At 45.3% G+C, this 125,852-nt stretch overlaps 2 protein-coding genes across 3 annotated transcripts; one reads left to right on the top strand and one right to left on the bottom strand.

The window, feature by feature from the left end:
* Nucleotides 1-24,958: 24,958 nt before the first annotated feature.
* Nucleotides 24,959-76,801, bottom strand: RPRD1B (regulation of nuclear pre-mRNA domain containing 1B). Its single transcript, XM_047745389.1, has 7 exons — nucleotides 76,244-76,801; nucleotides 71,040-71,169; nucleotides 63,796-63,929; nucleotides 55,265-55,377; nucleotides 53,338-53,464; nucleotides 47,393-47,568; nucleotides 24,959-27,607 (listed from the first exon to the last, which is right to left on the bottom strand). Exons 1-7 carry the CDS (start codon nucleotides 76,392-76,394, stop codon nucleotides 27,458-27,460), a joined length of 981 nt encoding a protein of 326 aa, XP_047601345.1. The 5' UTR covers nucleotides 76,395-76,801; the 3' UTR covers nucleotides 24,959-27,457.
* Nucleotides 76,802-76,879: 78 nt separating this feature from the next.
* Nucleotides 76,880-123,650, top strand: TTI1 (TELO2 interacting protein 1). 2 transcript variants are annotated; one of them, XM_047745333.1, is made up of 8 exons: nucleotides 76,880-76,931; nucleotides 94,169-96,492; nucleotides 101,671-101,868; nucleotides 105,216-105,364; nucleotides 107,972-108,112; nucleotides 110,067-110,271; nucleotides 110,563-110,650; nucleotides 122,927-123,650. In XM_047745333.1, exons 2-8 carry the CDS (start codon nucleotides 94,203-94,205, stop codon nucleotides 123,108-123,110), a joined length of 3,255 nt encoding a protein of 1,084 aa, XP_047601289.1. In that variant the 5' UTR covers nucleotides 76,880-76,931; nucleotides 94,169-94,202; the 3' UTR covers nucleotides 123,111-123,650. The 2 variants fall into 2 exon arrangements, with proteins under 2 accessions (XP_047601289.1, XP_047601290.1); XM_047745334.1 differs by lacking the exon at nucleotides 122,927-123,650 and adding an exon at nucleotides 119,783-120,367.
* The last annotated feature ends 2,202 nt before the right edge of the window (nucleotides 123,651-125,852 follow it).

Below are 125,852 nucleotides of genomic sequence, written 5' to 3'. Positions count from 1 at the left end.
TGACCAGCCATCAGCAAATATTGTTGTTGATTGAATAAGCGATGGAGGACAGCCTCTGCCCTCAGGGAACTCTTGTTGAAACACTTGACATGCACTTAAGAAAATAAATCAAAATGAAAACACAACATCGCATTTTCTGGGTACTGAAGCCTTCTGTCCCCTGAAAACTGCAGCTTGTCCTGGTCTATGTGGACTGAACATTTTATCAATAGCGACCAGCTGGAAAACAGAAACCCCTGGGCCATTTCAGGCCAAGAAGACAAGGGACATGGGTTCCAAATGCATCCAACGTGCAGGAAGAGTAGAAGGGAGACAGAAAGTGACAAGGCAGCTGCTGTCCAGAATAGTTGGGAGCCCCCAGCCGAGCCAGTGCTCACCACCTACCTGCTGGAACCAGTAGGGCTGCTGGAATGGCTGAGGTCTGTCCAAGTTGGCGGGCCCAGGCCGTGGCAGGAGCTGGAGGCCGGTTGGCAGCTCTTCCCCTCCCCTCCCTTCTCCCCACTGGCAGATCCTAACCAGAAACAAGCTGGCAAGGGGCTCTGGAAAATATCATTTTCAGGCTTCCAGCCACCCCGAGAAAAATGGATGGCTAAGCAAGGGTACGGCGTGGGGATGGAGTCGAGTAGCTGATGCTTATCGCTGTTCCCTCTGCTAAGAACAGCTTCCCGTCCTCTCTACCTCATCAACACTTAATCAGCCTTTAAGACCCTGTTCCAAGGAGGCCGCCTCTGGGAAGCCTTCCTGGACTGCGGCCAATGAAAGGAACTGGTTCTCCTGGGTCTATCATAGGTAGCTGCTTGTGTGCCTGACCGGCGCAGCACCCCAAGAGCAGAGTCAGGGAGCACGCCCTACAAGGGTGCCCCCAGGTGGACTCAGGACTGCTGACTCTGCCTGCAGGCCTGACTGCCTCCCCAATGCTGAGCAGATCCAGAGGCCTCTCCTGACCAGCCCCCACGTCTGTCCCACCCCCAGGAGCCCACTCGCCAGGAACCCAGGAAGGACAAAGGCCCTGCTGCTTCCAGAGGCCCAGACAAAGAAAATGAGCCTGAGCTCCGGCTCCCCAAACCAGGGCAGGGCTGAATCCGGGTCCCTACAGGTCAGGGCAACTGTGCCTGGCTCCTCGGCGGCTCAGAGGCCTGGAGCCAAACAGACCCAGGATCCGAGCCTGCCAAAGATTCACAGTGTGGCTGCAGGCAGGTTCTCAACCTCTCTGTTCCTCCGCTTTCTCATCTGTTGAATGGAGATGATTTGGTGTCTCCTTCCATGAACAGTACGCAGGTTCAATGCAATGACAGACAGAAACTACCTGAGTTTTACACATTATAATCCTAAGAGCCAACTTCACTCCAGGCTCGGGAAACTTTCCGCGCACTGAGCTCCTTCCTCCTTGGACAACCTTATCTGCTTGTTGACCCCATTTTACAGATTCTATAGTCACAGAGCTGGGACTGGTCCCCAGGCAACCTGGCCTCCCCAGCACAGAGGCTAGCCTTGGCGAGGCCTGATTTCCACCCAGACCCTCTTCCCACCGTGCTCCAGGACACACGGCGCAGCGCCCTCCACACAAGCCCCGACAGGCCTCAGTGGGGACCTGTTGGGTCCATCTTCCCACCCCTAAAAGTCCCTCTCTTCTTCCACTGCTCTTGCTTACCTAGGATGTCTGCCAGCTCACCCCTCAGCCCCAAGCCAAGCCTAGAATAACAGAACATTGACAGAGTCCAAAAGGGAGGAGCCTCGGGAGGAGGGCCAGGCGGCGGCTTCCTCGAAGCCCCTGCACCTTGGGGCCAGGACTGGGTCAGCACATACGCCGTCCCGGCTTCCCCACTTCCCTCCTGCACAGGCCTGGACAGATGCACAGACACACACGCCCGGGAGAGTGTGAGACCCTGTATTCTGTTTCAAGAAGAAAAGCCCAATGAGACCCATTAAAAACAGAGGCAGTGAAAACAATGATGGTTTGCATGGCCTTGAATACAGGGGAGCTACGACGACACACGACAACACGATGAATCTCACAGGCCTGACGTCAAGCAAAAGAGACAAACACAAAAGACTGTGAACTATGGAACTGCACTCATGTGAAGTTCATGAACGGGCAGAACTCACCTGTGTTCTCCCTGGCAGGGAAGACAGGGCTGGAGTGCAAGGAGGCTCGGGGGGATGGGGATGGGTTTTTATTTTCTTCATCTGGGAGATCAGTACAGGTACATTCAATGGTGCTCTTTTTGCCTGTAGGGCTTACTGCGATGAAAGTTCAAAAGATAGAGTACTCCAAAGTTCTAAAGTTAAGTCCAAAGGGGGATAGAGAAAAGGGACTTGGCTTCCAGAGTTCTCTCTTCTTCTTCTCCTAGGAGGTGGGATATGGGGAGGTGTTCCTTTCAGGGCTATTGTGAGGCTTCAGTAAGATGCTTCTTGTGTAACTACGAGGGATTTTGTGTGTCTCCTCTGCTGGCACATCAGCCACCAATGAACGGACACAAGTTGTGTTTTTATGACCTCAGCTCACCCTCAGCAGGGACCATAGGGATTGCCATCCCATTTCCCGGGTGGAAAGACTGAGGTTCAGAGACATAACATAGCTCAGCCGGTTAATGGCAGAGAGCAGGGATTAGAATCCAGTTGGTTCTCCCACGTGTCCTGCAGAAAACTCTGCAAAGTGGAAGGGAGGAATGGGTCCCCAGACCCTGGGCACCGGGAGTGGCAAGCCTCCCTGCCATCAGCACCCTGGAGGTCTGAGAAAGGCAGAGCCAGGAGCCCAGGCTCACAAACATAAGAGCAATAATTCCACTCCTTCATATACACCCAAGAAAGCTGAAAACATGGCCATACAACAAACTCGACATGAGCGATTATGGCAGCATTATTCACGACAGCCAAAGAGGGGAAAGAACCCAAGTGTCCATCAGCTGATCCCTGGATAAATAAAGTGCAGTCCACCCGTACAATGGACTATCACTTGGCCGTAAAAAGGAACAAAGGACTGATACAGGCTACACCACAGAGGAAACTTGAAGACACTATACCTCGTGCAAGAGGCCGGTCACAGAAGACCACATGTTGCATGTGAAATGTGCAGAATAGACCATATACGGACACAGAAAATAGATCAGTGATGGCCTGGGGTTGAGGGGATGGAGGGATCCTGGGGGAGCGGAAGGGGGTTGACACCTGAAGGGTACAGGGTTTCTTTCTGGAGTGGAGAAATGTTCTCAAATTAACTGTGGTGATAGGTGAGCAACTCTGTACTCAAAGCCATTGAATTCTCTGCTTTAAAAAAGTGAATTGCAAGATATGTGAATTATATCTTAACAAAGCTATTTAAAAAAAAATAATTAGTCATGAGCAAGAGGGCGTGGGAAGAAGGCTGAGACCCAGAATCTGGGTCTTGATTCTGGTTTGAGAGATCTGCCTGGATGTGCTGGGTGATGTTAGGTAAATGTCTTCCCTCTCTGGGCCTTAGTTGTCCCTGCTGTCACCTGGGAGAGGGGAGAGTTGGAGCAGAGGAGTTGTGAAGTGTCATTGATTTGGACATGTTATCACACTGTTCACAACAGCTGTCCAAGATCATGTCTGCTCGTTGTCGGCCTTCTGAGGTGGCAGTGGTAAGGTGGCGTTTGAAGGATCTTCCAGGGGTTTCCACCCCTAACCGTTCACTGTTATCTTTGCAGATCATCTGGCCTCACCGGAGGCAGGCCACGTGTCAGCAATATCCTTTAAAGATGGCAGAGGAGAGATTTCTCCAAACATGGCTGCTGGCCACTGCTCTGGGTGAAGACGGACACCAGAGGCTTGGAGGGAAAATCCCAGCTTCTCTCCATGCCATTAGTCAGTCCTGATTCCACCCCAGCTCCTTCCAAAGTCATCCTGGAGTAGACAGACAGACAGACAAAAGGACCAAGGAGAAATACCACCCAGGCCAGTTGAGACAAATCTGCCTTCACTTGGTAAGTGAACCCCTCTTACAGATGGGAAAACTGAGGCACAGGTGGGCCAAGGCCATGCCCACGATCCCAGAGCCAATGACTGAAGCCCAGCCTGTTTCCATTCTTTCTGAACAAGCCTAAGTGCCTACTATGTGCTCATCCGGTGGCTCTCACTGGAAGGATGAAAGGTGCCCTGGGACCAAGGGTAGGCAGCCCACCCGGGAGTCCTGGGCTTATGTCTTCTCTCTCCCCTTTCTCATGCTGTGTGACTTTGAGGGAGCCACTCACCCTTTCCAGACCTCCATTGCACTGGGGCTCCCAATCACTGCCCTGTCACTGACCCCAGAGATGTGGTTATGGAAGGGAAGAGGCCTTGTCACCTGTAAAGGCCTGGGGACACAGAAGCCAGCTCTGGCCCCAAGTCTGAGAAAGCGGAGATCAAGGTAGGCAGCCAAGGCTCGTGTGTTCAGTTGTGCCTGCTGCAGGGGAGCAAGGGGGCTGCTGCCTGCGGGGAATGAGGGAGACAGACCAGGGTACAGCTGTGGCTTGGGGATACCCGGATGAATGTGAGCTCTGTTGACGAGAGTCAGTCACTCAACATCTTCTCTGCTCCTGCTGTGTGCCAGGTGCCGCATTTGACCTGGGGACACAGCAGGCCCCATGGCAGATGGCACTCAAGCTGATCATCCATGTGAGGGGAGATGTGCCGGAAGGAGAGAACCAAGGCTCATGATAATGGCGGCCCTTGTGACAATCTCACAAGCATGGGTGCCACGCGCCCTTTCAAGTGTGTTAACTAGCAGAGTCCTCACGACACCCTGCCACGTGGGAGCTAGCATGGCCTACTTCACTCTACATGTGAGAAAACGGAAGCCCAGAGAGGCTGTGAGAGGTGTCCAAGGTCACACAGCTAGGAGATGGTGGAATCACGAGGTCAACCGGGCAGGCTGGGTCTGCAGTGACTGCTCTGTCATCATCTGTCTCAGGATGTGGCCTTACAGAATGAGGGCAGAAAAGACCTTCTGAGAAGCTGACATGGAAGCTGAGACCCAAAAGAGAAGGAGTCGGGCCAGCAGAGCGGAGGAGATGGTCGGGGGCCAGAAGTCCTTTCCCGGGAAGCTGGGGACGCCTGAGCTCTGGGCCCTTCGCTCACAGGGGGTCTGTTCTCTCTCATGTGGCTGTTAAGCACTCCAGGCAGAGAGAGAAGCCAGGTCGTTATCAGGAAGCCCTTCAATGTAAGCATTTCTGGGAAACAGCTTAAAAAAAAAATCTCACAAGAAAGGAATCTGAAGCTTGAAATTCTCCAGAAATACGTTATGATTTCTTTTCACGTTCTTAGTAAATATTCATTTTTGTACCCCATATTATATTCAAAATTCTATTTTATACTTTTTTCTCTTAAAGATAGTCCCCTAGGGACGCCTGGGTGGCTCAGTTGGTTAAGCGACTGTCTTCAGCTCAGGTCATGATCCTGGAGTCCCGGGATTGAGTCCTGCATCGGGCTCCCAGCTCCACAGGGAGTCTGCTTCTCTCTCTGACCTTCTCCTCGCTCATGCTCTCTCTCACTCTCTCTCAAATAAATAAATAAATAAAATGTTTAAAAAAAAAAAAAAAGATAGTCCCCTAGGGGCGCCTGGGTGGCTCAGTCAGTTAGGCGTCTGCTCTGCTCCTGCTCTCTCTCACTCTCCCTCTCTCTCAAATAAATAAATAAAAATCTTTTTTATTTTTAAAGATTTTAATTTATTTATTTGACAGAGAGAGAGATCACAAGTAGGCAAAGAGGCAGGCAGAGGGAAAGGTGGAAGCAGGCTCCCCGCCTAGCAGAGAGCCCAATGCGGGGCTCAATCCCAGGACCCTGAGATCATGACCTGAGCTGAAGGCAGAGTCTTAACCCACTGAGCCACCCAGGCGCCCCAATAAATAAAAATCTTAAAGAAAAAAAAAAAGATAGTCCCCTCAAATCAAAATTAAGACCACAATATGATAATACAGTCTACTCACCAGAATGGCTAAAATGAAAGGAGTTACAGATACACAATCCCTCCTTCTGTCTACATTACACACACACACACACACACATGCACGCATGTACACTCACACACACGCGCGCACAAAGTGTCCATGAAGATCTGGAACCAGAACTCTGCTGTGTGGCCGGGAGAGGGGTGTAAATTGGTAGGACCACTTGGGAAAACGATTCACGGTGTCTCCTGAAGCCGAACATTTCATTTGTCCCAGTGAGGTGGCAATTCTTCTGACAGATGCTGACCCAACAGAAACGAGTCCATGCGTCCTCCAAAAGACATGTGCAAGAATGACTTTTTCTCATCAGATCCCAAAGCCGAAAACAACCTAAAGGCTCAGCCCCAGAGTCACAGACATCTAAACGGCGGCTCAGGGGATGAGAGGGATGAGCCCTCGCAGAGGGATGAGAAAAGACAACGTCTGGCCACAGGCAACAGCTTGGTTGACTCTCGCAGACGTGTTAAGCCAAAGATGCCAGACAAGGGATGCACTGAATGATTTCATTCATCTGAAGCGCAGTGCTGGGCAAAACTCCGCTATGATGTAAGAAGTGGTTGCCATTAGCGGGTGGGTGGTAAACTAGAAGGGGCCTGGGGGGCAGGTGTCTGGGTGCCGGTAACGGTCTGATTCTTGAGTTTGGTGTCAGCGTACACGGATGTGTTCAGCTTGGGGGAATTCATCGAGCTGTACGCTGATATCTGTAACTTTCCTATGTGTACGTTATATTTAATGACACAATGGCAAAAGCTTCAAGGCCCTTAAAACTTGTATCTGCCCTTGAGACCAGAGAAGGAATTTATCCTCTAGCAGCCACTGGCCCTGCAGGGTTGTGAGCAGCGGGTGACAGTGACCTCCTCGATGTTTCAGGAAGCTCCCTCCAGCCACCCGGCAGGGAGCGGGAGCACCAGGGTAGAGACGTAATCGGGGATGTGGAGTGGCTCAGGGCAGGTGGAAGGGCGGAGGAGTCTTGCTTGGTGGGACTTCAAGGGCAAGGCAGGCATCAGGGAGGTGGAGGTGGGTGGAGGGATTGTTGGGGCAAAGAGGAAACTGGACTGGAACAGGGACAACCATTGTGAGGGGCTGAGGGGTAGAAGGAGGTCTGGGCTCCGATGATTTCACAAAGAACGGGGCCTCCTGGCACCGCCAGGCCAGGCTCCACCTGGAAGCCAACTCCCCCTTCATTCCTTCCCAGGCCTGGCCAGCCCTGATCACGCAAGCTCTAAGGGCCCAGAGCCAGCTCTTGGCAGCCACTCAGAACACCCGCACCCCCCAACCCCGCTGAGTCCTGACAGTTTGTCTCTCTTCAGTTTTGACTCTGGGTTTTTCTTTTTTTCCCTTTTTTCCTGTTTTATTGATCCAAGCTTTCACGGAGGGCCTTCTCGGGGCAGGCCTCAAGCTTGATGATACTGTATCTCATGTGATTGAGGCCTCTGCTGGCCCTGGTGAAGTGGGTGGCACTAACCCATTTTATGGAAGAGGACAGTGAGGCTTAATGAGGTGAAGTGACTTGGGGCCAAGATCACCTACCCAAAAAGGAGCAGAGCTAGATTTTACAATGATGCCAACAGCAGCTGCCATCTCTTGGCGCTAAGAGGGGCCAGGCCTCTGCCAAGCACCATGCCTACATTTACTCCTCCAGTCCTCACAATGACACAGTGAAGGAAACGGCACTTATGATCAGCCCCTTAAAAAACCTATTTATGGAAGTCTTGCATACGGGTGCAGAAAAGTACACAAATCCTTACAGCCCGATGGGTTTCCACAAAATGAACCACCCAGGAGACCAGCACCTAGATGAACAAAATAGAACAAGAGATACAACACCGAAAACACAAGTGCTAAAAGAAAACTGATAAATTTGACTTCAAAAACATGCAAGACTTTTGGATTTCAAAGGATACCAGCAAGAAAGTGAAAAGACAACATGTAAGTTGGGGAAAATATTTGAAATCATATAATTCACGAGCATCTCATAGCCAGAATATATAAAGAACTCTTATAACTCAACAATAAAAAGTCAAAGAACCCAATGTAAGAATAGGCAAAGGATTTAAATAAGCATTTCTCAGAAGAAGATCTACAAACGGCCAATAAGCACATGGAGAGAGGCTTGAAACCATCAGCCACTGGGAATCGCAAACTGAAATCACGGAGAGGCCCATCTCACAACCACCAGAGGGCTGGGAGTGTGAGAGAGGATGCAGAGAAATTGGAGCTCTCGTAGGCGGCTGCTGGAAATGAGGTGGTGCAGCTACCTTGGAAAACAGTTTGACAGCTCCTCCAAAGGTTAAACATAGCTGCCCTTTGACTCATCCATTCCACTCCTAGTGGGATCAAAAAATAAAAACATACCTGCATGCAAAAGTTGAACACAGATACTCATGGCGACACTATTCACAGTAGCTAAAAAGTAGAAATAACCTAAATGTCCACCAACTGACGAATGGATAATAAAATGTGAGGCATTCATATAATGGAATACTATTCAGCAACCAAAGGGAAAATGGTGCTGATACACGCTATGACATGGATGAACCTGAAAAACTTTAGGCCTACATGAAAGAAGCCAGTCATAAGAGATTATATATTGGATAATCCCATTATACGAAATGTCCAGAATAGACAAAGAGACAGAAAGTAGATCAGTGGTTGCCTAGGGTCACGGGGTGGGTCAGGGAGGGGGTGGGGTCAAGAGGATAGGGAGGGACGGGTAATGAGTACTTTCTTTTTGGAGATGATGAAAATGTTCTAAAATTAGGTGATGGAGATGGTTGCCCAACTCTTAGATATACTTTCAAACCACGCTTTAAGTGGATGAACTTTCTGGTGTATAAATTATATCTCGATAAAGTTGTTCAAATATAAAAAGATATTCCATGCCTTTATTCATGCTGCTCCCATGCCTGAATTTTTCTTACCTTCTTCTGTTTCTCTGAACGTCCAAAAATAACTAGTTTCCAAGGTCCAGTTCAGTGCCATTCCAAAGATTGCCTGGATCCATTCCCATCAGACGTAATTTCTCTCTCCTCGGAACTCTTGTGACAATTCACATCATTCACTCAGCAATGATTTACAAAGGCACATATCTGGTGTCTGGCACTTAGTACATTTCACGTGATTATTTAAGTACCCATGTCATCCCGCTATTATGCTGTAACCTTTCGGAGAGAAGAGTGTCTGGTTCCCTTCTATGAACTCAAGCACTCAGCCATGTGACTGGCACACATGGAAGTATGTGGAATTCATTCTAAATTTCCTTTTCTTCCCGTTACCTCTCCCACGAGGAAACATAGGGATATAAAATGGTGGAAAGTAAAAGGATGGAATAAAATATAGCTTGCAATTGTGCCGTGACTATAGTCATATAAAATAAAAGAAGCTTTGTCATTGAAAGTCTTATGAGATACGAAGGGCACCGTATGACAAATGTTCTAGTAAACTATTTTAATTTTATAAACAACTAATGACATAGTTCAAAATAGACGAAAGAGAAATGGACAGACCTACTAGAAACATTCACATCCAAATCAGAATGGAAGATTCAATATCTCTTTCTCAGAATTTGGCCAGACATGGAGAGAAAAAGTCAGTGTAGGGATAGTTTATGCAATGGTGACAAAAAAAAAAATTAATACAACAAAGGTTTAATTCTTACACAAAGTGTGGTGGTCAGGTAATTCTTAGGGCAGTTTTCTTCCATGAAGTGAGCTAGGGATCTGAGCATCTCTCACCACATGCCTCTGTCATCTCAGTGTGCTTCTAAAGAAGAAAAAAATGTGGAGACAGCACAGTGGTTCTTAAGTGCCTTGGCCCATAGGTTAAACATATCACTTCCACTCACTTCTCTTTAGCTAGAACTGGTCACATGGCCTCTCTTGTCTCCAAGGGTATGGAAAAGTGTAGTATGCCTACATCCATCCCCAAAAGAGAAGAATCAGATAGGAATGAGCATGAATAATCTTTACTCAAAGGACTTAAATAAGTGACACTTACAGATAACTGTATCCAACACCTTATTTTCAAACACATAAGACAACTTACAAAATTTGACTATGACCTGAGCTATACAGCCAGTCTCACCAAATTTCAAAGAACCAAAACCATACAGAGCATATTATCTAAATTGCTGTTTCTTACAATGAAGTTATAAATCAATAATGAGATAACTAGAAATTTTTCATAGACTAAGAAATTTAAAAATATACTTCTAAATAACCCATGGGTTAAAAAAAGGACTGATCAAGGAAGCTAGAAAATATTTATATCAAGTGATAATGAAGAAAATTCATATCAAAATTTGTAGGTGTGGGTAAATCAGTATGTGGAGGGAAATGTATAGTCTTAAGTGCATATGTCAGAAAGGAAGCTGAAGACTGAGAAATGCTCACGCCAAGATACTGGAGAAAGAATATTGAAAGAAATCTAATAAAAGTAGGAAAAGGTAAATATTAAAGGCAAGAACAGAAATGAATAAAATAAGAAAGCAAAGATTAAAACAGAGCTAATCCAACAAAGACAAAGTTAGTTCTTTGAAAAGACAGACAAATTGATGAACCCCTGAATGAAACTGATCTAGAGAAAGACATAAATGGTGCCCCAAAGCCCCAATATTAGGAATAAAAAGTGAGACATCACTACAGATACTGCCCCCATTAAAGGAAAAAAGAGAATGTTTTCAGCAACTTTGAGTCAATATGTTTGAAAATGTAAATGAAATGGACAACATCCTGGAAAGGCAAAATATACCAATTTTGACTTGAGACAAAATAGAAAACCTACATAATCCTTTAACAATTAAGGATATTGAATTAGTTGTTCAAACCCTTTTCCATACAGAAAACTTAAGCTCTAGATGGCTTCACTGACAAGTTCTACCCGACATTCAAAGAAACTATTTCTGTCTTTGACAATCTCTTCCAGAGAGTAGATAAAGGGAGTGAGTAATCTCCAGTTCACTTTATGAGGCTAACATAACCTGCATACCAAAACAGGATAAAGATATGGCAAGAAAGGAAAATTACAGGCCAATTTTACTTGTAAATAGAAATGAAAAATTGGGGCACCTGTGTGGCTCAGTGGGTTAAGCCTCTGCCTTTGGCTCAGGTCATGATCTCAGGGTCCTGGGATTGAGCCCTGCATCGGGCTCTCTGCTCAGCAGGGAGCCTGCTTCCCTCTCTCTCTCTCTGCCTGCCTCTCTGCCTACTTGCGATCTCTCTCTCTCTCTCTCTGTCAAATAAATAAATAAAATCTTAAAAAAGAAAAAGAAATGAAAAATCACGGATAAAGTGTTAGCCACAAAAATCCATCAATACACAAAAGAATATCACAATTGAAATGGACTAATCCCAGGAATACAAGGTTGGTTTAACATTAGAAAATCCATTAAAGTTGGGGCACTTGGATGGCTCAGTCAGTTAGGTGGTTGACTCTTGATTTCAGCTCAGGTCATGATCTCAGGGTGGTGAGATTCTCTCTTCCTCTACCTCTGCCTCTCCCCTTCCCATTTGTGCTCGCTCTCTCTCTTAGACAAGAAAAGAAAAGAAAAAAAGAACAAGAAAACCCATTAAATGAAATGGAATTCAGGTTAATTCAGCACATCAACTGATTAAAGGACAAAACCTGCAAGCAGAAAACCATTTGATAAAAACTTGACATGTATTCATGATTTAAAAGTAATAAAAAATAATCTAGGAAATTATGAACAGAAGGGAATTTCCATAATTTGATAAAGATATGTCTGCAGCTAACACGGTAAAATATTACAAGTGTTCCCTTTAGAGATCAGAGACAAGTCAAGGATGCCCACAGCACCCATTTACTCAACATTTACTGGTGGTTTTAGCCAATGGAGTAAGGCCAGAAAAAGAAATGAAAGAAGTAAGATTTGGAGAAAAAAACAAAACCATCATCTTTCCAAAGTAACATAAGTATGTATAAAAGAAACCTCAAAATATGCAACTATGTCATTTAAATTGATAAGAAAATTGAGCATTTTTATTGGAGTCAAAATAAATATATTAAAAGTATGTTTTTATATAACAACCCACTGAATTACTGAATGAAGTTGTTGGGGGCAGGAAGCTCTTCTGAGCATTAAGAGCTGACCTTGTGCAAACTGGCTACTCCGTATGGGCGTGAGCTCCGTATTACTGGAAGGGTTCAAGCAGGAACAGGATGGGCTGTGTCCAGGGGGTCCGGGGAAAGAACCTGGGCTCAGGGTGAACCTGAGAACCTTTGCCAGGCTGAGCCTCAGCTGTCTAAACAGTTCTGGAAAGCAGCCTGTCTTCTTTCTTTTGGTTCCTCCCTCTGTCAGCTTAATCCCTTTGGTAAACCCAGTAAAATGAGCAAGGATTTATGGCTCCGGGAAATATATGCTCGGCAGTTTCTAATCTTATCACCGTCCACTCCCCTCTTCCTAGGCTCTACTTTCAGAGAAAACCCACAACAGCTACATCTCGTTCTCTTCCCCTTGCCCCTGTCATACCAGACTTATCTTCTTCCTACTTCAAGTTCTCTGTTCAGATCACACATTCTGAAACACCCCGCTACCTGGTTTGTGAAACGGAATTTTACATGGTCCCTTAATGGCACAACCTGGGAGAGGAGAGCTGCTCTGGGGGGAGTCCGATGGGGCCCTGCCTCCTTGGCTCTCCCACCTTATTCCCTGAAGCAGCTCCCCAGCCACTGAGGCACCAAATCCCTCCTCACCACAGAGCCCTGCCCTCCCCCCCCCCACCCCGACCCCGAGGAGACAGTGGGTAAGCACACACTTGGAATCAGACAGACTTGTGCTTTCCAGCTCTGTGACCTTGGACCTGGGTTCTCCCCCTTGCAAAGGGGCGGAGCTCATACGCATTCCCACTTCAGCAGGGTTACTGCGGTGGCAAAGGGTGAAACGAGGCAATGAATATAAGGGCTCATCACCCAGGGAGGTGCTCCATGTACCTGTGTGGTTATTGGCAGTCTCTGGGGTGTGGGGGAGCCCCTCAGCACCTCTGTCTGGACTCATAAGGCCCCATTGGCTCTACCTACAGCTGGCAGGTCACGGGCAGAGGCAGGAAAGCAAGGCTGTTAATAAATCTGTCCCCGCCAGGGCCCCTGCTCTGACAGGCACAGCAGGAGGCCTGAGGCCCAGCTGCCTGCAGACCCAAATGTTGGCTGAGCCACTAGATAAGTCTGTAATGATCTGTCCCTCATGCTGGAGGCATTAACCTTGCTGCTGGCCTGGACGCCTGGGCTCTGCTGTTAACCCTTCCCTTCCCAGCCCTAGGGAAGCCGAGGGCGCAGCCTGGGTCAGGGAGAGCTGTATCGATTACCCATGGCCGCCTAACAAATGACCCCGTGATTCAGCAGCTGGAAATAACACCCGATTATTAACTCTCAGCTTCTGTGGGTCAGGAATCTGCAAGACGCTGCACGGCGTGGATCTGACTCGAGGTTCCCCGTGAGGCTGCCATCGAGCACTCAGCCTCGGTGGCGGTCATCTCAAGGCGTGACTGTGGGGGTGGTCAGATTCCAAACTCACTTCAGCAGCTGCTGGCAGGCCTCCGAAGACCCACATTGCCTGGGCCTCTCTCCCCAGTGCCAGCCATGGAGAGACGGAGAGAGCGCGCCAAACAGAGGTCACCGTACTTTTATTTTTTTTTTTATTTTTTTTTTATTTTTTTTTATTTATTTGTCAGAGAGAGAGTGAGAGAGAGCGAGCACAGGCAGACAGAATGGCAGGCAGAGGCAGAGGGAGAAGCAGGCTCCCCGCCGAGCAAGGAGCCCGATGTGGGACTCGATCCCAGGACGCTGGGATCATGACCTGAGCCGAAGGCAGCTGCTTAACCAACTGAGCCACCCAGGCGTCCCGGTCACCGTACTTTTATAACCCAGCCTCTTTGCCTGTTACCTCTGACATAGTCTTTTAGCTGAAAGTCACGAAGTGTAATCCACAGTCAAGAGGGAAAAGTACAAAGATGTGAAAACCCAGAAGCAGGGAGGAGGGGCAGTGGGAGCCGTCTCCAAGGCTGCCTACGTCAGGGGCTGCTGCTGGGACGTGCACGTAGGTCCGAGGCCCGCTCTCTTTCAGGTGCACCTGCTCAGAACCCCAAATCCTCCTTCCATCTTACACCAAGCCCGGAGGACTCAAAATCCTAAAGCACTCTCAAGCTTGACCTCTCCCTCTCTCTCGGCTTTCATGGTTCCAGGCAGGCCCCCAGCATGTCTCCCCAGGCTGTTGTCGCTCGTCACTACCTCCTCGCTGGTCCCTTGAATCTCTTCCGCTCCCCTCAGTCCCCACTCATCCCTTCCACCCTCCCCTGCCTCTTCCCAACAGTACTCAGAGAAGTCTTTTCAGAACGCAGATGAGACCCTGTGTTTCCTTGCTGGAAATCCTCCAGAGGCTTCCCACATGCTCGGCACTAGGATCCAAGTCTTCTTGAAGGAGGACAAGACTCTGTGGGGTCTGGCTCGCTCCAAGCTTCGAAAGCCTCAGCTCCAAGCAGTGCTGGCTCCTTTCAGGGCCTCTGGTCACAGGCTTTGCTCATGCTGTTCCCCTTCCAGCAGTGCTTTTCCTGTCTCCTTCACCTTGTTTGCCCCTCAGCACCCTTTGGGTCTTGGCTCGAGTCACTTCCCCGAAGAAGCTGTCCCCATCCCACCCTGACTGGGTTCTGGTCTCCTTCTGAAAACTTGTGCCCTTCTCAAGGAGCTCTGCTGGGCACACTGTCCCCTTCCCCAACTGGTTGTTGTCTGGCCCCCAACATGGGAGGCAGCACGAGGGCAGGCTTTGCTGTCTCCCTCCCTTGTGCCTGTCACCACTGGGTGCTTAAGAAAAAGCTGTTGAATTAAAAAAAAAAAAATTAAAGTCTTTGTGTAAATGATAAAACTACAACTTTGGACATAATTCACTAGAATCATAGAACTCTAGGGCTCAGAGTGGGCTCAGAAACCGGCCAGCCAACCACCTCATTTTAAAAGAGGAAACTGAGCCTTGGAGACAGGGACGTCTTCTCAGGTCAGAGTGGGTGAGAGCAGAGAACAGAAGCAGGGCCTCTGGTGTCACCCTCCACCTGCCGTTCTCCGTCTGTCATGGAAACCCCCCTTGCCTTCTATCACCACCTAAATTCACCACTGGTGGTACCTCATGAGTGCCAACCCATCATCCCCATCAGCCCTAAGCCCTTGGCACAAAGACTCAGGAATGTGCTGGCAAAGCCTCTTTCTGGTAAACTCTTTTCTTAGCTTTGGAACTCCTCTCCTCCAAGATGCACATCCAGGCCCGAGGATAACCATTTCACCCCAAATGAACCGCAAGCCCTACTTTTAAATATTCTCCTTCTGGTTCCTCCCAGGAAGCTGAGACCATTTGAACTATCAGGGACCTGAGATGTTCTGGGTCTATTCCAGAAGGGGAAACCGAGGCCAGAGAAGGCCCAAGCTTTCCCAAGGTCACACAGGACAGCAGCCGGGCTGGGACCAGAACTTGGGCCTCCTCACCCTCAGGCCCTCGCTTCCATCTCCAGAGCAGGATCAAGGTGGCGGTGCCTGCAGGCTTGGATCTCACGCCTACAGATGCCTCTTAGAACAAGGATTCTTTCTTGGCCCGTGGTCGGCTCTGCAGACGCCTGTTAGCAGAGAAGAACTCTCTACTTGCAAAAGCGGAAAACACACAGGCATTCTGAAACAAACATTCTAAAACAAGTGATGTTGCAAACCCGGATGGCAAAAACGAAACACGCTGGCATTGGAAAAAAACAAAAAAACAAAAAACAAACAAAAACCTCCCCTCCAACTGGTATTCAAATTAATTGCCAACCTTCAAAAATGGAGAGATTTTTACAAACAAATCCAGGTTTCCACCTTCTCTTAGAAAAATCAGACAATCTGGCCATCGTGGTGCTGCCCCCGCCCAGCCTGCTGACACTCGGCTCAGTGGCCTAGCGGTTATCACACACACGTCTGGCCATGGCTGGCCACATTTCTTCCCTTCCACGGCCCTCCCCGGCCTTGAAGGCATTCAAGTTTACTGCCTTTCTGCTGCTGGGTTGGAGAACCCCTTCTGTGAGCATGGCCCAAGTAAGCGGTCACATAGTCACTGTTGGATGCCTCCAGGGACGGAGGGGTCACTACCAGTCTGTTGCACAGCTGGTCAAAGAGCCCTAGTGGGAATGGGAACCATGGCTTATTTGAATCCATGTTTAACAGGTCGCGCTATGATTTAATAAACTTTGAAGCACCTGCTAACCAGGCTTCTCCATGCTTGTTTTGGCCAAGGCACATATGAAAGCTGCTCTTCGGAATGACTTCACAGACTTCCAGGCCACTGAAATGAAGTCCAGATGCCACGGGATTATGGGCAAATGCGGGGCCAGGTCTGGATGTCCCTTTTGACGTTTCAAGGGCAGCCAGCGGCAATATCAAAAGAGGGTTTGAAGGTCCATCCTTGGGTTCTTGAGCAACGACAGCTCTCAGACAAAGTGCCTCTCCATGACCTTGCCGGGGGCTGAAACCACCCCCCCACCATGTTTCATAACCCATGGAGGCAGAGGGGGGGCTTCCTACAGCAATGTCAGGCCCCTGAGCACTTCATCAGGAGGCAGCCCAGCGAATCTGGGCAGACGCTCTTTGGAGAGTTCTTGGCAAGCTTCAAATGTTGGACCTTTAGAATAGCACCACTTATCAGCCGTCAAATCTCAAAGCCAACAGAAATACTAGAGTCCGGGGCTACTAGCTCGGGGAGGGGCCGTGCATGGGTCATCTCTAACCACTCTCTAACCTTTCGCTGAGAAGCGCCTGACAGAACCCCAGACAAGAAGGGTCAGCCAGCCTTGGCGGGGCCACCAGGCTTCCTGCTGATGGGTCAGAAGTTCTCTCCACTGAAACATCCTTCTCTTGTCGCTGGTTTTATCCCCAGAGTAAGAACCATTTTTAAGCCTGTATTTATCCACAGCCCCTCAAGGACCACCACACTTGCCCTCCTCCATCTGCAAGCTAAATTGTCCCAGGTCACCCACTCCTCCCTGGGAGCTGGGGGTCTGCCCGCCCTCCTGCAGTTTCCAGGGCCGCCCCCCAACCCTGCCCGCCAAACCTTAGCATCTTTTCACGACAGCTGTGGCTTTAAGAGGGCACCGTTCTTGGCCCAGGACCTCTGGGGAGAAGAAAGGCCAAGTCCAGCTGTGCCATATCCCAGGCTCGCCAGCCCAGAGTTTGTCCAGATGGTTTCATATCAGCACACAGCTTTTGTTTATTTAACACATACTCATGTCGATCAGCTGACTTTAGCAATATTGATTCATTAAACCTCCCTAAACATCTGAGATGGAGTCTGTTATCGTCTATACGATACAGATGATGAAATCAAGAGATCAAGACGTAGGGAAGTGAAGTCCCTCGCTCAGGGTGCCAGTGAGGTGGGGAGCCTGGAGCCTGGGCCTCGAACTCAGGCAGCCGCAGCCTGGAGTGAGTGCTCACAGCCACCCTGTGCTGCCTTCCTTCCTTGAGGCTGTCATGTTGAGCATGGGGTGAAGGCCTCCGGGGAGAACCCGAAGTACTCTCTTCCTGATCAGTCAGACTCATCCCGAGATGTGAAGTGACTTGTCTCAGGTCACTCCGCTCTGCAGTGATGGAGTTGGGGCTTTAACCGGGTTTGGAATTCGGGGCTCTTGGCTCCAGCCGATGCTGGATGCTGGATGGACTCATCAGGTTTAACCGAAGTAGAATCTGCCAGGGTCGAGGCGCCTGGGTGGCTCAGTGGGTTAAGCCTCTGCCTTCAGCTCAGGTCATAATCTCAGGGTCCTGGGATCAAACCCCGCATTGGGCTCTCTGCTCAGCAGGGAGCCTGCCTCCCCCCTGCTCTCTCTCTGACTGCTTCTCTGCCTACTTGTCATTTCTGTCTGTCAAATCAATAAATAAAATTTTTAAAAAATTAAAAATTTATAAAAAAGTAAAAAGAATCCGCCAGGGTAACAATAGTACAAAGAACCTGTCGAGGGAAGTGAAATGCGTTCTAACCTGGCTTTGAGTCCACATAGATCTCCCCAGCGAGCCCCCGGGCCAGGGACAGGAGGAGGAGTACCTAATGCAGGCAGCTGATATTCTGAACGAGTCCATTTCAGGAACTAGATGGAGACCACAGGAATTCATAACCCAGCAACCTGGAAGTCATCTCGCTCTATCGCATGCACGTTACACCAGTCCTGACGTGGCATGAAAAGCCCGCATAGCCAGTGCTGGGCAGCGCACCTTGTCTGGAACGATCTTTCCCCTCCAGTGGACTTGATGCATACTTGTTGGTTCTGCTGAAGCATGTGCATGGTAGGACGGGCACCTGGCTGCTCTCTGCTCCCGGTGGGAGGGAGCAGGGTCCCCTTGCCTGCCGCACAAGAGGGTCTTCTGCCTGCCCTACAGACTGTCCCCGTGTTGGCTCTGGGGTGAGAACCGCAGGCTGGTGGCGGGGGGGGGGGGGGGGGGGGACTGATGGTCACTATCGTCAGGCGTTGTTGCTTTGTTGTACGTTATGAACCCCAAATACATTCTTATCTCTGTTTCAAAAATTCTCTTTTGGAGATATTTAAACAAACAAACAAACAAACAAAAAACAGGATCTACTTCCCCAGGCGGTTTTCAGTGTTGTTCCCTCCTTTCTGGGGATCTGGATTTCCATCCGTTATCATTTGTCTTCTGTCTGACGTTGCCCAGGTCTAGCGGTGATTAATTCTTTCACCTTTTGTTGCACTGAAAACGTTTTTTATCTAGCTTTTATTTTTGTTTATTTATTTATTGTTTATTATTTTGAAAGACGTTTTTGCTAGGTCGACAGCAGGCCCCCCCCCCCGCCCCCCAGCACCTGTGGGATGGCGTGGGCGTTCTCTTCTGGCTCGAAGGCTGTCTGAGGAGAAGTCACTGTCACTCTGATCTTTGTTACTCTGTGTGTCTTTCTTTCTTCTTCTTTTTTTTTAATCACTGGCCCGGCACCTTGACTATGATGTGTGTTAGCCTGTGCAGCTCGTTCAGGGTTGTTTTTCTCGAGGTGCTGAGCTCCTTAGAACAATGGCTTTATAATTTTCATCATAGTTGGGGAATGGCCATTAGTCCTTTCCTCTTTCCCTCTTTCCTTTCCTTCTGGTACATATCTTGGGCAGTCAGTGTTGTCCCACAGGCGGCTCTGTTTCTTTCTTTTTCTGGTATTTTCTCTCTGTGCTTCATTCTGAATAATTTCCATTCCTGTGCCTTTAATTTCATTTTTTAAATTTCTTTTTTTTAAATCTTATTTATTTATTTGACACAGAGAGAGAGATCACGAGTAGGCAGAGAGGCAGGCAGAGAGAGGTGGGGAAGCAGGCTCCCTGCTGAGCAGAGAGCCCCATGTGGGGCTCGATCCCAGGACCCTGAGATCACGACCTGAGTCGAAGGCAGTGACTTAACCCACTGAGCCACCCAGGTGCCCCACTTTTTAAATTTCTTAATTAATTTCTTAATTTCTTTAATTTCACTCTTCAATTCCACATTTTTCTTCTGCGGTGTCCCATCTGAGGTTATTGCCACTCTGGTCAGTTGAATTTCAGATACTGTATTTTTCATCTCTGGAAATTCGATTTGGATTTTAAAAATATATGTCGGTGCCTGGGTGGCTCAGTTGGTTAAGCGACTGTCTTCAGCTCAGGTCATGATCATGGAGTCCTGGGATCGAGTCCCACCTACCTCGGGCTCTCAGCTCGGCAGGGGAGTCCGCTTCTCCCTCTGACCTCTCCCCTCTCATGCTCTCTCTCTCTCTCTCAAAAAAGTAAATAAAATCTTTAAAATTAAAAAAAAAAAGAAAAATATATGTCCTCTGTCTTTCCTCATTATGTTCATATTCTCCTTTATATCCTTGAGCATTTATCATGTTAACAACAGCTGTTTCAGCTCTTTGTCAACCAATTCCATCATCTGTGCCATCCTGGATCTGTTGGTTTATTTTTCTTCGGACTCCGGTCATATTTCTTCTGCTTCTTTGCATGTGTGCTGATTTTTTTTTTCTTTTTTTGGATGCCAAAGAGTGTATTTTACACTGTGGCGTGCTAGGTTTTGTTGTATTTCTTTAAACAGAGCTGGACTTCGTTTTTGCCAAGCCGTTCAGTTACAGACCAGCTTGAAGCTCACTACCAAGCTTTATTTATGGCTGGCTGAAAGCAGCTTTCACTCTAGTACTAATTTAGTCCAACTACAAAGGCATTGACCTTTCTGCAGAGTCTGGCCAGTGCTCTGGGTTATGATGAGGCCTCTCTGCTCTGGCTAGCAGAAACTTCAACTATTCCCAGACCCCTGTGAGTGGCAGGAACTAGCTGGGCCATTGCTTTCTGTTTGTTCTTCCCTTGGTCACACCGGCTTTCATCCCACACATCCTGCTCAGAACTCCCCAAGGGATCCAGGAAACCCTCTGCGGATTTTCGGAGCACAGCGTCTATATGACTAACTCCTGTTAGTCCTCCCGGCAGATTCTAGCCACCGCAACCTTCCTGAACTCTGATGTTTGCCTCCTCATCTCAGTGATACAGGGGGCCTCTGGCTCCCAGCAGATTGGGAACACCCTCCATAAGATGGGGCAATCACCTCTGCTTATCTATTTCCCTTGTCTCGGGAACTCACAGTTCTGTGCTTCCTGATAGCCAATGTCTGAAAACATTTGTTTTACATATTTGAATGGTTTTCCAGTAGTTACCATGAAGGCAATTCCCATAGCACTTACTCCTTCATAGGTGGAACTGAAAATCTCTACCCTAGTTGTTTTCATTTGGGGTTGAACTCCAAAATACCATTTAACGAATAGACGGTGACTTCATTAAAGGTTGCTAGAGACCTTTAACAACATTGTGTTTGGAATTAATTCCTGAGTATTCTTGAGTTTTACAACTCTGCCAGGAAGCCAGTCTGTCAGGAATTTATGAAAGGTTGAGCTGGGGGGCATCTGGGTGGCTCGGTTGGTTAGGCATCTGCCTTTGGCTCAGGTCATGATCCCGGGGTCCTGGGATCAAGTCCCACATCAGGGTTAGGGTTAGGCTCAGCTAGGAGCCTGCTTCTCCCTCTCCCTCTGCCTGCCACTCTGCCTGCTTGTGCTGTCAAATAAATAAGTAAAATCTTGGGGCGCCTGGGTGGCTCAGTGGGTTAAGCCGCTGCCTTCGGCTCAGGTCATGATCCCAGGTCCTGGGTTCGAGCCCCACATCGGGCTTTCTGCTCAGCAGGGAGCCTGCTTCCTCCTCTCTCTCTGCCTGCCTCTCTGCCTACTTGTGATTTCTCTCTGTCAAATAAATAAATAAAATCTTAAAAAATAAATAAATAAATAAATAAATAAATAAGTAAAATCTTAAAAAAAAAAAAAAATGGGCAAAGGACTTGAATAGACACTTCTCCAAAGAAGACAACAAGCACAGGAAAAGACGCTTGCTGCCATTAGCCAATGGAAAATGCAAATCACTTCATACCCACCAGGATGGCTACTATTATGGGTTGAATTATGTCCCCTCCTTAAAAAGATAGGTTGAAAGCCTAAGTCCCAGGATCTGTGACTGTGACCTCATTTAAAAATAAAGGCTTGCAGGTTTAATCAAGTTGAGGTCATCAGGGTGGGCCCTAAAAAGAGGTAAATTTGGACAAAGACATAAGGGGAATATGGCCATGTGAAGACAGAAGCAGGGATAAGAGTTATGTTGCCACAAGCCAAGGAATGCCTGGAGCTACCAGAAGCTGGAAGAGGGGAAGGAAGGAGCCTCTCCCAGAGGATTTGGAAGGAGCACGGGCCTGCAAACATCTCACAACTGTTAGACAATAAATTTGTTGTTTGAAGCCACCTGGTTTCCGCTACTTTCTTGTGGAGCCCCAGGACAGATATATAGGTATAATTTTTAAAATGGAAAATAAAGTGTCGGCAAGGGTGATGGTTAATTTTATGTATCGACTGGGCTAGGCCACAAAGCCCAGCTCTTCGGTCAAGGGTTATTCTGGGTATTTTCATGAAGGTGCGTTTAGGATGAGATTAACATTTAAATGGAAGGATCCGAGGATCCTCTATATGGGTGGGCCTCATCCAATCAGTTGAATGACAATAAATAAAACAGATTGACATTCCCCTTGAGCAAGAAATGCTGCCAGCAGACTGCCTTTGGACTCATACGCTCATCTTTCCTGGGTCTCCAGCTGCTGGCCTGCCCTACAGATTTGGGACTTAACAAGCCCCCACAATTGCATGTACCCATTCCTTAACATTTCTTTCTCTCTATAGGCACACCCCCAGCTCTCAGCTTTCTCCTCCTCAGCACTACACCTGAGCGAGGACTGTCGCTCTTGGTTAGGATCTGAGGTGACCCCATGCCAGTTCTATTGCATACAGAGCCCACATCTGGTCCTGGGGAGACAGACATGCATCCCTTGCCCAGCAAATTCTAGAAGAGGCTGCACACAACCCAGGCACCTCTCCCTTGCTCCATCATCAAAGCACCTTCCCACTGACATCCTGTCCTTTAGTTTTTTTTCCAGGCAGGGGTCTGTCCTGTGTACTGGATTGTCACCCTAGAGGATACACATATTAATACACATATTAAGCTCCAATGAAGCCCTCTTCCCTAGCCTGAAGGTAAGTAAGGGGCAGCTGGCAGCCCTCTCCCTTGGGGGACTCAAAACACCAATGGCTCTCTTCCAAGAAATCCACACCCCAAGTCCCCCACCTTCAACTCTAACTCCTCTTTTATACCCTCCACATGAGTGAGAAAGTTTAGTGGGCTACAGGTGATTTACCATCTCCATTGTAAACACAGCATATGGTACAGGCATGTGGGATTTCTCGCTGCCTTCCAAAAACCATCTATTTTAACATCTTGTTGTATGAGCGTTTCAATACCTACATTATTATTATACATAGTACAGCTACTATCGAACCCCTAATTTATCCCAGACGTGGCACTAGGCCCTTTTAAAAAAACTCCTCATTTCAAGTTACGTATAGCTATGTTCGTAACCACTTTACAATTCTATAACTAGGAATTCACACAGATAACTGGCGTTCCAAAAATTTGTGGAGTGCATTGTGTGCACTTTAGTAAGACTCTCGGGAGGAGGTAATGCTCTCAAAACCTGGGTGTAACGAACTTGGGATCTGGAAAGGACTTCGGAGGTTACTCAAGTCAACCCCCCCCACCCCCATTCGTTCCCTTTAAGCAGCAGCTAAGGTCTCCAAAGGCTGAGGGACTCAGCCAAGGTCATCACAGTGAGAGATCAGATGCAGGCCATCACTTGCCACAGCTGCCTCCGATTTGTTAAAAAAATAAATAAATAAATAAATTCTGATTCATACTGCTAATTTTAATGTTTATCCAACCAGTGGTAGAAATTAAATTTTAATGCAAAATAACTATTTCAGAGTCTAAAAAATTGAACCAACTGGGCTTTCAACACTACGTGAAGCTACGTGAATCCCAATCTACTATACAGGAGAATAATGGATTCTTAATTGAATCTGTGCCTTAGAGTGGAAGAATGATTTTTAAATGAAAAACCCCACGGAGGTGGTGATGAGAAATGAGTTTAGCCAGATGAATGATTCTGGCAGAAAATAAGACAGCAAACCAGGCTGGAAAATAGCTTTTTCTTAAAGATCTCGACTACACCAAATGCAGATTAATTTGTGCCCAGTCAACAGTGTTTATTCCCATCTTCCTAGTCCCAGTCCTGTGTCTTGTGTTCTGATCCTTGTAGACGGCAGTCTCCAGGGTTCCGCAGATGCACCCCTCTTTTTTTAAGCAACTGTATATAGCACAGCGCTGGTATTATTAACCTATCTAAAGAATGCTCCTGGGAACCTAGAATTTGCCGTTCAGTGTTCTCAGACTTCGGTCCTGCGCTTTTCTCCTGCAACACAACCACCCCAAGATTTTAGGGCTGGCAGAGAACCCAGAAATAATTTAGTGCAATACCGTGTTTCAGAGGTAAGAAAACGGAGACCCAGGGAGGGAAGCACGTGGCCCGGGAAGGTCACACGGAGAGTTAACGACTCTAATCACAAAAGTTAAGCATTTTGACAGATTCATGAACTCTTAGGCAGTTCCATCTTCAGCTGAGAATCTTTCAGTCATATTTTGTAGCCTGAAGTGCTAATTAAACCCGAGGAATTATGGACTTACTATTTATAGGTAGGAGTGGAGGCATTAAGTAGGCCATGAAACCTGTGGACACAGGAGATTCTGTCTCCTGAGACTCACGTGTCACAGTCAACCTTTACATTTTAAGGCAGGACTTCAGCAATGCACGGTTTCAACTCCCCTGATTCTGGACTTGGCCTTGAACTGCACTTTAGTCTTGAAGGACCACAGCTACTGCAGCCTGCTTGCATTCCCAGATGGGGAGCCCCACTTTTTCGGGCCAATATTGCCATCACCCAGTGGAGAGGTTAAAATCAGCCTTTCAAACGGACCAGTTACTTAGAAAGGCTGTATTTTCAAACTGTTTTCCATTATTTCAAGTTCTCGCCAACGATGCTCAGCCAACGTGCCTTCACTGAGAGTGAAAGGAAAAGAGAAAGGAACATACCACCTGGATTAATGATTCCTCACATTTCTTCTTCGTTTTAACTGTTTAGAGTGGCTTTCATTGGATTCCCAAAATCAAATCTCTCTCTGGAGGCCCAGCAGTGTGAACAAAAGTGCTGAAATCAAAGAACTTCCAAGTCTGAATCTGTCAGAGACTGTGGTACTGGGGAAAAACTCATTTAACCTCTCTCCATCGGTTCCCACTTCTGTACAGTGAGGATAAAACTATGGAGGTACCTCTCCGGGGCACTGTGTGGATTGGCTAATTAAAGCTAATTAAGCCCCTGGAAAGAACCAGAAAATACTATGTAAGTGCCGAGTATTTATGGGCCACTAACAGTCACAAAACTCCCAAGGGACAAGATTCTGTGCAGACGGCGTGATCCCTATTGGTGGGTCCTAATTACCGGCTGCTTACAAGGAAAGCAGGGGGCGTTCTGTATCAAGGCAGGGAAAAGAAACATCACACAATGTCGTTCAACAACACCATCTTTATTCAAAAATATATATCTATGAGACATTTCAGAATATACTGCTGCCGCCACTGACAGCCTATACTGCTAAATAAAGTCCTAAATTAATATACAAATTTAAGCTTTAAAAATATTCTTTAAGAAAAAAACAAAACAAAACAAAGAAGAATGAAGACTTTCTGAGGAATATGACCTAAAGGAAAGGTCCTTTGAGGCCTATGGATGCCCTAAAGAAAGAAAAAACACAAAACAAAACCACCCACCCCACCCCACCAGATCACCTCATACATACAAGGAGAAGAAAGGGTCATTTAAATTAAACAAAAGAAGTAATAAGCACACTTGGGGAGGATACGGGGAGAATTAAGATTTAAAAAACAAAAGTATTTCATTAAAAAACAAAACAAAGCCCCAAACTAACTTCCTCATAGGAAGTCCACTAGTAACAGGTGTTAGGAGGCCAACACATTCATTTACATAATTGCTACAGTTTCATTTTTTGCTCTTGCTGTATTAATTATGCACCAATTGCTGGTCAAACTCAATCAGATAAAACATAGCAGTGGGTGAAATCCATCACGTTATGACACTTTCATCTAGCTGATCAGAGCAAACATCTACTATACCCTTTTGATTCATGGCTAGTAAAATTTCGCTTCCTCGGCGAAAGCACAGAGAATGTCCGAGATGGGTCCGTTCCAAAGCAAGCTCACACGTGGGACTAAAGCAGCGCACCAGATGGGGAGCAGGGCGCATGTGCACAAACAGCGAAGACTAGACTTGATCTTGCAATTTTAGTAAGGTCACCTACTGCCCTATGGCCTCTGGGAAGAAAAACTTTATAGTTAGAGACTCATTAATTTAATAATGACAGGACAACAGGCAGTGTCAGTAAGCAAACAACACACAGTCCATAGTCAAATCCGAAAAACAGCTTAAATGCTACTATGTTCTACACAGAGTTAAACTGACACCTGCTACGACTTTCCGTCGTTCTCACTTCACGGCAGGAGGGAGAGCTTCTTAAAGGAAAGCCTGCCACACATTTAAAACACAGGCTATGTTTCAACATGTTTAACATGTAAAACTACAAGTAATTGGCTTTTTGGTAATCCTGAAAATAGCAACTCAAAATAATGGAGATTCTGCGGCCCCCACCACTGAATTCCTTCTTACAGCTTCTGGATTTCAGCCTCTGGGCTCTACTCCTATTATACTACTGGGGCAAATTGTTTTCTGCCCTTTCCAATGTCAAAAATCAGCCTGCGGAATCAGAATGATTTACAGTTAGCAGGCCTAACCTTCACTAAAAGCAAGGTAAAAATCCTCTCTGACTACGATATATAGTCATAATGTCAGCTGGCATGATAATGGAATTAAAACCCCAAATTAAAAATCCCTGACTTGCCCCCCTTCCTCTGCCCGAGATGAGCTATCCCGTGACAGCCCATCTGAGGACCCCTCCCTCTTCCAGGCACAGGGGCGTGCGGTGGCCAGTGGCACGCGCACACACACACACAGGCACAGTGTCGTATTCGCAAGGGACATACTCAAGTTTACTCACCATACTGCAGACACGCGCCCAGCAAAGTAAATGTTAGTGTGAGCCCTGCTCCCCGAAAGACAGGGGTTGAAAAAGCAACAACACCTGTACAGAGCCCAGACTCTTAGTAAGTCTAAGCTTTTGGGGTCCACCAGTGCCATTTCTAATAATTGCCTTCACAACCAATCAGGGCCAAAAGATCAGGTTTTTAGGAACGTTTTCTCTGACAGTGGGTGGCTGGGAAGGTTGTTTGTAGGAACCTGGAGCAAATAACTTATTTTTAACTCATGCTTGTGATCCCTGTTACTCTTGTTTCTGAACTGTGACTGTGTTCCAGATCAGCTTTGAATCTTATCGCTAGATACCCTAGTCTGCTTACAAAACAAACGCACCTCACCTCTGACTACACATCACTAGAAGTAAGGGAAAGGAAGGATGAGATTTGGCAAACTCTTTATGGCAAAGCTGCTTGACAGCTGAGCCTCCAACCTTTGGGGTGGATGGTAGCCAGGAAAGTCCATGACTCCAGCGTGAGTCCTTCAGTGGAGGCCCGTACTGACCTTGAACAAGCCCAGTTCAGAAAAGAGAAGTTGCTTTCATGACACAATGCTGTCATAAGCGACAAGATTCTTCTGAACGCTTCCAGAAGTACACATGATTTTCGTAACTTCTTGGGTGTAAAGAGAGAGCTAAGAATGGAAACCCGACAGGGGCATGAAAACATGAAGCGGGAGCGTTTGTACTCCTTCCACATACGAATCCAAACTGGACTCCACTCGCCACTGTTCTGAATTGTGCTCGAGAGAGGACGGAGAGGAGAATCAGAGTCTGTGGTTCTTGAGGCTGCGGGACCGGGATGGAGGGAAAGAACCAGGGGCCACAAGGTTATTTCCAGCCATGACTTGCCCTCTTCTTTCTGCTGGTAGAGATGGGATCTGGGGCACAACATCTGTCCTAGTCAGTTGAAAACAGGTCACCAGCAGAGGGCAGCGGGGCCAAGCCTCCCGTGACGTTGGGCAGCAATGAGAGGTCTGGCAAACTCTGAATATGGGACTTCAGTTCCTTGCGGACCTGGGTGACCCGAGCGAGCTTCTGTTTATATTCCTAAGGAGACAAAGAGAAGACAATGTGGTTAAGTCCGTGTGTGCTGGTTCTCAGAAGGAAAAAAAACTCGACATAAAAAAGGAAAGCAGAGTTCAATACTGGCAACAGTGAATTAAATGGTATTTCGCTTCACACTTGAGATTTGGAAGGAAAACAGTGACACTTTGTATTTGCATTCTCTTAATTGGTTCTTATCTATTTCAAAACACCTTATAAAATAAAATACAGATTCTCAGGCTTTCCAATTATCCTGAGGGCTCCACCTTGACATCCCTAGAAAACTCCATATAAAGCAATACTTAGTGTTAAACTGAGAGAGTAATCCGGTATCAACGAGCACCACAGAAGCTTGAGTCTCCACTGCCACTGCCTGCGTCCAGGACTTCGTCATTCCACGCCTGAGCAACTGCAGCGAGGCCCAGAGGAGGCCTTCTGGGAGGCTCCCCCAAACACGCCAGGCTTATCTTCCGGAAGGCCAGCTTTCATCAAGCTACTTCCTTAAGAAAGTGAAGCGGGGACCATACTCTCTCCGTTACTGCTCAGAGCTCCAGATCTGCTAAGACTAGCTCCCGCCTGCATGTATTTCCTGCAGTTTCCCAATCCCCTGTGCACAACAGGCCACTGCCTGCGTGCGCCATTGGTTTGGGGTTCCCCTCAAGCCTGGAGGGGGATCTTTCTTCTCCTGGTCTCAGGGAAGTTCTGCCTCCCTGTCTCCCCAGAAAAAGCTTTCTTCCTCATCCAGAAGACTGGTCCCCACCTCCACCGGTCCTGGAGCCCTCCTGCACGCGGCAGTGCGTCTGAGCCCCGAACAGGCTACTCTGAGGTGCTCTCTTCACACAGGTTAGACTCCTCGGCTCCTCTAAAACAGGACTTCCCTGATGACAGGAACCTGGTGCACTACTTTCTTTCCTCCCAGCAAAAGGCACCCTTGGTAAATCTGGATGCAGTAACAACCCTGAGCCTTGTGAGGTGTTTATGGCCCCTCTTGGGGCCGGTTTTTTCCCTTAAGAAGAGCTGTGTCACCCTCCTCAGTCTTTCCACAGAGACAGAAAGCTCCTGAGGACGGATCCCTGCGGACTAAAGCCTCTCCTGCAGGAATGTAACAGAAAGCCCACAGAAGGGGCCAGGAGTCAAAGACTGGGTGATTTTGGCTCTGGCTCTAACTTGCTCTGTGATTGTAGGTGTGGCCTTTCGCTTCCTTTGTCCTCACCTTCCTTATCTGAAAGTGAAGGAACTGCCCACTCACAAGGCTGCTCTTCAAGTCCTAGAATCCTTTGTACCAGATACGTTCTACACACTTACAGAGGCAGAGAGTTTGAGGGCACATGCTTAAGCACTCCTGGAAGAATGATAAGACAGGAAACAGGTTAAATGAAGAGGTGAATCTGTAAAGAAAAAGTCCAGGCAAGGAGGGGGAGAAGAGATATGGAAGCACGGGCAGGGAGGCTCTGTGCCCACATTAGTGCCACCAGTCAAGGCTTCCACCTAAAATGAGAGCTGCTCACACAGCCATGGGATGGAGAGACAAGGGCAGAAAGTGAGCTCTCCTGGCATCCCATTTCTTTCCTTTGTAGACCTAACGCAACTAAAATAATGACTGACGTAAATTATAATGACACCCCCATCAAATTAGCTTCAGGAGGCTAAGACCAAACCCATCTGCTTTACCCATCATCCACCATGACCAGCAGTACCCTGGAAACAGCAGGTGTCCAACAGTTGCCCAATAAATTAACAATACATGAAACAAAACATTACAAGCACATCACATTAAGTAATCAGCTTTCATTCTTGAAGCTGGTAACTAATTTCAGATCTGAGGATCTAAAATGTCAAGGTTTCCTGCTCTTCCCTCTGCAAACATTTTTCTTCTTTGGTTTTTTTATACTTCAAGGGAAATTAACAGAGAAGACTAATTCTCTATTACTGAACATGGATTCATTTAATAAACTTCTCCTGATTCTATGTACAAAAAAGGAAAAATAGTTACTAAATAGTTATCCCTTGCTCTCTACCCAAATTCTCTGACCAAAGGTGATAGACAAAAACCACCCTGACTTGGAGCCATCACTCCTGGCAGCTACAGAGGACTTCAAGTGAAGGCATTCCTTAAGAACAGTCTGAAGATCATGAGCGGACCTGGGGTCAGAATCCAAGGCTCTGTACTCTGGAGTGACGCTCACACTAACTTAGCAAGTCCATCTGAGTTTAAAAGGGAAGGCAGGTGATCTCATTAATTAATTAATTAAAACCACCTTAAGTTCAAATAATCCTCTCCTAGGCAATCTTTTAAAAACAAACAAACAAACACCATTTGTTCCTGTCTGGAGGTAGGGAGGTTGGGAGGAGGTAGGCTGCTATTATATCCTAAATATCATCAAAGAAACTTCATTTTAATTTTAAAGGAAGCATGTTCCCCATTAAAGTCCTCTCTCTGGGCCAGTCTGAAAGCTGATAGATCCCATACACACCTCCTCATGCCACTGGGTTACTCTTTCCACAGGGATTTCTACTTTCAGAGCAGGTGCATGAGCCTAGGAGGAGGACATCACTACAGAAAGGATGAAAGTAGGACTATCAATGAAAAAGATTAAAAAGCAGGGAGTTTACATTAGCAGACAAGACAATGAAATACTAATCAGGTGTAAATCTAACAAAACATGTACAAGACCCATATGAGGAAAACTACAAGACTCTGATACAAATAAGAACTAAAGAAACGGGAGATATTCCATGTTCATGAATAGGAAGCCTCAGTATTATAAAGACGTCCGTTCTTTCCAACTTGATCTACAGATTCAGTGTAGACACAGTCAAAAGCACAGCAAGCTATTTTGTGAATACAGACAAAGTGCTTCTAAAATTTACATGGAGAGGCAAAAGACTCCAAATTGTCAACACAATATTGAAAGAGAAGAACAAAGTCTGACACCATTCAACTCCAAGACTTACTATGAAGCTACAGTAATCAAGACAATGTGATACTGCCCAGAGAATAGACAAATAGATCAATGCAACAGAACACAGAGTCCAGAAATGCACCCACATCAATACAGTCAACTGATCTCTGACAAAGGAGCAAAGGCAATACAATGGAGTGTTTTCAACAAAAAAGTTGGAACAACTGGACACTCACATGCAAAACACCAAACCCAGACACAAATCTTATGCCTTTACAAAAATTAACTCAAAATGAATCACCGGCCTAAACGGAAAACACAAAACTATAAAACTCCTAGAGAATAGGAGAAGTTAATCTAGATGATCTTTGGTCTGGTGATGACTTTTAGGATACAACACCAAAGGCCTGACCCATGAAGGAACACTTACCTAGGCTAGACGGTACTAAAATTTTCTGCTTTGCAAAAGACACTGTCAACAGAATGAAAATGACAAGACACAGACCAGGAGAGAATATTTTTATAAAAGACAACATGTGTTATTAGAGAAATGCAAATTAAAACCAGATACCACCACACATCTATTAGGATGACCAAAACCCGAACACTGACGCCACCAAATGCCAACAAGGAAGTGGTGCAAGAGGGACTCTACATTCTGGTGGGGATACAAAATGGTACAACCGTTCTGGAAGACAATCTGGTGGTTTCTTACAAAACTAAACCTACTCTTACCATACGATCCAGCAATCATGCTCATTGGTGTGTAACTCCAAAGGAGTTAAAAACTTGCGCCACACAAAAATCTACACTTAAGGGGCGCCTGGGTGGCTCAGTGGGTTAAGCCGCTGCCTTCGGCTCAGGTCATGATCTCAGGGTCCTGGGATCGAGTCCCGCATCGGGCTCTCTGCTCAGCAGGGAGCCTGCTCCCTCCTCTCTCTCCGCCTGCCTCTCTCTCTACTTGTGATCTCTCTCTGTCAAATAAATAAATAAAATCTTTAAAAAAAAAAATCTACACTTAAATGTTTGTAGCAACATTTTTCATAATTGCCAAAACTAAGAAGCACCCGAAGCTCTTTAGTAGGTGAATGGATTAACAAACTCTAGTACATCCAAACAACAATTCTGTGGCATTAAAAAGGAGGGCTTTATCAAGTCATGAAAAGACATGGATAAATGTTAAATGCATATTACTAAGTGTAAGAAGCTAATCTGAGAAGGCCACATACTGTATGAGCCCAACTATATGACATTCTGGAGAAGGCAAAACTATGGAGATAGGGGTTGTGGGGATGCACAGGCCAAGCACACAGAATTTTTAGGGTACTGAAAATACTATAATGATGGACACATAACCGTCATACATTTGTCCAAACCCACAGAACATTATGACATCAAGAGTGAGCCTTACAGTATGGACACTGGGTGATTAGGACGTGTCAGCAGAGGTTCATCAATGGCAGCAAATGCACCACACTGGTGGGGGGATAGGGGGGTGAGAGGGAGTATATGGGAAATCTCTGTACCTTCCTCTTATTTCGCTGTGAACCTAAAACTGCCCTAAAAAATAAGCCAAGAGGTCTAAATGCATCAGCAAGGGTAATTCTGAACATCCAAATACAGGTGAAGATCGGCTTGAAAACTGTTAAAACATGCAGCTGGCTTAGCTGAGATAGCTGAATGACCTAGTTTAATGCTTTGAGGAGAAATGAGTAGGTAAGAATTCATGGCAAACTCTGACTAGGTCAAACTGAATAATGATAGTAATTTTACAGTCCCCTAAATAGATCAGGTAGTAACAGACTCTGATCTCCAACCTGTCTTTTTTTTTTTTTTTTAAATATAGATTCAGTCTTTTCCCAAAGTCATCTATAAACGTCACCATGGACAAATAAGAAAATCAAGATTGAATCCAAACAAAACTATCCCCCAACACAATTCCAACTCTCATTTGCCTTCCACTTCTCCCGCTCCCAGACCCTCACTGGTCAGGCAGTGGCACTTCCCCACTAGCTGCCTTCCCAGTTTTTCTCTTTGGTTCAGGACAGGCAGGGGAGAGAGATCATGAGAACCCAAGAATCTTTCTTCTCAACCTACCAGTCTGTCTTCTTCTTTTTTTTTTTTTTAACATTTTTTATTTATTTATTTGAGAGAAGAGAGAGACAGTGAGAGAGAGCATGAGCGAGGAGAAGGTCAGAGGGAGAAGCAGACTCTCCGTGGAGCTGGGAGCCTGATGCGGGACTCGATCCTGGGACTCCAGGATCATGACCTGAGCTGAAGGCAGTCGCTTAACCAACTGAGCCACCCAGGCGCCCTCAACCTACCAGTCTGTCTTCTAACAAAAGTTTGGTCCACAAGCTCTGCTGGTACAAGGTTACAAACTGTGCCCTCAGCAGAAATCCAGCTTCTTTTCATGGTATCACTAAAATCAATGTGATGAGACCCGTTCAAAGTCTTCTGCCTCATTTAAGTACACTATATCCCACAACCTCTTTAGTACATCGAGTACCACTCAGCTAGAGAAATGATGTGGCAAGGCGGTCACATGCTCCTTGTTTAAAATACCTGACACTTGTGTGCAATAGAGGACTAAGCCTTTACTCTAACACTCAGCGCTAGCCTGCCTGGGAGAGGAATGCGCAAGATCGGGACCTGCACGATTTCTATCAGTAGGATGGCGGGGCTGCCGGCCTTCTCCCTCTCTCTTTCTTCCTCTCCATCACAATTCACCATGGCTCCTCTTTGTACTCTTGTCTTCAGATACTTGCCATTCCCCCACTACCTATCTTCAGCAAGAGGAGAGAAGGCAAATCCAAGCGGTCCCGTGGCTAGTCCTTTCCTGCTGCTGCATAATCTGTGCCAGGCTGGTAGCAGAGGCGAGGGGCCGGGCTACCATTCGGCTGCATGCACCTACCGCAGCAAACCCTACCTCTCCCACGAGAGACTGCAGGGAACCATGAAACAGGCGAGAGTGCTACCAGACTTGCTGCTGCTACCTTCTGTGTCAGGATCCTTGAGAAGGGGAGAGGGAAGTGGGCACCTGTGATAAACTGCCTGGGTTCATGTGACTGCCAAGAAATGTTTAAAACGCAGAGGGTGAGGCCCAGCGTGCAGTTCTGAGATAATGCCTAGGATTTATGATCCTGGCAAAGCTCTGGAATCCTGCCCCACAGACTCTCTGAACTTGCAGCAGAAAATGCGTCCAACACCCCCTGCTTCCTGTGGATCCAGCTGACACTGTGAGAACACAGACCATCATGGAGCACTAAGACAACCGGCTGAAGGGAGCAAGCCCTCCACATTCTTTGCCTTTTTTGGTTAAGAGCAGCAGGCCAGACCTGACATGCTGCAGATGAGCTCTGAGATAAGAGGGTTAGAAATGACAGGGACTGACACTGCAGTGACCTTTCTACAGGAATTTCATTTTTCAAAACAAACAAAATTATAAGCTTCTCCTCCAACCAACTCCTATAAGAAATACTGATATAAAATGTAAACATCGTCAGATCTATTTTTTTTCTGGCCAGGAAGTATTTATGTAAGAAAAATTATGTTAGAAAGAACATCACAGGCAAGGGCTTGATTTGATGAGACAAGATTTCCAGTATCAAGACCAATGTTTTCCTTTATCTGGCCCTGTTGTGCTATAGGACATATGGCATATAAAAACCACCCACTGCTCGGCTATTCCCAATTAAGAGTCATAAAGGGTTATTATGCACGAAGAAGTTTATGAAGGGCCCTGTTTTAAAGGTGACCTGCCATACCGAATTTAAGTCAAAGAACTGCTTCATCGCATGAAGACTGAGAGCCGTGCAGAAAGGGGAAGCTGCCCCTCACCCTAAAATGATTTCACACCCCGAAGTCAGACCTCTTCATCCTGCCAGGAGGCTTATTACTTCTCGCCAATAAAGCTCAGAGGAGCTCCACTTAGAAATCACAGCCTCTACTTATACTACAACACTTCTCTTTCTTTCACTTTCTTTTTAGGGAAAACATAGACATCTTCAGACTGAAAATAAGAATGCCGCTCTTAACTTCTCTTCGAGAATCTATGCAGGAAGATCTGCACCTCTCCCCCAGCCAGCTCCCCGCTCCCAGGCGACTCAGTGGCAGCTGCAGCATTTCAAAATGACACATTCTAGGGGGCCACAGCCGGGCTGGAGCTGCTGAGTAAGATGCTGGGGAAGACAGAAGAAAAGGAGGAAGTTGCGGCTCCAGCTCCAGAGCTCACGGCCTCTCGTCTCCATTACTAAACCCATAAAAAAGGTAAACACAAAGTATTTCCCAGAAGGGAAAATGACAAAATGGCTACAATTAGAGGAATGTTCTCGGAGTGATCCAACCCATCCATTGGAGAAGTCAAATGGGAAGGGGCTTCGCAAACTTGGAACTATACCACAATTTGTCTTCAGGGTATTTCTTTCTCCCCAGCAGACCCTCTACACAAAAGGTTCAAGGGAGCTTCTACTGCTACAGCAAAATCTCCCCCCCCCTTTTTTTTAAAAGATTTTATTTATTTATTTGAGAGAGAGAGAGAGAGAGAGAGAGAGCATGAGAAGGGGGAGGGTCAAAGGGAGAAGCAGACTCCTGCCGAGCAAGGGGCCTGATGCAGGACTCCATCCTGGGACTCCAGGATCATGACCTGAGCCAAAGGCAGTCGCTTAACCAACTGAGCCACCCAGGTGCCCCAGAAACTCCCTTCTGACAGGGATTTGCAGAAGCAAGAGAAGAAGAATAGAAAGATAGTGTCTATATATAATTAAAATTAATAAAAATGAAACAAAAAAAGTGAATTTTAGGACTGGGCAAATTTCCCAACTTTAATGTACTCATAAAGCTAAATATTTACAATTTAACAGATGTCCGTAAAATGCTTTTAAAAAGGATTTATTTTGGGGCATCTGGGTGGCTCAGTTGGTTTAGTGTCCGACTCTTGATCTCGGCTCAGGTCTTTTTTTTTTTTTTTAAGGATATCCACCTTTATTTATTTTTTTTTTTTAAAGATTTTATTTATTCATCCGACAGACAGAGATCACAAGTAGGCAGAGAGGCAGGCAGAGAGAGAGGAGGAAGCAGGCTCCCTGCTGAGCAGAGAGCCTGATGCGGGGCTCGATCCCAGGACTCTGAGATCATGACCTGAGCTGAAGGCAGAGGCTTTAACCCACTGAGCCACCCAGGTGCCCCTCGGCTCAGGTCTTGATCTCAGTCATGAGTTTGAGCCCCGCAAGAGAAAGATTTAAGAATGCACCTGGGTCCTCCAAAAAGAGAGAGAGAGAGAGATTTATTTTAAAAATGTACCTGGGTTCTCCAAAAATGCTTACATGCATACCATGGGTCCCTCATTACATAAAACCAGGTAAAACCATGATTCTAGTACAAGAAGAACTATTTACTATTTATAGTTAAGTATTTTTCTTAGGGGCGCCTGGGTGGCTCAGCTAGTTAAGTGTCCGGCTTTTGATTTCAGGCTAGGTCATGATCTCAGGGTTGTGCAACTGAGCCCCACATCTGGCTCCAAGTGGAGCGTGGAGCCTGCTTAGGATTCTTTCTCTCCCTCTCCCTCTGCTCCTCCCCTCCATTCGTGCTCTCTTTCAAAAAAATAAATGAGTTTTTGGGTTTTTTTTTTAAGTCAAATGTCAAAAAAATCTAAGTTTTATGCAAATAACAAAGCCCCCACAAGCTGGCCTTCTTAACAACCATTTTTATGGAAAACCAAGTTACTGATGTTGTGCAAACATCAGAGATGCAGGCCTTCCAATGGTTTCTCTTTCTGAGCCAAATGCTGACAGAGTCAAGTCTTCCTGGAGGGCAGCTAAGAAGCAAAGGGTAGAAATAGAAAGGCAAAGGACAGTTTCCACATAGAATAATTTTAGGCAACATTTATAATTTTAAGTGCTAGTAGGTCTGGCTGGGGCAGCGTGTAGATTACTGCATTACAACTGGATATAGTTTTCTCTACAAGGAATGAAAAGAGCAATTTCTTTCCATACGCAAAAAAAAAAAAAAAAAGAAAAAGAAAAAAGGAGGGAAATAACATTTCCTGGTTCCTCCAAAAGACTAAGGGTATATCGCATCTCTCCCACCAGAAGATGGCTGTGATGGAAAGTATGGAATCAGAAAACCCAAGTTCAAATCCTATTCTACCACTTGCCTGTGATGCACCACAGAAGACCTTGCTGAACGAGGCATCCTTACATTTAGGATGGGAATGGAGACCCTGCCTGCACCATGGGGTGATGCCCAATCTGAATGAGACCAGGTACACGCTAAACTGTTGTGTGAATCAGCCCCTCAGGGGAAAGAACCACCACCACTCCCACATTTTTGTTATAAGCAGCCCTCAGTCTTCCTGACCTACATATTCAGAAAAGCCATGCAGAACGGAAGGAAAAGAAAAGTGCCAATGGGACACAAAGATCCATCCTCTTACAAGCCATCTGAGTATGTCCTGAAAATTTGGCACCTTTACTAGAAGTTAGTTTGAGCAAATGAAAGAGCCTCTGGGGGCACCTGGGTAGCTCAGTCTGTTAAGCGTCTGACTTCGGCTCAGGCCATCATCTTGGGGAGCCCCACACTGGGCTGCTCTGTGCTCAGCAGGAACCTCTCCTCCTCACCGTGCTCTAATAAATAAAATCTTTAAAAAAAAAAGAAGAGCCTTCAACCTCCAAGACCATGGGTAAAAAAATAACATACTTTTCTGTCTAGGTAATACCAAACAAAGTCCAGTCCCATCACTCTAAAGGCCGAGAGAGACGAAGAAATGTGTCTAAGCAGTAAAGTCTGGATCTCACAGGAGCATCATCAATGTGAAAGGAGTCCCCCTATCAAAGACACAGCGTCTGACCTAGCCTAGAGATGAACTCAGTTGCAACCGTACCTGCCACCTGAGATGAAGACACTGTGTCGAGCGTGAGGACAGGGATGGGGATGACACAGTGACAATCCAGACAGGATTTTATGGTCTGGTCAGGGAAATAACGAAATCATCCATAAACAGAGTAACAAACCATGTGGTGCTCTGTAGGAAGAAGATAGGGAGAAAGGACAGTATTTATGGGAGGAGGAAGAAAGAAACCTGGTTTTACAGGGTAGGGTCTCGGGGAAGTATCGTTTGACATGGAATATAAATGATGAAACAGGAATCAACAAGGTAAAGAGAGGGAAGGAAAGTGGGCAGAGTGTTCTAAACAGGGGGAGCAGCACATAGAAAGTCGGAGACCGGATAGGCCAGCACAGACAAAATGCAGTGGAACGTGTTAAGAGAGAGGGCTGATGAGGTCAGCAGGGGCAAACCATGCGGTGGGGCACGGAGCATGTGGCAGGAACAGCGAGGATTTGAGCTTATATTCCCTGAACTAGGGGCAGCCATTCAAATGTCTATACAGGGGAATGACCTGCTCAGAGCTCCATCTTGGAAAAGAATCACAAGGCTGCCATGTGAAGAATGAGTTACAGAACACAGAACAAATGCAGGCGGGTCTGCAAAGAGGCTACGACAGGTGAGCAGGGGAGGAGGGGTGGCAGTGCGGGCTAAGGTGGTGGGTGTGGAGACACAGGAAGAGGAGGGGACAGAGTCAAGAAAAACGGAAATGAAAATCAAAGAGGCTGTCAGGCAGAGGTGCAGCACAGGGGCTGAGGGAAAGACTGGGATAAGAGGAGGCTGAACTGACCCATCTTGGAGGCCGGACAGACAGGGAGTGACACTGGATGAGCTCCGGTGTCCGCTTTTGACAAATGGCCATGCCATTCTCCAAGAAAGGGAAAGAGAAGGAAAGGAAAGGTTAGAAGAAGAGGACAGTCTGTTTTGGCCATATGACATCTGAGGTGTCTGTGGAGATATATGGGTCTGAAGCACAAGGCAGGGTCTGGGCTAAAGATCTAGATTTAAGCCATCAGCACGCAGGTGGGAGCTGAAGCCACTTTGTGTGTCACGCAAGGACAGAATGAGAAAAAGGCTAAAGGAATACCAACATATATAGGGCGGGGTTGGAGAAAAGCTTACTAACACACAAAAAAATAAGACTGGAACAGAACCCAGAGAAGGAAAACACATAAAGGGTAATGAACAGTTCCAGAGCTCCAGAGAGGCCCAAAAAGAGCAAAGGAAACAAAAGACAGTGGGGGTGGGGATAGGTATCTTGGCATCTGAGTCTGGACCCAGTGGTGGCAGACTCTGAAGATGGCCACTTGAGCAGAATGTAGATATGCAAGCCAAGCTGCAGTGGGTTCAGAAGTAAAGGCAGCGAGAGAAAATAAGGTAGGTGAAAAGGGACAGTGAGAGTGTGCTCATGTGAATGTTGCTGTTCTGTTTAATATTAGAGAAGCAACGCATGCTACCTGTGGAGAAGGGCACCTGTAGCCAGTCTACTGGAGAATTCTTTGCCAGAAAGGAAAATAAAGTGCCCCTCAAGGCTCCATGTGATAAGGAAAGGCAGGCTCCAACAGCTTCAGGGTAGACAAGTGTTAGTAGAGCCCATCTGCCGCAGGTGAGGGTAACGTCACTGTTTTATAAATGACAAACCACACCAAAGATAAAAGGCTTCGAGGACCAATGGCCTCAACAGAGAACGCCAGAGAAAGCCTGGAATGGTGACTACAGATCCTCGTCACTGCACTGTTACTGGGGTAAAGGATACCCACAGGAATAACTCCCAGCAAGTCTATGCAAGTCTATGCCTCATAGAACAGAAACATGATGAGCAAAATAAAAGGACCCAGAAAAGCACCAAATACATCAAACCAGACATTTTGAAGAAAAAGTGGACTGAGTCCATTAATCACTATCCAAACCCCAAGAATGCTCAGAAGGCTGTTGGTAAATTTTTGTTGAGTTTAAAATTGCAAAGTTACCCTGCTTAAAGTTCTCCAAGTACTTAATGAATGGATTAAGCAAGAGAGTTGTCCACACTTTTCCCTGAAGATATTTAAGGAATCTGAATAAGAGCAAAAACAAGGAGGCTTGCAAAGTCATCATGACAGCTGGTATCTTCCCCTCTTCACAGGAAGCACGTCACACCTTTGGGAGCTCATGGGCTTCATGTGCAAAGGTTTCATTCTGACTCCCGATTACAACCACGAACACTTTTAGCTGTAAATGTAGGAAAAGACTTTCTAATCTTAATTCAAGCTCTGTATCTTATAGAAATAAAAACAAAAGTCAGAAATGGAACTTCCAAGATTGCAAAGTATGACACAATCCAATTTTATTTTCTACAACAATTGCGACTGGAAGTGGGTGAAGGCCTACCTTAACAGTAGTAGGAACATTCCTAAAGACTAAAATAGATCTCTGCTCAAAATGACACGTATCCATTGGATCAGACATTTAGACACTAGGGCTCAAATTTCTGTAATCTGAACCTGCTCTCAAAACGATGCTCCCTCAAGTCAGTGTTATAATAAGAAGTAGCTGCTATTTCTCATGGCTGTTTCATACGTAAACATAACTTAAAACCCAGAAGAGAGCCCCATTTGTCTACCTAAACTATTCGATGTTCATTTCTTCACAGAACAATGATTAATGCTTAACTTGGGGATGGATATCTGTACGTCCTATCTATCCATCTCTAAAGCTCTATGAAGCGCCAGGCTGCCGAAGATGCTTTGGAAGAGCAAGAACTCCTAAGGTAGGAAAGCATATTAGTGGCAAAGACCTTGAAATATATAAACTTAAGCGTACTTAAAAGACAAGCAGGAAGGGAACGCCTGGGTGGCTCAATTGGTTAAGCCACTGCCTTTGGCTCAGGTCATGATCCCAGTGTCCTGGGATCGAGTCCCACATCGGGCTCCTTGCTCAGCGGGAGCCTGTTTCTCCATCTGCCTCTGCCTGCCACTCTGTCTGCCTGTGCTCGCTCTGACAAATAAATAAAATCTTTAAAAAAAAAAAAAAAAAAGACAAGCAGGCATTTACACATACACCCATAATCCATTTTTTGAAACTTACAGGAAGCAAATACTCCCATACTGGAAGTTAGCCCAAAGTAAAAACAAAACAAAACAAAAACATACTCAATAAAAATAATCACTGATTATCCAACTATAGTGTTCAAGCAACCATTTAAAATGTTTACACGGGTTTCTGTTAATAAGTTTTTTTAAAAAAAGCATGACAGAAAATTGTCCATGTATTATGATCACTTTAATTTTAAAATTGTAGAAAAAGGGTGCCAGGAGGGCTCAGTTGGTTGAGCGTCTGGCTCTTGGTCTTGGCTTGGGGGGCCACTGGGTCATGGTCTCAGGGTTGTGGGATCAGGCCCCATGTCAGGCTCTACACTTAGCTCAGAGTCTGCTTGGCCCTCTCCCTCTGCTCCTCTCCTGGCTCACTCTCTTTTTCTCTCAAATAAATAAATACAATCTTTAAAAAAAAAAAAAAAAAAAAAAAAAAAATATATATATATATATATACACACACACACACACATACATACATATATATAATTGAAGAAAAAATAAAGGAAACATACCAAAATCAAAAGTTCTCTGGATAGTGCGATTATAATTTTTTTATACTTATTTTCTAAGCTTCCCTGTGATGTGCTTGTAATCAGAAAAACAGAAATAAAGAACCAACAGTTGCATAAGAATGAATGTTCTAGCAGGCAAGCAGTGACTAGGGGCCCAGATGCTGTTTTGACTTAACATGTATATGTACTTTGTAAATACAAAAAAGTAGTGCTACACACACCAGCTGAAACTCAGTGGAGCTATTCTGGAAAACAGGAGGAATCGCCAAAAGCTGGGCTATAAGTATGGAAATGATGCTATGACTAAACGTATGGAATTCTAGCTGGGAGAGCTTTGAAATCATGTCAGTTCTTTAATGTGAAGCCTCAAGTGTTGGCGAACCATGCCCTTAGGTCACCAAGTACAGTGAAGTACATTAGAACGGTTATAACGAGGCATTCTCTGCCCCCCTTCACAAGATAACATTTAAAAAATACACACATGAGCACCTACCTACCCACTCCCTACCCACGCGAGTGCGTTGTGTGCACGCAACCTCACAGGTAAAAGCTCCAGCTACAAATCGAACCTGAGTGTAAGGGTTGGCAGCAACTGAAAAGAATGGAAGGACTTCAAGGACACAGCCTCTAAACTCCAAATTACTTGCAGAACCACAAAATTCAAGAAAAGTCCCCACTCGTTGGAAGGAAACTTTGTAGGGGGGAGGCTCCCATCTCAAAGCACGGGTGAAGAAGCAGGGGGCGAGCCACGAGCTGCTGTGTGGGGAAGGATGTGAGTGTAAACCCTCTGTGGGGTCCCTGGAGCAGTGTGAGTAGACTGACCTTTTCAACAATGGCTGGAACAGCCCATGGTGTTGACAGCACCGCGACTCTGGGGAGGAAAAGAATTATCTGCTAAGGAAGGGCAGTGAGTGTAGAGGACTGCGAGCAGGTGGGGCCAGGCTAGGCAGGGCTGTGAGAGGCAGTCTAGGCGGGGGCCTCTCAGCTCCCAGGGGCACACTGCAGATGACGACTAGGGTCAGGAGTCAGATTAGGGTTCTGGTTCTCACTGACTTCCTCTGTGACTCTGAACTCCTCATAGACATTCTGAGCTTTGTATTCTCATCTAAAATGAGAATTAGATCACTGGCTCCCATCTGCCCTTACAGGAATGGACAATGAGATACTGGCTTTGAGTATCATGAGAAAAAGAATTTACTCCAAAGTTGACAAAAAATGGATTTATCTCCACCTATTGCCTATCCCATTATTGAAATAAATGCTTTTAACCATATGTACCCTGCAGGGAGGGGCCGATGCTGCCAGAAACAACAGAAGGCCGTCAGTTTGGTTTAGTACCTTCTCAGCTGCAGCCAAAGAATTTCTCAAGTTGTTATAACCAAACTGCAAACAGAAATACGAAGAGTCACAAGGCAGTGTTAGATCCTGGGCCATTTCCCCCTTCCCAGCTGTGCTGTCTCAAGTAGAAGGCTCTACTCCCGAGTATTCGTTATGGCCAAGGGGGAGGTGCCAAGCTGGGGAGAAGCAGCAGCCCCAAGTTCAATGAGCCAATCACCCTCACGTCCCCAAAGCATGTATAGTCACAGCCAGAAGGGTATGTAGAACCTCGGTGGCAGAGCTGGCCCTCTCAAACCTTAAAAAGGTCTTCTCAGAGGCCACTCGGAAGTGCTTCATACAACTATTTTAATCCCCCTACAGAAGATGGCATTTTTCTAAAACAAGGTTCTTGGGGATTGTTGCAATGATTCAACTTTGGTTGCTCTTCTATGTAGGATGCCTTCCGGCTGCTGACCTGATGGAATCAAATTTAAAATAAACAAAACAACAACAAAGGAAAACACAAACCTGGTGGAAAGTTACCAGATGTCTGCCTTGGATTCTATTCCTGGTCTGTGGCAAACTCCCTTCTCTGAGTCTGAATTTCTTCAATAATTCAGAAGTCAGATTCCACGATGTCTAAAGTTCCATCCAGCTCAACAGTCCTGTTAATGACTTACAGCCAGGCCTCAACGTGCCACTTCATTTTGAGCAAAGAGTGAGGCTGTCTGTCATGGCTGTGCCTTGGTGGCTTTGCTGAGCACACATGCATCGGTACGCACGCTCCGTAAACATGGGGGGACACATATCTACGAAAAGGCGCACACACTAATGCCCTCTCTTGTGGTCCCTGGTATTCGTGGCACCTAAACGGGGCTTTTGTAATGGCAAATGCACCAGGTAGCGGGCCTCCTGCATGCTTTCTTAAATTCTGCAGCAGAAATTTTAAAAGATCTAAGTAAACAGAAAGAAATCTTGTGTTCGTGGATTGGAAGTTAAGAATGTTAAAATGGCAATAGTTCCCAAAACAATCTAGAGATTCAGTGCGATTCCTATGAAAGTTCCAATGACTCTTTTTTTTTTTTTCAGAAATGACAACCAAACACTAAAATGTGAATGAAAATAACTGATATATTATGGTAGTAAAACAGCGAGTACCTGCTCCTTTTCGATTTTTTTCCCTCCATTGTTTGTACAAATAGATCTCTTTTCCCTCCCTCTGTCCATTCCCCTTCCCCCCACATGCCCTGATCACTCAGACAAACATACCCACATCGTGCTTTTATCCAAACTGACAAGACAGGAAGTCCAACATTCTGACATGGTTTCTGAGCTTCTAACACACAACTGGGCTAACGGTCACCTCTGTCTACCAGGAACAAACTTTCCCTTTGCTCTAAGATCTGAAGTCTGGAGGCTTTTCTGGTACCTTTGGCCTCACCTTTTTGATTTAGCTTTCTTCTGTACCCTCCAAACTTCTTAACCACTTCGAGGCTACCATTTGTGCTTCCTTCCACATGCCCTCCTTCCCATTTCTAGATTTTCTCACATTGGTGACAAAAGTGGTGCAAATAGATTTGAAGCAGCCCCCTTCTAACCCTGCCTGGAGTTTAAGGGGAAGGCTGAAGGCTAACATCCAGAAACAGAGGCAAAAAAAAAACAAAAACAAAAGAATGGATAAAAAACAAAACCCCGTCATCTCAAAATGAACCATGGTTCTACTTAAAGGGGGAAAAAAGCACAAATGAGAAAAACCATAGGAGTTTCTACCAAAAAGTCACCTTTCTTTACCACAAATTAAATCAGACTTGTCAAACCTTTTCACCCAACCACAATAAATAAATAAACAACAACCAAAAACAAAAAGAGTACATTGACTGATGGAAATTTCACGCACAAATATTTATTGAGAAAAATTTTGTTCCTGGCAGTGCAAAGAGCATGAGACCACAAAGGCCAGCAGACTTCAGAAGATCTGCTGAAGGGTATTACAGGGTTCAGAAACTGCCCATGTGTTTGATAATTCTCTCATATTGTAAATAAACTTCTGACCAAATTAGTGTTGTTATTACTCAGACAGTGAACTATGATATTCCCCTTACTTCTCACATTCTAACTCTCCATTCGCTGCTGTTTCTCCCCCAGTAGAGTGTGAGCTCCTTGAGGGAAGACAGCACACCTTGCTCATCTTTGGACATCTGGCTGGCACCGGCTGTGTGGACTTTATTCATGAATAAGCAGCTCCTTAAAGAGTACAGAGCCTGGTTCCCATTGGAGCACTGGGGCACTTCCCTCCCACCGCTTCTGGTTTTTTTTCTTTCTTCACACATTTGTCTGCTCCGGTCTGGCTTTCCCATTTATAAATATATTTCTCTTCTTCACTTGCGATTTCCTTTTACAAAAAGCCTTTTATTACCTTCCAGGAAGTTAGGATTTGACCTTAAACCACAATCAGAGTGGCCAACTGCCTCCTTAATCTACATTATGTATAATCCCCTGGTTTGCTTTTATGTTCACTGAAGCTGTTCATGACTTCCTTGAGGGCAGAAACACAATCTCTCTCTGTGAGCTGCAACTGCCCCCTCCTACATGCCCTCACCTAAATCATTCTTGGCTCCAAATCCCTATTCCAAAGCTTAGGAGCCACCCAGAAATCAAACATAAGATTCTTAAGTGAAAGACAAAAAGGTATGCTCGTTACATGAAGGAAGAGATGAACTTAAAAAGGGGAGTGAAGAGGGGGAGGAGAAAAACTTATCTGTTAACAAATTAGAACTTTGGGAAGAAAACAGGCTCTCAAGCAAATCATTACATTTCCAGAGTTCTAAGAATTCAATGTTCATACATTAAAGGTAATGACAGGATTAAAAAAAAGATTTCATTTACATTCTGATATGGCAATTTTAAAATAAGGACTACGAGTATTACAAAGTGAGTGTTAAAAGAACAAGCATACTTCACGACAGCCCTCCTCAACAAGAGACTGCGAGGCCTGAAAATGATTCACAGTGGTAACGCATCACCTTTCAAGCAGCACATACTTCTCAAGTTTTGCCATTGCCATGAGGGTATGGTAGAGTGAGACCAGTCTATTCCCGAATAGGAGAGAAAAATCATAAATTCTAGAGAGCAGCCAGCAAACATGGATAAAGAAAAAAACTAGCCAGGGGCGCCTGGGTGGCTCAGTGGGTTAAAGCCTCTGCCTTCAGCTCAGGTCATGATCCCAGGGTCCTGGGATCGAGCCCCACATCGGGCTCTCTGCTCAGTGGGGAGCCTGCTTCCTCCTCTTTCTGCCTGCCTCTCTGCCTACTTGTGATCTCTGTCTGTTAAATAAAATCTTAAAAAAAAAAAAAGAAAAAAACTAGCCAGATCTCAACATCTTACCTTGTATCTAGTCTTTTGTTTTTAAACAAGCAAATTTAGCTTCATTTTTACAGTGAATGGTTTTGTTCAAATGGCTAAGTGACATGGTTTGAGAAAAGAAAGGACCTTTAGCTCAGAATCTGTACTTTCCAGCAATGGTAGCCTCCTGTTCTGATTCTTAAGCAATGGAACCCCAATGCCCAGATGAGCAGAGGAATTTGGACTATAGCTACAGAACAGACCCAAATCTCTGATCCATCTCCGTGCTTAATGATGTTTCATAGCATCTCACAAACCACTGGTTCCAAAGAAACCAGAATGATTCCCCAAGAAAACACAGGGAGCCAAGTGCAACTGTGAGGAAGGGAAATAAAGAGTTAATCCACTCTACCAACCCAATCTCCTTCTCAAAGACTCTGTCCTCTATGGTAGCTTGCCACGTTCCACCCAACAACAGCTGCTCATGATAATCAATGTCTGACAGATCAGAGAAAGCCCTTAATGTGTCGCCAAGGGGCAGTTCAACAGATGGCATGGTGACTTACAACCAGAATCATTAATTACACTCTCTTATTAGTCCCGGGGCACAGTGCTGAAAATGCTTCCTCAGTGAAAGATGAGCATTTCAGATAAATGACCGTCTGGTATTGCCTGTGAAACTCCCTTTAGGATTTCTGGTCAGTGTCGATTTCTAAATCTAAGCCATACTACTTTCACAACCATTTCCCATCTTCCACTTCCAGACTGGCTCATGAAGTTCCCCCAACCACTACCCAGCCCTGCTCCTGTAATCACTGCAGGTAAGGATAGGGTCAAAAGTGCCCGTCAATGCTTGCCCTCCTCAAGTTGCTAACTGCGTGGAAAAGCAAAGACGGTAATCTCAGCCACAGGACTAGCTCCGTTTCCCTCCCTCTGTGTCAGAGAACATGTTTCTTGAGTACTGGGGTGGGGAGGGGGGACTATCCCCTCCCCCCTGTACCTACTCTGGTGCTTCCTGTGATATATAACAGATTCTCTGACTGAAAACTGTCCTGACCCCTGTAACCACCAGCAGCTTGGGGCAAGCAAAGGTTCCCAAATGTCCATACCGCCGGCTGTGTTACGCAAGCACTGATGTAAAACCACCGTGTACTTCATTACAAAGCCAAATAAATGCAGGGTAAGGAACTAGTTCTAAAGCCCCTCCCCAAGGGCATTCAGGCTAATGTCAACTCAGGGTAGAAAGTAGCACCTTCTCAGCAGTTTGAGAACTGGACTCCACAAGCACTACTGTGAAGTTTTAGAACTGACTGCAGACAGAGCTGACAGGCAGACTACTTTCTGGCTTTAACCATGGCGTACGGGTCAGAAATCTCAATATAACCTAAAAGAAAGACAATTTTAAGTATTTTCCAAATCCTACCAAAAACACATGCTTCGGTTTTGCCAACCACCTGTTCTTTTCGTACTTCGATCTACAATTTTTTTTTAATGTGAGTTCAAACTAAAGTAGTATTAAGATCCTAAATGCTTTAAGGTTTCAATGCTTCTTGCATTCCGGTTTGTTCTTTCTTGGACACACAAAAACAGGACTTGTTTTCAACTCAGTTCAAATGATTATAATATCTGGTGGATCTTCTCAACTCATTAGTTTTTAAAAGACAAAAAAAATATGTTAACGAAAGCACAAAGAAACCTCTTGCTGCGGACTATAGGAAGGGAAACTTGGGCAGCCTGGGTCTGCCTCGGCAGGTACTCACTTCTAGTTTTTTCTCCTTTTCTGACAGAACATCTTTCTGGTTCTGGGTGTACTCCACCAGCATCCGAGCCAGCTGGCGCCGGTCTTCCAGTTCTGCCGCCAGACGCCCGTTATATTCTGCTAGTAACAGACATGCTTCATCTACCGTTTTTGAAAGACGTTCAGCTGCCTCTTTGTCTATGTACAAATGAGACCAAAAAACAGAGACAATATAGAAATCACACAGGCATGATTGCAAACATTTCTGGGGGAGGCTAACAGTTTCTCTCCCAATGTACAGAGTCCAAGAATAAGCCAGAACCTGTAGACAAACAATGGATGGGCTGACAGAGAAATCCAAAGGCACTCACTCCTGTTAACAAGACAGGACATCTCTGAATTACCTGATGTGAGGCAATTGTACAAGGAGGAAAATCTTGCAAAGGATTTCTAAATGCCTATTCCTGAAAAAGCTCTACAGACAAAACAAACAGAAATATTTAAGGTCATAGTCATACATGAAATAATTTTTCCTTGCCTCTGAGAGTTTCGAAAGCGTTTTCATACTATTTTGTTAAGAATCCTTCACATGTTCTTCTGAAATACAAAAGCAAGCACTCATTTCTTGGGTGTGGAAACTAAGACCAAATAAAAGCTATAGGACAGGTTTGATACCATGTGGTTAGCAGAGGATTTGGGACTCAAAACCATGTCTGTAAAATGGATCTAAAATGTCTCTGAAATAGGACTCTGCCCCTTATACCATGTAATAAGTCTTGAACCTGGGAAGGAGCTCTCTTCTTCCATTCAAGAAAATATGGGGTCTGAGAAGAACTGACATTCTTTCAAATTCTTTAAACACGACCCACAGGAAGAAACACCCTTTATGCAAACACATAAAAAGAAACGAAAGTTTCATAAAACAACACTTATCCTTACGATGTGCAAAGTGTTCCATCTTCTACTCTGTGTTTGTCTGTCTGTTTTAATTTTCATCATTACTTACCAGACTTATTTCACATCCAATTAATGGGCTGTAACTCACTGTTTGGGAAAAAACTGTACTGAAGTATCAAAGTATAAGAGAGGATATCCTTGGAAAAGAGGTGAACAAAGCTCAACATTAAGAAATGAGAATAAGTGATAAAAGAATGATCTATATTAGAAAAGTAATGAAAAAATTAATTTCATGTGGATCTGGTGAAATTAGAGCTCTAATAATATGTACATATATATAAGTGTATATATATGTACATATTATACACACACACAGTATTTTTAGAAAGGCTTTTAAGGGTCAAAAGAGTAGATCAGTGCTTTGAAACCAAGAGCAAGGGCATCCCATTCCCTCTTGCTCACTCCAAGATTCTGCTGCTGTGACTGTCCCTTGTGACTCCCCACACCTCTCAACTTCCTTCTCTTCCACCAGCACTATCATCAGCATACAAATATGCTGCTCTACCTTCTGTCCACATGTCACTCTCTGGCTACTGCCCCATTTCCCTGCCTCCTTTACAGAACTCCTCAGGAGAGCTGACCATTTTCCTGGAACCCACCTGGTACCCTGGTACCCACCTCCTCTCCTACCACTGTCACTTAACCCACTCTAATTGGACTGCTATGCCCCAAACCATCTAATTAGCAGAATAAATATGTGGGCTTCTATTATGCCCAACATCATTCTAGGCTCTCAGAGCAAAAGGGGACACAAAGGACAAAAACTCTCTGTCCCAAGGAGTTTACATTCTCAGATAAGAAGAGAAACAATATAGTACATTTTACTTGTTCATCAGCTGAAGATCAGAATTCTAGGGGAAAAAAAAGGCAGAGGAGAAAGCATGGGGCATTCAGAGGGAGAACTGGACTTTTAAGTGTGGTGGTCAGGATATGCTTCCCTGAGATGGTATGTAAAGCAAGGCCTGGAAAAAGTGAGAACAAGCCATGTGTACGTGACTATTCGGGCAAGATCATTCCAAGCAGAGGAAACAGCAAGTGCAAAGCCCTAGAAGGGGAAAGTGCCTGGCAAGGAGCCCATATAACTGGAGTGCTCTGAGCACTGACTTCCATTTGAATAGATCACTCTGGTTATTTTGGTTATGTGAAGAACAGAGCGATGGCTAGGGGTGGGAGATAAGGAGGAAGCAGGGAGACCAAAGAGGAAACAACTACAATAATCCCAGTGAAGTTGTTGGTGACTTGCGCCAGGTAGTAGCCATGGAAGTGGTGACAGTATCAGACACTGGGGTCAGACACTGGTTTTGGTCCTGATCAACAGGAATGATGAGGGGCTCATCTACCGATAAGGGGAAGACCGTGAGAGCAATGAATTTTGGAGAGAAGATATCAAGTTTGGTTTCAGACAGGGCAAGTATGAAATGGTTTTTGAGACAATCAACTATTAACACTAAGCAGAAGGCTAGATGTAGGAGTCTCAAGTTCAAATGCCAAGTCAACAACAGAGATATAAATGAGGGAATTATTAGCCTAAAAATTATTTAAAGTTATCAACCTGGATAAGAGGAACTGTCAGTGAAACTAACTAGAGAAGAGTGCTAAATACTAAACATTAAGAGGTAACAGAGGAGTGAAGAAACTAGCCAAGGAGACTACAGAGCTACAGCCAGAGGGCGGTGAGGAAAGCTAGGAAAGAGTCCTACTTTCCTGCTGCTGCCACTGCTACAACAGATTTATCACCAGTTAAGTAGCTGAAAATAACACAACTGTATTATCTTAGCATTTATTATCATGGCCTCTTCCTCCACCTTCAAAATGCATCTCAGCAAAGACTGTTTCCAGGGTTCTATCTCCTTCTCTATACTGCCCTTTGGCCTCCCTCTCAGAAGGACCCTGTGACTAGACAGGGCCCACCTGAATCATCCAGGATACTCCTCCCCACCTCAAGATCCGTAACTTCATCACACCTGTAAGGACCCTACTGCCAGGGAAGATTACACACTCACGGGTTCTGGGGATTAGGACACAGATGTCTGGGTTGGTCGGGGTGTTTTTATTCTGTCTACTGCACCAAATCAGAAGAAATGACCAACTGGGCCAAACGCTACTAAGATCAAGTCACGACAACCACAAGTAAATATTGGGTAAAATTCACCCCCGAACTGGCAACATGGAAGGAAATCATCAACAACACTGATCAGAGCAGCTTCAGTAAAGCAGAACCAAAAGAGAATGGGAAGAGGAGAAAAGGAGACAAATAAGCACAGGTACTCTATTTAGAATGTTTTATTACAAAGAACAGAGAAATAAGGCAGTAACTAGAGGAACATATGGGTCAAGAAAAAAAGTTTTTCCCCTGTGGGAAGAAAAGTACATGTTTTTGTGCTGTGCAACATGAGCCAGTAGAGGGAAAACATGGACAACTGCTGGAGTACTGTCCTTGAGCAATGAGAAGGAACAGGGCTGACAAACAGGCAGGTGAACTTCTGTTCACCCACAGAAGTGGGAAGAAAAGTCAGCTTAGGGGTGTTGTTTTCCCAGCCACACCCACCTGGGCGGGTCCAGGAAAGAACAGAGGCAAAGCTGGATTTAGGAAAGGTGGCCGAGGGGGGAAACTGAGTTGTTATTAAATGGGTATAAAGTTTTAGTTTTGCAAGACAAAAAGAGTTCTGGAAACTGGCTGCATAATAATGTGAATGTGCTTAGAGCTTCTGAAGTGTACACTTAAAAATGGTTAAGATTGTAAATTAGGTGTATTTTATTGCAATTAAAAATCAAAATAAAGGGGCCCCTGGGTGGCTCAGTGGGTTAAAGCCTTTGCCTTCAGCTCAGGTCATGATCTCAGGATCCTGGGATCAAGCCCCACATCTGGCTCTCTGCTCAGCAGGGAGCCTGCTTCCTCCTCTCTCTCTCTCTCTCTCTGCCTCCCTCTCCACCTACTTGTGATCTCTGTCAAGTAAATAAATAAAATCTTAAAAAAAAATCAAAATAAATTTATTAATTTTTAAAAAGTGGGGCGCCTGTGTGGGTCAGTTGGTTAAGGTCCAACTCCTGATTTAGGTCATCATCTCAGGGTCATGGGATAGAGCTTTACATCGGGCTCATTGGGGAGTTTGCTTGAAATCCTCTCTCCCTCTTCTTCTGCCCCAGACCCCCCATGCCTCCCCTTGCACTTACTCTCTCGCTCGCAAATAAATAAGTAGACCTTAAAAAAAAAAGAAAAAAGGCTATGAGATATGAGACCTTTAGGTCAGTGAAAACAGATAAATAAAATCACATACGTTACTAGCTTTCTGTTAATTTGCTCCCAATTTTTACAGACTATTAATTCTGATAGTAAGAATAAATGAGTTGATCACTATAATAACCTCAAAAGTTGGAATGAGCCAAGAGAAAAGCTGGAGTTTTGCTAGACTACAGTGAAGAGGAAAGAGGAAAAACAGAGACTGAGGGCATATGTAAGGGAGCAATTATAAAGACTCTGTGCTAAGTAGAGAAGAAAGTAAGGCCGGAGGGGAGTGGAGGCTGAGAAAAGGTGGAAGGACTGACAGACAGGAGGGTCCACCTGCCGGAGCTGGGGAAGGAAGAATGAGCCCAGATGGTGCCTGTAGGATCGAGACTGCCTCCGAGCTGTGTCCTGCAGCTAAGCATGCTCCTGACCTGAAGTCTTTACTTGGCCTGTACCCTCTGTCTGGGTGGCACTTGCTTCCCTCAGATATCCTCACGGCTTGCTTCCTAATCTTGGGGGCCTCTGATCAAAGGTCATCTCATCAGAAAGGTTTTCCCCAACCACCTTTAAAATAGAGGTGTGCCTCGGAGGTATTGCAGGTTCAGTTCCAGACCACTGCAATAAAACAAACGTCACAATAAAGGAGTCAAATAAGTTTTTTTGGTTTCCCAATGCATATAGAAGTTATGGTTACACTATACTGTTCTACTAAGTGTGCGAGAGCACTAGGTCTTTAAAAAAAAAAAAAAAAGTATAGGGGCGCCTGGGTGGCTCAGTGGTTTAAAGCCTCTGCCTTCGGCTCAGGTCATGATCCCAGGGTCCTGGGATCGAGCCCCGCATTGGGCTCTCTGCTCAGCAGGGAGCCTGCTTCCCCCTCTCTCTGTCTCTGCCTGCCTCTCTGCCTACTTGTGATCTCTGTCTGTGAAATAAATAAATAAAATCTTAAAAAAAAAAAAAGTATACACTGTAATCAAAAAATACTTTGTTGCTAAAAAATGCTAACTATCACCTGAACTTTCAGTGAGTCCTAGTCACTAATCACAAGGAATATAGTAGAAAAGTTTGAAATATTGCAAGAATTACCAAAATGGGACACAGAAACATGAAGTGATCAAATGCCGTGAAGAAAATGGAGACGACAATCTTGCCCGAAGACACCTAACCTTTCAAAAGCCTCAATTTCCTTCTATGCAATATGGGGATATATAGTCAGGGACCTCAAAAGGTTATCACAAAGAGAAGTATCTGACACAGAGAATTCTCTATGAATACTAGCTCGTGCTTCACTCCTTCCTTTCAATTCCCATGCATATAGCAGGAATAATATTACGTGTCCCTCCCTGTTTAACTGGAGGTGATCATCAAGAGGGCAAAATGACATGGCAAACAAAATACACCTGGCATTCTTGACATTAAAGGCACTATCATCTATGGGGTGTGTGTGTGTGCAGTGTATAAATCACACAGCACTGAATCATAAGTTTTGTTAGCAAGAGGATCATGAATTTAATGTCTTCTCTCCTGTCCCCAAATCACATACACAATTTGCCCTTCATTTTCAACAGACCTTACTTAAGATTGCCACAGGTTGTGGCATGCTGCATTTCTGCTTAGTTCCTAGAATCACTACTCAAGCATGGACTGTTTCAACAGCTACGCTGTTTGCAAAACCCAATACCACATTGAAGAAATCTGTATCTGCAGATAAAAGCATGACCTAGGGTTTGATGCATTAGAGAAATGTCCCTCTTCCTTCACCTTTCGACCAAACTCTACCTTCTCACCTGTTATTTTTTCCAACAGAGAAACATCCTGCACTTCCTGGGGCAAAGACGCAATCTTCTGCCGGACAGTAGCATCCCCTGATGCAGCATTTTCCAGGTCCTGCAAAGCTTTGATCAGTTCCTCAGTCTGTACAATAAAAGCACAAACAACACTATCCATTAAGACATACGGGATTTAAAGAAAGTTAGCCAGAATTAAACAGGGAAAAAAAAAAACAATTGTTCCTGACATTTACAAAAACACTGTGCTCGGTACCAGAGTCTATACTGAGGTCAGTGATTAGATTGGACGATGGATTCTAAGAGAATGTACAGTTAATTTTTCTAAATCGATAGCAGAACATGAAGAAATTCTACATAACCTGGAAAAAAACACAAAAAACAAAAAAACCAACCTTTTTCAAGGAGCATGTTTTTGGCAACTTTAAAAAAAAGGAGCCTGGTTCATACTGCTTAGTTTCAAATAATGTTATGATTCCTAATACAGAATGGTCTGGTCTCCAGTATAGCATAAAGGCGTGTGTAACAGATGTTGAACAACTGTGTACTGACTGATTAAATGAAATGACAATGCCTACTTCAATTCTTTCTTGGATTTGTTTTACAAAATGAGTGTCACAAAGATGACAGTTTCCATTTTGGCAGCCACTCCCCAAATTAAATGTGTCAAACTCATTAATTACAAAGGGGAAAAAGACGAAGAAAAGAGCAAACCAAGAACGCATACTTTGTACACTAAAAGGGTAATTTTAAATCATCAGAAAACAGGATGCCTGGATGGCTCAGTCGGTTAAGCATCTGACTTCAGCTCATCATGATCCCAGGGTCCTGAGATCAAGTCCCACAGAGGACTCCCTGCTCAGCGGGAAATCTGCTTCTTGCTCTCGCTGCCTGTCACTCCCCCTGCTTGTGCTTGCTCGCTCTCTCTGACAAACAAATAAACATATAAAAAAAAAAAATCAGAAAACAATGAGTGCTGACAAGTTCGCCAGTTGATCATGACCCAGGAGTAAATAAGTGGCAATGTAGACAGTAGTCCAATTACTCTAAAAGTTAATAATTCAGGCTGGCCCCCTCGGAGGTTTTTAAATGCAAAGCTATATGGCCTAACACTGTTTTCACTTAACCCCCAATCTCATTCAACATTTTAACATAACACAAACCAGAACTGCTTCCTATTTACATAGGCCTTAGCGACACCTATGTTTGATAAAGTAAAACTTTTAGCCAAAATGAGAGGCCACGTAATTCAGTAATTTAGTAAAGAGCACGGTCTCTGAGGTCAGTCACACCCAGAGTCAAATTAAGACACTGGACAAGTTATTTAACATCTCTTTGAGTCTCACTTTCTTTGACAGTAAGTAAAATAAGTAAGTAAGTAAGTAAGCAAATAAATAACAAAAATTAGGCAATCACACAGAGGTTGAGCCAATTCATATGAAGGGCTAAACAACGCAAATATATAATCAAAAACTCATCTCTATTTTAATACGTAAATATGTGATAGTGTAGCAAATTTGTTATAGCCACACGGACTATCCTAGAAACTAATGAGCTGTCTACTTATATAAAATAACCATGCTACAGGAGAAAAGCCATGGCAGAGGGCATTCAAATATCTTTGTAGCATTATCCACCCTTTCTCAAATATCTACTTTTTTGAGAGTATTTTCAAGTCCTAGGAATGAAACAAAACCAAGTCCAAATACCGTAAAACACATAAATCCATCCAGACTCATGGCATGCAAAGACAAAGGCGAGCCTGCTGTCTGGCAAGCTTTACTGGGTGGATCTTGCGCCCAGTGCCCTAAGAGCTGCCCTCTGGTGGTTCCATACTGTTGGTCCCTGGCGCCACCCTGTGGCCGTAATCTTCAACGAGCGGTCCCTCCACCAAGCCACTGTGTCCTCTCTGGGAGTTCTGACATACCAAGAGGGGTCCTGCAGAAGGATCTTGGGGAGAGTAGCTTCCAGGGTAGTCATCATCCTCCTCGTCTTGTATCTGCTGAAAAGTTCGCTTCAGAGATTTCTTCTCCTCTGTTGCTAGAGGGAAGGAAAAGGGCACAAAATTTGGGTTATGAGGGCCCGTGCAGGAAGGAGTCAAATGCTATGCACAATGGGCCACATGCAAAAAAAAAGGGCAAAGGGGTGTACATTTCCAAAGAGGGCTTAATGTTAACCTAGATGCTAGTTATTTTAAATTGATCGTAATTCCCTACATTACTGAAGAGTCAAAAAATGGTCTCAGGTCTGTCATCTCAGATTGACTCACTGGAAAAAATACTACCAAAAACCATCATCTAAAAATGAAACTTACCAAACTTAATACATTTAAGTAAAAAGCTTATCTCTTGAAAATATAAGTTAACAAGAGACTCAAAGTGGTAAGAAACCCATGAGAATATAATGAAGCGAGCCAATGTATGGGAGGGTTCACAGAAAATACACTGCATATAAAATGAAACGCTATACACTCTGCAAGATATGTCAAAAAGTAAAAACAGGTATTCCTCACTTTTCTAAAGCTTGCTTTTATGAAAGACCTACAGTAATAGTACCGGTTTTCACTAACCAAAAGAAATTCAAAGAGGATTTTCGCTTTCACAAAGAAAGGCCCAAAGCGCAAACAGCGGTCAGCATGTGTGCTGCAAGGAGTGGCTATGGAGGCGGCAGGCACCCCACGCGGCCAGGGCGGCCCTGCCGAGCTCCTTCCCAGCGACTACACTCAGCATCTCAGCATCACGCCTCCAGAGCTCTGAGCTGTATCTGTGAGCATCTGTGCTTTATCTCGATTTATTTTGTGCATCTGTTAGCAAGATGTGGCCTAAGGTATCAGAAAAGCCTGAGAGAGGTTATTTTTGGGTCTGGGAATGCGCAAAAATTTTTCCATATAAATTAATGGTAACTGCTTCTTCACTTTATGCCATTTCAGCTTAGGAGATGTTTCATAGGAATGGTCTAATTTCAGATGGCAAGGGAAACCTGAGGTAGAGAGAAATCTATCAATAAAATTATGTCAGAAATTCCACACATCATTTCCTTTAAACGCTCCCTTTAAAAATAAAACTAACCTTATTTTATCTTAAAATTAAAGATAACCATTGCTGAGAAATATGACTGATAAAATTCAGAGAAGTTACTTAAGTCGCTATTTTAAAATTAACCACTTCTGAGGCAAACAGTTTACATTTATTATTTGTATTGTATGTTTTTAAATGGCTATGAAAATGTGCCCATTCCAAAATCGTTCCTTTTGTATCAAATTGGACAATACAGGGGCACCTGGGTGGCTCAGTTGTTAAGCATCTGCCTTCGGCTTAGGTCCTGATCCTCCTGGGATAGAGCCCAGCATCGGGCTCTCTGCTCGGCTGGAAACCTGCTTCTCCCTCTCCCACTCCCCCTGCTTGTGTTCCCTCTCTTGCTGTGTATCTCTCTGTGATAAAAGTAAAATCTTAAAAAAAAAAAAAAAAAAAAAAAAACTGGCCAATACAAAATAAATGCCAAATGTCTGTGGGACGTTAAGTCTAAATGACACAGTTAGGCTTGGGAAGTAAAGAAACGATGGTAACGTGTGGCAAGCACAGTAAACAGTTTCTGTGCAACTCTGAGATATGGCATCTCCAGCTTGCAGGTGAGAAAACGGAGGCCCGAGAGGTTCAAAACTCATCTAAAGGCAGGACTTTCAAAATCTGTACTCTTTCCACTGTAGTCAAATTCCTCAGGAGCACACACTCTCTCATCTGTCAAAGGAGGAGTCACCATGCACCTGCCTCCGAAACTGTGAGTTATAAACAGAGTAACGTACACTTCTTAATTAAACATTTTCTCCTGGAACCAAGGATGTAGTTCCTGTTCCAACCTTACACATTAACTGACCAAACTGCTTGACGTGAAAGCCAAGTCAGTACTTCGGGTTTTATTTTTTCTTAGCGCTTTGTTCCTCTGTTCTACTAAATAAAGGAAAACGGTAACATTTCCATCAAGGCGAGATTCTAGTAGGCACAGATTTGTTACCAAGGTTGAAACAACACCAGTCCCCCAACACCTGGTTCAAATTGCAGTTACGGTGGCATATCCACTCTGAGTAACTGCATGAACAAACTTTGCTGCTAACTTCACTCCACAAATCACTGCGTGAGTAACAGAAATGCATTGCGATCAGTGGCCACATTACGCCGTTCAGGTCACTGGATGGTCACTGCACAGCTGCTATTTCAGTTCACAAATAAACAGCAAAGTATTCGGTTGTGTTGTCTCCCAGGGATCAAATTCACATGACATTTCATTCAAATGAATAATCAGAACAGGGAATTGAGTGAAAATGACAAAGATGAAAGAGGAGCCCAGAAACTAAAACTAAAGCTCATGCTAGAAGTGAACGGAATATAAAGGGAGCTGCAGAAGACTTGGGGGGCTGCGGGGACACTGGCTTGCCACCCCTTCCCAGAAACTCTAGGTCCCCAGGCAGAATCACCTGGTGAAAGCCAACTTATCAACATAAGAAATCGGTTGTGATGACAAGGACGACCGTGTCCCGAGGAAGTGATGCTGACAAAACTCTTCACATTATAGGAACTCTCCAACATACCTCCTGACATGGAGAGCACTAAGGGTAAACCACTGAAAGCCGATCCAAACAACCAGGATGCTTGCTCCACACCATGGATTACACAAGAAGGCAAGCTCTGGTCAAACTCCTATCGTGCAGTTCATTTAGAAGAATAAAGCACTTTAATTCTCAAAGTTTCTAACGTTTTATGTTCCCTAACGATCAGTGTTGCTATCTTTTTTGTTCCCTATAGATTTGTAATCAACCATGAGTTTTCAATTCTTTGATAAAAAAATTTTTAAAGTCATGGAACTATCATAACTCTTCCCCTCGATTATTAAGATCATTTTGCATGGTTTCGGCCTACATAGTATTTTTACAGTCCTGCGCTATGTAAAACAAGGACTGCTATATTTGTAGAACAGAAAGCCTAACAGTATATAATTTGCATATGAAATATCTAACAGTACTTAGCACCACACTAGCTGCCTAATTAATGTGCAGTGTGTGTGGTATGACCCTCACTGACACTTATAAAGCATCAGAGTGGCAATGTGTTAGGAGTAGCCACTAAAATAAGTACATAAACGAAAACAATTTTTTAATATTTTTGTCCATTTCCAAGCACCCAGAATAGTGCTCAATGAAATAATTGTTAAATACACTAAAGAAGGTAGAAAAATTACAAAACTTGAATCCTTCAGTTTCAAACTCTCATACAGAAGTTATATATAAAAACTGCACAGTACTTAACACCTCAGGACCCGCAGAATCACTGAATCTGGGCAGTGGAAGGCCTTAGACCTACGTTGTTGCTTTCCTTTATGAGTATATATCCAGGCTCACAGACTGCAGTTTGTCCAAAGTCAAGGAGCTCATCAGTCTACTTCTGGGCCCTATAGCCAAAGTCACCCACCCCCTAAACTGGAGTACTTTTTACCACTTCGTACTGGTACTCACTCATGGCATTACAAGACTGAAATCAAACTAATGAAAATAATGCAGGCCCATTTCTGTCCTTGGCCATCCTGAGGGAAGCGGGTGTAGTAAGAGATAACCACCGTCATCCTACTTCAGTTCTCTCCTATTTCCACTGGAAATGAATTATTCATCATTTTCTTCATAAGGCTTCTCCTTTCCTGAGCTACCTACTTACACTATGAACACTTCCACTGGCCCCATCTTCCAAATACAATGCCTTGGAGACCACCAGAATCTCTCCTAAAGTCCCAACTTCCAGCAGATTCTACACTTCTGAGATGCAGCTTACAGATCTCTCCTCTCTGTTCCTTCCCATCGCCTCTTATCAGAAATGTGCCCTTTTCCATGCCTTATGCAGACCACTGTCCCAACCAGTCTCCCTGACGCTAGTCACTCCTTTTCCAACTTAGACTACACTCTTAAGAAATGAATCGCCCGGGGGCGCCTGGGTGGCTCAGTGGGTTAAGCCGCTGCCTTCGGCTCAGGTCATGATCCCAGGTCCTGGGTTCGAGCCCCACATCGGGCTTTCTCCTCTCTCTCTGCCTGCCTCTCTGCCTACTTGTGATTTCTCTCTGTCAAATAAATAAATAAAATCTTAAAAAAAAAAAAAAAATGAATCGCCCGCAGGCCTCTACTCAAAAACCCAGAACGGCCTCTCGTGATTTTACAATGTCCAGCTATGCTCAAAGCCCACCCGGGGTTAACAGCAGCAGGATCTTGGGCCAGCATCTTCCTCTACTCCTGCAGCACCCGGCCCTGCTGTGCTGTATGGCGCCGGCAGGCACATGCCTTACCTCTCTGACTGAAACATTAAGTATCTTATTTCTTTGTATCCTTAGAATACCTAGAAAAGTGTCATTAAGCCTGAGTTGGAAACTTCTTGAAAGCAGAGGTGGCACAGAGTCTGGAAAATACCAGCGCTATACCAAAAATGACCATGTGCCTCCATTTACACAAACAGGACAGCCTGCTCTGTTAACTGTCCCCTGACTCATGTGTACAAAGTCAGCAATTATAATGCCCGGCATTCTCAGTCTAGTCAGGCGGCTATTAAAAATGGCCGAGGAAGTCTGTCAACCCCACTTCTATCACTCAATTTAAGACAAGGCACCCTCCCACTATCATTTCAGTTCTGCCCATACCATTTACACTTGCTTCTTGACTCAACCACTGTTTATAGTCTGGGCATAAACTTCAGGTGGCCCCAGTCTGCCTGTCCTCATATTGTACACTCTCTACTCTATCCTCCAACCTGTTCCTGTGTCTCTAGTGGTCTTATACTCGGCTAACATTCAAGTAATCCTGGTTCCCTAAGCATTTCTAATATGCCTCTTGAATACCTGACTGTGGTAGAATTTGAGACACTACAGCAGACTACAAAATTAACTTTGAGGCAAAAAGTTGGCCTGAAGGTTCCTGAACATTTTATAAAATGCAGCCATCTACTTGTAAAGCTAGGTCTTTCAAGGAATCCACTTGAAATTTTCTGGGATTAAAAAACAAACAAACAGGGGCGCCTGGGTGGCTCAGTGGGTTAAGCCGCTGCCTTCGGCTCAGGTCATGATCTCAGAGTCCTGGGATCGAGCCCCACATCAGGCTCTCTGCTCAGCGGGGAGCCTGCTTCCTCCTCTCTCTCTGCCTGCCTCTCTGACTGCTTGTGATCTCTCTGTCAAATAAATAAAATCTTTAAAAACAAACAAACAAACAAACAAAATAAAACAAATAAATAAAAATTTTTAAAAAACCACACACAGGAAAAACCCCAACACCTGCAGGTTTTATATTACTTTTATTAATGAGAAACAAATCAGGAAATATTCTTTGCAATAGCTCCTGCATTCTTTGTTCTCTCTCTGCCAAATAAAGGAAACTGTAAAACAGAACACATTAAACTTTACTCACAGAAAGAGAGAGCCCTGCAGCCAAGGTCTGATGCTGGACGTACCGTTCTGAAAGCATTCCACCAGTATCATCTCAAACTGAGTGGCCAGCGCCAGCACCAGACTTAAACCTGGGGAAGCTGGGCCTAGAGCTTGTGCACTTAGCCACTATGTGAGCTAATCTTGCACAAAATCTGGGGGACTAAAAATACTAACAACCCTCCTCCTACGTTTGGCACTGGATCATTGAGAAACTCAGAATGCTGGATATTAGAAACAGGGAATAGGTCTCAAATAAAAGTCATATCATCACTTCATTAATAACATTTACCCATGTTATCTCAAGTGATCTTAGGACAACACTGTGAGGTGTTATTACTAATAGCCATATGGCACAGTGAAGAACCTGCAGCTCAGAGAGATCTAATGCTATGCCCAAGGTCACACAGCTTAGAAGTGACAGAGCTGAGATTCATCCTCTGAAAGCCTGGTTTCAAACCCCTGCTTGGAAGAGTTAAACTAACTATACTAAGGTCCAGGAAAGCTGGGTGACCTGCTCATGAATTCATACCCTAATTCAAATCTACTGAATCCATGTGCTTCCAGGAAAAAAATACGGTGTGAAGAGCACAGGCTTTAAAGTCATATAGACCAGAACATGAATTCTCCACTTATTAATTATATCTGTTTGGACAAAATTAACTATACCCTTTTGAGCCTTAGTATCTTTATCTGAAATATGAAAATAATACCAAATTCATAGAGGAGTTGTAAGAATCTAAAATAAATTAACATGAAAAGCAGCCAACAGACAGGCTGGAACATAATAGGTGCTCAATAAATGTTATTTCCTTTGCATCTACCTTTCTTTTCTAAATCCTTCTACAACTGTAGGATACTGTGTCACTCACGTGTGACTTAAGTAAATAATGAAATTCCATTCAGTCCAGTGACAGCTTGAGTATGCCCAAGAACAGAGAGACAACTTTAGAACCCTGGGTCCTATACAAGGGGAAATGGGTACATACACCCAAGTTCTACTTTTCTAAAACAGTATTTTTAAGCTCATTTATTCTCTACTGTCAAAGTTCCACAAGAAAATTTTTATTTCAAAGGTAAATTCTAGAGTTGTCTCAAGACAAAGAAATATCCATGAGTCAAAGCTGAAATATAAAAGGACTATATAATTTTAGAAATAAACTTCTGGAGAACTCATCAATATTGTCAAAGGACTGAGGTAAAATATTATGATAACTCAGGTCCAAAGAAGATGGTGAGGAGACAGATGGAGTCAGCTCAGACTAACACACGTGTTGGAACCTTTGGTATATGCTTCCATCCTTACAGCACAAAGATAGAGAAATCACCTTAGATCAGCTTTATCCTCCACATGGAGGAATAACTGCCTCAACGGCTGTTAATGTCTAGGCGCCCAAAAACATCAGAAACCCAATGGAGCTATTTTCAAATCTACCACTGCCACAAACTCCCCAAACTGCCGGACCGCTCCCGAGGGGCGAAACTATTCCCCCACCCTCTGCTCAGTCCTACAGCATCAGGCATAGCCACTTACTCATAGCACACGTCTGGCAAATGCTTGTCGAATTGAAATTCAACACTTAGCCTCCAACATTGTCTTTCAGAGTTCCCCTACCCACCCAAAGTGTTTTAAAAAATCAGCACTGTTTACCAATGAAGTCTAAGAGTAGAGAAGAGAATGCTGAATAATTCTCTAACATTGTCCAGAACACCTCCAAAAGCTACAATACAAACACGACCAGAATCCAAAGTAGGGAACACCTTGCTTTTCAGAAGCTACCTCCAGAGTGACTTCAAAACTGTTTCCCATCAACTCTAGGTAAAACAATGACCTACAGTCGAAAGCACTTATGTCCTTCTTACAAAGCCTCTTAACTTGTAGTTTTAGGGGAAAGTTGCCCCATCTTAAAATGCATGTAAACTCAGACCTGGAAGATCTCATGAAAGGTACAAAATAAAGGGCTGCTGAATGAGTGACATTATCAGGTAAACTAACCATGGTTAAATGCTATAGCAGAGGCATATACAAAGTACCAGAGCAACATGGAGGGAAGGGCTACATGTGCCTAGACAAGGGAAAATGACAAAATGAGAAGAGCATTCCTAAAGAATGAGATCACCACACAGTGAAAACAGCAGAGGACATTTCAGGCAGAGGTAACACCAGATGCAAAGGAAGAGGTACCCTGAGAGCACCCAGAAAGGAAACTGTTGGGTATGGCCAAAGACCATGGTGTACGTGAAGAAATGGAAGAAGAATCTGGAAAAGTAAATGAGTTCAGATTACAGAGGATCCTAAGTACTACCTTAGTACTTAGACTTATCCTTCCAGACAATGAGTTCGTGTGCAGTCAGATCAAATCTGTAGCTCAGAAAACGTCATGCCAACTAGAATTAAACCGTGCAACTAACCACAAACCTACAAACCAAATAATGTTTGATCTGACTCCTCTTTAAAGAAAAAGAAGCTCTTAAGAGGACTCGGTGAGGTTCACACACATACATGTACATTCTTCTGGAGGATATTCTGGGTTCGGTAAAGACCAAAATCAATTACAGATAGCAAGATGACAAACAGCAAAAGCATGTTCCAAAACCACACCAACATTTGATGAAACCAAGCTCTAGAAGGGCTAAGGGACATATTCAAGACCCCAGAGTAGTCAGTGGTAGGGCCAGGGCAAAATCTTAGTCCAAGGTGCCTCCTCGTTCCCCAAAACTAAACAATGTTGTTGTTCCTTTCCCTTGTGCACGGAAACTCTCTGCCAAGGCAGAAGAGAGCCACATAGAATACACAGCAAAGTTAAGGGTGTGAGATGATGGATAGCATGAATACTAGAACCAGGCTTACACGCTGCGAGCACTACATAAATTCTCACCATCATTTATGATCATCTCTCTGAAGAATCATACAATCGCTGGTGGTTCACAGCAACCCCCACTGCAGCTTTTCATATGTGATTCGAAAGTAGGCAAAGACCAAGAGCTGTAAACATGTGGTGATGTTTCTACCTTTGGGGGGAGGGCTCTTGGAGTCCTCCATAGACAGCTTCAGCTGCTGTATGAACTCGCCGCCATACACACTTCTTTCTTGCCAGATGTTCAGCAATCTTTCTAAAGGTTTTTTACAGCCTTCATCTGCCTCTCTGCCCAGAAAAGACGAAAAGATAGATATAAGCTTAAGATTTTTTGTGTTTAATTAGGACAGACCTACTAAATGAGTTACATATTTAAACACAGATGGAAGAGTAAGACACACATTGTGACAAACAGATACCCAAAATTTGACCCAAAACTACATTCTTCCTGTGGTGTGTAGGGAAGACAGAGGGAGTATGTTATAGAAGTAATCTGTCCTTATCTCCTTTGAAAGATGGGGCAAATAGGGCAAAAAGCCAATCGCTGATTGTTACAGAGAATTATCAAAAATCGATCATTTCAAATGTGACAGCTTGCTTTATAAGAAGACATTAATCAAAATGTAGGGCCAGACATTCTGCTGGAAATTAAAGGGAGCCAAAACCTTTAAGGGTAGGAAAAAAAATGATTAAAAAAAAAATGGGGAATAAATTCACCATGACCCATCAATGCTAGCACATCAACATCTCTACATGTCTTATAAATACAATCATACACATATACCAAGACTGATCTCGACTTAAATTAACTACTTCATCATTATTTTAATTCTGGGTTAGGTATGTAGTCCCCATTCTCACAAAGGTGTCTAGTGGGTAATCTTAGAACACACTGAGCATAACATAGCCCTTTGTAATTTATATCTGAGAGAAGCTATACCGTTTTTTCTGACATACTGTACTCTGGAAACAGAGTATTTTCAATGAGATAACTAGCACTAGCACTCAGTGTGCAACAGCTGCTTACCAGAAAATAAGAGACACCAAGTGGAAGAGTGTGGGAAGACTTTCTGAAAGGAAAACAAATTCTATCACCATCCATAGTGTTACTATGACTTGTTCTGGTTTATAAAGCTGTCTGGATGTCAGTGATCTTACTCTGAGTGACTTCCAACAAGAAGGGATACACTGACACCTTAGTTTCTAAGCCAAGATCTTTAACAGGAACTTCAAGAAGAAAGAGGTACAAAGGAAATATGCCCTGATGGCACTTTTCTACAATTTACGGCAACACTCAAGGTCACCTGCGGGTTCAGCTTGAGCTGCTCAGATGCATCATTTAGGAAACAGGAGTGGCAAATTTTACTGCATTAGAGTCAAAGTACTAAATCAGAGTACAAAAAAAAATATATTTTTTTTTGGTCAAACTTTTTTTTAGTCAGAGGTGAAGGGGGAAAAAAGGGAAAAAAATTTCAATGGTAGTTTATAAAACTTAGAGCTACGACTGAATCATTTGATACTGGTGATAAAAACACTCCACCTCCAAAATATATCTAGAAACAAACTGCTTCTCACCCTTTCCTCTCTGTCAAGCTGGTCCAAGCCACTATTTTCTCTTGCCTGATTTCTGGTCTTCCTGCTTCCACCCTTACCCTCCTACAAACTAATCTCAAGCTTTAAAAATTCTGTTGCATCAAGGCAGATCATGTCACCCTTTGGCTCAAAACTTGCAATGGTTCTTCTCATTCTCCCCCCCAAAAAAAGTGAAAGTTCTCATAAAGCCTACAAAGCCATTCTCAACACAGCTCATTATTTCTCTGGCCTCACCTAACCTCTCCCTTCTTCACTCCCTAATAGTTACTCTGGCCCTCTTGACTCAGGGCCTTTGCCTGGAACCACATTTCCTTACAGGGCAGCATGGTTCAAGCACCCCTTCCTAATTTCCCTGTTTAAAATTAATGCTCCCCACCCCTACGCTTAATTTTTCTCCATGCAATTTAGCTTCTGATATGCTATTCAATTTACTCGTTGTTTAGATTCTGCCCATCTGAATGCAGCTTCCGCAAGGGCAGTGATCTGTCCTCTCCCTCCGACACACACACGGCGACCCACCCTAGAACAGGCACAATATTGGCCTCATTGTAATCTTTCTAGAAAATTTTTAGTTAGATTTCGACAGGCCATACAATTAGTTACCTTTCAAGAATCATCTTCCCACAATAAAGCCATTTGTATCATGCATCAGCTAAACATTCACCTGCTCATTCAATGAGGTTTATGAAATACTGCGCTTGTAATACAAAGACAAGGCCTAGAGCCTGACCCAACAGCCCCTTCCTTTTCCACACCTCAACCAGGGCCCTCAAACATATTTACCCTCTGCTCAGAACTTGCTCTCTCTCACACATGTGCCTTTGCTCATACTATCTCCTCTCCTTTGAATGGAACCCCTAAAGGAGAACAAGATGAAGAGGGAGAAGTTGGGAGCAATGCAGGTGGTTTAAGTATATACAGAGTATGTGGAAATAGCAGAAGAATCTGGAGGGACAGAGAGGAATTAGATTATGAGGGCCCTGAACACCATATTAAGTATGTGGCCTTTATCCTGAAGGAAACGGGAAGTCTCAAATGTATGTCTTAGAAAATAACTAGTATAGCCAAATCACAACTTACCAGAACTTAACTGGTTGATACTTTTTATAACCTGTTCTCTGCAAATTCTCTGTTCACTTAATATAAAGAGAAACCTATCATGAAAGGGTGGGGGACATAATGCAGACTAAATATTTGGGACTCGATTTAGACCAAGACTGGTTGGGGGTATAGATTCAGCCACATTACTGTATGCGATGGAAACTGATACACAAAACTGATAACAAATGACACAAAGTCATTTTCAAAAGGCTTTTACCACTTAAGGCAAAAGTCAAATAGGAGCTCGAGTTTAACTGGTGAATGTAATTAGTCAGGATAGGCTAATTCCTGGAGCAATATCATAAAAGTCAAAGTTTTGCCAGGTAAGTTTCAAGGCTACAGATAGAACACTCTAGAAGTCTTTTTACTCATGAGGTTTTGCCTTAAGTAGCTCCAATGAAATGAAATCCCATTAGCACTTGGAAGTGGGTACAACTAAAGCAATAAAGTAGTTTTATAACAGACGGAATTATCTTTCCAGGTTGCACTAACTCCATCGTGAACTGAGAAATCTTTAAGCGAAAAAACACCAAAAAGTCCTTGCTATTAATCAGTGAGTAAGCAGAAAACGATAAGGAAGTATAACTTAAACACAATTTAATTACAAATTCAATCACTGCAAAACTGATCTGAAAAGTATAAAATGCGTATTATACACACAGAATTGCTGCTTGAAGTGCCAGCTGAGGCCTCACCCAGCTTAAACTTGGGGGCCTTTTCTTCCTCTCTAGTTCTAATGGCACTTCCTTGGTACACCCACTATAATTTGTGTTTCTGTCTTATCCCATGCACAGTAGCCCTGTGATAAGCCTACTAAAAGTAGGAATTCTTTCTAAATATCCCCAGCACTTCCAACAGAGCCTCCTGAGAAACTGAAGCAGAAATGGTCCATTGCCAATCATGCAGAAAAGAGCGTAGCAAGCCTGAGACTGCCACCCTTAGAAAGGCCTGCTCACCGCACTGGCCCTTGGCTGGCACCTGGAAACTTGGGTTTCAGGAGTGTTCCTCCAGTTTCCTAAGTAATAATCAGAGTGGTTTACTGTGCCTAGACTGTTTGTGCAAACAATATAATTTATGCTGAATACTTGCTTTCTTTCTGAGAGTTGGGAATTTTGGCAGAGGGTACCTGTGGCCAACGCCAATAAAAACCCTGGGCACTGAGACTCTAATGAGCTTCCCAGGTATACGACACTTCACCCATGTTGTCACTACTCAAAAATGGAGGAATTTAGTATGTTTTGTGTAACTCCACTGTGAGAGGACTCTTGGAAGCTTATATGTGGTTTCCTCTGGACTGCGCCGATTCAACTTTTCCTTTGCTGATTTTGCTTTGTATCCTTTCACTGTAATAAATCGCAGCCATAGACACAACCATATGGTGAGTCTTGTGAGTCTTCCTAGCAAGTCACCAAACCTAGAAGTGGTCTTGGGAATCCATGACACAATAGTAAATAAGTGTGTATATGGTGGTAACTCTAAATTTATGTCTCCAGAAATTAATTTCCTACTGAGCTTCAGACTATCTATCTACATCTACCTATCTGGCATCACCCCCTTGGGATATCTACTAGCCACCTCAGACTTAGCATGGTCAAAACAAAACTCCTGACTTCCTCTACCACATCTTTTCCCCAAACTTGATCTCAGCATATAGCACCAGCAGCCATCCACTTAGTCATGTCAAAAACCTAGAAATAATCTGATTTCTCTTTTCCTTCATTACCAGTTCCACTAAGCTCCCCCAAGTCTTATCAGTTTTAGTGGGGGGTAGTGAAGCAAATCCATTCACAAAGTAAACATTTGATAATCTGGAAGCTATTACTATCTTCTCACTGCCCTGAGTTCTATCCAATGTCATCTCTAGGTTGTAGCAGAGCAATACCCTTCATATTCCCTTGGCCTTTATAATCCATTCTCCACACCAAGCCACAGGGACCTCTTAACAATGTGATGGAATATATCGTTCCCCTGCTTAAAACCTGTCACTGACATCCCACCAGAATAAAATTCTCTCCCAAGGCTTTTAAGACACATTTGACTGGCACCTGCCTACCTCTCTGATCTTACCCAGATACCGCTTTTCCCTTTGCTCAACACATCTGTTTTAACCACACTGGCCCTCATTCTGATCCTCTTAACATGCCAAGATTATTTCTACCTTAGGTTCTTTCTAATAGCTGTTTGTTCCTACTTCACATGATTACCTCAAATGTCATTTCCTTAGAGAGGCCTTCCTTCATCACACTAGAAGAGATCCGACTCCAGAATGTCATTCTATTTCATTATGTCCATATTATCACCCTCTGAAAGTATCTTGCTCCTTTCTTTGTCCTTGCCTACCTTGTTCACTGCTGCTACTCTAGTGTCTACATCAGCTCTTGGCACATGGAAGGCACTCAAATATATGTTGAATAAAAAACAAAGTGTACACAACTATCTCCAAATTCAGGAGAAAGTAAGAAGGCATCTGTGTGGGAAAAAAGTTCAAAGTCGAGGTAATTAAACTACTATTCAAATTAAACCTAACCTATGAGCTTGGTGGCTTCCTCTGACTTGAGAGGTTTGGTTTGGGTTTTTTTTTGGGGGGGGGTGAGGGAGGAGGTAGGAAGTTATCATAAAAAGATTCCTCATTAACTTTGGTCAATATTAATGGGTCCACTATCTTTGTTCATCAACTGGGCACAGAAAACCAGAGAGAATACTTCTTACTATGGATAGGGTACATCAGGATTGAAGTTAAGCAGTGGCTTTTCTAACAACGGCAGGAGGAAAGGGCTTAGAAACATGGGGATCCTGAATCTAATACCAAAAAAGGACCTTGAAAGAACAAGAATGCAAAATATTTAAAAAAAAAAAAAAAGGAATTAGAGTTTTTTTTTTTTTTTTCATTGAAAAGGACCAGGTTTACTTTCCACATTAATGCCATACACAGAATCTGCCAAAGACATTTTTACAGCGCCTCCTAGATAGGCTTTAAGATGTTAGACCAAATAAAAATTCAATCCCAGTACCGCCCATTCACATTCCCCTTCTCCTATTCCTTTCTACTTACCCTTTCTGGTTTGGTGGGCAGTTAACGATTATTGTTCAATTTTAAATAAAAATGTTCTGTGTACTAGTCCTACAGGAAATTATTTTCGTCAGTTTCCTATACCCTAATTAACTCATTCAACAAATATTTACTGAATCCTTACTATACCAGGGTAGACCACAATGTTGCCCAACTCCTGGAACACCAATCACATCAAGGCTACATAAATGGTATCCCCAAAAGCTATGAAACCTGACAGCTCTATGCCAGACACTTTACTAGGTGCCTGGGATACTGTGAAGAACAAAAAAGAAACGGTCCTTCTTGTCACAAAGCTTACAATTTAGCATACTTCTATAACTGAGCAAAGACTGGTGACTGGGCACTGTACTACAAGTTTTCAAACAGACTGGTGTACTTCCGCCCCACAACAACTTCAGTGAGGGAAGTGGTGTCGTCCCCTTCTAACCAGTTAGGAAACTTGTAACTGAACTGTTAGTAAAAGCTAAGTAACACGTCCAAGGTCACTGAGACAGTGCTGGGAGTAGAGCTACAGCCTAAGAAACTGAACCACATCTCCTCAAAACAAGAAAATGCCAGGCTCCAATTTGAGATGGCTATCCTAGCAGTCTGTTCGGGGTTCAGGATTGTTTCCAGCTCATAATGCATTCTGCTTCTTCGGTGTCCATGTTCATCTCAAGTTAGAGCCAGCTACATCGCTGACAAACAGAAGTCTTTTTCCCATCTTTAGAAAATTAGGTATCATTTCTTTCTTTCGGATTTTTAATTTTATTCCTTCAAACTTCTCAAATCTTTCATGGAATGCTGGGCTCATTTATACATTTGAGGCCTTTCACGTAGACTTCAGACCTTAGAACAACTTTGTTTAACGAAATGGTCTCCTTTTTTTGGCCTTCCAAATTTCCTTCTGCAAAGATGTTTATTATGCGTTTACTAAGTAATATTCTAGTGGAAAATAGTTTTTCTTTGCTCCTCCTGGGCAACTAACTTGTGTCTACAGAAAAGCAGTTTGTTTTTAAATAAATAAAAGTGATTATTATAGACGTTTTAATCAAATGAATTTCATGTGATATTAGTTACATGTGTGCTCTATACTCTAGTCTTCTTGTTCACAAAACATAATAGTGACAGAGATTTAGTATCTACTTTCCACACTGACAATTATTATCTTTGCAGTTACAGTAATAACCACTATTTTTAGTAAACGAGACATCTAGACATCTAGAAGGAAACAAGTAAAAATGAAGGCATAACTAAGTAATATCTTGCTATTAAGGTTTTGTTGCTGGAATGTTTCCTGGTACGATTTAGCTTTGTGTTCTGACCATAAGCTAATGAGACAACTCAGCCAAAACAAGGAAAACACCACATTCAAAAAATGAATTCAATAAATGAATACAGCTAGGAAAAAAGATGTTCTACAAGTGCTAGACTCAATCCCTTCAATGCATCAAAATGTTTACACATCTGAGACAGCTGAAGGGCTCAGCAGAACATAAAACTGTAATTTGGCCTTTCCAACACTCTGTAAAGCACACCCCTGTAAAATATGAAGTTGTCAATTGCAAAGGCTCTCCCAGAAAAGGAAAGAACAGTAAGGAAGAAAGGGTAATTCATTTAAATACCAAACCAAACAAAAAATCCAAACATACCTGGCAACATGAGAAAAAGCATCCACAAGGACAGATTCAAATTCTCTAGTGAATTCAGGTCCTTTCCTTTTACTGTTTTGGATGACATCATTGGCTAAGTACAGAAAAGTAAGCTTTCTATTTGATTTGGCTGGAAAAAAAGAAAAAAAAAGATAATTTAATTTACACCAAGGAAATTCTCAATGCACAATTCTTCTGCCCTAAGCTACTCCTAAAGAACATTAAGACAAGTATTATTTACTTGAGACCAGGCTTCCTTTACAATTGAAACAACAACTTAAATAACTTGTTGACATCACTAACAAAAAAGGTTTGAGAATACAAGTTTGAAAAACAAAATAAAACAAGAATGGGCCATCTTCATTTCTGTAATATTTTAACCAGAATAACTGATGGTAAAATAAAGATAATCCAAAGAAAATTCCTAAAGGATAAGCAGTCAATATCCTCAAGAAGACATAATAAAACCAAGGTTTATTCTATTGCAAAGATGAGCATTTTTAATTCACTATTAATTACCAAATACTGCAGAATGAAGACTGAGCCAGGTTTCAGTTTTAAAATAGATTCTTGTAATTTATGTTCCTACACTGAGAATTTCTCTAAACATTCCTATAACAATCATCAACGATAGTAACTCTACAATCCAGAGACTCTCTATATGCACCAATGGATGTTTATCTCAAATATAAATATATATTAATGCTACATTATTATTGAAAATTTAAAGATGTCTGAATTCTGGATATGCAAAATTATGGCTCCCACAGAAACCATAATTCTTCTCTCTTATACATACTAAATGTAGTATTTCCTATTACTCTGTATGGCATCATATATTAAACCATAAAAACCTCATGTACTATGTCTGAGTTACAGTTGCTTGGGGGAACATTACTGAATTTCCTGGCTTCTATGCACATAACTTCTCAACCATAAAGTTACATCACTATCATTTTTGGTCCCAGTTTTCTTTTAAAAGAAATAAATAAGAATACAATCAGACAGTCCAAAACACTAAGTTTTCTCCAATGCTAAAATACCTGAAAAACTCAAGCAAGCCTTATATCAACCTTTACATACCTGAAAAACTAGTCCTTAACTCTATTCCTCTCAGAAACCACTTGTTTCTTTTGATATGCACACAGCATGTATAAATTCTGACACAGCAGGCATAAGATGTGACATTTTTAAAGGTAGCTACAGAAGAATAACCCAAGTTAAAAACAAGATTTTTAAAAGCATGTAATAGTTTAAAATGATGACTTAAAGTATTCATAAAATTAAATATGGATATCTTGAGCTGTATTAACCTTCTGGTAATAACCTAGTTTACATGGCTGACTGACGGTAATATTTAATCTTTAACAACTTTAATTATTATTCAAAAGCAGATCAAAAGTGTCAATAGTTACAATATTCTACCATTGCTACAAAGGTATCTTATAGCAAAGGCTTTTCTTTTTTTTTAAGTAAACCTTGTCTGGAATGTTGCAACAAGTAAAACTACCAAGTCCATAATGTTATGAGTTAACAGTTTCCAAAGTACACCAGAACTTCAACAAAGGTAATTTGACTAAGTGATGCTTTACAAATGCCATATATTTCATGTTTAAAAACCCAGACTCCATTGTATAAAATGTCAATTTCCACAATTAAGACATACATTTTTTTCAGTGCTGCAAACATGATAGCCAAGAGGCCAGAGAGCCAAAGTTTTCACTATTTACAATGCCAATTAATTTTCATCATCCTCAAACTTTGCAATGGGGATTTAGTCAAAATTTATCCCTCGACATCCAGCATCCTGAAGCCAACATGAGTACCATGTGTGTAAAGGTCATACGACAAAGCCCAGAGCACTTAAATACTCACACCCTCTACTCTAGACCCAGGTGACAACTCACTTATTCAGATGTCTTTCCAATATGACACAGTATATCCTTTCACTCCCTATCTATGCCCATTCCAAATGGGATGGAATAGTTACTAGGCAAAATTTATATAACTGGCTGACCAAAAAACTCAACTTGTTTAGCTGGTTTTGACATCTAAAAAAGTTGGGGGAGGGGGGCTATTTATCTGCATTCAGGCCAACATATAAAAACATTACTAAAAAATACTCATCTAAGGAGCATTTTACATCAAACTTCACGATAAAGAAAGGAAGTTCTACCTAGGACAGAGCCCAAAGTGATAAATTAAGAATTATTCCTAGTGGAAAGACAGTAACCCATCAAGAATAAAAGTAGCATTTAAGCAAAAAATAGTAATTTCTGTAAGCCCCGTAAATATTTTGAAGGCGATTCAGACAGAATCTGTAAACATCTTAGGGAAATGACTTGACCAGATAGAAATGTCCACTTCTAAAGACTCAGGGTGGGCCAGAACCTAAGGGGCTAGTCAATTTGAACATAATGGCACAAAATCTTTTTCCACTTCTGTGTGGGAGCATTCTCTATTCATGAATGAGGCCTGGGTTATTAGGAAGCTGTATCCTGATGCTTGGAAGAGCATCTCTACCTTGGCACTATCCAATATGGTAGCCACTAGCCACATATGGCTATTGAACACTTGAACTAACACAATTATATAAAACTTTCGTTCCTTAGTCACACATTTCAAGTGCTCAACAGCCACACGTGGCAAGTGGCTACCTTGCTGGGCATTATGGATATAAAACATTTCACAGAAAGCTGTAGGTAGTGCTGTTTGGATCCTCTACTCAACCATGAAAATGACACTGGAGACCACAATCAAACTCCTAACCTATTTTTTTTTTTTTAAGATTTTTTATTTATTTATTTGACAGAGAGAAATCACAAGTAGGCAGAGAGGCAGGCAGAGAGAGAGAGGAGGAAGCAGGCTTCCCGCTGAGCAGAAAGCCCGATGCGGGGCTCGAACCCAGGACCTGGGATCATGACCTGAGCCGAAGGCAGCGGCTTAACCCACTGAGCCACCCAGGCGCCCCCTTATTTTTTTTTTTTAAGATTTTATTTATTTATTTGTCAGAGTGAGCACAGGCAGACAGAGTGGCAGGCAGAGGCAGAGGGAGAAGCAGGCTCCCGCTGAGCAAGGAGCCTGATGTGGGACTCGATCCCAGGACGCTGGGATCATGACCCGAGCCGAAGGCAGCGGCTTAACCAACTGAGCCACCCAGGCGTCCCTTCTAACCTATTTTTAAACTGTGTTAAAAGGTACCATGCTAAATGCTATGGGCATTACAAAGAAACAAAAAGACTTAGTTTCTCACACAAAACACAAATCTAGTGAAAAAACAGAACTACTAAGAATGAATAAATGCTAAATTAGTGTGGGATGGGGTGGGATACAGTGATTAATTCTAATCAACAAAAGTGCTATGGGTTTGGTTGGAGTCAGACAATCACCTTCACTTATTAAAGGGGACTGAGGCACTGGGTACTTGAAAGCACAAATTTTGGCATTGGAGGGCGCTGGGCTGATACTCCAGCCATATACCCTAAACAAAGCACTTAATCTCTCCTTATCTTTACATTCTCATCTATAAAATGGGGAGATATAATGCTGGTCTCCTTAAAACATAAGGTTTCAGGAAACTAGGATCATGAGATTAGAGTTAAAGGAGCTTCACAGATGAATGCAGTCTCTGAATTGTTATTTTCCATAACTCAAATAGGGTACAAGGAGGAGGATTTGTGGGCTCTAGGCTCTATTCCCCAACTGCCCAGAAGGGACCCCTATCTCAGTATGGCACATACTTGTGGAAAGGGGAGTCTGTGCTAGAAGGCTAGAACCGGGTGTCCTCAAAGATTCTTGGATTTTCATGTCTGACAGCCTGATGTAGTAGTCTAGCCTCACCAGCTCTAAGGCAATGAAAATACCACTTCACCATCCAGGTGGGAGTCTCCATCTCACAGATAGTGGAAAACACACATAAAGTTACTTCCTATATTATAAAGGGCCTAAGACACAGAAGCTGCCCAAAGTGGTTCTAAGCTCCATTTCCTCAGCTTTCTGCTATGGAATCATTAGGGGAACAGCTGTGAAGGTGCCTACCTTCCCCACCAGACTGTAAGCAACTTGAAGGCAAAGACCATGCCTCACATTGAGTAATCAGTAGTCCCATTTCACCGTTATTTATGAAGCGCCTATACTGTGCTTGACCCCATGTGGGATGTTCATTTGTATTTGGATTACCCTGTTTACTCCTTACCACAGCAAGTTGTTTGAGCCTCAGTTTTTCCTCATCTGCAAAGTTCCTACTCCAGAGAACTCTGAGAATTTAAAAAATGACAATGTATGTAAAGATATCAGTACTGCACCTGGCACATAATTAAAGGCACAGTAAACACCAGTTTTCATCACCTCCATTTTATAGGTAAGGAAACTGAGGGTCAGAGAGGCTAGGCTGCTGGGGTCAGTGAATGGCAACACCACGCTTCAATTCCAGGCAGATGGCCTCTGGAGTCAACGTATTATCAAGCATCCAACCCAGCACCTGGCACACAACCAGCTGAGCTCAATGAACACCTGTCAGATCCCAAGCAGGGTCTTGAATCAATGAAAGATGCACTAGAAGAGGAGCCTGAGAGGTAAGGTCTAGGTAGCGTGGCCCCTTAACCTTTCCATAATGGGAGGTAACCGTACCTACTTCACAGAGCCATTCTGAGGACTAAAATGTGAGGATATTCATAAAGGTCTTAGCATAGTGACTGGCACTATGGCTCTGTAAGGGGCAGCCATCCTTGTCTCGTTTTACAGATGAGAAAACAGAAGCACAGAGAGATGAAGAAACCAGCCCAGTATCACTCAGCGAAATAAGTGGCTAAGCCAGGACTCGATCTCGGCAGTCTTACTCGAGTCCTCTGTGTCTTACTCCAAATGCCCGGCAAAGTGCCTGGCGCACAACAGCCTAGGGCCAATGCCCTCTGCAAAGCTGTCCAGATAATAATAGTCACAAGTGTCAGGAGTAGTCTGCGGGCTGGGAAAAGGGCTGGCTGAACTGGGAGTCTGGGAACCTCAGACAAGTATCCTAAACCTTCCCAGGCCTCAGTTTCCTTTTCCGAGAAATGGGGATAACACTGTCACCAACCTCAGAAGCGCAATCAGAGGCCCGGGCTTGGAAAGCAGGCTTCAACTAAGAAGCTAGAGGAGCCTCGGGAACGGGCTGGGGAGAGGTCAATCCAGGGGAGGGCCCAAGGAGCTGGACAGGGGGTGTTTACCTTTGCGGAGCTCGCGGTGCCACACAGAGACGATGGGTCCCGCGTGCTTGCGGTGGTGGATGAGCCACAAGGACAGGGTCTGCACGCTCTGTTGAGAGTTGCTCAGCTCCGAGAGCTTCTTCTCCAACGCCGACTCGGAGAAAGAGGACATGGTGGCGGCGGTGGGGCCCTGCAAGGAGCGGCCTGGGCCGCCCAGTGCGGCGGGAAGAGCGACGGCACGAGGCCGGGGCCTCACCTGACTGCCTGCGGGGCTCTTTACGGACTGACAGACTGCCAGGGGGGTAAGGAGGGGGAGGGGATGGGTCTCCGCAGTAACAGCCGCCCGCGCCGCCGCCACAAGATGGCCACCGACCTCTCACCCCGCCGAGAGCAGGGTCAAAGGGGAAGGGCCGGAGTAGCTGGGCACCGGGAGGTGTCAGAGCTAGAGGAAAACGCCTCTCCAGTGGCGGTGGCCTCCCTGAATCTCGCTCAGGGTACTTCGAAAGGGACAGACCGGGAGGGAAGCGCAGTTCGGCGGCCTCCGGAAGGCGCTTTGACCGCTCGCGCCCGCACGCAGGCGCAGCGAGGCTCACCGGAACCCTTTCTCCCGCTCCGGCAGAACCTTTCTGGCGCTGTACGGCGCGCTAGTTAGCACGCCACTTCCGGCGGGGTGGAGGAGGCGGGAGAGAGGGAAAGGCTGGAAAACGAGGTAAGGGAAGAGTGGCGGGAGCAAGAGGGAGCCCAACAACCGGGAGCCCCTAGAGGGGAATCTCGAGGGGACACTGATGCTGAGTGATCAGGATATACGGGAGGGGGGGCTTTCTCCCTCATCTGGCAGGCCCCAATCCGCACTCTTCTCTGTACACGTCCTGCTCTCTAGCTGTCCCCCCGCCCATCCCCCGCCCGCCAAAGCTTCCTTTTGGTTGTGCCAAGCCACCCATGTGCACTTTTCACGCCTTGGCTCTTGCTGTGTTTTTTCTCCAAAGGTGAGGTCTCCCTCCCCACCCCCTTCTCACCTGGTGTGCTCCCCACTCAGCCTCCAGGACCACCCTTTAATATCCTGTACTGACGTTTAGTCGGTGACAGCACTGCCATAAAACACACCTTTGTGCTCTTAATTTGGTTGCTTCGTTCAGAGAATTACATACAGCCCTTGCCCTCTGGGGAGTCCATTTAAACGTTCTGAAATTTAAGCAATATGTTAACTTTTTTGAGGGTTGGGACAGGGAAGTCAATTTTTCCCTTGACCTCCTTTAAAACGCCGTTTGAGACTGCGACCTTTTTACCTATGTTTAATAAAAAGTTTTAAATTCCAGTTATCAAATCAGAGAAATTTGTCTTTCCAGCTGCTCTGTGGTTGGTAGTAGGGAGTTAGGTTATTGTAGACAGCAGTTTTAAAATTTCCCGATTATCATGGCATTTACCAGTTATGGGCAAACTCCAGTTAAGAGACATTTTCCTAGTTGATGACTATTTTTTCTCTCACTGCACCATATTGTAGTTCTTTGCCTAGATGCTTTGACTCCTCTTCCAGACTGGAATCATCATAATCATCATCGTAGCCAATATAGTGAGCAATTTCTAAGGGCTAGACATTGTTTTCACATAGTAACACATTTAATCCTCATGACAAAGCTATAAGGTAGTTACTATGTTATTCTCATTTGGCGAATGAGGAAATGGCACAGAGAAGTTAGGTGACCTACCCAAGATCACATAACTAAGATTAGAGGGAAAGGACTGCATCTTATGTATTTTTCTCATCCCACCACCTTATTCATAGCTGATGGAGTGAATTAATATTAAAAAGGTAAATGCCCTAAAATTACAGTCAATATCTAGTCATAATTATAACCTAAGGCCTTTGAGTCCCAATCTTGACCATGTTTCTATATTAAGTAGCACTGTCATATACTGAATACTTAACACCAAGTCACTCTGTATTAAGCACATTACATACTTTGTTTTATTTAATCCTTAAAATAGTTTTGTGTAATGAGGATTATTATCACTATTTGAAAGATGAGAAAACATAAAACATGGGTGAGTAATCTGTCCAATATCACTTGGATATAGAAAAGCTAGGAGTCAAATCAAGGTTATCTGATGTCTGATCCCATGATGTCTGATCTGACTTCTGAGCCACAGATTGATTCTTTCAGCTAATAATTTTTGAGCACTATATCTCAAGCACTATTTTAAGCAAAAAGAATCTGTGTCCCCAGAAGCTTACCTCCTACAAGAGGAGGTAGATTAAAAAAAAAATTTCATGTATAAAACAAGTCAGAAAATGATACCTAATTTGAATAAAAATCAAGGAGGATGAGGAATGCATTTGTGGGAGGATAGGAGTCTATTAAATAGGCGGGTTAGAAAAGGCCTCATTGATAGGGTGACATTTGATTAGATCCCTGAAAGAAACAAGAGAACAAGCCATATGCCATATGGTAGAATGTTGTTCAAGGCAGAGGGAAAACTAAATGCAATTGTTAGACCATTGTTGGCATTTTTAAGGAACAGCAAGAAGGATGATAAGGCTGGAGTGATAGGAACCAGAAGGCTGGAAATGAGCTCAGAAAAGTAGCCAGGGACCACATAACATGGACCACATCACATGGGGACTTGTAAGCCATAGGAAGAATTTTGGATAATACTCTGAATGAAATGAGAGTTCACTGAATGCTTTTGAGAAAAAGAGGAGCATTGTGGCTCTTAGGCCGAGAACAGTAAGGCTTCAAGGGTGGAAGCAGGAAGAGCAGTTGAGCAGCTGTTGTAATAACCCAGGTGAAAGGATGATTCAGACCAGGTTTGAGGTGGTGAGAGGGGGTCGGATTCCGGGAATAGGAATCCCAGGATTCTGTCTTTAAGAGGTAGGACAGTATTTGCTGACAAATTAGGTATGAGATGTAAAACAAAGATGAATCTAGGTGGCCCCAAAGATTTCAGCCTGAGCAACCATAAAAATGGGACTGTGCATTTTCTGAATTGCAGAAAGAGCTGGGAGTAAAAGCAGGAGTTTAGGTTTGTACATGTCCACTTGGAAATACCTATCCAGGTAAAGGCTTCTCTCATAGGCAGTTGGATTTATGGGTCTGGAGTTCAAGGAAGAGACATGATAGAGTTAAACATATAAATGTGGGCATCATAAGGGGGAATAGCTGTAGAAAGAAGAGAGTTTGGGGCGCCTGGATGGCTCAGGTGGTTAAGCATCTGCCTGGCTCAGGTCTTGATCCCAGGGTCCTGGGATCGAGTTTCTCCCCACACCACCACGTAGGGCTTCCTTCTCAGCAAGGAGTCTGCTTCTCTCCCTCTCCCTCTGCCCCTCCCCTCTGCTTTTATACGTGCAAACATGCCCGTGTGAGCTCTCTCTTTCAAATAAATAAATGAAGAAAAAGAAAAAGAAAGGCCCAGTGACTGAGTGCTCAAACACTTCGTTTAGAAGTCTGAAAGATAAGATGATGACAATCTGATTTTTCTTCTTCAGTCCATTAATATTAATTACACTGATTCATTTTCAAATATTGAGTCAGCCTTCCATCCCTAGCATAAACCCTGCTTTCTCATGGCGTATAATTCTTTTTACATGCTGCCACATTTTATTTTATAATCTTTGTTTAGGATTTGTGCATCTATGTTCATGAAGGAAATTGGTATGTAGCTTTTTTATTTACATATTGTCTTTGGTAGGTTTGGTATCAGGGTAATATTAGCTTCATAAAACAGGTTGAAAAGATTTCCTCCTTTTTCTAGAAGGTTGGGTAGGATTGGTGCTAATTCCTTAAATGGTTGGTAGAAGTTCCCGGTGAAACCTTCTGGGCCTGTGGATTTGTTTTCTTTTTCCTTTTTGAGTTTTTATTTATTTTTTTTTTAAGATTTTATTTATTTATTTGACAGAGATCACAAGTAGACAGAGAGGCAGGCAGAGAGAGAGAGAGAGGGAAGCAGGCTCCCTGCTGAGCAGAGAGCCCAATGCGGGACTCGATCCCAGGACCCTGAGATCATGACCTGAGCCGAAGGCAGTGACTTAACCCACTGAGCCACCCAGGCGCCCCCCCTTTTTGAGTTTTTAAATGACAAATTCGGTTTTTAAAAGTTGTAAGTCTGGTCAAAGGTTAAATAATTTTTCTCATATTACGTGAGCTGTAGTAGTTTTTGAGGAATTTGCCATTTCGTCTAAGTTATCAATTATATGTGTGAAGTTGTTTGTAGTGTTCCTGTATTATCCCTCTTGTCTGTCTTACCCTCTTGTCAGTCTTGCCAGAAGTTTGTCAATTTTATTATCTTTTCAAAGAACCACTGCTTTGTTTCATTGATCTTTCTCTATTTTCTCTTTCCAGTTTCATTGGTTTCTACTCTGCTCTTTATTATTTTCTTCCTTCTGCTTCCTTTGGTTTTATTTTACTCCTCTTTTTCTAGGTTCTTAAAGTGAGAGTTAGATTATTGATTTGAGATCTTCCCCTTTTCTAACATGTGTATTAACTACTATAAATTTCCCCTTTCAGCATGACTGTAGCTGTGTCCCCCAAATTTTGATACGTTGTATTTTTACTTTCATTTCTGTGTATCTTTTTAAAAATTTCCCTTGAGATTTCCTCTTTGATCCATGAATTATTTAGAAATGTGTTGCTTTGGGGCTCCTGGGTGGCTCAGTCATTAAGCGGTTACCTTAGCCTCAGGTTATGACCCTGGGGCCGTGGGATCGAGTCCTGCATTTGGGGGGGGAGTCCTACTCAGCGGGAGCCTGGTTCTCCCTCTCCCATTCCACCTGCTTATGTTCCCTATCTAATAAATAAAAATTCTAAAAAAAAAGAAAAAAAGAAAAGAAAAGAAAGAAAAAAGGCAGGAAAGAAAGAAACATGTTGCTTAGTTTCCAGATATTTGGAGATTTTCCTGTTAATCTCTCTGTTGTGAGATTTCTAGTTTGATTCCATTGTGGTTGGGGAAGCTGCTGTATTCACTGTGTCATGGCCTGGGATATGATCTATTTTGGTATAATGCTCTGTGGGCACCTGAAAATGTATTCTGCTGTTGTGGGTTGGAGTGTTCTTTAAATGTTGATTAGATCCTGTAGGCATAGGGCATTGTTGAGTCCTGTTATCCTTGTTGATTTTCTACCTGTTTTATCAATTGTTGAGAGAAGAATGTTGAAGTCACTACCTGTATTTGTGGTGACCACCCCTGCTTCCCCTTTCAGTTTTAATGAATTTTTGCATCACACATTTTGGGGTTATTTTGTATTTGTATTTTGTGGTTGATTTGTGTCTTAACATAATCCATTTAGTATTGCTATGTCTTCTTTTTTTTTTTTAAGATTTATTTATTTATTTGACAGACAGAAATCACAAGTAGGCAGAAGTAGGCAGGGAGGCAGGTGGGGGGGGAGCAGGCTCCCTGCTGAGCAGAGAGCCTGATGCGGGGCTTGATCCCAGGACCCTGGGATCATGACCTGAGCCGAAGGCAGAGGCTTTAACCCACTGAGCCACCCAGGCACCCCCACTATGTCTTCTTGATGGGTTTACCCGTTCATGGTTATAGAATGTCCTTCTCTATCTCTGGTAATTATTGATTTTTCAATTCTAAAATGTCCATGTGATTTTTCTTTCCATCTCCCGTTTCTTTGTTGAGGCTTCCTATTCTTTCATTTACTTCAAGCAAGCACATAATTGCTCCTGGAAGCATTTTAATCATGGATGCTTTAATAACTTTATCAGATAATTCTCACATCTCTTTTGTCTCAGTGTTTGATGTATTGATTGTTTGTTTGTTTTTTTCTTTCAGTTTGAGACCTTCCTGTCTCTTGGTATGATGAATGCTTTTTGATTGGACATTTTTGCATTAATTTCTGACACTCTGGATCTTATTTAAGTTTTCTGTTTTAGCTGGCTTTCTCTGACACCACTTTGGCAGGAGAACCAAGTGTAGGTAGAAGTTCAGAGTCTTAACTCAGTCTCCTTTGACACCCAAGGTGAAGGGCTCCTCATTACTTCCCAGTAGAAGTGAGAGTTCCAGCACCCCATTTGGTATCCACTGTGCTGCACTAAGGGTGGCCTCCTTATCACAGGACAGTAGCAACAAAAGTCCTGACTGTCCATAAGCCTCCTCTGACACTACCCTGAGGGTGAGGGAAAGGAGTGTATATTCTTTTTTTTTTTTTTTTAATATTTTATTTATTTATTTGACAGAGAGAAATCCCAAGTAGGCAGAGAGGCAGGCAGAGAGAGAGGAGGAAGCAGGCTCCCTGCTGAGCAGAAAGCCCGATGTGGGGCTCGAACCCAGGACCTGGGATCATGACCTGAGCCGAAGACAGCGGCTTAACCCACTGAGCCACCCAGGCGCCCCAGGAGTGTATATTCTTGATGTACACTCTTTTCTAAGTTAAGAACCACTTTTCTAGAATGTATTGCCTACCAAAAAACTTCCTGTCTAGTAGAAAGTATAGGCACATAAATATTAGTCTAATAAGGGCACCATTTGACAAATATTCTATAGAGGACAGCTATAAATGAAAAGAGCCTAAAGTAATTTGGGGAAGGATTTTTGGGAAGTCTCCTTGATTCCCCTCCTCCACTCCTATTTTGTATACTCCTTTGTGTTTTTTGTTTGCTTGTTTTTAAGATTTCATTTTTTTTTATTTGATGGAGAAAGAGATCACAAGTAGGCAGAGAGGCAAGCAGAGAGAGAGGGAAGCAGGCTTCCCGCTGAGCAGGGCTCGATCCCAGGACCCTGAGACCATGGCATGAGCCGAAGGCAGAGGCTTAACCCACTGAGCCATCCAGGCACCCCTCTCCTTACTGTTCTGTTGTATACTCCTTCTTTGCAGTGTTAGACCCTCTAGGTAACTTTGTATCTCCCTTTCCTTGTCCAGAACTTAGCCTGGTGCATGACACATAGTATATGCTAAGGAAACATTTCTAGATAGAAAAAAGAATGAGTAGGAAGCTACAAAATTTCACGTGTACTGGAGGTTTAAGGTTTATCCAGCCTCTCTTACTCATTTATTAAACAAACAGTGAGTGGGAACTGCTTGGCAGACACTGTACCAGATGCTGGGAAAAATCACAAGGAAAGCTGTAACACTAAAAAGTATCCTGTTCTGGGCGCCTGGGTGGCTCAGTGGGTTAAGCCGCTGCCTTCGGTTCAGGTCATGATCTCAGGGTCCTGGGATCGAGTCCCGCATCGGGTTCTCTGCTCGGCAGAGATCCTGCTTCCCTCTCTCTCTCTCTGCCTGCCTCTCCATCTACTTGTGATCTCTCTCTGTCAAATAAATAAAATCTTTAAAAAAAAAAAAAAAAAGTATCCTGTTCTATTGGAGAGGTACACAAATAAACCAGTCACTTTAACCCAAGGCAGCAGCCCTGCAGTGCACTCTGCACACTACTGCCAGATGGATCCTGAGCGAGTACTCCTTTCATCACCTGGTGCTTACTCTTCAGAAGACAGAGTTTGTGTAGAATGTGTACAGTGTGGGGTTTCCATGCTGGAGGCGGGGGGCAGGGGGCATCAGACTGACCTTGCAAACATTTATTTTTGTATTTATTTATTTATTTATTTATTTAAGATTTTATTTATTTATGTGACACAGAGAGATCACAAGCAGGCAGAGAGGCAGGTGGGGGGTGGGGGGCGCACGGGGAAGCAGGCTCCCTGCCGAGCAGAGAGCCCAATGTGGGGCTTGATCCCAGGACCCTGAGATCATGACCTGAGCCAAAGACAGAGGCTTAACCCACTGAGCCACCCAGGCGCCCCAACCTTGCAAACTTTTAAAATAGATTCACAAGCATACCTACCATCTCCCCTACTCCCCCACCCCCCATAGATTCTGATTCAGTAGCTCTGGTGTAGGGCCCAGGAATCTGTGCTTCCATTGATCCCCCTTGATTCTGATAAACAGACTGAGGGTAGCCTCTGGTCTAGCGGAAAGTGTGCAGTCAGCCTTTGAGATGAATTCCAGGTCTGACATCACTTGCTGTGTGACCAAGCGTCACTTCACCTCTCTGAGCCTCGAGTTACTCAGCTGGTGGATGAGGAATTTTTATTACATAAAATACCTAGTACATGCCTGTCATTTGGTGGGGGTTTTTTCCAGCAAGTATTAATTCTCTTCCTTCTGTTCAAGAACCTGTATTAGCAATTCTTTTTTTTTTTTTTTCAAAGATTTTATTTATTTATTTGACAGAGAGAGATCACAAGTAGATGGAGAGGCAGGCAGAGAGAGAGAGAGAGAGGGAAGCAGGCTTCCTGCTGAGCAGAGAGCCCGATGTGGGACTCGATCCCAGGACCCCGAGATCATGACCTGAGCCGAAGGCAGCGGCTTAACCCACTGAGCCACCCAGGCGCCCCTGTATTAGCAATTCTTATGTCTAAATGCTTGTCTGTGGAATCTACGCCCAGTTTTTTTTTTTTTATCCATATACTGGTTATTCAGAGTTAGAACTTTTGGAAAAAAGTCTTATGTACCAAATTTATGTAGGTTGAAGAAATTGAAATTCATGGAAATCGTACTGCCAGGTGTAGAGCAAGGACTCGAATCCAGATAGTCACATTTGTGTTCTTATTCTGTCCCTGTCCTAGAAACAGCCTAAAAGTAGCCCAGCCAAAGTCTAGAGCTATGATTGCCCCTTAAGAATGAATCTAGGGATACATGGGTGGCTCAGAGGGTTAAGCTTCTGCCTTCCCCTTGGGTCATGGTCTCAGGGTCCTGGGATCAAGCCCCGAATCGGGCTCTCTGCTCAGCAGGGAGCCTGCTTCCCCGTCTCTCTCTGCCTGCCTCTCTGCCTCTACTTGTGATCTCTCTCTCTCTGTCAAATAAATAAATAAAATCTTTAAAAAAAAAAAAAAAAGAGAGAGAGAAGGAGAATCTAACAGGATCCTCCCATAAAGGATGATGTCGGGGCGCCTGGGTGGCTCAGTGAGTTAAAGCCTCTGCTCAGGTCATGATCCCGGGGTCCTGGGATCGAGCCCTGCATCGGGCTCTGCTCAGCAGGGAGCCTGCTTCCCTTCCTCTCTCTGCCTGCCTCTCTGCCTACTGTGATCTCTGTCTGTCAAATAAATAAATAAAATCTTTAAAAAAAAAAAAAAAAAGGATGATGTCGGCTACCTGTAGGAATTACCCAAGAGAAGAGTATGGCAGTTTTTACCCAGAATCCAGTTCAGGCACAGCTGATATTAAAGCTCTAACAACAAGAGAACCAGAGCTTAGAATATGGCTGTTGACTCAACAGGCATTTATTGAATATTTGCTGTGTGCCTGAAGCAATAAACAAACCTGTCAATTATCACTCTTCTAGAGCCTATATTCTAGTGAGAGGAGAGAGACAATAAATAAACAGGTAGATAATCTGGTTTGATGGATGGTGCTAAGTGCTCTGGAGGAAAACTTTGTCAGGATGAGGAGATAGTGCAGGGGTGGGGAAGAGGGAGGATAGATTATAGTTTTAAACAGGAGTGGTCAGAGAAGGCTCACTCAGAATTCACGTTTGAGCAAGCCCTAAAAGTGATGAGAGAGCAAGTCTTGAGGAAATAATGGTAGAACAGCAAGTGCAAAGGCCCAGGGATGAGCATGTCAGCCCTGGATGAAGTGTGGCTCACTTGCTGTGATGGCATCTCTATCTTGTCTCTACATTTACAAGGTGCTTTGATTTTTCTTCTTCCTGGCCTTTGCTTGTAACAGCTGTTTTACCTTGAGCAGCCTTCCTGCATAGCTCTAAACATGTAATCCTCAAATTCCAACACAAGTCCCCCTCCCTCCGTGAACACTTCCCTGTTGAAGTTCATTCTTTTTCCAAATGTCTTTTGTACTTCTTTCCTTTTTTCTCCCTTTTCCACTTCTTGATTGTATGATATAGTAAGTGCCTTGTGATCTACCATCTTATCCTTTTAAGTGTCTATAAGGTATAGCATCTTTTCTGGTGCCGATTCCTCCATTTCTCTTCACCACCTATATGCCATGGCCCAGGGATGGTCTCTAACCCATCCAGTGACAAGGCAGAGAGAGAAGGGGAAGATGGGGAGAGGCTATGGGTTCACCCATGGACTACGATTGTGGATCTCTTCCCTTGCCTCTCAGTGACTGCTTTCCATGACCACAGCTTGGGTGTGCTGAGCTAGAAAAGACATAGTTGCCCATCAGCAATCGAGAACTGGTTATTCAGGCTTATGTTTATTCAGTCACTGTCTGCCACAGTTGAACTCTGGGTGGTTTTCTCCACTCAGCCAGAGAATCCACTCTTTCTGAATGCCTCATCCCAGTGGGCCAGAATGCCCCTGGAACCATCAGTTACAGAAACATCAAACTTTGCAGCACCACTTTCAGTAATCAGGGCTGCATTTTATAGGAATAGAATCTGAGACTCCTCAGTCTCTAAATCTCTAAACAATTTCTTTTGTAATTGACATATTGTCACACAAGTGTGATTTCATGGCCATCCCATAAAGGTATATGATTGCCTTTTATAGTCATGTCAAAGCAGCAATTTGGTATACTGTCTTCCCTGCAAAAGCTGGTTTATATATTCTGAGTCTATAACCTGTTCTTTTAAAGATCTCCAATTGCGGTAAATCTTCATCTGTATAATACTCCATTGAGAGATTATACCACAATTTATCCATTCTCCTGGAGATGGGCATTCAGGGGCAATTGTGGATAGTATATTCTTGAACACACCTTTTGGTATGTTTATGTATGTATTTCTGTTGGGGATTTATCGAAGAGTAGAATTACTAGGTCATAGGGCATGCATGTGTTTACCTTTAGAATATTAGATCCTGCCGAAGAGTTTTCCAAAGTAGTTGTACCAGTTTACATGCCTACCAGCCTTGAATAAGAGTTCTAGTTGCTTCATTTCCTTGCTAACAACTAGTATTTTCTTTGTCTTTTTTTTTTTTTTTTAAGATTTTCTTTATTTATTTGACAGACAGAGATCACAAGTAGGCAGAGAGGCAGGCAGGGGTGGGGGCAGAAAGCATGATCGCTGCCAAGCAGAGAGCCAGATACAGGGCTCAGTCTCAAGACCCTGGGATCATGACCTGAGCCGAAGGCAGAGGCTTTTAACCCACTGAGCCACCCAGGCGCCCCTCTTTATCTTTTTTTTTTTTTTTTCCTTCCCTTTTTTCAGCTTAGCCCTTCTGGTGGATGCATAATGACATTTTATTGAAGTTTTGAATTGCATTTTCCTGACTTAGTGATGTGGAGTATCTTTTTTCATATGTTGATTAAGCATTGGGTATCCTCTTTTTTGATATGTCTGCTTAAGTCCTTTCCCATGTTTTTCCTGGGTTGTTAATGATTTATGAAAAATATTATCAATATGAGTGTTTTGTCAGATATATAGCAAACACCTTTCCTCCCTTTACGGGTTGTCCTTTCACTGTCTTAATGGTGTCTTTTGAGGAACAGAAGTTCTTAATCATAATGTAATCCAATTTATCCTTTTCTTTCTTTCTTTCTTTCTTTTTTAATAGTTGGCCCTTTTCTATATCCTGTTTAAGAAATCTTTGCCTACCCCAAGATCACAAAGATGCTCTTCTCTGTTTTCTTACATTTTCTTTACATTTCACATTTAAATCCAGTGTCAGATGGAATCAAGACATACATATTTTTTCCTATGGATAACCAAATGACACAGCACCTTCTGTTAAAAAGACTGTTCTTGGGGCGCCTGGGTGGCTCAGTGGGTTAAGCCTCTGCCATCAGTTCAGATCGTGATCCCAGGGTCCTGGGATCGAGCCCCGCGTCGGGCTCTCTGCCCCGCAGGGAGCCTGCCTCCACCTCTCTCTCTCTCTCTCTGCCTGCCTCTCTGCCTGCTTGTGATCTCTGTCAAATAAATAAATAAAACCTTTAAAAAAAAAAAAAAGGCAAAGATACCAAGATTTAAAAAAAAAAAAAAAATGTTCTTTCCACCAGGGCATTTCAGCTTTTGCCTTCATGAGGTACGTGGATCTCTTGCATTTGAGGGGGCTATTCTGTTCCATTAGTCTGTTTTTCAATCTTTATGCTAATAACACACTGATTTTACTTACTGTACATGTACCGTAAATCAGATAGTGAAATCAGATAGTGAAAGAACTTACACTACCACAATTTACCAATCTAATTTCTCTTCAAGATTGTCTTTGCTGGAGTGCCTGGATGGCTCTGTCAGTTAGGCGTCTGCCTTCAACTCAGCTCATGATCCCGGAGTCCCAGGATGGAGTTCCACATCAGGCTCCCTGAACAGCGGGGAGCCTTTTCCTCTCTGTGCCCCTCACCCCACTTGTGCTCTTTCTCTCTCTCTCTCTCTTTCAAATAAATAAAATCTTTTTTAAAGGGGGGGGGGCACCTGGGTGGCTCACTGGATTAAAGCCTCTACCTTTGGCTTGGGTCATGGTCTCAGGGTCCTGGGATCTAGCTCCGCATTGGGCTCTCTGCTCAGCAGGGAGCCTGTTCCCCCCTCTCTCTCTGCCTGCCTCTCTGCCTACTTGTGATCTCTCTGTCTGTCAAAGAAATAAATAAAATCTTAAAAAAAAAAAAAAAAAGATTGTCTTTGCTATTTGAGGCACTTTGCATTCCCATATCAACTTTAGAGTCATCTTGTGACTTTCTACAAAAATCCTGCTGGGATTTTGATGGCTACACCAATGATTTTCACCCAAGGGCCATTTTTGCTTTCCACGGGGCGTTTGACAGTGCCTGGAGAAATTTTTGGTTGTTGTACTTGGAGGAATGCTACTGGCACCTGGGGACAGAGGCCAAAGATGTTAGTAAATATCTTACAGTGGATAAGACAGCCAACCACTAACAAATGATTATCAAACCTAAAATGTCAAAGGTGCCACCGTTGAGAAAATCTGCATTAATGTAATCATTGTTTCAGGGAGCTCTCTACTATTTTATTATTTGTTTCCTATATGACCACTGGTCTTTTTCTCATTTTTTACCTTTTTTCGGATAAATTTAAAGATATTTATTGTCCTATTTTTACTGCTGTCTGAACTTATTAAGTATATATTCTTTTACAATACTTTTGGCGCTTACCCTACAAATTTAAGATTATTGTACCACCTCCTCAAACTATTGGACTTTTAATACATGTAACTCCTTTTACATCCCCTCCCATGCACCTTTGTTTCTACATTATTGTCTTGCACTTTGGTTTTATATCTATACTTAAATCGTAAAAGACATAATCATTTTGTATAGTTAGCATTATTTTATACCGGTATATTCTATTGTTCTTCAATCCCTCCTACATAGCCGTGCTTCTGTCTAGGTTCATTTTTCCCTCTATTTTTTCCTTTAGTGCAGACCTGATAGCAATGAATTCCCTTAGTTTGTTTTGTTGTTGTTTTTAAGATTTTATTTATTTATTGGACAGACAGAGATCACAAGGAGGCAGAGAGGCAGGCAGAGAGAGAGAGGGAAGCAGGCTCCCTGCTGAGCAGAAAGCCCAATGCGGGCCCGATCCCATGACCCTGGAATCATGACCTGAGCCGAAGGCAGAGGCTTTAACCCACCGAGCCACCCAGGCGCCCCGAATTTGCTTAGTTTTTATCCAAAACCATCTTTATTTCACCTTCAATTTTGAACGCTGGCTTCATAGGGTATAAAATGCAAGCCTCATAGTTATTTCCTCTTAGCCCTTTAAAGATGTCCCTCTCCTTCTAGTGTCTTCCAGATTTCATTGTTTCTGTGGAGAAGTATCTGTCAGTCTTACTGCTCTGTTACTTTTAAGATTTTTCTTTTTAGTTTCAGTTTACAACAGTTCGGCTGTGATCTGTGTGTCTTTGTACCGCCAACCTGGGTTTGCTGAGCTTGAATCCGTGGGGTTGATCTCTTTCATGTGTTTGGACATTTCTCAGCTGTCCATCCCCCAGCAGCAGCCTTCTCCCAGAAGCCATGTATATTGAGAGCTCTAAAAACTGCAGGTTTGTCCCTCTCCACCCCACATGACAATATTTTAAAAGCGTTGTGGTTTCTCTTTCCTAAGTGACAGCCTTTGGCCTGGGCCACACTGTAATCCTGAGCTCATGTCAAGGGTCGGCAAATGCAGCAAGGGCAATAAAATAAAATGAAGTGAAATGAAAAAGCAAAAAAATAAAGAGAAACAGCTATCAACCGTTGACTCACTGAACATTCCCCCCTGGCGAGAGTATCCGTCCACCTAGTCCCTGTTGCTTCCACAACTACTTATGTTTTAAGAAATTGTTTTTGTAATTTATCTGGCTTTTTGTAGTTGTCAGCAGGAGTATTAGCTTGCCAGGACCCTACCATATCCAACTTCAAGGCAGAAGGGGCCCGATGTTTTTGAGAGCTTGTCATGTGCCAGATGCCTTTCTAGGTTTGATGTACAGGATTGCCCCGTCTAAAGCAGCTAAGACAGAAGGATAAATCCTGCAGCAGACGGAATTCCATAGTAGCAGTGTGCATGGAGGTGACTGAAACGGGACAGAGGACGCGAATGTGAAGGAGTGCCACCTGCTCGGGAAGTTGCAAGTTTTGTCATTTCACATGGCTGCAGTTCCAGCTGGAAGGGTTGAAGCTGAGGTTGCTGAGCTAGGCAGGAGCCCGATGGCCAAGGGCCCCATGTGCCATGGTGAATAGGCAGGCTAGGGAGCACAGTTGAATTCTAAGCAGCGAAGAGGGATCAGATTTTTGTTTTAGAAAGATTATGTACATGTTACTGTGAAATGTGGATCCAAGAAGGGCCAGCACGCGAGGCCAAGGGCCCTGGAGGAAACAGTTCCAGGCAGTCCAACATTAAATAGATGGTTAACGTCAGCAACAGATTTGAAAGATGTTGAAGGGGTAGCATTGATGACATTGAAGAGAATGGGGGCATTAAGAGGGAGGCGGGAGAAAGAGAGGCTAAGGTTTCTAGCTCAGGTGAAGGCCGTAAATCACCAGGGGGGCACCGACAGTCGAGCTGAGTTCAGTTTGGGATGTACTGTGTCTTCCCACTTCATTAGCTCTATAGTTGTTTGTGTCATAGAATCTGAGAGCGTAGTTCCGGGGGGCCCCAGCTTGTGTTCTTGAAACTCCTGAGATAGATAAAGAGAGATGTAGAGCCCCAGGCCATTGCCTTCACTCCAGCTTCAACCAGACCCTCTGATTTATTCTACCTTGTGTGGGCTTCCACTTCAACATTTTATTTGAAACAAGTTTTCCACTCTAAGAGAATGCTAACAGTGTTTCCTTCCTCATTCATCTTCCTGTTTAAGGTCTCTGTTTTGAGTTGTTCATTTGAATGGAATCCATTCTGAAGTACCTTCCTTCAGAGGGTGTGTGGGTCATGCCCTCTCTGCATCCTTGCTCTTGTTCATACAGTCTGACTGGTGTCTCTCTTGGCTGTATATAGGACTTGGGGGCCACAGGCCTTCCTTTGCAGTCAGTAGATGCTATTCCGTTGTCTTCTGATGTCCCTTGTTGCAGATGAGAAAGCCAGACCTGGTCTTCTTCTAAGTTATTTGTTTGTTTCTTCCTGAAAGTATGTATAATTTTCTTCTGTCTCTTTTAGCATATAGGAATTTTACCAGAGTGTGATTAGGTGTGTGTCCTTCTGTCTTTTCAGTCTCCAGGTAAATCTTTCTGCAGCTCAGGGAAATGTTTCATTTGTTTATTTGTTCTGGCTCCTCCATCTGGTCCTTTCTCTCCTTCCAGAATTCCCTGCTATTTATTTACGTGTCGGTTCTCCAAGTCTCATGAGTTCCGTCTCTTTGTATTTCTGCTCTGAGTTTTAAAGTAGCTCTCCTAGGTCTTCCAGGCTGCTGATTGGCTCTCAGTAGTTAACCGTCTTTTTTAAAAAAAATACCATCACTTGAGCTTTTTCGGTGTGGAAAATCATGTTTTTAAAATCCTAAAAGATATCATTTGTCTTGTGATCAGACTTTTTTTTATCACTCTTATTATTTTTTCCAATTCTTGTCTGTCTCCCTTAGTGGTTCTGTTAGTCTAAAACTCACCACCTCAGACAGTGCTCTGCTTGCTTTTCCTGCCTTCGACTCCTGGGTTGCGTTAAGTGGCTATCTTCCTTCCCTTCTGGTGTTCCAACTACAGTACCTCAAGCAGGGGACGGCACAGCAGCCTCTGGGTCACGTGTGTGTGAGCCGGTGACAGTGGGATGGCAGTAATCCCTGGCCGAGCCTTCTGCCATCAGTAGCCTGAGATAGGGCAGATTTGAGTTTTCTCCCTGGGTGGGGGGTCACAGAGACCAAGAGGTATCCCCCCAGCAAGCTTCACAGTGACCAATATTGCCCTTCCTTGCAGAATACCGTGAGGCTCTGTGGACCAGACTCTCTCCAGGGTTTTAGAGCCTGTTTGTTGCCCTGGAGCCCTCTCCTGACCCAGGAGGAAAATCCGGCACTGACTCTCTCTCGCTGGGCTGAGCAGGTCTTGCCCACACCCACCAGGCACCACTTGCCTGTCAGCCCTGTAGTCAGTGGGGCTCTGGAGGGTTCATCTGGAGGAAGGGGCATCATCTATTCAGAAGCCCCCAGTAAGTTGAGCCAAAAGAGAGAGAAAGGGGTTGGGAGACACAGACGGACTGACAGACCTCACCAGACTAGACGATCTCTAACCTCCCTCCAGTGCCAGCGTTTTACAGTTGTACTCGTTTATGGTCTCCAGCTTCAGCTCAGTCCTCAGTACCCTTGGGCCACACTTTTATGTCTTCCCAGCATGCTCTGCTTCCCCAAAGGGAAATATTGGAGACTTTTATTTCTCTTCTCAAACCCTCTGTTTACCCCGCCCTCCCCCTTCTTGTTCACTGTCAGCCTGACTTTGAATTTCTCCTCACAAAGGAAAGAGACTATCCGGTATTAAGTTGCTCAGTTCCTTTGCTCACCTATAAACCTATCTCCTTTCACTGCCTGCCTGCTGTCCATATTTCCATCCTGCTGGTTTCTGTCTTCACCCGTGATTTCTGTGATGGTGTGTGCTCCCGGTTTTCCCCTTTCTCTGGCCACTCCCTCCTGTCTTGTTCTGCTCTTGGTCTCACCCAAGCTCTGACTCTTCTCCCATATCGTTGGCTGCCAGGGGGCCTTCTCAGTGCATAAAGCTGATCCTGTAACTTCCACTTAAAACCTCTCCATGACAGGAACAGACAAAACGAACCTGTGGTCATAGAAGTCAGAGTAGAGGTTACCACTGGGCAGGGGAAATCAGAATCAACTGTAAAAGGGCTTGAGGGAGCCTTCCAGGGTGCTGGAAATATTCTCTCTTGTTTTGGGTGATGGTTGTATAGATCTCTACCTCACAAGAATCCACTGATCTGTACATTAAGACTAGTGCATTTTACTCTATGAATCTTATACCTCAACTTGAAAAAGAGAAAATTGGGATGCCTGGGTGGGTCAGTCGGTTAAAAGTCTGCCTTCGGCTCAGGTCATGATCCCAGGGTCCTTGTATAGAGTCCCACCTCGGGCTCCCTGCTCAGTGCGGAGTCTGCTTCTCCCTCTGCTGCTCCCCCCACTCTTGTGTGCACATGCACTCTCTCTGTCTCATAAATAAAATCTTTAAATTAAAAAAAAAAAAAGATAAAACTTTCAGTGGCTCTCCACTCCTACCACAGGTTAAGATCCAAACTCGTTAGCGTAGCCCACAGATTGCTATTGTTCCTCCCTCAAGTCCGGCTTAAGCATCTTCTTCCTGTGACCCCTCCCCTGGCTTTCGCAGACTTCTGACGCGTGGGTCTCCCAGGACCATCCACTCAGGACCGTGAGCACAGGCCGGTCCCAGTTCTTAGCAGCCTGTGTCGTAACCGTCAGGCTGCTTCCCTCCCTGGACTGGAGGGCCCCCCCACCCCGAGAAGAGCAGCCAGCCACCTCTCTCAGTTCCGTTGCTCCCCAGGTGCCTCGTGCGGTGTCTGGCACAGAGGCCCCCACGAAGCGTCTGTGGTTGAATGAAAGCAAGTTCGCCTTGTATTTGCTCTGAGCTTGACCTTCACTGAAAAGCCTTCTTCCTCCGGCCTGCAGGATGCTTCCACAGTGAGAAGAAGGCTGCTGCGCCATGGCCGTTTTCGACACTCCCGAGGAGGCCTTCGGGGCCTTGCGCCCCGTCTGTGTTCAGCTCACAAAGACGCAGACGGTGGAGACCGTAGAGCGCCTGCGCGCGCAACTGCAGGCGGTGAGCGACTCGGCCCTGCAGGAGCTCCAGCAGTACGTCCTCTTCCCGCTGCGGTTCGCGCTGAAGACGCCGGGCCCCAAGAGAGAGCGCTTGATCCAGAGCGTGGTGGAATGCCTCACGTTCGTCCTCTCTTCCACCTGCGTGAGGGAACGAGAGCTTCTCCAGGAGCTCTTCTCCGAGCTCTCCGCGTGCCTGTATTCGCCCGGCGCCCGGCAACCCGCAGCTGTGTCCGAGGAGCTGAAGCTGGCTGTGATCCAGGGCCTCAGCACGCTGATGCACTCGGCTTACGGGGACACCGTCCTGGCTTTTTATGAGCCCTCCATCCTGCCTCGGTTAGGATTTGCCGTATCTTTACTGTTGGACCTCGCAGAACAGGAGAAATCCAAGCAAATTAAAGTTGCTGCCTTAAAATGTCTGCAGGTTCTCCTCTTCCAGTGCGACTGTCAGGACCACCCGAGGTCCCTGGGTGAGCCTGAACAGAAACAGCTGGGGGATTTGTTTGCTTCTTTTTTACCTGGAATCTCAATGGCACTGACCCGGGTGATCACGGGAGACTTTAAGCAAGGGCACAGCATTGTCGTGTCTTCCCTAAAGATCTTTTACGAGACAGTGAGTTTCATTATGGCTGATGAACAGCTCGAAAGGACCTCCGACGCCCGACAGAAGCCTGCCTCCGTGGAGCCCAGAGTCGCAGAGCTGATGGTTCACAGGGAAGCCAAGTGGGTAAAAAACACCAGCGACAAACTGACCGTCCTTATTAAAAAGATAACTGAGTGTGTTTCCATGCACCCACACTGGAAGGTGAGGCTAGCCCTGACAGAACTCGTCGAGGCCCTTCTCTTGAAGTGCAGTCAGTCCCTGGTCGGCTCGGCCGGACCCCTTCTGAAGGCTTTGGTGGGTCTAGTAAATGATGAGAGTCCCGAGGTCCAAGCCCAGTGCAGTAAAGTTCTGAGACATTTCGCAGATCGGAAAGTAGTGGTCGGCAACAGAGCCTTTGCGGACATCTTGTCAGAAAACCTCCATTCCCTCGCCACGTCTCTGCCCCGCCTCATGAACTCCCAGGACGATCAGGGCAAATTCTCTACTCTCTCCCTGTTACTCGGTTATCTGAAACTCCTGGGCCCCGAAGTGAACTTCGTCCTCCGCTCTGCGGCCCATCTTCAGCGCCTTTCCAAAGCGCTCATCCAAGTGCTGGAATTGGACGTGGCCGACATCAAGGTCGTCGAAGAGCGGCGCCGGCCTTCTGGTGGTCTGAGCTCGTCCCCGGAGAGCGCGGCTCTGATGCAGAGGAGGTACTTCCGCTTCTTCACCGACGAGAGGCTTTTCCTGCTTTTGCAGCAGCTATGTCAGCTCCTCGGGTTTTATGGGGACCTCTGTCTGCTCGTCGATCACTTTATGGAGCTCTACCACGAGTCCGTGGTTTACCGGAAGCAAGCCGCCATGATCCTGAATGAGCTGGTTGTGGGGGCTGCTGGGCTGGAGGTGGAGAATCTTCACGAAAACCACATTAAAACAAGCCCAGAGGAGCTGAAAGAGATCGTGACCACTATACTTGAAGAATACACGAGCCAAGAAAACTGGTATTTGGTCACCTGTATCGAATCTGAGGAAGGGGGAGAGGAGCTAACAATGAAGCAGTCAGGCCTCCAGGCCATCACATCTGCTGCACAAACCTGCCAAGTCACATCTTTCCCAGCCTTCTCAAAGCCAGGTCCCACTATCTGCTCCATGAACAGCAACATCTGGCAAATATGCATCCAGTTGGAAGGGATCGGCCGCTTTGCATATGCACTAGGAAAAGACTTCTGTCTGCTCTTGATGTCAGCCCTCTATCCAGTCCTGGAGAAGGCTGGGGACCAAACCCTGCTCATCAGTCAGGCAGCTACCGGCGCCATGATGGACATTTGCCACGCCTGTGGCTACGACTCTCCACAGCACCTAATCAGTCAAAATTCGGACTATTTGGTGAATGGGATCTCTTTAAATCTGCGTCATCTGTCTCTGCACCCCCATACCCCAAAGGTCTTGGAAGTCATGCTGTGGAACTCGGATGCTAGCCTGCTTCCTTTGGTGGCAGATGTGGTTCAGGATGTCTTGGCCACTCTGGACCAGTTTTATGATAAGAGAGCTACTTCCTTTGTGGGTGTCCTTCATGCCTTGCTGGCAGCATTAGGTACAGTCAGAGCCCTTTTTAATGCTAATCTAGGGGAAGGCCTAGTATCCTTATTTGCCTGATCTTCTTTTTTGTTTGTGTGTGGTTATGCTATGGAGGACATTATTTGAATAGTTGTTGGTCCAGCCCTACAGGTTATGCCAGGGTTCTACTGCTTTTTTTTTTTTTTTTTTAATGTCTGTGTATACAAACACTTTTAATAACCTCTGCCATATATTGAACTTCTCTATGTCCGGGCCATAAACCCTGCAGATTAAATGTAAACATTCTTTTTATGTTAACCGAAAAGAAGAACTAAGGCACAGGGAGATCGACTTAGCCAGGTTCACACAGGTAATAAGGAGTAAAGTCAGGAATTGTGACAGTCTTGTTCTTTTCAGTATCCCAAACTGCTTCTGACAATACGTGGGGTTAGAAGTATCTGTACTAATGGAGAATAGGAATAACAGGAATTACTCAGTCCGCAGATGAGCTAGAGCGTTACGGCCCACTAGAACTTTCTGTGATGATGGAAATATTCTATATATGTTCTGTCCATTGCAGTAGCCACTAGGTACACGTGGCTAGTGTAGCTGAGGCACTGAATTCTTTATTTTAACTTAAATAGCCACATGTAGCTAGTGACTACCATACTAGACAGAGGTCTAGAAACTTTTTTTTTTTAAGATTTATTTATTTATTTGACAAACAGAGATTACAAGTAGGCAGAGAAGCAGGCATGGGGGCGGGGGGAGAGGGAGAAAGCAGGCTCCCTGCTGAGCAGAGAGCCCAATGTGGGGCTTGATCCCAGCACCCTGAGACTGTGACTTGAGCTGAAGGCAGAGGCTTAACCCACTGAGCCACCCAGGCACCCGTAGAAAAGTCTTTAACCTTTTAATTGTATGAGGTGATCCTGTTGGGTGTCTGTTGGAGGTGTTAAAAACCATTAAAATGGCAAAGTTTTGGACAATAAGAAAAAGAATCTCTCAATTAGATAGTCAGTCTTTGAATGAAAAAAATAATGAGCTATATACTTGAGTCCCTTTTATCCAAAGACCGTATTTCTAGTATTTATTCCAGTTCTAGGAGCCTCCATGGTAGGTGGAAATGTTACAGACCTCATTTTGTCAGCCAAGAAAGCCAAGATCATGTAAGAAAGTTTGTCACAGCAAGGACGGGCGGCTGGAACAGAGACCGTCATCTACCCTATACCTCAAACCATTTCCAGTGTTGATTCATTCATTCGTAAACACTCACATGCCATCTAAATGTTCTTTTATTCATTCCTTTGCCAAAGCGCGGCTGCCATGTGTCAGACAGTGTGCTTAGGCATCAGGATATAGCAGTGAGCAAGGCAAATACAGTCATGCAATTTTCTTGCTCCTGCAAAAGAGATGGCAAGTAAATTATTAAACAAGTTCATTTCAGAGTCTAATAAGCTCTATGAAGAAAACAGACAACCTGATGCCAGAGGAACAGGGCTAGGATACTTTCAGTCGAGTGGTCAGGGAGGGCTTCCCTGAGGAAGCAACAGTGGAGCTGAGACCTGAAGGCTGAGAAGGGTCCCTCGGTACGTGTGGAGCTGTCCTATCCTTTTTATGTTTTTTAAGAACCTTCAGGTCAAAGAAGCAGATGCAAAGATGTAGAGGAAAGAAAGGACTTCAGAGCCTGGGAGAGAGGCCACTGTGGAGAGAGTGATACAAGATAAAGCTGGCAGGGGAGGCGAGGCGAGGATAAACCCCACGTGGCCTTTTAGACCAAGAGAAGGAGTTTGGATTTTATTTTGCAATGACTTGGAAGTCTCTGGACTGGCCTAGTCGCTGAGATGTCAGCAGTGACCGAGAAGGACTGGGTACTGCCCTCGCAGCAGCACTGCTGAGACTGGCTAACAGCTTCCATGGTCTGAAGCTAGCCCAGACTTCCACCTTTAGTGCTTTGGGGAACTAGACTACGTGTCCGTTTGAGATTTTAAAACTATATTGAGAGGGGCACCTGGGTGGCTCAGTGGGTTAAAGCCTCTTCCTTTGGCTCGGATCATGATCCCAGGGTCCTGGAATTGAGCCCTACATTGGGCTCTCTGCTCAGCAGGGAGCCTGCTTCCCCTCCTCTCTCTCTGCCTGCCTCTCTGCCTCCTTGTGATCTCTGTCAAACAAATAAATAAAATCTTAAAAAAAAAACTATATTGAGAAAAGGCCTATTAAGTATATGCTCTCAGGAGATATCTCAGTTGGAGCCTTGAAAATTGAATTGTCTTGGGTTGCTGATGTCTTTGGTCACCTCGAAAGGAGAAACCCTGTGTAGCACTTTATTTTTATTATTATTTTTTAAGTGAAGCGGAAGGGGAAGGGTATCCATTGTAGAGATAAAAAGGAAGATGGTTAATATTGACTTGAGGACATCCTAGGGAAAGAAGCAAGATGGGAGATGGCTTTCCTGAAAGCGTTGAAATCACCCCCAATATACTTGCATTTGGAATGGTGAGCAGTGCTGAAGAATTGGTCAGTTCCACGTGAATCACTTTGTGTTGCCGTTTCTGTTTGTTTTCAAGTTGTCTAACTGATGGCCACTCTCTTCTTTTTTTATTTTATTTTGAGAGAGAGAGAAGAGGGGAGGGGCCAAGGGAGAGGGAGAGAGAATCTCAAGCAGGCTCCCTGCAGACGTGGGGCTCCATCTCACGACCCTGAGATCTTTTTTTTTTTTTTTTTTTTAAATATTTTATTTATTTGACAGAGAAAGAGAGAGAACACAGCAGGGGGAGTAGCAGGCAGAGAAGAGGGAAAAGCAGACTCTCCACCGAGCAGGGAGCCCAATACAGGGCTTGATCCCAGGGCCCTGGGATCATGACCTGAGCCACCCAGGTGCCCCCAACCCTGAGATCTTGACCTAACTGATGGCCACTCTTTTAGAATGGGAATGGAAGTGTGGTCTCAGAGACCGTCTAGAAAGTCTTCAGAGGACCCAGCACATGTTTCAGGAAATGGAGTCACCATAATTAGCAGTGTTCACTGGCTAGAAAACATTAAGTGCCGCAGTGAGGGCAGGAATGATCAGCGTGGTTACCGCTGAGCACCTCCTGCCAGTTGCTGAGGACCCACAGCAACGAGAACAGGGTAGCTTTGAAAGCAAGGAAGAGTCTGTGCCACGCCCCTTGGCACTGAGAGCCTGTGCCACAGCCATATGTGGACGGCTGCCACCTGGTTTTCGTGGCTGCCTAGGATACTGTTGTGCAGCTGTGCACAGTTTGCTTAAATGGTCCTTTCCAGCTGGAGATTTTGGTTGTTTCCATTCTTTTGCCACAACAACAACAACAACAAAATGCTGCAGTGAATATCTTTAGACGTCATTTTGAACATGTCAGAGTATATCAATAGAGTAACTTCCTAGGAAGGAGTACTGCTGCTTACAGGACAGTACATTTAATGTTTTATTTTTTTGGGTTTTTTTTTTTTTTGGTTTTGTTGTTTTGTTTTGTTTTTATAATCTCTGTACCCAGTGTGGGGCTCAAACTCACAACCCTGAGATCAAGAGTCATGTGCTCCAGACTGAGCCAGCCGGGCACCCCACATTTCAGTTTTGGATGGAGAGTTTCAGGCTGCTCTCCAAAGAATTGCACACATTTAAATTCCTGTCAGCAGTGGAGCAGAGAGCTGATTTTTCCATACCCTCCTCTCAACTATATTCCTGAGTCTTTTGCTAATCCTTGCTTATCCAATAGGAGAAAAATAGCACCTTATTATAGTTTAATTTGCGCTAAGAGTGAGGCTGAACTGCTTTTCATATGTTTAAAAGCCATTCGTAAGCAAAGACTTCAGTGTCTGGTACTAGCCTCAATGTAGAAATCTTTGCAGCATATCTACGTTGATCATTGTAAATGCTAAATCCTGATTTTAACATGTCAGGAATGCAATCCCTTGGAGTCTGCTAGGGCCTGATTTACGTGCGGGGGTGGGACATTGAGGAAATGGCCTAAGTGGTCCCCTCCATGTAGAACCTCTAGGCTCTGGGGTACAGACTCTCACCCAGCGTTTGTTCTCTGTGGTTCCCATTTGCCTGGTCCTGGCATCGCCTGTCTGCTGTTGCTCTGTGCATGCGCTCCTTGACAGAAATGAGATTAGCAGGGGCTAAAGGTTATCGGAGGCATTTTTCCTGCTGTCTGTAAAAGGGTGAAAATTCACGCTGGGGTTTTCTGGGGTTTTGTTGTTGTTTCTTTTAAGTGTTTAGAGCCTTTTTTTGAAATGAAGCCCTAGGGGAAACCCAGTACGTAAAAAGAGTTGAAATCAGAGCTGCTGGGTTAGAGGGGAGTCAGACACCCTGGACCCACCCCCTTTAGCATGCTGTCTCTCGGGGCCCTCCCTGTTGTGGCCCCGAGACTTTCCTGCAGAACCCTTAGGGCTCCTCAAGGCACAGTTTGAAAACCACTGACTGGTTCAGTGATGTTTAAGCCTTATTCTGTGGTGACACATCAGAAGTATTGGAGCAGCCTGAAGAAGGAAAAGCTTTGGAGAGAACATGCCAGCCTTTTTTTTATCAGAAATACAGATGAGAGGCTGTGTCCATTCCAAGACTATAGAGCCGGTCTTCTGCTAATGAGGAGTGTACCCTGTACTCAGAATTCTGTTGCTTGTATGTATTCTCTTGCATATTTTCTCATTCAGCATATATATATTTGGGCACACCCACTCCACGCTGGGCATGTTGGATTCCAGTGGCAATCAGTGGAGTGTAGAGTCCAGTGGGAGATGCAGACACTAAACAGTATACTCAAGATAAAGGTAATTACACATCATGATGAGTTGATATGAAAGGAGAGAAGATAGTACTCTATAAGAGAGCCTTTAGGGACCTATATTGGATTGGGAAGCCAAGGGATGGCTTTCCTAGGCAAGTTCTATGTATATTGAGACATGAAAGGTGAATTGGAATTAGCCAGATGTGACGTCGTAGGGAAAGTAGTCCAGACGGCAAGAAGAGTGTATGCAAAACATTCTGGGGTCGGAAAACACCTGCCCCATTGGAGGAATGGGAAGATGCTCGGTTCATGGGCAACTGGGAGGAGCTGGAAGATGAGGTTGGAGAGATGGACGGAGGGACTGGATCGTGTGGGGCCACGCAGGCTGTGGCAAAGAGCTTATTCTGCTGCTAGAGTGCTAATGCCTATTGTCAATGACCATGGTGATCATTATAACACTTTATTTTCAGCCCAGTGGTTCCCAGACACAGGTGATCTCGGGCAACCCCAAGAGCAGAGTGCAGGGGAGGAGGGAAGTCATTTGAGCCAAAGACCAGTAGCTCCTGAGAATACCACCACAGCAGAAGACATTGAACAATTTTTGCTGAACTACCTCAAAGAAAAGGATGTGGCAGATGGAAATGTCTCAGATTTTGATAATGAAGAAGGTAACTGTATATTTTGGCTTAGCCAGTTTTTTCTTTTTGAAGCAGATTATTATAAGAATGAGATCGCATTACAAAACATTTGGAGATCAGAAAAGTCGCTCCTAACCCCACCATGCTCAGCGGAAGCACCCTCATTTTTTGTGCCATCTTATCCCATTCTTTTTTGTTGCAGACCTATTGCTGTATGGTTCCAGCTAGAGTTTAAATGCATTATGCCCTTTTTGCACTTAGTTATACAATCAGCAACTCTCCCACGTTGCTATAGAATTTTCATAATTAATGTTTTAATAGCTGCTACTAAGTACCCATTCCCCTGTGGGAAGTTTGAGTTGCTTCTAGCTTTTCACTCTAATAAACAGTGCGGCAGTGGATGATTCTGTGCACGTGAACATTTTCCCCCTTTTTTTTCTTTTTTTTGCATGTTTCTTTATAAATCCCAGAAGTGGGATTTCTGGGTCAAGGATATGAACATTATTTTATGCTTGCCAAATTGCCTTCCAGAAAGGTTGTGTCAATTTATACCTTCCCTCAGCAGCGCGAGATTAACACTGGTGGTACCACAGCCTTGCCAACGTTGGCCATTATGACTTTCACTTCTTGCTGCATTAATAGATGAAAAATGGTTCTCGCTATTTGACTTTGCATTTCTTTCTATTACAGGCAAGGTCAAACGTTTTCCTGTATGTTCCTTTCCCGACGATTTTTTTTCTCGTGCTCATCGTCTGTTCATATGTTTTGTCCGTTTATTTATTGTTGGGAGGAGATTTCAATGTTTTTCTTCCCTATTTATATGATAAAGAAGAAGGGAATTCAGGCTCGTCTAAGCTCCGGCCTGTTGTTTTATTCACAAACTCAATCTGGAGCTTCAGGTCACGGAAGGATTAATAAATTGTTAGAATCTCCTCTGCAAATATAAAATTCCAAGTCATAATGAGCTTGGTGGTCTCAGAACTATCCTAAATCGAACTGAGTCCCAAATTAGTTTGTTAGGTTGGAATTGAGCAGGATTCTTTCTCTTTTTTGGTGGTCTCCACTCCGAGACTGGTGAACTGAAACCAGTACTTCCAGGATAATAGGAAATAGTCTGTTCGATGCATCTAACTACTGCCAGTTCCTTTAGTGTGTCAGGGAATTATCACAGGGCCCGGGGAATGATTTATGCGGAACGGAGAGTTGTTGCCCTCCCCGAGGACAGTTTTCTGATCAGAAGTCTATTACGAGGCCTTTTCTTCTCAGTTTTATTTCTCAAGCCAACCCAATCTTTCTTTTCCTGACCTGCACCCCACACCCAAACCCAGAAACTCAGAGGGAGGGGAGGCATCATGATCCCTCGTAATCCGGATTTGCCATTCTTGTTTGAAATTCTAGTATTGTCTGTGAATCCATTCTTTCACGATTAGGATCTTCTGGTTCTAGTTGATGTTGGCTAGGAGCAGACTGAATGAATCAACCTTTCTCCCAGTAACGGAAAAATCCACATCCCTCAAATAACATTGTGCAATAGGTGAATTTCAAACAACAAATCCTCCTCTGGGAAGAAAAGCACAGCCTTATCATTCTTATAATTATCATTCATCAAGTTCACACCACAGACTTGGCATTTTAAAGAATGTTTGGCTTCATGTTGGTTTGACATGTGTTTTTTGTTTTAGCCACAATGAAAGCACTTCGTGTATCTGAGGTCCCTTTCTCCAAGAAATCCAAGCATTCTACAAATGCATTTTCATTTATCTTTTCAGCATCTGGTAGAGACAGGTGTGGCCTCTGCTATAAGATTCGGTTTTTTTCCAGCAGAGGAAACAGAAATGGAAAAAAGTGAAGGACACAATGTTCAGCTCAGTGGAAATGAGCACAGCTAGTAATGGGGGCTTGGTGGAGGGGCTGCAGAGCTGGGGGCTGTATGTACATAGAGGAAAATTTTCTGGGCTAGGGATTTTGGCCTGGGTTTCATGCAATTCTCAGGTCTTTTCATTGTTGTTTTAATTTACAAACTTAGGCCTATCGTGTGCAACATAGCATTCTAGGCAGTGAAAGAATGCTGATAGCTGGTGGCATTCATCTTACTTAACTCTCAAGCAATGAGGTGTGCGTGCTTTATACCTTTTTTCCAGATGAAGTAATGTAGGATGAGAAGGTTGCTAATAGGTGTGCAGTCAGGACTTGAACTGACCTCCTTTGACCAAACCCCCTCCCTGGGTATTGTACCAGGCTGCCGCACTGGGATCTCTCATGCAGACATCAGTAAGGCCTGAACTTGGCCATCGAAAGATCCTGCAAGCTGGTGGAGGAGACAAACGAGCCTCTTAGTCAAAGAATGAACCAAGAAGAAAGAAAGGGTAAAGGTCAGAGCAAAGATGCTGCCAGTCTCAGGGATCCAAATTAAAATATTGCCCTCTTACATTTTTATTTGAAATATTTATTAATGGAAATTTAGAAAAGACCAGAAGGTATAGGAAGAAAATCAAAATCCTATATGATCTCATGACCCCATCTCTGTTGGTATTTCATGGTACTTCTTGCTATGCAAGAAATTTACATAATAATGCTCCACCTGTGTATGCAATTGTATATACTGCTTTTCTCTTTTCAACATAATAATCTTTCATAAACATTTTCCCTTGTTGTTAAAGCCCTCAATAAACACAAATTTGGGGGCCCCCATGATAACATCCTTGTATGGACATAGCATGGCTTATGTAATTATTCCCCCTTAGGTGGCAATGGAGGGGTTCTCCCCACCGCCCACCCCTAGTTTAGCTGTTATATAGTTAATGCTCTGGTGAATATCCTTTTCTTTTTTTTTTTAAGATTTTATTTATTTATTTGACAGAGAGAGATCACAAGTAGGCAGAGAGGCAGGCAGAGAGAGAGGAGGAAGCAGGCTCCCCACTGAGCAGAGAGCCCGATGTGGGGCTTGATCCCAGGACCCTGGGACCATGACCTGAGCCAAAGGCAGAGGCTTTAACCCACTGAGCCACCCAGGCGCCACTCTGGTGAATATCTTGACTGATAGCTTAACCCCAATTTTTTTTTAAAGATTTTATTTATTTATTTGATAGAGATCACAAGTAGACAGAGAGGCAGGCAGAGAGAGAGGGAAAAGCAGACTCCCTGCTGAGCAGAGAGCCCAATGTGGGGCTCCATCCCAGAACCCTGGGATCATGACCTGAGCCGAAGGCAGAGGCTTTAACCCACTGAGCCACCCAGGCGCTCTTACCCAAATTTTATATGGTTTCCTTAGGATCAGTTCCTTGTAAACGCCATTCCTGCGTCTTGAGGTTGAGAGAGCACATCGAAGTGGGGCATCTCTCATAAAACACTGTCCCCAGTTAAGCTTTTTTTTCCAGAGGAGCAGTCAGAGCCTCCAAAGGTAGACGAGAGTGACATTGGTCCCAATGTGGAGCCCCCGCTGCCAGTGCAGATCCAGATAGCCAAAGATGTGATGGAGCGCTGCATCCACCTGCTGTCCGATAAGAACCTGACGATCCGCTTGAAGGTCAGTGTGTAGCCCTCTCCCTGCGTTTGCACAGCAGCGGGACCCCGGGTCACTCTGGCTGCCAGGGACGGCACAGATGAGCAAGAGGCCGCCCTTATCTCCTGGTCCATGTGTGGTGGCCAAGGAAAGGCATCAGGAAGAATTTATCTGTGGGATGACAGCCTTACGGCCTTCTGTATCAGCTCAGATGCCAAAAGGGAGCCAAGTCCCCTTTGTGGAATTAAAAAAACACAAAGTTTTGGACATCCGTTGACTCTCCAAGGGAAAGAAGGCCCTATGCTTTGGAAAGGATATCATTTTCTAAAGTGACTTCATGTGGGAGGCAGGTTTTAATCCTTGGGAGCAGTCATTCTTCCACGCCTGACTCTGGCCCCTATCTCTGTGTCTGTTTCCTTGTTCATCCCCAGAAAAACACCCACATTTCTTAATTGTACTTCCTTGTTTGCCGGCAGTTTCCCAAGTAGCATCCCCATCAGCAAGGACTTAAACGATGCAATCGTGAAACTGGACAGTGGGGCGACTGGGCGTGGGGACGGGGCTTTCAGAATCACCTGGGAGAAGCTCTCACAGGGAGGGGCCTCTTCCTTCCCACCCCCGAGCAGATGTGAGAAACACAGCTACCTCTGTGAGTTACTGTTAGCGATGAGAGCACGCTGCCCTGCTGGAGGTGGTGGGCTAAGAAACCCCCCTCCAGGATCATGTCAGATCCCAGGTTCTGTGCTTTGTGGAACTCACTTCATTTCCCCAGAGGAGCTTCTTAGCATTCATCTCTTGTTCCATGCAGCAAGTACTATTTGAGTGCCGGCTGTATGCAAGCCTTGATGGTAGGTGTCTGGGCAATACATTAGCCCGAGTGTCTTCCCTTTCACGGAGGCTCTGTAGCAGCCATGTCCACACCGTGTTATTGAGATCACCGGCGTTGGAGTCAGACCTGCATATCTGAGTTCACATCCTGGCTCTGCCTCTGTGACCTTGAGCAAGTACTTCACCTGTTTAAGCCTCTGCTTCTGTAAAATGGGTGTGATGGGACCTGCCTCACTGGGTTGTTGATTATAAATATGAAGCACTGAGTCTCGGCTACGGCCGAGTGTGTGTTACGCACGGCTGCAGGTCAGGCAGAGGCTGTACAGACTAAAGTGAAGCAAGCGTCCCTGTCCTCATGGAACTTCCTGTCTCTCGTGGGGAAATACACAAATACACACCTAGAAGGCGAAGAAATCTCTGCAGAGAATAAGCAGGTTCTGTGATAGAAAATAGTAAGTCCCCATCCGTGAACATGCATTAGGAGCCTACTCTGTGCCAAACCCTGTTGCAGAAGACAGAGCTTCTGCCCCAGCTTCCGCCAGGTCATCGGGGAAGGCCTCTCCCGAGGTGGTGATATTTGAGCCAAGACTTAAAGGCTCAAGAGAAGGAGCCAGCCATGAGAAGGGGCAAAGGCAAGGAGATGAGCGTTTTAGGCAGAAGGAGGAAATGTCTGTCTTGGAATCAGGAGTGTCTGACGTAACTTGCCCAGTTAGTGACAGAACTCACTCGAAGCCCACGGTAGCAGCACCCTTTCCGCTGGGCTGCCTTGCTGTGCGGTACACGCCCAGGCTTCTCTTCCTGCCCTGCCGGCCTCTTTCCCCCTCACGTGCGGGCCCTCTTTTGTTCTTTGTTGCTGTTCCGGCCTCCGTGTGACCAGCACGTAGCTGACATCCAGCGGGGTTTACTGCTCTGTTAGCAGACCTCAGTCTCCCGGACTCAGCCATGCACCCTCCCCTGCTCTGTGAAGGCCAGCCCATCTCTGGGAGGAAAGGCCACACTGCTCATCGTCGTGACCCCTGCTGGGGATACTGAGGCAGGCCAGTAGTCTCTCTCTGAACTGCAGATTAGGACACATATTCTCGGGGAGGGTAAATAATCCAGTTTATGTCTAGGCCACCCAAACCTTTCTTCTGAGGTGGACCTATACCTCGGCTGCCTATTTGGCTTCTCCACGTAGAAGAAAGGGAACATGACCTCACCCAGCCTCTCAGCATCCTCCCCTCCCTGCTCCTGTCTCAGCCAGCGGTGCCTGCATCCGTTCAGTCGCTAAGCCTGACTCCAGGCAGTCCCTGTCAACACCTCTCTTTATTGCCCTGATGTCGGGGGCCGTCAGCATCTACAACAGCTCGTATACACGTTCAGTATACACACACCTCCAGGACAGACCTCAGACCCCTTCATGCTGCCACCACCCCGTGGCCGTGGCCACATTCCTTTCCTCTCCTTCTGGCATGTGCCTGCTTCCTGCGCATCTCTCTCCTGCCCTGGGCCCCTCCCCCGCTCAGCAGCCAGAATGACCTTTTTCAAACGTGAATTGTATCATGGCCCTTTGCTGCTTAACCCATTCTGATGGCTCCCCACTGCACTTAGTACGAACTAAAAAATTCTAATGTGACACCTTCACGGTTGGGCCCCTCTTACTCCTCCCGTGTCACACTGCCCACGGCCCTGCCTTAGTGCCGTGAGCCCTGCTCTGGGTCTTCCTTGCTGCCATCTCCACCTCTAGAAACTTCCAGGAACGCTCTTCCACGCTTCCCATGACGAACTCCCGCCCTGCTGAAATCACATCGTCTCTTCTTTCAGGTCTTGGATGTGCTGGATTTGTGTGTGGTTGTGCTTCAGTCCCACAAGAACCAGCTCCTTCCCTTGGCTCACCGGGCCTGGCCCTCGCTCGTGCGCCGACTCACCAGTGACGACCCCCTGGTGGTGCTCAGGGCCTTCAAGGTACCGTGCTGCTGTCCCACCGCGGTCAGCCGGGCGGGTGGGGGCCGCCGGTACAGAGCGCGGCCGCGGCTTTGGGGATCGCCGCTCATTTTAGCTGGTCCTCGAAGAAAGCAGAGCAAAATCAGAAAGGCACAAAGAAGAAAGTAAAAGTCAGTCCCCTCTTGAGTTAGGAGCAGAAGGAACTAGCAGATGAAAAGGACTGCCAGTATTTACCGAGCCCCGTGAGTGCCTTGGCACTGCCTCCCACGCGAACGCATCTCCTCACAACAGCTTTCCAAGGTAGCTTTTGCTCTCCTCCTTTTTGACAGAGGAGGAAATAAGCTCAGAGAAGTTCAGGGATTTTCTCAGCATCACACAGCGGGTAAGTGATAGAACCCAGATCTGTGTTGTGCCCAGGTTCTTTGCACTGCACAGGAGTCAAGATGAAGGGGCCTGGGTTCTAGCAGTGAGCTTCCTCTGCCCATCCGGGTGACTCTGGGCAAAAGCCACGCCCACCCACTTTCAAGTTGGCCTTAGGAGCCTGTGTTCCACCTTCCTCATAGTATTGTTGTCAAGGCTACAATGGGACTGTTTGGTGAAATGCTTTGAAAAGTTAAAAGCCATATATATATGTGTGTGTGTCAGGTTTCATTCTCCCAGACTTAGTTTGGCTTATATCAGCACATGTATTTTGGCTTATTTATTTATATTCTTCCTTATTCTGAAAAGCACTTAAGGCAACCTACAGAGATATATTTCCCAGGGCAAGCTAACATAAATTAGGAGTAGGCGAGCAAGATGAAGCGAAGCAAAAAGATGTGTAGGGACATAAAATGAAACCAGGAATGAAACCAGTACACTTGGCAAAAGTATCTTGGTTTTCTGTAAGATTCTTCAGCATATACTGGACCAAAGTAGGAGCTTATGTTTAAAACATATAAAATTGTTAATATTTTTTTCTAAAGCAAAATATACAAAACCATGCACATACACACACATGCACACACACAGGGGAAGAGGGAGACTTAGGAAGAAGGAGGGGGTCTTGCCAAATCTTATTCAGATATGCTGTCTTCCTTCATGGAAATTAATAGGTGATCTGAAATGACAGCAGGCGTAGGAAAAGGGAGAAATAGAAACATGTTTGCACTGTAACTGAGGCCGCTTTTCTACCCTCAGACCCGCTGGTGACATCCGAGGCCTGGAGGGCCTTGTGCAGGCCAGCTGAGGGCCCTGTGGAAAGGACCTTATTCTCTGCAAAGTCGGCAAACACTCTCTGTGCTGGTTATGCCTTGCTTACCAATTTTTAAAGAAATTCCTATTATCCTGTATATTCAGCCTTGTGCAACGGGGCAAAACATTTCAATATGTTCTGCTAGAGAAAGTTTAAAACAAGACGTGTAAAGAAACTGCCCGTGGTGGAAGATGGGACGAGGGTGACATACATGGGAGATGGTGCGGTGGGACAGGCAGGGCTCTGCTGGGGCCCTGACCGCCGGGCCCGTGCCTGGACCCAGTCGAGGGACCACGGCCAGCTACTTGCCCCCCAGGGCCTCTGCGCAGCAGCCGCTGGGCCTCACGGTGTTTGTTCAGCTAGCTGGAGTTCAAAGCACAAGCCTTCTCTCGAGGGATGTTAGGAAGAGTCAAGAGATGATCTATGTGAACTGCTTTAAGCTCTTTTTTTTTTTTAAACCAAAAAAGGGAGGAAAATCAAGGTATTAATCATATTATTCATCCAACCCTAGATTCCTTTGAATTATTCCCCGTGTAATCTGTATTTATGGATAGAAGCAGCCATGCCTTGGGAGCAGAGACCTCCGAATTCATAACTGTCAGAATCACAAACCATGGGCAAGGAATTAACAGCAGTAATTCTATTTTTTTTTCCCCCAAGAAGAAATTGAATTACCACACATTCCTTAGCTCTGTGCTGCCTGGCAATGTGCAGTCACCAGAGCCGGGGCTGTTTCTACAGGTCTTGCGTACCCTGGGAGGCAAGTGTGGCGACTTTCTGAGGAGCCGATTCTGCAAAGACATCCTGCCCCAGCTGGCCGGCTCCTTAGTCACCCAGGCTCCCGTCAGCGCCCGGGCCGGACCGGTGTACATGCACACGCTGGCTTTCAAGCTACAGCTGGCCGTTCTGCAGGGCCTGGGCCCCCTCTGCGAAAGACTGGACCTCGGTAGGTACCGGCCACCCTCCCCTGGGGACACGCAGCCTGCGTGCGATCTGGCCAGCCCCGTGGTACCCGGCACCCAGTCGTGCTCCCTCCTCTCCCTTCGTGGGTACCTCCTTCAGTTTTACTTCGCCCTCGTTTCCCCACCTATCTTGATGTGCATTTCTGACTCACGGGATGGAGTCAAGAGCCCGGGGCCTCTCACCTCGCTGTTCCAGGTCCAGCAGACAGCAATCGTTCTGCTTGTCCCAGATGAAGTCTGAGCCCCGATGCTTGTTCTGTTTCTCCCCTCCGCAGGTGAGGGTGACCTGAATAAAGTGGCTGATGCCTGCTTGATTTACCTCAGCGTCAAACAGCCCGTGAAATTACAAGAGGCTGCCAGGAGGTACGTCTGCTTGATCACCCACATCTCTTTACGTTTGCTCTAAATTATTGATGATTTGCTAATGGCGAGCAGAGTCGAGGCATCTCCGCTCTCTTCTCTCCTCACTCTTCTTGCCGGGTTAAGATGGTTTCTTTAACTGGGCCAACTCTAGAGGTGGTATTTTTACTAGATGCATTTCTCTTTGCAAGTAACCTTTCCCTCTGCTGCAGTGTCAGCAGTAATTCCAAAGAGGCAAAAAGCAGAAAGATGGTGTGCAAACAGGACAAAGCAGTTCTCCTGGGAGGAGAGAGATCTGGTTCTAGGCCCTATTCTAGTGACTGAGTGACCCTGGCACCTGTCTGGACCGCGGCTCCTTCTTCTGCAAAGCATAAGCATTGGGTTACTGATCGGGCACACCTTGACTTCCCAGAGCATCTGAGTGGACGTCAGGTGTTCTGAACCCTCGCACATTGTACATAAAATGGGGCGTGTACAAGCAAACCCTTAAACATTCCTTTCTCTGGATCGAGTCCATGGCATTCATCTGATGATAGTAGGCATCTGTGAACTGAGGGACATAAAGAATCGCTAGACTTATGGTCTAAAGGGCCTTTTCCAACTCTGAAATGAGGTGGTTGTGATTTCCAAGAGTTTTACTTATTCTCAAGTAGCTGTGCCACCACTAATGGGAGAAGCTATGTCTGGTTCCTTGAGCCCCAAAGGATTTTTCTCAAAAGCTAAAATTCTGAGTACAGCAGCATTCCCCAGACTTGAGACCAAAAATGCACTGTGGCCCCCTTGCTCCAGCTGGATGGAGAGCTGGGGCGGGGGGCCAGAGTGGGCCTGCCATCCCCTAGTGTCTGCTACTGGAACAGAAGTTAGCTTCCCTGGCCTGGCCCTGTGTACTCCCCTGGATGCTGTAGCTCCCGTGTCCCAGGGCAAATCAACAATCCCTCCCACCTCTCAGGCTTCTAGAAATTAGTCCCCGATCTTCCGTGGTGGGGCAGGAGTCCTCCCATTCCCTGAAGGCCTGCAAGGCCGCTCAGACTGTGAAATGAGGAAGCTGCTTGCTCCCTTATAAACCTTGCACTCTCTGGGAGTGATGGAAATATCCTTTTGGATTGATTTATTGTCCTCTGCAATTTTTTGCTCTTGATTTCCCCAGTTCCCCTTTTTCTTTCTGTCACTTTCCCGTCACTTCCCCTAGGCCCAGAATCAGTCATGGTTTCTTGAGCACAGGGGCGCATCCCAACCAGCTTCTTACCCTCAGACATTCTTGTTCCTTCAAGAACCAACTTAGGGTGAAAATAGCCCTCCCCCTCCGGGTGGTGTTCCTGAAGCTGCTCTCACACTGATTTCAGGTACAACTCAAGAAGGTAATGCATTCGTCTTGAAGTAAATTCTCTGTGTGCCTGTTAACAACCAAGAGTCCCAGATATGTGACTTTTCCATTCTCTGTCCCATTCTACTTTTCCTCTACCCACCCCAGACCCGTCCTTCCAGTTCAGACCCATCAAACAAGCTAATATTCACATTCATTATCTTTTCATTTCTAATTTTCTTTTGTGCCGCTAAAAGCAATTAAACCTGGAATTGGACCTTGCTGAGTCTTGAGTTGGTATTCAGGGTGCCTCTGGAGGAGGGAAATGCAGCCAGACCACTTGACTGCTGCGCGTTTGTTTGCTCTAGCGCATTCCATTCGGGGTTGAGTCAGATGACCTCCCTCTTGCCAGGCTGGGAGGGGAGGAAGTGCAGGGTTGATTGGTTCACAAACACATCATCTGCAAACTTATTTTGAAGCCAAGGGAAAAAAACCAGCCTTGTCCTTGATCAGGAGCTGATTTGGCATCTTGATTCAGAAATTAATAAGCTCCGTAAATAGGAGAAGAATCCTGAGACAATGGGAAACCTCTTTGTGAGCCTCGTTATTGAAGGAAGGGAGGGCGGGGGAGGGGGGTTTGGTACTGAAACACTGCGTGCCTGGTCCCCTGGCTCAGGGAGCGCTCACACCCCACATCCATTCCAGAAGGGACGCCTGTCTACCTGACTTACAGACTCTCTCTTCAGACTATCCGCATCTCCTCGCCGGCCCCCTCCCCCGACTCCTGCCCCTGTGTATCCCCCACGCAGCAGGTACTGACACCCGCCACACACTCATGGGAAAAGGGAAGGCTGTTGTGTTTGTTGCCAGGGCCCAAGAGGGAGCCCTGTGGCTTAGTGTTCAGCCTCCGGCCTCGGCTAAGTATTCAAAAGAACCAGTGAGAGCCAGAGCTGTCCACAGATGCCCCGGCTTCCTTGGAGCTAGTGAGTTGCCAATGCCTAGGGGATGTCTTCTCCGTGTGACAGGGATGGCCAGGGAGGGCCAGTGGCTGCTCTGAAAGGAGATGGGGGAGCAGCCGTGTGAGGGGCGGACGAAGTTTCCTTCCATCGTACCCTTCTAGGTTCTTTGGCAGACGGATTAACGGGAGGAAAACACATTTTTTACTTCATACCTGAGGGCACTTTATAAAAACATGAGACCCAAAGTCAAGTGGGGCAGTTGAGACTTTTTTGCCACCTGAGCTGAGGAATGGCCTAGGGGCCTGGGGGTTCAAGAGGGTGATTCACAGGACCTAAGAAGAGCAGGTGTTTGGTGATTAGAGGCTGGCCCGGCCATCCACATAGGTTAATCAGATGAAAAGTTATCTCTGGTAATAGCTCTCTTTCTGGGCGAGGCCCTCTATTCAGATTCTTCCAGGCAGTTAAAGGAGAAGTAAGAGTTTTTCTGGAATCTGCTGGGTCTTGATTGCCTCCAGCTCAGTCCACACGCCAAAGTGGCACTTTTGGGGGCAGCCTACTCTGCTCCCCTTCACGTGTCTGTGGGTCTGGCGAGTGGGGGCTGGAGCCTCCGAGGGTCAGCCTCCCTGGCTAGGGCACAGAGACACTCAGCAGCTCCGTGAAAGTTCCTCTTTGTGTGCATTACCGCTGGCTTTTTCCTCCCTCCTGTTTGCTTCTTCTGGCTCCAAAGAATGACCAAGCCTGTGTTTGCTTTTTTAATTTGTCATATTAAATAGAGCCTTTGTGGCAGGCTTTTACATCCAGGCTGTAAACTCTAGAAATGGAAATTGATCAGGGGGTGGTTGATATAACCAAGGCTGTAAATGCTAAGAACAGAAATGCCATTCCAGTTTAATGCTTTTATCTAGCGAATGTGCCTTGTAAGGAGGGGCATAAATCTTGCAACTTGGGGGAGGGGTGGGCGGGGGTAAGGGTAGGGTAGGACCTCGCCGTATGTTACCACTAGGTGTCACTGTTAACTGGCTATGCAAGAAAAATACCAGCTCCCCCAAAGTCCATCTAGTTAAATAACTTCAATGGATAACAAACGAGAAAATCCAATTTGGCATGTGGGAGGAGGGGTCAGCATACCACATGCTGTAAACCAGGCTGGGTCCCTGAGGGTAAGCATTAGCTTACAAAGAACAGGTCAGTCATGCCCCCACCTCAACCATGGCAGAGGCCCACTCAACTGATTGAAATTCCCCAGTAGCCCTGGACGCCTCCGAGATCTCTCCCAGCATGCATTGGGCCTCCACACTTCTGTGCCTTTCTGACCATGGAGCTCTTCCTTCTCACACATGAAAGGAATCTGAGATGAGAGCACATACCCCAAATTTCTGTGTTTTTCCTTAAAGCCAGTCAATGCTGTCAGCTTGATTCAACTCAACTCCGTTGAAACCACACTCCTTGGGCCTATCTCTAAGCGGCGTCCGAGGCTCCCTGTCTTTCACAGGGAGGTCTTAAATCATCCAATAAGCCTTCCATCCTGGGGCTAAAGGGAACAGACGAGGTAATACCTGATTTGAAAAGATGATGTCCATGCTCCACGGGTCTCACGATGGAAGAACAAGGCTTTCAGGCCCCTTGGTCTCCACCCCCAGGCCTGCCACCACCTGCCAACCCCAGGACCCAGGCGGGGATGCAGGGTACCAGCAGGTAGTGACTGGCCGGTGCCCCTTTGGGTTGTGCGGCTGCTGGCTGCTGCAGTCCGAGGCATGGTGGTGGCCAGGGGGCTCCGTCCCAGCTTCTGCTGCCTACCCGTTGTACACGAGGACAGAGGGGACCAGCCGTGGAGGTGGACAGACCTAGGTTCTGACCTTACTGGCCCTGGGACTTTGAGCAAATGACTTCATTTCCTTATGTCTCGTTTCCTTGCTCTGTAAACTAAGGGTGGTGGGAATGAATTGCATTTCTCTGTGAGGGAGGCCAGTCTGCAGGTCCATTCATTCTCCTGGTCAGCCGAGGAGCTGCGGCCTGCCAGGCACCGTTGTAGGCACTGAAATGAGAGGAGAGCAAGAGAGAGGAAGCGTCTGCCCTTACCCGGGCTTGCACTCTGGAGGTGTATTTGCATGTGTATGCACACCCCAGTGAGGGATATATATATATATATATATATAATCGTAGCAAATAGGAGATACAGCGTGTACACATCCTCTGAACATCTGGGCACTTGGGCGTGGTGTGTCCTACTGTAAGTCTGCCTCATCTTCACCGAACTCAGAAGAGAGTTTTTCACCGCGGAATGATCTTTTCATGTTAATTGTGCCACCTCCCCCTACCACCCTCTGCGTGAGAAGTCAGGCCCAGGTTTCAAGGTTCACTTACTGGCTGACTGCCCCACTTTCTTTCTAGCAGTAGGATCCCAGTCCATCAAAGAACCAGCCGGTGCCTTCAAACCCTGGACGAACGCGCACTGGCACGGGCTCGTTCATTTCATCCCTGTCAGAGCCCGGCTCCTCTCTTTACCCACACGTGGGCCTATTATATTTGAACAGATCAGGAGCCACAGAGGTGATCCGTTAGTTCAGCTGAGCTTGAAATTAGTAGCTCATCCCCTCAAATGTTGTGGGCAGTTTGTTTGAGCTTGGGCTGCAAGGCTGTTTCCCCCTCAGATCACACCCAGCATGGAAATGAAGGCGCTCTTAATATGTTCCCTTTTGACATTTGATTAATAGTTGACAAATCCAGACCCAAGTAGTTAGCTTTCCTATTATCCATCTTTTGACAGGCATTGCTGCTTTTCTTTTCCAGTCTCATTGTTCTAAAAATACACTCAGATCTGAAGCTGTTCACCGTGCATATACCGGCATGATTTCCTGGTGTCAAAGATAAGAGACATCTGCCATGCAGATTATAAACAAAGTGGGTTGCTGGGTTTCAGATCTGAAGGCAGGGACCTCTGTGCTACTTAAGCCAAATGCTCCCTGTCCTTCCCCTGCTTCCTTGGAGCTGTCTTGTGATTGATAATCTGCCGGGGTCTAGCATTTTACCACCCAGTGGAAAGGCAGGTGTGGGGCATGCCTGCGTGTCTGCACAGCACACTGGGTTGGGAAGCAGGATGCACTTGATGTTCTAGGAGGCAGGACCACCTGCACAAAGTGGATTTCACATGTCAAAAGCTTTGGCAGACCACAGGGTACCTGTTTCATCACTTTGCAGGGTCCATGGTCTGTCCTGAGCACCTAAGAGGCCGCCGTCAATGTCATGGCCTCAGTACCAAGAAAGGCAGCCAGGAAAATGGCCTTGATTATCTTATTATATGTGTGTTTATTCACAAGATTTTTTTTTTTTTAATTAAGAAGCCAAGTACTGTGTTGAGAGTTGAAAGATTGCAAAGATGACAACCAAGTTAGGGTGGGCCTCACGTTGCTGCTCGGTGGCGGCATCACCCTGGGCCAACCATCTTACTTCTCTTAAGTCTTCACTCCCTCATCTGCAAGACTAGAGGGAGCGCATCCGTTATTTTCCACCTAATCAAATTATTGCCAGGATTCGGTAAACTCATGCTTATTATTCTTCAGCACAGAATGTCAGCACAGAGGAAAAAGGAAGTAGTTTTTGTTAGCATTGTTATCGTCCTCCTGGTTCCAAAAAAAGACCCAGGTCATCTTATCAGTTAAGCGTATGCAACAACAACGACAAAAATAACAAGAGCGGGAAAAAAACAAGGTGAAGGCAGGGTAGAGGTTACGCTATAAAGTGCGCACGGAGAGCTCCGTGCCCTTGCTGGAGATGGGCCTTCAGTGCGGCCCTCGTCTTCCTCACAGGCAGAGTGTCTAGTGCACACCTTCCCGGCATCCCCAAAATAAGAAAAGAGAGCTTCGCAGAAAGAGGCACAGCTTTTCTTGGTTCTGAACCCTAAGAAAATTTCTTCAGGGGTCATCTTAGAACACGGGGGACTGTTGTGACCAATGTCTCTAACGTCCTTGCAGTGAATGCACAAGTGCACTTCCTCGAGCGGCCGCTTCCCCGCATCCATCAGCAGAGGCTGCTGGCTTAGTGCCAAAGCGTGGGTTCCAGGAAAACAGACTGGGGGGAGGGGGACCAAATAGGTAGGTTGCTACAAAGATGTCTTTATCTTCAAGGGTATGCACCTTTGGGGCGAGAGGGTGGATGTGGAGCAGGAATCACGGCATGGGGCCTGGGCCAGCCCCCACCCTCCCAACCCCAGTGCTCTGGCACAGGGCTGCTTTGAAATCTGCACCTAGCAGCGTCCTGGCCAGGAGTGGGGACGTTGGGGGTGGATCTAGGCCTGCGGGGGGCCTAGAGGCAGGAGAGGCAGCCAGATGGAAGGGGCTGCTTTTAAATCCTGCCCCAGTGGGATTTAAACCCTTCTAGGTTCTGGCTTATTTTTGAATTGTCTGTGACAGATTGGTCCTCTCAGTGCCATATCTTTTTAAATATGCACAAAGCAATGGAGTCATTCCGCTGCATTTATGATACTTTGTCTTGCGGTACTTTGGGGGTGCGATTAGCAGCGTAAGCTGCTACTGGTGTTTATGGTTTTAAATTCTGTCCCCGTTGCATTTAAATATTTTTATTATCGGTCTCTGTGTGAGTATGTAAGGTGGAGCCAGATGGATAGATGGATGGTTTTGAACAGGTAAATATAGTTAAGTCTAACGAGTACATATATCCGCAGAGGCAATTGGTAGTATTTATTTGGAAAGTAAATCGTTGCTCCAAGTCATAATCCTCCATTTCCAACATTTAGAAACAAAAAAATGACCTCCTCGCAGGAGAAGATAGCTAAATTGAATAGCAAGAAAGGACAGGCTTGAAATACTGGTTAACCAATGAACCGAGACCTATTAGAGTAAATTACCAAGATAGAAACATCACCCCACTGCTCGCTGGCTGGGACACGTCGACACCCCCAAGCATCCATTTGTTTAAAAGGAAACACACAGCCTCATTTGTAGCATCGGCGCGCACCGCGTCGCGGGAGAAGAGATGGCCAGAGAGGAAAAGACTGTACAAGTTCTGCCAGGAAGGGAATAGCAGGGAAGCCAGAATAACTTTGTGGGTGTGCCGGCTTTCCAACAAGTGAGTTTGTTTCCCGATTGCATTTTGTCATGGCCGTGTAGAGACAGTCTGTATCGCGTTCCTAAGGAGACATCGCCGAATAACTTCTTTAGAAGCCCAAAATAAATAAATACACAAGTCCTTTACCACTGGCACTTATGCAGACAGCTCATGAGAACGTTTTATAAATCCAGAAAGAGACAAGGAGCAGCAGATCCCTCCAGCAAGTAATTGACAGAGCAAGAGTAGCCCGTCACCCAGGAGAGCTGGAAGCCTGCATTTCACTTACGGTTTATTTAGCCTCACTGGGCCCGGATTGGCTGGCGGTTTTCTAGAGCTGCGTTTGAGCAGATGCCGGCTAGACCGAGGTGGTGAGGACGCGCTCTGGAACATTTGCATCTGCAGCAGAGCGGTTTCTTGGGGTGTTGCCACATTCCAGGGCATGAAGGAGCTGTGCTCCAGTGCCCGTGCGTGGGGATCACTGTGGACCATTGACGCAGGAAGGGGCCTTAGAACTGGTATTTGCAGAGAAGCAACTTGCCGTGTCCCTTCCTCGGGCGTCCTTCCCCAGCCCCACCCAACATGTGCACCGTGGGTCTCTCTGCTTGGTCTGTTCTCCCTACCAGAGGCGGGGCCTGGAGGCCGGAGCCTTCCTCCGTTCGTCTTTGTATCCCACACACCCGGCTCAGTGCCTGGGCTGGAGCAGGTGAACCACAGGGAGGTGGGACCCAAGCCCTGCTGACCGGATTCTAGGAGCACATTTCCTCCTGCCCCACCCACCCCACCCCCACCGCCAGCTTTGTCACTTGGGGCAGGCCACTATTGATCATGAAGAATGAGCGGCTTCCGTTGGTTTGGTATCTGGAGTTTATTAGGGACTTGCTGATGCCCGTCAATTGTAGATAGGGCTGGAGTGCAGGGAAATGGCTGCCTGCACGGAGCGAAATTCAATAAAACCGCATTTTAAGTGAAAAATCAGTATAAACACCAGGCTTCTTTGCCATGGAAACAGAGGTTGCTTAGAAACTGCCTAACGGCAAGTTCTAAATTTTTTAAAGTCAAGTTATCATTTAAGCTACACGGCCCTACAGGTTATTGAGAGATAATCACTCGCCTCAGGACACTCGGAGGCATGAGGCACAGCCGAGTGCCTCCCGAAACTCTGGGGACCAGATAATCTCTTGATAACTGTGCTCCCCGGAGCCACTGATTTGGGCCTGGGGGAAGGAGAGAGAAATTTTTGTTCAGAACTTAAATGGTGTACATATATATTTTTTTAAAGTGTCTCTCTTTGGTTTGAGGAAACATGGAACCGGCCATTTGGCATTTCAACAACCATCTCTGCCATGTCTCGTGATGTATTAGGAACATTTTCCAGGCAGTTACCCCGGTCCCTTCAAAGCGGAGGTCTTCTCTTCGTCTTCTGGCTTTGGATTATGCAAAAGGGCTTTTAAGGTCTTCAGCTTTGGGCTCTTCACGTTCTGGGAACCCCACCCCCACCCCCAGCTCAGGGTGAGCAAGAACTGGCCGCAGGACAAAGTGGCAGCAGAGTTTGGAGCAAAGCTGGGCCCCTGAGCTCTCAGACAAGACCTCCCGGGCCTCCGTTCCACTCGCAGGAGGGCTTAAAGCGAACAAGGGTTCAGGTTCAGAATGTGTCCGTGTTCAGGGTTCAGCAGGTTGCGTGCCTTTTGCCAAGCTAGAGCATGGTTACACCTGCCAGCTCCTGGTTGCCCAGCGTGGCACCCGCTGCCAGCCTCGGGCACGCAGAGGACGAAGAATATTGCCTTTGTTTCTTCTTGAAAATAACAGGCGAAAGGAGAGCGCCATTTGCGGAGGACCGGGACCCCCACCAAGTCAGTATGAGGGAAATTGCGAGTGAAACAAAAGACAAATGTTTTGCCCTTTTCGGAGTGTCTGAGAAGTTTCCGCAGTGTGGCGGCGCTGCAGAGGTTGGTAGTGATAATTATTCCTTAGACACACACATACCCTCTGGAAGGACCAGTGTTTTCATTATGCACTTCAAAGTGTTTTCCTGCACCTCATCTCCTTAGAGCCTCGCCACAAACTTGTGAGGAGGGTGGGGCGGGTGTGATCCTCTTCCTTTGGAGAAAAAGGAAACAGGTTCACGGAGGCAAGATAAATTGCTCCAAGCCCCAGAGGCAGGAGAGGGAACGTCGATGGCTGCCTGCCCTTCTGGGGAGTCTGCCCCTTTAAGAGCTAAGAAAGGAGACCCAAAATAATTCTTGCAAGAGTTTGGCTCTCACTTAAATACAAGAAGGTGGGCTTCGTACACACATTCTTCCTTGGCCTCCCTGTGAGCACTGTATTTGGAGCTCTCACAGGGCGGGGCGCCTGGGGGGCTCAGTTGCTTAATAGACTGCCTTTGGCTCAGGTCATGATCCTGGAGTCCCAGGATGAGTCCAGCATCCCATTCCCTGCTCAGCGGGGAGTCTGCTTCTCCCTCTGACCCTCCCCCTCCCCATGCTCTCTTTCTCCTGTCATTTCTCTCTCTCTCAAATAAATAAAATCTTAAAAAAATAAAAAAAAACAAACCTAGTTCTCGCAGGGCAAGGAGAGTGGCTTCTTCCCTTTTCCTTTCCTGCCAGTGAGTACAACATCTGCATTTAGCCTGTTAAAAAGGACTCAGAGTGAACATTGCAACATGTTCTTGCTGAGTTAAGTCAGAGCGGAACTGTGACTGAGGTGGGCCACAGCCTCACTTCGCTATTGCCCAGATCAAAATATTCCTTAGTGTGCCAGGCTGTAGCCTGAGAAACCGTTCCAGTTCTGGAAGGGGAAAAAAAAATCAAATGAAACCATTTGCATTCTAACCGTCTTTGGCACCAGGGAAAACTGTCAACTGTGTCACATGTAAATAGAAATCAGCTTCCCATTTTTGGTGTGTTTTTTTTTCATAATTTCCCTTGCCACTCTAATTATCAAAGATATTTTTGTTTTTAAACAAAAATTGTCTCCCACGCAGGCCCCATCTCCTTTCTGCGGCAAAGTGGAAACTATGAATTAGAATATTCTAACCACTTCTCCGGCAACCACTGCTGAGATTATAAGCACAAGATTATCCTAAGTAAAGAAAACTTAAATTGTTTAGGTACAAACCAGGCCAGGAAAATTTTCAAAGGGCCTGCTCCCACCTGCCTCCCTTGCCTCCTTAGCAGATGTCTATTAAACCCAAGGAAGAAAGCAAAACTGGCTTCCCCCCAGGGTAAGACCCAAATCTCCGAAGGGCGCAGGGTTTTCAGATTAACAAAATTAAAAACAGAATTTAGCTCCTTTCAGGAAGCATTTAAATTCCTGATTGTTGTCCAGCAATATGAGAGGGGCTTCTCAGTCATCAAGAATAAAATGTGATTCATCAGATACGTACCATCCACCCTCTTACTTGGTACATAGGGATCGCCTGGGCTAGACACTATAGGGCTGGATCTGTGTTTCCTCATTTAAACCACAGCAAAACTGCGAATGAAGTACATCCCTTGTCTCTAGAATGAGGAGACTGAAGTCCACTCAAATCATCTCCCCCAGCTACCGAGCAGTGATGGCCAAGATAACGTGAATCCTGTGGGGGAGCCTGCACTAGACTGTTCTTGGACATGAACAGTCGACCTCTCCTTTAGATCCTTTCATAGGGTGTAATTTTCCAGTTGTCTTAAGCTATTACCATGTAGTGTCATAAATCACTTGTTAAATATAAGAACCAAGGGCACCTGGGTGGCTCAGTGGGTTAAGCGCCTGCCTTCGGCTCAGGTCACGATCTCCAGGGTCCTGGGATCAAGTCCCATGTCAGGCTCCCTGCTCGGTGGGGATTCTGCTTCTCCCCCCTCCACCTCCTGCTCTCTCCCTTTCTCGCTCTCAAATAAATAAAATCTTTACCAAAAATATAAATAAATAAATAAAAGAACCAGTTAGGTCAGGTGTTTGTTGAGAACTTACCGTGTGTCATCCCAGGTGCAGCAGCAAAGCAAAAAGGCGTGGTCACAGCCCTCAGGAGCTATTTCGTGAGAAAGGGAGGTGGTCAGTAGACAGTAGGTGCTGAACAGGTATCCTGGAAGAGAGAAATAAGGGGCAGCCGCCTAAGCAAAATGGTTCGGGAAGGCCAGCCTCTCTGAGCAGGTGATATGTGCCAACAGGGAGCTGCCCATCCAGGGGAGGGCCTCATCCTTCCCGGGATGGAAAAGCCGGACTCTGAATCACTGAGTCAGCCAGGTGCGTGAAATTTGCGGTGGCCCTGGGCACATGGTTGGTCATTCAGAAATGGGATATGAGCAGAGGAGAGGCAAGGGTGGTGACCCGAGAGTTCAGGCCAGGTTGAAGAACCTCACCCTTGGTGGGGCGTATGGTGTCGGGTGGCCCGGGCCCTTCAGCTCTGTCCCTGTCGTGTATAGGACACCAGTGCACTGGCTCAGTCGGTTCCTGCTGCAGGAGAGTAACTGGGTCCGATCCTGGTGTGAGCATGTCCAGACCACCAGAAACCCACCGCTCTTGGTGGCCAGAAGGGGCTGAACTACAGAGTTCAGCCGTAGGCTAGTGGCCCGGGGATAAGGACCTGGGGACTTGGGAGTGCGGGCTTATTACCCTGTGAGCCTGGAATGAGGGGTGGGCCCTGTCAGTTTTCTTTGAAAACTCTTGCTCGACACCCCAGAACTTGACTGGTTTCTTTGCCAAGAGCTTGTTTGATGTCAGTGTTGTTCTGCTCGGACTAACTTCCTCCTCGACATCAATGGATATGAAACTCTTTATATGCTGTGGGACCATCCTCATGGCCCTCTTAGGAACGACAGTGGGTTTGCTCTGCTGTTTGAAGGGATTTGATGTTATTATCAGGTTCTCCCCCCAATAACCCACTAAGCAGCTTCTTCGGGAGAACAGCAGCCACTCTCCCCTCTTTCTGCTCCCTTGAGACTCCAGCCCACCCTCCCTTCTGTCTCTCCACAGGGTTTTCCTCCACCTGATGAAGGTGGACCCGGACTGCATCTGGTTTCTCCTGAACGAACTTTACTGCCCCGAGCAGCTCACACCTCCCCACCCAAGCCTCCCCCCGGTGCAGCTGCGGGGTACCGCCGGGCAGGGGAACCCCTACGCAGCCAATGTGCTCCGCCTGCTCCAGGAGCTGCAGTGACCCCCCACCCCACGCACACCTGGGTGCAGCCGGATGGTAGCTCCGTCCTGCAGGCGGGGGAAGACCCCACCCTGGCCCCAGGCTGTGGCGGAGAAGACTGCGACGGTGGATCCGACAGCCAATCGATTAATAAATTGATCGATCACACAACTGCTTAGAAACTGGATGGAAGGAAAGTAGCTGACTGTTATTTATATTTCATACCTGGTGTTTTCAGATGACATTGCCTGGCAGCTCTAAGGGTTTAACTCCTTCCCTTATCGTCTCCTCGCCCCCGGCTGCTCTATAGGCCATCCCCGCCACATACGCCCCGCACAGTGAAAAGCCTAGGGGCACATGGAGGGAGGCCTCTACTAGGTGTCTCCTGAGCACCCAAGGGCCATGTGGAAGTACCACGACTCAGGGGTCTTCAGAATGCAGCCCCGCGTCGCAGACACGCGCACCCCGTCTCCTGGAACAGTAAGTTGGAGCTGTTACCGGAAGAAACCTGTCAGTTTGGAGGAAAATGAAATAAAGGTGCTTCTTGGATGAAAACTATGATCAACAGCTCACTTTAAAATTTGTTATTTCAATCGGGTGCTTTTTAAGAAATGCGTTTATGTTCTTGAATGGGTAATAGAGAGCCGTGGCCTAAAATCCAAGCAGGACAAAACAGAAACGGTGGAAAGTCAGTCTCCCCACCTTGCTCCACAGACATCTGGTTTCCCTCCCCAAAGACAACACATGACAATCTTTAGCATACCTGTTAAGTGAAAGATTGATTCGTTTTTACTTTTTATTATGGACAGTAGTACACCTCAAGCCCCCTGTACCTGTGAACCAGCGCCCCAGGTACCAGCACATGGCGAGCTTTGCTTCATTGCTGCCTCATGCGTTTACCTCCGCAGCTCACCCGTCCCCCGAGTATTTTGAAGCACACCCCAGATGTCCTATCTAAACCTTTTTTAAAAAACGTACAACCACGGGGCACCTGGGTGGCTGAAGTCAGTTAAGTGTCTACCTTTGGCTTGGGTCATGATCTTAGGGTCCTGGGATCCCGCCCCGTGTCGGGCTCCATGCCTTATGGGGAGTCTGCTTGAGATTCTCTCTCTCCCCCTCTCAAATAAATCTTTTTAAAAAAATAAATGCACAACCACAATAGCATTATCACACCTAAATAAATTAGCAGCTGTCCTTTCATACTGTTCGCAGTGTTTAAATTTCCCCAGCGCGTTGAATCAGGATCCAAATAAGGTATATACGTTGCTGTTATCTCTATGTCCCTTAATAAATCTCTTGTAATTTCTAGATTCCCTCTCCACCTCTCTTTTTCTCTCCCTGTATGTTTTTGTTGAGGAAACAAGGTCATTTATCCTACAGCAGTTCCCACAGTCTGGATCTGCTGATTACATCCCTGTGGGGGTCATTTCATGGGCTTCTCCTGTCACCTGTATTTCCTGTAAATGGGGAGGCAGAACAAGAGGCGTGATCTGGTTTGGGTTTTTTGTTCTTGTTGTTTTTGGCCACACTCCTCCGTAAGTGGTATTACTTACTTCCATCAGGAGGTGTATAATATCTGCTCTCTTACGAGAGCAGCGGTCCTTGGCGATCGTCACCTGGACCCACTCCCTCATTAGGACATGCGGAGTAGAGCAGTTTGGTCCCACCGCGCCGGCGGCTTGCTATTCACAAGAGTACTTATGTGAGGGGAACATTCCTTGCATCAGCTATGCAGTAACCTTGAAGGAGTTTGTGTAGAAAAGGCAGGATAAATACTTGATTTTTTTTCAGCAAAGGGATTTAAAGCACAGATTATGTAAATGTGGGCCTACACACACACACACACACGCTAAAGGATCCTAGGAGTGACGAATGTTTCCTCACCATATGCATGGTGAGACTCCATCCGGAGAACTCCTCCAGTGCTGTAGATAACCCCACGCTCTATAAAACCCAGAAGGCAGCTGGCATGGGGATATACTGGAGCCCCCGGCCAGTTCTGGAGAGGCCCACTCATCTCCTACTAGGGTCTTCTCTGCAAGGGCATAGGATGTCTAGCTGGGACCGCTGGTGGCAGCAGCCTGGGTTCTGGTCTGGCTCTGCCAGTGAGTCATCGGAGGCCTTCCCTCTCCTTGGGCCTCAGTTCTCCTCCCTGTAAAGTGGAGACAATGCACCAGAGAGACAGCTTAATCTGGGGGATCCTGAGTCTCTCCAGGAATCTGATGACATCTCAGGACCCGCTCCCCCAGAAACGTTCCTCCTCTTCCCCACCCCCCAAGACTGCAGTCATCCACTATCTCATCTCCTGCTGGGTGGGTCTGCTTAGCTGACCTCACAAATTCTATGGACAATTCTAGAGCCTTCATCTATGAGCCTGCAGGGACCCCGAGTTACGAACCCCTGAAAGAAAGATAATCACTTACCTCTCTTCTAGTTTTAAGAGTCTGGGATGATTTCCTTTGGGAAAAGGGGGGAAATACCTTCTAATTGAGAGGACTGTAAGAAGATTCACGGCATTGTTCCCAATTCCACTGGGGACACAAAGTGCTAGGCTAATTGAATCTCTAGGTCGGGACAAATGAAAAACAGGTCAGAGAGGTGGTGGGATTTACCGAGTAATACCTGGCTTCCAGGGCAATTCAAGTAGTCTGCCTTCCCAGGGTGCCTGGGCACGGCAGGCCGTAATGGCATGCCAAGAGGCAAGGAAACACACACACACATCCTGCACCGTGATGCAACTTGGGCCCTTGGGAGGCTCTCCGG

Source organism: Lutra lutra, chromosome 9 (genome assembly GCF_902655055.1).
Source record: "Lutra lutra chromosome 9, mLutLut1.2, whole genome shotgun sequence".
NCBI lineage: Eukaryota > Metazoa > Chordata > Mammalia > Carnivora > Mustelidae > Lutra > Lutra lutra.
The sequence above is the reverse complement of the archived record's forward strand: the minus strand, read 5'-3'. Positions and strand labels throughout refer to the sequence as shown.

Coding starts and splice junctions, on each gene's coding strand:
- RPRD1B (XM_047745389.1), bottom strand. CDS start 76,394: ATGTCCTCTTTCTCCGAGTCGGCGTTGGAGAAGAAGCTCTCGGAGCTG. Junction 55,378..63,795: donor CAAGAGCCCTCCCCCCAAAG/GTAGAAACATCA, acceptor CCTTCCCTCTAG/CAACAGAGGAGAAGAAATCT. Junction 53,465..55,264: donor CTTCTGCAGGACCCCTCTTG/GTATGTCAGAAC, acceptor TTTATTGTACAG/ACTGAGGAACTGATCAAAGC.
- TTI1 (XM_047745333.1), top strand. CDS start 94,203: ATGGCCGTTTTCGACACTCCCGAGGAGGCCTTCGGGGCCTTGCGCCCC. Junction 96,493..101,670: donor TGCCTTGCTGGCAGCATTAG/GTACAGTCAGAG, acceptor CTTTATTTTCAG/CCCAGTGGTTCCCAGACACA. Junction 105,365..107,971: donor ACCTGACGATCCGCTTGAAG/GTCAGTGTGTAG, acceptor CTCTTCTTTCAG/GTCTTGGATGTGCTGGATTT.